This window comes from Leptosomus discolor, chromosome 9 (assembly GCF_034619465.1).
Source record: "Leptosomus discolor isolate bLepDis1 chromosome 9, bLepDis1.hap2, whole genome shotgun sequence".
Taxonomy (NCBI): Eukaryota; Metazoa; Chordata; class Aves; order Leptosomiformes; family Leptosomidae; genus Leptosomus; species Leptosomus discolor.
Window position 1 is genome coordinate 44,723,157 of NC_141399.1, and position 144,179 is coordinate 44,867,335.

Sequence of the window (144,179 nt, forward strand, 5' to 3'; positions counted from 1 at the left end):
AAGTACCTCTTACTCCTGTTTGGATGCCATTTCTTACCAAAGGTGTTTCCTCGTGAGGTAATTCAGATCAGTTACTGGTCCAAGGGAGCCCATGACTTGGCTGACAGTGGCGTTAATTTTAAATAATTTCTTCTCTGACATTCCTAGGCATTCTTTTACTCTTGCCCTTCATGGGAAACTATAAACTCTCTTCATGACACTGCTGTAGTTGTACCAGTTCTTCTAAAGTTATCTCCTGTATAGACATGTCTTAGTTACATTTTTCTTACTGCAACGGCTTTCCAACTTTCACATCTCCGCAACAGCACTATAGCGATTGAAGGGGGGAAGATATTATGTGGTCATTATCCTAATTTTTCAATCTTTCCTTCATCTCACCTCCACACACTTCTCTGCATGTATTCCTCATATAACTTGCTACAGTAAGATAGGAGCTTATGTTGCTGAAGTTGTCATTACCTTTTATAGCTAATACAATCTTTCTAGAACACCACAGGTCTCAGATTTGCTAAAAAAGCAGGAATTGCTCAAGTTATGTTAATGTTTTTATAATACAAGAAAGAATAATTGAACACAAGTTCTAGGCTAATTATTCCTCTCATAATAGCCAGCATGTACTAGAATTTAAAAAAAAAAGAACAACACACAAAAAAAAAGAAAATTAAGAAGCAGAACACATTTCTGGGGGGTGAGGAGGAAGGTAAAGAAAATAACATTTATTTGGAGTTTCTTAACACATTGGGATATTTTTTTAAGACTTCTGGCAGATGCTTGTTCTCATTATGAAGTTTCTCTCATGTAAAATAGTTTATTAAAAAGGATGGGGCAACGTTCCTAGCTTTCCACTGATGCTCTTGGCAAAGCAGAAGCCAAATTAGGTATTGATCCAGAGAGTGTAGCTCAGAAAGCCTGCAGAGCTATGCAGGATGCAGAAAAATTTTTCAGAATTTGCCTCAGATGTTCCAACAGCCTTTGCTGCACGGCCCGTTTATCTTCTCCTGAGGAAGCAGGGATCATGAATATGGAAACCAGGTATTAAGCCAACATTCAAGCCACCAGCTCCTGGGGAAGTGGATTTACAAAGCTGCGGAGCTGTGGCAGGGTTTTTTTCTACACAAAGACCAAGGATGAACACAGAATTCTAACTTCAGCTTTTCCCCATTCGAGTTTTCAGCCTGCACCATATATAAGAAACATTTACTCAGCCGGGTTCCTGCTTCAAGCAAGGTCTGCATGGCCAGAGCTCACTGTACAGGCAAGTTACCCCTCCTGCTCTCAACAGGGACCTTCAGTGAAATGTAACCTGCACTTTGCTTTCTAGGGTAGACTTAAAGCACTTGGTGAAGATACTTGTTGGGTTGTAAGTTTCTGTCTCGCTTATCAAAATAAATCGCATTACCTTAATCCCTACAAGTCAAACTATAGGGACTGTCATCTTCCATTTCAACCTTTCCTTGCAGCTGAAGAACAAACACGTTCTGTGTTCAGGCTGTGTAACGGATGGCAGGGTTTCATCTGACTTCTTGTTCACATCCCAAGCGTACAAGCTATTTAAAAAATATTGGTTTTGTTACATGTAAGTTTAATAAAGTTTTATAATACCAAAGACTGCTGTTTAGGAAAGTTCTTTATTTCACAGAATTTCACCAGCATCGTTTGTTCAGAAGGGGGAGATTATCCCACTAGTGTCAAAAGTGATCTTACCAACAAGAGAACAGAGGGTTACTTTTCAGACTCAGTCTCATTAGCTCTGCCTTCTAATAACTTAATAGTAGGATTTGCTAATGAGTAAATAGACATTAAACCAGGCTTCTGCTATAAAATAAGATGGTAAACTGCAAGCGTCAGCGCTACACGATAGGAGCCAAACAGAACACAAAAAGAAATCTACAGGAGGAGCGAGAGGAAATAAAATTAGAGTCCAAGCACATCCCAGAGAAGCGCGCAGAGCCATCCATTATATAACGGTGTATTCGCAGAGGTAACCCTGAAACTGCACCTGCGTTCTGCAAGCAGTCCAGTGCGCTCCATCACATACGTGTATTGAGAGATTCAAAGAAAGATGCTAACAATAGATCACAACAGAAAAGCTTTGAACACTCAGAGCTCACTTGAATAGACTAAGAAGAGTAAAAATAGATACAACGATCCAAGTAAGGAGCACTCTGCAAAGGGGAGGCGTAGCTCAGAATCATCTGAAGGAAGAGACTCAGTACCCACAAAAACCAAAGAACTACACACAAATCACAAAGGCTAAGGGGAAAAAACCAAAGACTTTAGAATAAACTTTCAAAATAAAATCGACTTTAAATGGTTAAAGCATTTTTGGTCCTGTTGCTTGAAAGAAATAATTCTAAACTAGGTTCTGACATAGAAGGCATGACTGCATTTATACACATCGTACTGTAAACCGAAGGCAAGCCACAAGATATTGAAAAACACTTTAAAATCAGTGAAGTGTTTAATTAACAGGAAGTACAAACAGTTGTTCTGGCACTGTACTTGAAGGAAAGCCAGAGATACATGTGTTGTTACCACGCTGATGCCCACACAAGAAGTCCTAGTTGAACCATCCAAATACGCAGTTTTCAGTCTTAAACACAAGTGCAACAGGGAAGAGTCAAGTCAGAAGTCCCCACTAGCCTTCCACCATTCTTTTAAGCGTGGCTCCCAGGCCACCCTTTGCCACTTTCAGTGGGGTCAGTTCTTCTTTATTCTCAACGTGAATGCTTGCACCATGAGACACCAGCAGCTTTGCCTCCTCCACTCTTTCTTCATCGCAGGCTAAGTGACTGTAGTAAGAACAAGAAACCCACAGCCCCTATTAAACAATCCAAGCCTATAAAGAGCAATAATTATGCTCTTTCAAAATGACAGCACGAAGTGGGGGGAAGATACATCCTAGAACAACAAAACCACATGCAACCAACCACCTACACAGATCCCAAAGCTTACTGTCCAGTCACTCTGCTGTCATTAACCAACTCAAGAATGTTCCTCCTGCTATTGTCCTTGCAATATTAAGACACTTCTTTAGATTAGGACCTGCCTTTGCAGGCAGCAAAGCTAAAGAGCACATAATCCACAGTGAAACTGGAAAACAATAATCTCTATTTGAATTGAAAGGGATAAACTAAATTGTACGACTTAAAAATAATCTGAAGTCAAGAGTTACTGCAAATGCAGCAAACGCTATTTTCCATTTGGCATAGGATCTTGAGAATAAATCTGTGTGTTCCAGGACAATACTGGGTTTTACACAGAGCTAAAACATACTGCCTGATCTTATTCACGGCAAAATCTTGATTCCACTGTAGACAAGAGTTTTGCCACCAACCTCAAAGCAGCTAAGGTTGTACCCTTACAGATTCAAATTCATTTCTAAGGTAACATCAAACACCGGATTGATTGTCCTTAAATTGCAACTTATTTTCCTTAGAGAGGTGAAAAAAAGCTTCCAAAATTAGTTCTTGCTTGGCAGAACAGAGCAGGCCAGCCTGCAAGACCAGTTTCCTCCAACTTTGATGTCATTAGCTTGTGTTCTACCCTCTAGTGGCAACCAAACGTATTCCAAATTATTACAGAAGGTGTTCAACACTTCTGAAGTAGATGTAGTAACATAAAGTACGTATGTACAGACACACTTAGGCAAAATACTATGTATGATCTTCTCGGATCATTTTTAATTACACAGGGGTGTGAAGCAAGGGAGACTATTTCAGCAATAAGAAATTAAAAAAATTGAAGTAATGGGGTTTCATTTCATAGAGGTTATGCTATATTAAGCAAAACAAAACTTACAGAGGAGTATTCCCTTCAGAGTCCTGTATATTAACAGACGCCTTGTGCTGCAGAAGGATCTGCACCATTTTTAGGTTTCCTTTGGCTGCTGCTCTGTGTAACGGTGTGGATTCAAAATGATCTGCTGCATCCGGATCAGCTCCGTTCTCCAAAAGCATGATTGCAATCTGAATATGCAGAAAGAGAAAGGGGGGGGGGGGGGAGAGGAAGAAATGTTAATATAACTAAATACTTCTTCCAAGAGCAACACCACATCCAGCAGCATAGGCAAACATACCTCCTGCTTATTTTTGGAGGCTGCATAATGCAAAGGCGTACAGCCGTTCTGATTGACAGCATTTACATGAGCACCCTTGGCAATGAGGGCTTTCACAATCTCATCACGGCCTGCTGAAGCGGCAATGTGTAAGGGAGTCCAACCAGCCTACAGAGGCAAGAAAAAAAAAACATTATTCAAACCAGGAGTTTCAGGCAAAAAACATGACAAAGCATAACTCTAATACAGACCCGATTACTCATGAGTCACACTCCACATGTCCTTAAAACAGTAAAGCTAAACATTAGTGATGATCACCAGAGAGACAAGCCTCCCATCCCCTCACATGTCTGCATTCAGCACCTGACAAAAGCTGCCAGTTAAACGACAGAAATCACTTCTGTCACGCAGTTACTCATGGCATCTTGCTGGGCACTTCGCCCCTGCAGAACCACAGTGGTACTTTCTAAAGAACAAGTAAGGTGGCAGAAAAGGGTGTCCAAAAGTTTCTGCAATCTTTTCTCTACCCCATCCTCTAATTAAACTGATGGGACATTTCCTTCTCTAAGGACGATCTTCAGGATGCTTCGTTACGGATGTCATTATTCCAACTCTTCCTCTAGAGCAGGAGGAGCCCCTCTCGGCGCTAGGGGCGCTTCTGCGGCTGAAACCACGACGTCAAAGGGTCCGGACAGAAACCGCGCCACCCAATTCCCCACGCGAACCGCTCCACGGCACGTCCTCGGCCGCCCGGCAGCAGCCCCTCGCCCCAGGCCAGCCCCTCACAGGGGCGGGGGTCCCGGGAGGGCCGCGACACTCACATCGTCCTTGTCTCCCACAGGCACGCCGAGGCCGAGGAGGAGGTCGGCGACGTCCGTGTGACCCGCCGAGCAGGCCCAGTGCAGCGCGGTCCGGTTGTCCTGAGGGAGGGAGGGAGGGAGGGAGGGAGGGAGGGAGCGGCGGTGAGCGGGCGGCGGGAAGGCGGCTGACAGGAGCCGCCCCGCGGGGACCGGCCCCACAGGCCGCCCGCTGCCGCCCCGGCGGGCAGGGAGGGCCGTAGCCGGCTGACCTGGTCGGCCTTGGTGGCCAGGGCCCTGTCGCGCAGCAGCTGGGCCCGCAGCTCCTCCAGGCGCCCGGCGTAGGCCAGGTTGCAGACCCCCACGTCGGACACCGCACCCTCCATGCCAACTGCCGCCTTGCCGCCTCCCCCTGCCGACAGGGGCGGTGCTTCGGCCGGCTCGCCGGCCAATCAGCGGGGCTCCTCTGCCAGCCCGGCCAATCGCACCCACCGGCCCCCTCCCCTCGCCCCTCGGGCCGCGGGGTCTGCTGGGATTTGTAGTCCGGCGGGCCGGAGGCGGCGCACTACAGCCGGCCGGCGGGACTACAGCTCCCAGGGTGCCCCGCGGCGCCTCAGTGTTGTGCCTCCGTGTCGAGGCGAGGAGGAGGATGGTGACAGCGGGAGGATGGAGTCAGGTGAGGGGTGGCGGCGCGGGGCCGCGGAGGGGGAGCGGGGTGGCGGGCCCCCGCGTTGGGGCGGTGGCTGGCGGGGCAGGGGCGCTGGCGGCGGTGGCGAGGGGCCTGGCCGGCGGCCTGTCCGCCCCGGGGGCCGGCGGCGGGGCCGCGCCGCGGCGGGAGGCGCCAGCGGGCTGAGGGGCCAGGCGGGGCGGGGGCGTCGGTGCTTTCCGTCGTGTGTGGGGGGGGATGTGTGTTTGTGCGGCGGGGGGGCGGCCCGAGGCTCCGCGGGGAGCGCTCTGCCGGGCTTCAGCGGTGGGAGGGTCGAGGCTTTGGAGGAGAGAGGAGCCCCCGGTGGTTCCTTCCCGGGTGGTCTGAGATGCGGCGCGGCAGCGGGGGGGGGTGGGAAGGGGGAGGCGGCTCCGTCCGGCTGGATTCGGGGGGGGGGGTGAGAGGCTTCGGAGGGTTTGGGCTGAAGGAGAGACCATTTACTGGGTGAGTTTCTGGCGGGGAGGGCGGAGCGGAGCGGGCGGGGGTCTGGTGCCGGCAGCCGCTCTGACAGGGGTTCACCCGGGCTGGTACCAGCTGCCCGCGCTGAGGGGCGGGGGGGGGGCGTCTGCAGGGCTGGGGGCTCCGGCGCCGGGGGCTCGAGTCAGAGGGTGGTGGAGCTCAATTTCACTTCTGATTGCTAGAACGTAGATTTCTACGTGAAATTGTTTTTTTGTTTTTTTTTTTTTTTAAGTATTTGCTGATTATTCATTATGCTGTATATATGTGCACTTGAAGAGTTAAATACAATTGTGTTTCCTTTCACTTTCAACTTCGGGTTTTTTTAGCAGTGTATTCCTTAAGATTTATCTAAAAGAAATTATTTTACATTCGTTTTTACACTTGAAGGCCTGTTTCACTCTTCCAAAAAATCCTGCTGTAGTGAAAAAATGATTGAACTGTCTTCTTTTAGGAGAATTAATTATTTGTTATTTTCCACTAAATAGACCTGGCACTGCATAATACCATTACTACATCTTCTTTTTTTTTTTTTTTTTTCCTGATGTTTCAAATCTCCAGTTAGGAAAGCATAACCCAGGCCTGCTAACACTTTTCACATGCTTCCCATTAAGCACAAGGCAGTAATCACGCTGAGTGGCAGTATTTGTACATTTAAGATCAAGCATGGGCACATATGCTGTGACGCCTGGATTGTTTTTTCCTTTCCTCATTGCCTTGACTCAAATCTTGCTCTCACTGCAGTGCCCCTGAACTTCTGCCACTGGCTTCAGTCAGACGGCTTATAATCAAGGTGTCAGCCATGTTATTCTCTCAGCACTTGCTGAGGGTCGAAATAAAAACCAGCCAAGACATTGGATATTTCAGCATCAGAACAGCTTGTTAAAGGAAAAGACTAAATGCAGCTGGAAGACCCGAAGAGACTAACTGCCACTAGTTCAGTCTGAGAACTCGAAGCTGTGCACAGAGGGACAAAGGGATAAAATGGAGTTTGAATTTTGTGTATTCCTGTTCAGTTTTATCTAGGTATGAAAACCAGATCACTATTTTGTCAGACTACTTAGAAGAATTTCCAGACACTGATGAGCCAGTGTGGATTCTAGGAAGGCAACACCACCTAAACACAGGTATCTTTGGAATGAAAATGATTTGGAAGATCTGTAGAGCATTTGTAGATTCACATGCACCAGCAGCTCCTGATTTCCTTACGTTCCCTAAGTGTCTTATGAGAGAAGTTTATTTCTCTCCATCGACAGGAAACCAACTTTAAGTATCGGTGTTCATCCTGTAATGAAACCAGAAGTTTACAAATGTACTTGGTACTGTAATTCATGCAAAGAGATTCTACTTGTAGCAAAGGCTAGTCAGGTGTGAGGCTGGTCACTTCTCAACGTCAAATGCCTCAGAAATAGATAAATAAATAACTTTGGGGGAATGTTCATATTACTAATGTTATTTTCCCTCGAGGGATGCTGTCTGCAGCCTGTTATTTGCAATTAAAATGATATTTCAAAAAAATAATAATACTAATAGTCATAATAATACTAATAGTCATAATAATAATAAAATTAATCTAGGCACATACTGTGTTTTGATGAAAATAAATATATGACCTAAAAGTCGTAGCAGAGTGATGTATTTGTACATCATATAAAAATAAGATGTCAGAAATGAGCTTTGCTCTTCGGGGAGAAGACAAGGGCATCCTCCTGTGTTCCACATGCAAGGCAGCGGCCGTCGGTGCAGGCGTGGTGTTCAGGCCAGCCAAGGGCACCGCGCTCAGCCTTGATCGGCTGCAGGAGCCCTCGAAAAGGCCAGTCCGTCTGGGCCACGGCTCAGAGACAACGCAGCAAATAAGACGCTTAAGAATTCTTCAGAGCCTTTGGGAGAATTCTGTAAGTGCATGTGTTTTTTTTAAAAAAAAAAAAAAAAAAGGAAGAAAAAGAAGAGAGAGAGATTTAATTAAATTTCATCTTATACATCATTCCGTGTTGGTTTGCATGTAGAAATTCTTCACCTTTCTGAACTTGCTTTACCAGTTCTTTCCTGAGGACACAGTTCTCCATAGTTGTTTTGTTCAGGCTGGGCATAGTCGTTCCAAACACCTTGTAAAACTTCACTGGCTAATAATTATTTCGTCCTTAACAAGGTAACTTTAATTAGCAGTCTGCAAAAGCTCTCTGTGTTTAAACAGTCAAGAGCAGAGAGCAAAAGCTCTTTGTGTTTAAACAGTGTTAAGGGTCTTATATGTAAAAGCTAACAGGAGTCATCCATGCACTCTCTATGTTGACTGTACAGGGAAAATTAGAATTTTTCAGTTTTACTAATTTCTTTCCTTTTAAAAATATTCCAGACAAATCTAAGTTGCTGTTGGATGTAAGTGCTCGTCTCTGGTTTACGTATAGAAGAAAGTTTTCGCCTATTGGTGAGTATGCAGCGGACCAGCTGCCTTGTTATAAATTAGATAGGGTTAGTGATGTTACCGTGGACTGAAAAATCAGTTTTACAGCATTAGAACGTTTTGAGCATCATTTTAACTGTTTATGCAAATAGTAAAGCTATTAAAACCTGTTTACTCGTGCCTGCGTATGATCAGGTCTCCATGTGCGTAGAGCGAGCAGTAAAGTCAGACCAGCAGCACGGAAAGCAAAGGTCTTGCTTGGTGCCTTTGAGCCATGGGACAGTTGTTGGAGATTTCAACTCCTTTCCTCTGCGCTTGTTTTAAAGCCCCTCATTGATCGTGATGAGCTTTTTTTAACAGGAGGCACCGGTCCTTCGTCTGATGCTGGCTGGGGCTGTATGCTGCGGTGCGGGCAGATGATGCTGGCCCAAGCGCTGATCTGCAGACACTTAGGAAGAGGTGGGTCCTGGTGCTGAGTCAACTTTTGTGTCGCTTGGGGACTGTTTCATTTTTGCTGCAGTTTTCCATAGAAGCACAAACCCTAAATGCGTTAATGAGGCTTGCTTTGATGCCCTGATAGAAGTTACGAGTGAGTTACTCTTGTCTGAGGGGTGACATCGTGGCAGCCTTAAGCAGGGAGCTGGAAGTAGAGGGAGGACAAACAGGGAACCCCCCCGTTGTTATTTTGTCAGTCTTTTTGAGGGATACCCAGGTTGAGGCCAAGGGAAAACCTGCCGCCACGGGTCTGAGTTCTTCCCCTTCTCTTCGTTGCGTCGTAGCCGCCCAGTGTTCGCACGCAGCGGCGGTGTGAATAGCGACACAGTGACAGACCCCGTACAAAGCACCTCACAGGCCGCTTGCCCGGCGCCGGCCCGAGGTCCAACCCCCCTGCAGATCCCATCAGCGCAAGCTCTTAAGCCTGTATCAGCCCCTCGCACCCCGGGAGCGCGGGTGGTACCGTGGGGCTGGCCGTGTGTAGAGCTGCTTATCAGCGAAGGGGTTACGGTTCGGTCTGTCACCCGCACGGGGTGTGCTCTGGTTTCCGTGGCAGCACACGGAACCCACCGAAGGATTTACCCACTTGAATCCCCAGAACGGAGGCGCAAAGGTTTCACTGGAGGCGCAGGCAAACAAAGTACCCGAGAAAAACTCGAGTACGACCTTGGGGGCTGTGGCTGCTTCACAGCACCAGCTCTGCGTGTGCGCAGCGCTGGCAGTACGTGGGGGGGAACTACCGGCCCTGGGAAGCAAGAGCCCACGTGGCAAAGCTGGTTTGGGTTTTGCTGTGGGAGAGGGCCACAGCGTTGTGTCTGGACTTTGCTTTCTGCATCTTCCATCGTTGCCTTAGAACTGCTGACGTTGTGCTTGCAAATCGAACGAAATCTAAACGCGGCCCGTGGTTTGAAACGATTGGGGAAGCTCCCATCCAGCAATAGCTATCAGTTCTCAGCAGTGATCACTTGGAATAGAGTTGCAGTTGGCTTTTTTGTTTTCCCAGTTTTCACAATCTAGCCTGTGATGGTAAAGGACAGCTTGGTAATAAATGACGAGCTGTGACTTCTAGGAACTCTAAATGAAATGAAAATATTGGAGATGAATCGTGCGTTAGTCTTTTAACATCTCATTGTATGGCTTTTCTGGAAATTTGATCGGGACAATGGAAACGTTATTACTTTTTAATCTGTGTAACTTTTTTCCTGTAAGATTGGCAGTGGGAAAAGCACAAAAAACAACCAGAAGAATATCACAGAATCTTACGGTGCTTTCTAGATAGAAAGGATTGCTGTTATTCCATCCACCAAATGGGTAAGAACACACATCAGCTTTTTTTTTCCCCCTGAAATTCCTACTGTGCTGAAACGTTCTAATTAGAAATATATTCATTCAGGATTTTAAAAAGGTGATTATTAAGACAACGTGTATGTTTATATATCAACAAAAATGCATGCAAGTGGGTACAAAGTATAATAATTGAGAAATGTTAATCACTGAGACCTAAATAAATTTGTATACTAGAATCTAGCTCTTGATAATGTACGTAAGCCTTGGGTACCAGGGTTGATATATTAAAAGAGACAGTCAGGAAGCTTATTGCTGCAATTTGTAATAAAGGATACTAATATTTGTAATTCCCATTGCAGCTCAGAAACTTTTTGTAAAGGAACTAGCAGTCATTAAGATTTGAAAAGAGCATAGATTGAGAAAATAATTGATGTTGCTCAATACAGTTTGCAATCGCTGTAGAACGTATGACAAAACACTAGTAGGTCATGTCATTTAACGTGTGTTGTGACCAGTCTCTCTGTGGTCTTTTTTTTGTTTTTCCTCTGTGTGTGCGTTTTTCCTCCTAAAAACAGCACAGATGGGTGTTGGAGAGGGGAAATCAATTGGAGAATGGTTTGGACCAAACACAGTCGCTCAAGTTCTGAAGTAAGTCCAGTCACACTAGCTCATTCGGAGCGTACTCCCCTGGGGCAGCTGAGCTCAGAAGCCAAGGCCCAAGACACAGGCTTAAAGGCCGATCTCCCTTGCGCTCGGAATCGGGGGTGTAGATGCCGTGTGGTTGCAAGTACAGTGTCGACCACGATGCTGTAGCCCGGTGGGGCAGGTACTGAGTTGGGATCCAGTGAGTTCCAAATTCTAATACACCAAGAGCCTGGGGAAGACCTGCAGGCAGGTCCCTCCTGCTGTGCTGTCTGCACGCCCTAGCCAGTAAGCACCAGAGATGTGTTCCTTCCCACGAGGGGGCACGGCTTTGGCAGGTCGAGCGTGCCGCCGGGCAGATCAGCGTGGTGCTAGGACAGCTCGGCGTGAGGCTGATGGCAGTTCCTCGCTGCCTGAGCTCGTTCTGCCTGCAGGCTGCTGCGTGACACACGGGCAGCTCTTCCGAGTCTAGAAGCCACGCTTGCAAAGTTGACTTTGCTCCGCTTCTGCGGGCTAGGTGGAGGTGCCAGATCTCAAGCGGAGGCTAGACTGCAGGTCCTGAGCCCTGGGACAGACACTCGTTCTGGAGAGAGAGGGAGGAGCTAAAGCATGCCCTGGCCTCCAGCTCTCTTCACTCACAAATTCTGCACGGCTTGGTGCTCACATACAGGTTTTTCTGGCTTTTTTAAACAGCTGACTGCCTGTGCAGCTTCAAGAGTGTAGCTCCCTTCCCCAGAGTTCTGGATTTCACACAGGTGGACAGAAACCTGTGTGCTATAATGGCTCCCTCCTAAGCTTTGGGTGCCAAAACCCGTTAGCTGATCTAGCTTTTAACGCCCCAAGTCTGCTGTCCGTGTGTGCACAGAAACAGTTCCACTGAACTTGGTCGGAGTTCTTAGGCAAAAAGTGACGTGCAAAACCGGCACAGGAATTTTTTCCTTCTCTAGACAAGGCCGGGCACAACGGGCAGGACCCCATTGCAGAGGCTGTTCCATGCAACAAAAAGTAATAAACCAAATTACGTGGTTGAGCTGTTACTATCTCTGCATCTGGCCAAAGGACAGAATGGTTTTCACGTGGCACAGTACGTGTGTGCTTTTCCTGGTACCACTCTGTATTTGTTTTTCTAAACACATTAAACATTGAATATTCAAAGTTATCTTTTTATTACATGGAGACTTGAAAAACGCAACAAATATGTTTTTCCAAAGAAACAACTTAACTTTCTTACTCAAAAACCATCTAATTGTCCTGAATGAAAAGCTGCCCTCATGATCCTAATTAGTTTATATTAATTATTGTCTTAATGTCTTCTAGGAAGCTTGCTTTATTTGATGAATGGAATTCATTAGCGGTTTATGTATCCATGGACAACACGGTGGTCATTGAAGACATCAGTAAGTGAAACGTTAGTTCTCTGGGTACAGTTTTTGATTTGATTCCACTTTCCTGAATGTATCTAAATATGAACTAAATACTTTTGGGCCATCCTTACTTGTTCCCAGGGTAAGAAAAGGAATAAAGGGAATGTAAACTCAGGTTTTGGGTGTCCGAAACTGAAGCTGGCACAGAATCATGTAGGCCTTTTTGGTGGGCCAGCTTACACACCATGCACATTGGGAGAAGCTGGAGTTTGGTCTGTGCTATTTAAACTTACCCCAGAAGCTGCAGTAGGTAGAAGTACGGAGAATTGTTTTTAATACAGGCTTTGCCAAGGAGATGTGCTTTTGTCAGGCAAGAGAGAAACACGGGCAGATCCTAGAGAAACCCCCGGCCAGGCTTAACTTTCGGTTGTAAGAATTTTTTACAAGGGCTATTTAGCCACAGCCTATTTCCGCTTTAGTCCCTACTTCTGCTTGTTTTATGCTTAGATAATTGGAAGTGATGAGTTCCCTGAAGAGTTTCTAATGTTATCATCTCTGCCGCTTCATTTCCCAGACAGTATTAATAATGCCAGTAGTGAATGTAACTTCAGTCTCAAATTTTCATCCCCCGGTCGTTTATCTCATGTCTCACTAACGTGCCAGCACATGATCTGTCTGGTAGAATTACTTCTGCCAACCAGTTAACGATTCCCTTGCCCTGCTCCTTGTGCCTTAGAACAGGAGCTCTGCAAAGCCATCTGGCCAAGTGGCTGAACGCAGGACGGGGAGGAAGATCTGCTCTGTGCTCCTTGGTGCCTGCACTGACGGCTGTGTTTATTCCCCCAGAGAAGATGTGCTGGTCCCCTCCCCAGAGCAGCGGCGCGGCCCCCAGCAGCGCCCACTTGCACAGAGGTGCTCTTGGCCGGAACAGGAACGCGGCAGGATTCTGCGCAGGCTGGAAGCCCCTCTTGCTCATTATACCTCTACGGCTGGGGATAAATCACATAAATCCAGTGTATATTGATGCGTTTAAAGTAAGGGCTTTTTCAGTGAATTGTTTGTTATTGTGAAGTAAGTTCCGGTATCTGTCGTATCAATAAACAAATCGACTTCAATTCCAGTTTTCTCCCTTTGAACTCCTAGGAATGCTTTAAGATGCCACAGTCTTTGGGAGCGTTAGGAGGGAAACCAAATAATGCCTATTATTTCATAGGATTTTTAGGTAAGGAAAAAAACCTTACTCCAAATATGCATACAATGTAAAGAGAAGGGTTTTTTGGAAGGGGAAATAGTAAGCACTTTAAGAATGAGAATAGAGGAGAAGAAATGAAGAAACCTACCTCAGATACTTCGGGAACAGTCTGGTACCATCCTTACAGGAATGGAAAAGTAGCAGCAAAGCTCGACATAAAAATAAGTAACGATATAAGCAAGAACAACACACTGAGGAAAGCTCATAGCATTCGATAAGTGTCAAATGTCACTACTGCTAAAATACTGAATTTTTCCCCTAGTCATTCATACTTCCTATTGAAGGGTGTCTTTTGTTTTATTCTTTTTGCTTCATGGGTTTCTTAAATTATTGTCTTGTATTTCAAACTTTTTCCTCATAGCAGTATCTTTTTCACCTTCTTCCATGTCTTCCCTTATTAATTAAAGCAATAGTTAATACTAGAGTCAGTCTTTCAGGTTTCACCCCAGTTTGATCCATAGTTTTATGGATATTTTGTTCTTCCTTCTGTAAAACCCAAACTGTTTGAGTCAGACGACTTTGTTCCCATTTCTGAATGAATGCCTGACGGGATTAGAGATGCCAGTTGTGGTCATCCTGTACCTTTTGAGCTGTGGGGTGTTAGGGATTACAACAGTGGAGATTCTGAAAAAATGTACTGGACATACACATAGAAAAAGGGAAGTATGAGACAAAGGTAGAACAAACCAACCAAAAAATCTACAGTAATAGGTCACAATAAAAATCGGACAAAATACCCTGTGGGAAACTAGTCTGTCTAACTTTCTGATTCTCTTAAAGACTCCCTAGCTAGAAGGTCTAGATATTGGCTGTGATGATAATCTAATTTCTGTTTTACAAGTCTGGATGAAATAAGTGCTTATTAAAGTCTCTTGCTTATTTCCAACTTGTGGATTTTACCCATACAGGCAATGAGCTGATCTACCTGGACCCTCACACCACCCAAAGTTTTGTAGATTCAGAAGAAAATGGCACAGTTGATGACCAGAGCTTCCACTGCCAGCAAGCCCCACACAGGATGAAGATCATGAACCTGGACCCTTCAGTAGCTTTAGTAGGTGCTAGGGAAGAACAGCTGTGGGTCCTGCATTCCAAAGTAATCCCTCTGTACGTTGGTAAGGGCAGTACGGCCTTTCCCTGAGCAGAATCAGGGTCTTGTCTTCTACGCTCCAAAATTCAACACGTGGTAGTTCATGTACTAACTGCATGGGCTACGTTAACGTTCGGTCATGCAGGGCATTGACTGCTTGTATCCCAGGGAGCTCATTCGTTTTCTTCACTGAGCAGCATTTACCTTTTGTAAGGAGTATTTCGAAGGTTGGAGCAAGGAACTGAATCAGGTTTCCTTATTTTATTCCACTACCATATGTGCATGGTTGCTCTGGACAAGTTACTTGCTTAAGCGTAATTACATTATAATTTACAAATCTTTAAATGGAATTACTCGTAGAAGCCATCCGGTGTACGTCACAAGAATACTGTGGTAGCTGAAACTAAATCTGATCCCATGCCAGTATCCTTTGGTGGGGGTGGTTGTCACTTGAGACGTGTGTTTCTAAAGCTTTAAGCAGCGCATAGGGATACCAGAGCATCCTTCTCTTACTTAATTCTGCTCCTGTACGTATTCTTTCCTCAGGGCTTCTTTTGCAAAGAAGAATGTGATTTTGACAGCTGGTGTAGTCTTGTACAAAAGGTAACACTGCTGCCTTTGTTTGCTCCCTATGAAATAATGTCTGCTTATTTTTTTTTTTTTTTTAAATGGCAAGTCCCAGGACATCTTTCTGTGCGTGCAAATTGAATGAGCCCTAGAGCAGAATGCGTGAAGGCATCAGGGTAAGCCGGCACTACCGAACTGCTCGTCAGGGCTCGTGCCGCGTTTTGCCAGCCATGAACCCCGCTGCTTGGCAGACAAGTGTAAATATATGTACCCTGGAAAAGGTTTTGGGGGTTTTTTTTAGCACTGCTGTGTTACTGGCTGAAAGTCAGTCCTAAGTTTTAGCTGCCACGTTGTAGCAATTTCCGTATTTATTTGCTTCCTGAGCCTTTTTTATTGTTTGACATAATATATTTTTACGTGTTCGAATTATGACTGTTAGTCCCTGGTACCACAAATACCTGATTCTGCAAGTGCTGAATCCCTCCAGCTCCTGCTGAACTGTGGGACCCAGGAAAGGTACTTGCTGCCACAGCAAAGGACTTTAGGGCAGTTCTGCATGCAGTTGCTATGCTAAGCAACAGAAATATGAATGTGAAGTAACATCTAAAGGCATTTATTAACCAAAAAAAAAGGCTAAGTTTTTAAATAACTGAAATACAGGATATGATGTAGCTTACCCGATGGAAGAGGAGAGGAATTTGGTTTCAGTAACAGCTTGTTTCTCCTGATCAAAGCCTATCCTTCAAAATCTGCTGTTTTTTTGGAGCAGATAGATCTGTCTTTTGTTCCCATTGATCAACAGAAAACGTTAACACAGAGAGGTCCATGCAAGTAATTTTCTTTTAAAAGGCAGAAAATATGGTATGTTCTCAGTGTCTGTTTGCTACGTGTAAACAAAATGTAGGTGTGTGGATAGCGGAGCTCATGATATCCACTGGTAACTTGTCAGACAGCGCAAGAGCTCTGTCTTCCAGGTGTGTTTTCAACCAGGAAAATATTTACAGAGATCTGTGAAGCAGTGATTCGTAACGGCAGGTACTTGGAATAACAAGTTTTCACTGTATCTCTGCATCAAGCCTTTGGTTTTCGACAGACATACATAATTAAAAGTGTGTTTAATTAAGCGGACATTTTTTGCGTTCGAAGGTTCCCTTGAGGCATCCTTTAAAACGAAAGTATTCCGTCCTCAGGAGATTCTAAAGCAACAGAGCCTGCGGATGTTTGAGCTGGTCCAGAAGCACCCCCCCCACTGGCCTCCTTTCATCCCTCCAACGAAGCCAGAAGTGACAACCACAGGAGCAGGTGCCGTACCGACGTGCAGCAGAAGGTTCCTCGTTAGCAGACAGAAGAATAACGATGGGAGGAAGAAGGATGCTGTCCTAAGTGTCGAGCAAACACCATGGGACTAAACACCTTATTCTGACACAGTATCAGACAGTTGCCCAAACAGGCCACGTACAATTGCTAACACAGCTATAGATACACGTGTCTTTTTAATCTTACAGAATACTTTGAAGGACACATTCGAGAAAAGTGGGGGGGGGTTTGTGGGTTTTTTGTTGGTTTTTTTTTTTTTAAGTAAACAAAACCAGGCATGTCTTTAGATTCTAAATTCTTTTTTTTTTTTTTTTCAGAACTCATTGAATCTACTGACAAGCTATTTGAATTGGAAGAAGAATTTGAAATCCTGAGTGTATGAAGGAAACTGTGGTGACCCTTCTGAGTACTGAACATAATGCTAATATTATTGCATTGACTTAAATCCAACAGCCATGTTAGCCCCAAAGTGCCTGAAATTACAGATAACAGAGCACAAAACCCTCGTAGCATCCAGAACTCCAACAGTGACAGTTCCCTCTGTCAAAGAGCTTCCCTAGCTGGCAAGGAAAGCAGTAGGAGATCTTACAGTAAGACCCTTAAAGGGAACCTCTTTCTAATGTGTGTCTTTCCCGAAGACAAATGGACCTTTGAGATAAAGGCAAAAATAAGGGTATCAATGGGCTGCACGTTCGGAGAACGGGATAACATGAAATGGCTATTTCTTGCTCTCCTGTAATGCAATAGTTTAGTTCTTAAAAGCAAAAGAGTCTTCAGTGAAGGAGAATGTTTACTTTGTTCCCTCCTGTGGGCTGCATCGTCGAAAAAAATACATTGTCTTGTTTAAAAGATCGACTGGATCAGAAGAAAATTGTTTCCTTGTTAAATATTTTAACATGTACTTGAGCAACCACACTTTATTACAAAAATGTTTCTGTAAAAGGAACTATGTCTAATGTATACGTTTTGCAATAGCCTTCCTGTTTCTGGGAAACCTCAAGAGGAACAGGAGACTCAAACAGTTGCTATAGATCACAACCACTGTTACAGTTACGGTGTATTTCACCTTGACCTTAAAATCCAAATCGTTAAAACTTAGGCTGACTTTTCTTTCAGAGCTAAAATGAGTCAAAGGTGGTTTAACTGTACCTTATTTATTTTAAAGATTTACACGTTTCTCTGTTACCGCACTTTATCTGTGCATCTAATAAATTTCTTAAGCTTTTCATAGGTTGTATGCTGCTATATTTTGTTAATTTGTTTGTGTGAACTAAATATAAACCAGGTTATCTTAAAACTTAATATATAGGCATATGCAAATTACTTAATTGTTGGTTTTTGACTTGTTGCCTTTTGAAATCTGTTTTGGTAAAAGTGCCTTAATCCTACAGGTTTATCAGAACAGCCTGTGTGGTTTTATTTCTAAGGCAGAGTATCTCTCTAGCAGCCATAAGAAAACCAGCTCAGAATAATTAAAGGCAAAGATCTTTTAATCCATTATGAAGTTCCTTTTTACTATCAGACAGTCCCCATTATGGTCCTTTTGTCATGACGGTGTAATGGACGTGAATCGCACAGTTTCATCTTCACCAATAAACGACAACAGAGAGAAATCCTGAACGCTGTCTCCTCTCACTTGCACTTTGTGATCAGGGCCAGTGTGATTTCCAAGAAAACAGTTAACCAGATTTCGTCTTAGTTGCCTTCAGAGTTTATTAACCAGTGTTTATAAACTTAGACAAAATACCATTTTCTTCCCCTCTCCCTGGATTAGCTGCATGGTTTTTTGAAAACAAAGCATTACTTCTTAATGAATACATGAACTTACTGTAACAGCAAGTGTAGCCCTCTGCTCCCCACAGACAAAAATGAAGCCCTTGCTCTGAAATGCTCAGTCTTGAGCAGTAACTGCTAAAAAACCCAAATCCATCAGTGGCGCACAGTGTACTTATTCCCCACGTTGCTCTTAGCTGGTAGGAGATCTTGGCCCTGCAGACCTCCTGAAGAAGGGTTCTCGGTGGGGGTAGACAAGAGGTATGAAAGCGGGGCTGATGGATGAATGGCTGGTACTGGGAATTCCTGCCCTGTGCACCTGACAGAGAATAGTGGCTGCTGTGGGAAAAGGCTGGGCTTGTCAGACACCGCTGGCAGTGGAGCTGGGTGACTGCGATCGAAGCAGTTCCCTAAAGGCAGTGGTGCTTGAAACACATACAGCTCTGATCCTGGAAAAAAGACTAACTGCATTTGCCAAGTCCCTGTAGATACAACAGCTGATTGACACCCCTTTTATAGCACCATGGGAGCCCCGTGGCTGAAAAATTCATTGTCGTTTGCCAGCTATTTGCACAAATTTTCAAAAAGTAGTGAGCTTCGCTGCGCCTGCACAGTGTTTTCAAGTTGCATGTGCATAACCCAAGATGTAAATACAGCGAGATCTGCCTGTGCTGGGACAGCTGAGAAGTAGGCTGGGTGTTCTGCACGGAAGGATTGCTACGCAGGAGCATCAGAGTGCCTTAAAGATACTTGCAAAACACATCAAAGCAGTCGCTGATCTTTCACAATTAGGAATAAGTTAAATGAAAGACTAAATTGTTCTTCACAAATTCTCTGCTCACCTCCAGCGTGGTTCAACTCTAGAACGTGCAGAGCTCTCTGACCCCGATCTAGGATGATAATATTACATTATGCATGTAAATAAAGGTAAAAATATTATCTGCTTAAATGTAATCATGTTCTTAAGTACTTTGCTGGATAGAGCTAGAGCCCTAGAAGCTAGTGAAGACAGAATACTTTAAAATAATGTCTCAGTCTTGCATTAATAATAATTTTCTGAGCAATCTTGTCTTAAAGATTTTTAAGCCAAGGTGATGGTGTATTTGCAAGGCACTTCTTTCAAATGTCCTGGAATGCCAATATATAAGGATTTCATAGGCTTCACTCTAGAAAGGTCGACAATAACTTTAGCCCAACTAAATGAATTCATTCTGTATATATTAGCATACCTTTTTCATGGCTTTCCCTCAAAATAGACAAGGATAAATCAAGTAGTGGCACTTCTCTTTAATGATGCCCTGAAGGAAAGCATGAGTAGTTAAAAGCGCATACATGGGCAATACAGATTTTTAAACTAACAGAAATCAAGCCCAGAGGAAGAAGCACACAACACATCATGCCCGTAGAAGTAAAAAATGTACATCCCATAACTGCTTGCTCCTGTGTTTGCATAAGCTTGCCTGCTGTCTAGAAAAGCCTCTACTTCCCAAATACACACAGCTCGCATACCTACAAAAGCAGCGTGCCAAGGCTACCTCAGAAAGGACGTTTATGTTCGTAGTAATGAAACATTTCTGGTGGCTGCAATCATTTGTCTGCAAGGGGGCAGGCACAGACCACGAAGCAGACATTTTACCTGGAACAGATTTCAACAGAAAGCTGTGAAAAATGCTAGAGGTGATTTGGATTCACCTTCACATCAAAAATTGCATTTTTCGCTGGCGTGGCTCTTTAAAGTCACCTGTGGATGAGAGTCTGGATTAGGACTGATTACCTGTCACTGGAGGAAAGAACATCCCATCTGTTTAATAAGCAAAGCAAAGCAAATTAATCTTTGAGTCTTCCTAAGGAAGTCAGTTCTCCACCAGTAATGCTCAGGGTTTCTAAGTCACCTATAATACACCGATAACTTTTAGGTGGCGCTGTGTGTCATAGGAGAATGAGTCTTCATTCCCTTACACGAGGCCAAATACTGCTTGCAAAGACACCAGTAAAGCACAACTTCTCAAAAGTCTCTCCTGTTGATGACAGGCACGTGCCTCGGACAGATGAGTGGTGCGAGACATCAGCTACTCTTCGGTCTGAATAAAACTTGCAGAGACTTCCTGAGGTAGCCATAAATGAGGGAAAAAAACCCATTGAAGTAAAAGCATAGCACCATGTTCTGTAAAAAAGAGGTTTCAGAGCACTGGTCTTTCCCTCCTCTGTGTGCAGTCAAACTCTGGGAGCTGACACTTGATTTTTGTAGAATTCTGGCTGTCTTGATTTACCCATCAACCACTTGATTTTTGTAGAATTCTGGCTGTCGTGATTCACCCATCAACCACACACAAAACAGGTTTATGAATTTATCCTTCTTCCCATCAGTGATGTCTAGTCTTGGGTAACAAAGACTGCTCATGTTACCGCTTTCTCGTGACTACAAGTTCTTCATGCACACTTGGCAACGGCTGACCCTCGTTCGAAGCTGTCCAGCTTTCAGAGTTTCGGAGGGAGGAGCACTGACAAACTGCTGCGACTGCTCCACCGTCGTCAGCCAGAAGCTGTATTTGTTGGCAAAGTAATGGCACGTTCCTCTCGCCCCGTTGCATTCAATGAAGGGGGTAGCACGGAAATCCTCCAGGCAAGAACCCGGCGAGACAAGGGACTGCCCTCCTCCTTCTGCACCAGCCGCAGTGTGCTGAAATACAGACGTCAGTTTAAATGAGTGCAAAGGAACAGAATGGGAGGTAAATGGGGGAACCCTCCAGCTCTACTCTTAAAAGGAGTAAAGCAGGCAACCAAAATTATACCTTGGCCACGTGTATCCACCTTTTGGGTCAGGGCTAAAGGTGAAGAAGCAAAGGGATGTATTTAGGCTGAATATATAGGCCTGGTATAACAGCAAATCTGCTTTTCACTTGCAGGCTGGGAAAATTCGTAAACAATAATGCTGACTTCGTACTTTCCTAACAATCTTACACATAGAAGCTTCCAGGAGAGTGCAACAGAGAATGTTCTACTTTTTTCCACTGAGAGGAGATTAAGACAATGCTGTAGCTTAATTAGCATTTCCACATTTAAATGTTTGAGAACAAAGAATACCTGTAGCAATAGAGAACTACTGCATTGATGTTACCACTGAACTCGAGCAGTACAGGTGAGGTGGCCAGCTAAACGGGAACAAACTCAGAAAGCCTCCAGCAGGCCAGCTGACAAGAAGCTACAGGGCTCTAGTTTCCTGTAAGCAACTCCTAGAACTTGGTCTCACATCACATAATCAAAGAGGAGATCTGGAAATGTTTAAAGCTGCCTTTGTGCCAGCAGTAGTATCCTTACCATAAGGAAGGAGTATCCTATCCATAGGCTGCGCCAACCAAGGGGACACTGCGGGATGGTGATGTCCTGGCTGTGCACAGCCACAGCCTGGGAAGGTGCTTCACATACTGAGCAACGACTGATGTACTGTGGGATCTGAACGCTGTCCACTGGCATCATGGGGATAGGAGCAGTGGTGGAGAGCCAGTAGGACTTGTCATTTCGGCTGGCATAGTAGCACACTTCATTGATGTTGCAGTAAATAAAAGGCATGGTGCTGAAGCGAGGCAAACATGAGCCAGCAAAACCTGGAAAAATCGGAGAAGCGGTCACGTCAAGTATCTGCCAAAAGCTCCAACTCACACACACCAGACATGCGTGGCAGAGGATGGCACAGGTGACACTGCTCCCAGTACAGATTCTGGCCAAGCAGACTTCCACCACCTCTGCTACAACCTCCCGTGGTACCAATGAAGATTGCTCACTTGAAATGGGATTTTGCCCTACCTTGTTCATGCCTGAGAGAAGTCTATCAACTCACCAAGGTCCTGGTTGTGTGACTTCTCCTGCCCTTCCACGTACAATAAGCTGTAGCCGTCCCAGAGCTTATTCATTCCTATGGGACAAGGTGGGATTTGGTCTGACTGACTGTGCTTTACTAAAGTGTATCCAACGCCCACGCTCCGTCCAGGCATTCCCGGCAAACCAAGGGAGCCCGGCTTTCCAGCCACACCTAGAAGACAGAAAAGGAGTCACTATTACTAATGCGTAGTGCGGTCACCAGCTGGATCTTTACCCGATTTTCACATTGCTGTCGTTGTGTTTCTGTCAGTCTTGTTGAATGAGGAGCCCAAGTTTTGACGGTTTTATGAATAACTAGACTTTTCGGCTCCAAAAGCAGTCATTTCACAGTAACATCCACCCGTTTCCCACCTCATTTCATTTTCTTTCTTTGCCCAACAACTCTGGTGGCAACGTGTTAGCACACATCTCACAGCACAGTAATTCTGAGGATCTCAAAGCACCAGTCAAAACCTAATACATTCATTTTTGCTATACTGCTCTTCGTGATGATATTCCTTTGACACAGAAAGGCCGAAGGTTGTACAACAAATCTGTGGCAGAATCCAAATCTTCTGTCTCTCACCGTGCCTCTCCTCTACTCTCCAACCCTCACAGCTGTGTTCACTGTGAATACCATGTCACTCTCTTAGATCTTCAAGACGACTCCCTCATCCACAAAACATTAAACCAAATGATGTTCAGAATTGTACCTAGGGAAACATCAGCAGTGACAGACAACAATAACATGTGGCATAATCTTCCTCACTGAAGATTAAATTTACTTCACTGCAGATACAAGATCGTGTACATCCCCTGGTCTTCCTAAGGTAAAACTGGGTGTTGGGGAAGGTCTCTGCAGAACCTGAGGCAAACAGAATTCTACTGATTGCTTCTGTCTGATCGGTGCTCCCCAAACCATAAAATTACCTTCAAATCCCTGTGGTCCTGGGGTACCCGAAGGTCCTGGATCCCCAACTATGCCAGGGGATCCAGGTAAACCATCACGTCCTTTCAAACCAGATCTTCCTGGCAGACCTTTCGTACCTGAAATTAAATATAATTATTACTATCGTTATTTCCTCATACTCCAATCACATTCCAGAAGAGAAATACATTGTCAGCAGCCATGCTGAGAGCTCACTCTTCAGCAGCCATGGTTACAACTAACTCCACAGAGGGATTCCACACGATCTGATTGCCTGTTAAAGGATCAAGAGGTGCAGGTGAACGTTAGACAAGGCTGAAAACGCAGCACTGAGATCTGGGATAAGCCTCTGATTTTAGTTGGACCTAAGACTCAGGTTTCAATATGACGCCTGCGGAAGTCTGAGAACTCTTCTCATCTCTGTCTCACAAGATACCTGTCAATGTGAAACCAAGAATCCTCTGGTATAATGGTCCAGCTGTTATCAGCTGAAGAAAGTTGAGCTACCTTGCTGAAATTTTGCTTAAGACTTGAAGTCGCTTCTTTTGCTTGATTTCACCCTTTTTTCAAACCAGAAAATAAGTGATGTTCCCGCTCTAGGATTTTTCAGGAATAAAAGTGAATATTAACGTTTAAAAATCGCCTAAGTGTGGTGCTGAGAAAGGAACTGTGGGGACTTGCGGGGCCTAGGAGAGCCAACTGGTGCAGGACCCACCAAAGCTGTTTGCCAAACAGAATGAACCACAGTGGTGCAGGCTGAAGTTCCCAGCCCTTCTCCAGTTAGAGTATTTCATTGACAATTCAAATAATTCTCAATGGTGAATCGTTTTCATGACCACTCCACCTGCTAGTACCAAAGCTGGTATCATATCAGCTACATCACAGGCTGCTGCACCTAATTCTGGAAACCTAAATAAAAAATACTACAAAAGCACACGAGCAGAATTTATCAAATATATTCTAATAATAATAAAACATGGTATTTGTATGCATTTTGCTGGAATTATTTCCTTTATTAGAAAAACCTGTAAAACTTCCTAATGCATTTGTTCTTCCTGAAGGCCAGCATTTCAGTGATCTGAGTGTACTTTTTACCTGGTTTTCCAGCTGGGCCCTGGAATCCATGATCTCCATCAAAGCCAGGGACACCATCAATTCCTGGCAGACCAGGTAAGCCTGCAGGGGCTGTGACTTCTTCTGGCTGTGGGGTTATACCTGGAGCCCCTTGTCGGCCAGGGAGACCTGGGCATGGCGCAAACAACAGTGTAAGTGCCCCACAAAACATTCACAGTTCTGATGATAACGCTGACACAAAGAAGAAGTATGCTAAATTAAGGCTGCCTTAGTACATCAGCACTGGGTATCTTTCTAATTTATTTCAGTCTCTAAGAAATTAAGAGTCCCCCAAATAAGCCCATTAAGGGAGCTTTGAATTCTTGCCCAGCCCAAGCCATGTGCAATAAAGTACAGCTTTTCAAATCCACCAGCACTCACCTCGACGGCCCATTTCACCTTTCAGCCCAGGGTAACCAGGATCCCCCGGAGGCCCGTCTTTACCTGGCATCCCCATAAGGCCAGGCTCACCTCTTATACCTGCAAAGATACACAGCTAAAGACCTCAGGGGCTAAGGACAGGGTCCTGATTCTGACCCACAGCTGGGGCACTGAGAAACACACTGATGGCAGCAATGGCAACAGCATTTCAGCTCTGAGATGGAGGAGACCATGGAGAACGCCCTTAAGGAACTCTGTGTCCATTCCGATGTCCAGAATGGCTGCAGAGCCTCAAGATGAGAATTTCCACTGCTACATAATTACACTTTATTGAAAGTATTCTTCCCCTTCCTTGGGTAACCCAGAAAGTGTTTGGGGAGTTCACTCCTTTTCTATTTGGAATCCACTTCTACACACAGCACAGAGGGATGGGGATCTGCCAGCCTACAAAGATAGCACACAGTTCTTCACCTGGCAATGGTTCTACATCTTCCATGGCTTTTGAGCTGTGTGGTTTCTTTGAAACCTTGCTACTAGAGTTCTTGTTCGCAGCTGCCCTCTAGTCTCCTCTGACAGAGACCAAAGAGAGAGCAACCTGCTCCCTGCCTTAGCCCAGAACAAGATTTCATCTCCTACAATCCTCTTAGCCTCTTGTGGAGACTTAAACCCACCACACTATGCCTCTGAGCATACATGATAGGTGGGATGAAACAGCACCTCCAGTCTGCCTAGACAGCGTATGCAAGTGGGTAACGAGTCAACCAGCACAGCACCATTGCCTGTGGACATCATCTCCTCAGAAAAAAAAAGGGGGGAGAGGGAGAGGGCAAGGGTAAGGGCGAGGGAGAGGGAGAGGGGAGAAAAAAAAAAATCATCACACACTGAAGAGCACCTGGCACTGGCCTCACTTTGCTGCTTTTGGAGTCAGTAGGTAAACCCTGTACAGGCTAAAAGGGAAGAACTTAGACAACGAACTCAGCTGTGCTTACACCTGAATGAGGACTCGTTCTAAAGCAGTCACACGAACCACAGGATAGCCGTTCATACTGTCAAGGTGACAAACCACACCCAGGTCCTTTCAAGGCAAGAATACCTTTGAATCCAGATGCTCCAGGGAGTCCAATTGGACCAGTGGGTCCCACGTCACCCTTAATGCCTCGCAAGCCAAGAACACCAGGGAAACCTGGATTGCCTGTGTCACCTTGGTCAGAAGCTGGGCCAGGGGGCCCTCGTAGACCTGGAGGACCTGGAAGACCTAGAGAAAACAGGGGTAATTAGCACAGTCTGCTGCTGGGGCAAAGTAAATGCTGGGGCTGTTCCCCCCAGCATGTCTTTCTAGAGGGCATTGTTTGGACATCTGTATTTCAAGGGGTGTCCTCCTCCCAAAGGAAAAGAACCAGACCCACCCACTTGTAGTCACATAAACATTTAAATCCTTTTAACTACAGTAATTTAGCTCAGAATTCTGAGCCTGAGCATAGCCCTTGCCCCACCTGGTAGCTAGCCTGGTGACTCAGACATCCCCTAGGAGAATGAGAGTAGTGGCTTCAAATCCTTGGCCAGGGAAAGGCCTAAGAGTCTCAGCCTCTCTGACAAGACTGTGAGGTACTGAATGGGTACCAATGCCATCATGACAAATCTTTCAAACTGTACTTGCTGTCGACCCCACAGCAAGTGCCTTTAAGCAGCAACGAAGCTTTGCTGCCTCCCAGCTCACACGGGGTACTTCTGAACTTTATACAGTGCCTATGATTACAGCTGTGGAAACCACAGTCCAAAATGGAGCTGGTGCCCAAATTTATGCTGGACTTAAGTACCTACCTTAGTGCCTGAGTCTGTCTTCAGTACCACAGTAAGTGAAATGAATATGGACTACAGAGCTTTAATAACAAGCTAAATCAAACCAGGATTCAATAGCAGGAACTGAAAACAGATCTCCTCATTCTCAATCCCTGATCCAAACCCCAGGTTACTAAAGTGATACTACTTATCCAAGTCATTTCCCCTCAGAACTCTTCAAAGGAAGCACATAAAGAAACAGAAATCCCCTTGGCTAGTCCACTCTCCTTAAAAGGCCTCTCTTCATACCTGAGCTCCCATCAGCTCCTGGATGGCCAGCATCCCCAGGTCTCCCACGTATATCAGAAGGAAGAGAAGCTCCGGGTGTTCCTGGCAAGCCAGGCAGTCCCACAGGACCAGGGGGACCTAGAGCAAGAAATACAAAAAGAGAGAGTGTACTTAAAGCTCTTCAGTGACCTTCACGGACATGGACAGAAGTAGTGGCTGAGTAGACTTATACTGAGAAGAACAAAGAGACACTTCACTACATGAGGGGAAAAAAATACATATTCTGCTGTCCACAAGAGGTATAGATACTGTAAGAACTGTGTAACCAACAGTTTCTCAAAAATATAGCCACATCACAGATTTAATGTTTACCTGTCAAACTACTAATCGACTTTGTGGCTTCAGGAGTCCTCTTTGGTAATTTTGCTGACCATTAACCCATTAACCTGAGCTGCAATACATCCCGCTGGGCTTCCAGAACATCAGTGCTTACCCATGTCTCCTGATGAGCCTTTTGGTCCAGGGAATCCTAGAGCTCCTCTGCCCAAGCCTGGAGAACCTTCTTCACCCTTTGGACCTGGGAGACCTGCAGGACCCTTCAGTCCAGCTTCACTCAGACCTAATTGAACACGGTTAACAAACATAAGAGAGCCTATTCAAATTGCCTAATAGCAGTTAAATTATTACACAAACTGAATTGTAATAAAAAATTAGCCATTTACTACTCTCTCTGCTGTTTTCAGTGGAACAACAGAAAGAGATTTGGTGCCTCAGGGTCTACTCTGGTTGTGCAGAGCGAATTTAAACAACCTGCAAGATGCTGAGAGAGAAGTGTGTGACTGTTCTGGTCTTCCCACAAACTCTTGCACAAGCATGTGAACATCACACTCCTGTGATAGGATTTGCCTGCCAGGCTGCATTCTGTGTCTCTCAAGAGGATGCAACATAGACTCAAGTTGTTGGGTCTTTAAAATCTAGTGAGATTCATGCTCCAACATCGAGAGATCAGTTTCCACAGACTACAGCAGAAGACACACAGAAGCACCAGTGGTGCAGAGCAGAGGCTCCCAGGAAGAGCTGCAGGGAGATGTTCAGCATGTCACTCTGGTAAGAGTAAATACTGAGCAGCTCTCTCAAACAGGAAAAATTGTGGAGGATCTACATGCTGTAAATCATTACCTTCCAACAGAGAATGTTTTAAACAAAGAGAACACAGGTATTATTTGAGCTGTACACATAAAGACTTTCAATTTTTATATGTAAAATGTCTGCCACAAATTTTAAGTGCTGCTTTACAAGATGACTGTAACTAAGCAAGTCTCTTTGGAAAGGTCTTTCTCCACCTCTTTACATTTAGTAAAACACTGTTTGCAAAACAGAACAACATTCTATTTCATACGGTTAAAAAAATGAAAAAAAAAGTCCAGCAGAAGCTTCCCAAAAGCAGAATCCAGAAACTAATCAAATCAGCTTCTGATTTTACTGATGCCTTTCTTGAACTCCATGTAATGCAGGGATATGGAAAGCAGTAAGGAAATATGCCACCACTAAGCCCAACTCAAAGCAAGCACTTGATGCTGCCCTGCTAAAATCAAACATCCATTAGAAATGGAAAAGTTTTATGATTTCATTCCATTGACTTTCCAGCAGTGACACAGTCCTTCAGGAATTCAAGGACAACCATCACCAGAAAAGCCTCTTCACTCCACAGGCTGCATCCTATTCTTACCGGCATTAAAGAAGAATTTGTCCATGCACATTCAGTACCCTGAGGTTTTTCTTCAGGTTGTAATTAAATCCAGAACTAGGTGAAATAGGGGAATTTCATGGGAATGCTGCTGTCATGACGGACCAGTGTATGCATTTCCCCAGCTATGAAGCTTCTACTACACATTTCCTTTACCTGGTGTTCCAGGAGACCCTTTTGTGCCTGGCAAGCCGTTCAGACCATTTAAACCCGGAAAGCCATGAAACCCTGGAGAGACATTGGGAATACACGAGTGAACAAATAAGCAAGTAATCTAGTTAGGTGGAAACGCATAAGATGTTTCATGGAGACTACAACATGTACGAGAAACCTGACACACAGGGGAACACAGTATGTAAAGTCTTCCTTCACACAGGTCCCCTTCATGGAAACTCTTCACACTGCTCTGGCCAGTTTTACCCTCAGTGGTAAATCACCCCAAGCAAGTGAAAGCCTCTCCCTTTCCAACCAGTGCTCTGCTCATTTTTAGCAGCTGGTGCCTGCATTAACATTGCCAAGAAATGAGCTGATTTCCCACGCACAGCTGGCCCACACGTAAGAGTTGCCTGCCTGCTGTGATAGACTTGGCCAAAACACTGGTTTTCTGACCCAATTTCTCTCCCCATGTGCAGGCTCCAGATATACCTTTAGGTCCTGCTGTTCCATGAGCTCCAGGAAATCCAACAGGTCCTGGCTGCCCTGGAGGTCCTGGTGGCCCAGGGACTCCTCTCAGCCCAGCATTTCCAGGGATTCCTAAAAACAAGCACAAAAATGTTCCTGTACTACACATCCAGGATGGAAGAGCTCACAGCTCCATCTTACAGCTTCTGTTCCTGCACTTAACTCATAAGATGGGTGAATAAACTACTATTTAGATAAAGCAAAATCAGATCCAAATCTCTCCTCACTAACACTACTAGCATAGCACTTATCAAGCTGTTAATTTGATAGGTTTTTTTTTAATCATAGCAATGACAGTCTTCATCATCCCCCAAGTGACACTCTGGAACAGTTCACATACTGAATAACTAATTAAACTGGTTTTCAGATAAAATACTCCAATAATGACTTTCACTGTTCTCCCATCTTTAATCTTGATAACAATTTGAGAATCTACCTGCCAGTTACACCATTACCCAAAGACACTTGTAGCCATCCTTCTGGGTAGGTTTGGCTCTAGAGAGGGAACGGACAGAAATATTGCAATGGAAGATTTTAGACCAGCCTTGCCCATGAGCAACTGCAAAGAAGCTGCTACTGCTTGTATCTAACTGAGGTCTTCCCTATTTGTTAAAGCAATTCCTTTAGGTTTCCATTGTGCAGGATTCACCACATGGTTGACCCACAGGACTGGTCACGACAGGACAAGGTGACACCTTACGTCAATGTCAAAGAAAATTCCCATCTTCTTGTTTAAGTCTCAGCTGAGGCAGGTCAACCAGGGCTAAGGAAACAACAAGGTGACGTTGTTCCACAGTTACACCATGAAACACAGAACTTCGATGCCCAGTCCAGTACCTGCTGGTCCTTCTTGGCCAAGATCTCCTGGGCCACCTTTGAGTCCATTCACCCCAGTGTTTCCTGGGTAGCCCGGTTCACCCTTGAGTCCTTCTCTTCCTCTCTCTCCTGAAAGGACAAAACCAGACAGCATGCTAGAGCACAAGTCAAACTGGAGGAAGGCGTGAAGAGAATGAGAAACGTCTTATGTTGAGGTTGCAGCACTTGTGTCTGCTTAGCCATAGCCCAGGTCCTGGACTGGGCTCCCTGGATGCCAATTACCAGCACAAGTTCACAAGTTCTTCCTCAAAAAGTGAAGTGGGACTCAGTGTTAGAATTGGGCTGTTCTCAGACATGTTCATTATCATCCAGATTTGTGTCCCAGCTGGACTCCAGACTCCTCAAATCTCACTTCCAGGAGAGGGCTAAAGTATTTAAATTTATAGATTACAAAAACACCCAAATTAGGCGATGCTATCCTGTTGAATCTCTAGAATTTTGCATTCTTGAAGCGAGCAATCAAGGGCTACTTTACCTGGGAACCCTGGGTCCCCTCGCTCTCCTTTTGCTCCAGCAATGCCAGGAATGCCAACAGACTCTCCCTGGTCACCTGGAAAAGAAAGACAAGGTGGGGAGGCCATTCCCTAACTGACTGTGGTGAGCAGTTTTCAAGGCTGCTCAATAGCCTTGATTATGAAAATAAACTTTGCCTACCCTACTTCAAACCCATATGGAGCAAACAAAGACAACAGGAAGTGATGCATCTGAGTTTGAAAATGCTTATAAACAGCAAAAGATGCAAATTCACTCATGCAAATGCACGATAAGCAAACATTTATGGGTAACTCTACGACATCCTGCCCTTTACACTTTTGACACAAGGAGATGAGAGAGAAGGGTGCCTCTTATGTTGTCCAACTTGCTTCATACAGTGCTGTGGCCAAACTTGCAAAGGATTATAAAGTATTTAGGCATTTGGCTTGGGACTGGTCTCATCTGAATGAAGCCCCTTGCAGGGGGACATGTACTTCAGAGCCAGTCACTGGAGAGCAACGGACACTTCTAGAACACTACTCATTCATTTTAGTCATGAGTATTAGGACTGTGTGTACTGAAAGACCATGTACACAATGAGAGATTTCTTACCCTTTGGACCAGGGAGGCCAACAGGTCCTGGGAATCCAAGTGTTCCCATGATGCCATCTGAACCCTGAAAAAAAACCCCAAAATTAGCCTTTGCTTTTTATTCTTGCTGTTTCAAGTTTGGGTCATGTGGGATAACAGACCACAAAGATGTAGGAAGAAATACTATCCAAAGTGTCATTCCAACAGTATGAGCCAATCAGAAACAATCTGGAAGTTTTGTAAGGAAAAATCCTGCCAGCTTCTGCTGCTTTGCTACAGAAATACCAGTTAGAACACAGGATTTTTCTAAGAGCACTTGGAGAAGATGAAGATACTTAGGAAGGTATTTACCCTCTCTCCTGGCATTCCTGGAAATCCTATGATACCATGTGTACCCTTCTGTCCTGGAAGGCCAGGCTGTCCAGGCAGACCAGGGAAGCCTGGGTCACCATGAAGACCTCTCTCTTTGCTTGCTGACCCAACCGCACCAGAAAGACCAGGCTGTCCACGGCTTCCTGGGATTCCTTTATCACCTGGGTTATACAATAGAGCATAATTTCATTTCATAATATAGACATTCAGCTCATTTGGGCCAATTGACCTGTTATCCAAAGCTCCCCTTAAAGAGGAGGAAGGGACGGCATTAGCTCTGCAGAACAGAGCTTCAAAGGAAAATTGTTTTCTCAACGTTCAGAACTGCCATGTGCAAATCTTGCTAGAATGTGAATGGCAGAACAGAAAACAGTAATACTGCAGCCACTGTCGAAAGGACAGACCATACTCCACTACAGAATAAGCACAGTTACTGTACCACTGATACTGGCAACTAACTACAATGTTGTGAAATACCTCTAGGTCCAGGGAATCCTCCAAGTCCAGCTAATCCAGGATCTCCTTTGTCTCCTTTGAATTGCAGTGCCTGTTCTGGAGGCCCAAGAACAGGAAGACCAGGTGGACCTACATCACCTCTGTCACCTGAAGAAATAAGAAGTCAGGAAATCTTCATGCAAAATAATCTGACAGAGCAAGGGTATGACACTAGAAGCTGGCAGACAAAACCAGAACTTCCACGTCTCCTGATACAAGTTCATCAGTAAGTGCTCAGCATTTTTGGCAACGATGCTGAAGTATTTCACAAGGATTAATATTTAGAAGAAAACATTAAATACACAGGCATCTCAGAAGCGTCCCTCTGCTGCACAGCCAGCAAAAGCCTTTCAGCCGTTTCTCACCTTTTTGGCCTTGGAGTCCCACAACTCCAGGGCCCCCTTTTCCTCCAGCTGTGCCAGGAGTTCCTTTAAATCCATTCACCCCAGGGACACCAGGAAGGCCTGGCATGCCAGGGAAACCAAGCAGGCCGGAAGACCCTTTCTCGCCTGTATGGAAAAGTTGAGAAATAGAAAGGGAAAATTAGTCTCCTCTGGTAGACTGCTACCCACCTAGCTGGCAGGTAGAGGCAGCATGGGTCTGGCCAAATCTGGGTAGTAAAACTTATGGCACAAGCACAGCACGGCCACTTCTCTCATGGGAGTACTTTCAACCAGTACTTTTCGGTTCACATTTCAGAGCCCGGTCCTGCTTCCACTGGAGAGCAATACCCAATCAGTTTCCAAGAGAGCAATAGCAGATACATAGCTCTTTGTCTAAAATAACACAGAATTCTCCAAGTAACCAACTATTGTACTGGTGTTTAATGACCACACAGACTGTAAATTTTTACTTCCCATTTGGTTTGTGCTTCATTCTCTCCCTTCTATAAATTTCATTTACTGTTCGTCATTTCTTCCATTTTCTTGTCTTTCTATCTTGATTTACACAATCCTTTGTCCATAAGGACCCTTTAAGATGGATCTCCTTATGACTGTGATTTGATAAATTAAATCCATCATTTGTACTTCATAACTCAGCCGCAAAACAAATGCATTCCAACAGTAACTGGGAACTCATTTTCTTCTGACAAGTTGGGCTTAAAATCAGTATTAACAAGGTTATCTTTTTGTGGGGACAGTAATCGCAGACTGTAGAACCCGTACCTTTTGGCCCAGAGAAACCCGGATGTCCATCTTGACCAAAAGGCCCAGGTGGCCCTAAGAATCCTCTTTCCCCAGGAGATCCTGGAACACCATCAAGACCTGGGAAGCCTTTCATACCAGCAGGGCCTTGTGGACCTACGTCCCCAGTCAAGCCTTTGACTCCAGGAAGTCCTGAATCAATACAAGAAAGAACTCGATAGATTATGTCACACAAGCACTAGGACAATTTGTGGACAGCTTCCCAAACTCTTTAAACACAGTATTGTTTTTAATGACAAATGGACCTTATGGCACATGCAGCCTACTAGAAGGCATAAAGCTTAGAATTGCAAAAGCATTAGTCATCTAATAATAAAATACCTATGAAGAGGGTTACTGCCTACATCACTACACAACTGGCAAGAGTGAAACCCCTTATGATGTATCTGTTTTTGCCTCCTTTACCAAACACTAAACTGTAGCACATCAGTCTTACCTTTATGATCAAGGCAGCCAAACCAGAATGGGGAGCATCATTAATGTCAGCTTCTGCTACCTATCCCCTCCTCTGGGTGAACCAGAGATCAGTTGGGAAGGCTGGTTTTTACAAGTTTCTTTTCCACCTTGGTAGTTCAAGTGTTACTTCTCAAGAGAAAATTGCTCACTTAGGGAGCAAATTCTCTGATTGTGCTGTCACAAAACTAACATCATATGCACTGTTTTGCCTCTAAATGTTTCAGAATGTTTCTAGCTGAAGCTTTGTAATGGTTTACGATTGTAAATAAAGGCACAAACCATTGAAAACAGAATGCTCAGATCCAAAGAAAGGAAGAGACAGAAAAACCAGGTGGCTTCTGAAAAATGGTATTTGCAGCAGTGGCACCCAATATACGAGCTTTGTTATACTCAGGGCTTAAAGATTTTAAGCCACAACCCAGTATTTTTTAAAGCAGAAGACGAAATGGCTGCTTTATTGAAGACAACAAAGAAAACAGACACACTTAAAATCTGTACATATAAAGGATTTCCTTATAGGCTTCAGGCTTTGTTACTGTCTGAGCATTCTCACTACAATGGTTCTTTGCCTTCTGGTTTGATTAGCAATAATAAGGGGTATCACCTATAGTCAATGCAATTCTTGTAGCATTAAAAGCTAGGTTGTTAGTCCATGAGCTTTTATGCTACACTGCATTTTCTCACCTTGACAGCCTATGTGAAGAACCCATAACCAAACAGTGTGACATCAGAAATGGAGAGTTGGTGATAAATGGAATAGAAACATGGTGAAGGAAAAAACAGACAAAATATGTAAACAGAAAGAACAAGGGTACAAAAGAAATTCATGATTCAGAGAGGCTACAGCTGCAAAAAAACTTAATCATTTGGAGCTTATCTTCCCAGCAAGGGGAGGTTTTCAAAAACAGTTGAAGGAAAGTCATACATGGCATACAGTCCAAAAATTTAAAACAACGGAGACCCAAAAGCAATGTTAACATCAAAATAAAAAAAGATTTTAAAACTCCATGATTTTCAACTCGAATGATGTTACTGCTTTCATTCATTTGTTGTCACTGTGCTTCAGCACTGTCATTCTGCATGTCAGAACAGATAAGTTATATCACAGACCATTATCTACTAATTCCCAGGTCCCTCTTTGCTTGGTTCTCAAGTCTTTCATATACTGTTATCATGAAACGCTTTAGTCAGTGCAGCTGGAGAGATACTGCCGTAAAGTGAAGGGAAATAAATTTCTCTTCTGCCCCAGTGAAGAGAAAGACAGGGAAGACAAGTGCTTGTTTCTGAGAAAGCCAACAATTTTTCAATCTATCAAAGTCACATTTCAAACTACCTCACACATCAGAAATTAATTGTCATGAAAATGGGATATGAAGATTAGTCAATGATACAGCCAGCATGTAAAAGCAGAGATGTTAAAAATGTCAAGACATTTAACACGCTTCCTCCTATCTTTCCGCTGTACTTCTTAGAGCCTTGGGGCAACATGTCTAGGCAGGAATCATCCAGCAGTCAGAGGCAAAAGGCTCAAATTCTGCACTCCATTACCCCTACCAGAGTTAGGAGTGCAGTCCTGACAAATGCCAAGTCTGTCCCATGCTTCCCCAACATTGCAGTGTTCAGCTTAGTTACTTGTCTTCATATGAAGACACTACGTACCTGGTGCTCCTGCAAGGCCAGCTGACCCCAAGGGTCCTGGTTTTCCCTTAATGCCAAAAGGACCTCCAGGACCAGGAGGTCCCCGCAATCCAGGGACACCCGAATATCCTGGATTACCCTGTTCGCCTTTAATACCTAGGAGGCCTGGTCTTCCATCTAACCCTGGGAACAGAGAGGTGGGAGGTTACAGAACAAATAAACCAAAATTCACACTTTTAATTAAAAAATGAGTTTTAATAAAAGCCTTTGAGTTGCTTTAGATTCTAAGAGAAAACCAGCAAATAGCCACCTGTGAGCAGCTTAGAGGACTGCTAACGTAGTATCTTAAAGAGACTGGAAAGAGGAAAGATTTTTGAAAGAGAAACAGTTTGACACTCCCAGACACAAGCAGCATCAGTGCTTACCTTTTGGTCCTGGAAATCCAAGATCACCTGTAAGCCCTTTATCACCTGGGAGTCCAGGTCGGCCACGCTCTCCCAGGGCTCCACTCTCAGCACCGAATACATCTCCAGGAGCTCCTTTTGTTCCAGCTAAGCCTGAAGCACCCATTTTCCCAGGCAAACCATCTGTTCCATCCAGTCCTGGAAGTCCTTGTGACCCTTGCTCTCCTCGAGGTCCAGGGAAGCCTTAAAGAGGAAAACAGTGAATGTCACTCAGCATAAGTACAGAAAATTTGCTATCTAACAAAATCAACATTTAAAAAATTTCCATGCAAGAAAACATTTGGAAAGATGCAGAAAGTTTCAGTACTGAATTAGAAACAATAATTGGTGAAGAAAGTGATGAAACACTAAAACAGTTAAAATATCCTTTCATACTATTTATTTATTTAAGAAAAGAATATTTTAGGAGTATCTGGGAGCTGCAGATAGTTGCAGCTTTACAAGCTTGGTTTCACTAGATGGCAGATTAGGCAAAAAGGACAACAGGAGGAAGATGGCCATTTCAGCCTGCAGACAGGCAGTAGCTCACTACCACAATCAACCACAAAAGCTGAAAGATGTTATACTGATCACATCCTTCCTACGCTGTCCTCTATGTCAGACAACTTCTGGCACTGTGGGGCAGCAGACGCTGGCAGCCTTGGTACAAGCAAGACTGGAAAGTACTGTCCCTGTACCAAGCAGACACTAAACTGCACTGCTGTGTGGATATGTCACACTGCTCAGGGGTTGTATGTCAGGAAATCAGTGACCCCATAAAGATGACATTCCCCCTTAATATAGTGAAAGGATAAGACATTTCTTCAGCCATATCCAGAGAAACCTGACGAATACACAGCAACCCAGCTTTAGGAATCTTCTCTCATCACCTCTGCTTCTTGCTCTATATTTACACAACCATCAGAAATTCCCTCAGCTAGCATGAGTCCAAACACTGCGTACAGCATGCCTTTACCAGAGTACCACGTGGCTTAAAACAAGCTTTACACTAAACCTGTAGTTCATCTGAACTGTAACAAAGCACGTGACAACAGTCTCTGGAGAAACAAATTGTGTTGGTTGTCCTCTTTTCTTCCAGCAGCGATATAATATTATAGGCAGGTAACAACTACCTTGAACATTTCTCCCGCTTTCTTCCAAGCTGCAACCATTTGCTTGCAGAGATTGCATTTGGAAGGAGCACAATGGAGCTCTCAATGAAGCGTTATAAATGTACCAGGCAGAAAGGTGGCCTAGAAGGTCGGACAATTCTTTCCATAAAATATTGTACACATTAATGAGACAATACTGCAGTAAGTTCCCTCTTACCAGGTTCCCCTTGCAAGCCTATTATTCCTGGAGACCCTGGCTGTCCTTTTGACCCATGTAATCCAGGTTGGCCTGGAATGCCAGGAAAGCCTTTGCTGCCCTTGGGACCTAAGGGTAAAAATATATTAATAAATAATATGAATGAATGAATAGTGGAAGACAAAAACACAGCATGAGAAAACTGGATCAGATCTTTTCTGCAAAGCTAGTGTGAAAACACTTGCTGGATACACAATTTAAGCTAAATAAAATCGCAAAGCTATGGCTGTTTCATCAGCCACACAAACACAGAAGGAGAGGGTTTGTGTTCAGAGACTACTTGAAAAGGAAAAAATGGTGCAGTCATTATGATCCTCCACGGGATTTAAGCCTAGCCCCTTTGGAAAAAAAAAAAAAAAAAAAGAGAACATTGTTCTGCCAGTTCACTCTCTGGAATAACTATCACTTGGAGGAGATTAATTAGCAGCTATTATCTTCCTTGAGGACTAAGTGCTGCTTGGTAGTCAGCCAGTGCATTACAATCAGTCTGTCTCCCTACCTGGCAACCCTGGAAAGCCGGGAGTCCCTGGGGGTCCATATGCTCCAGGAACTATGCAGGGCAAGGTGATACCTAAAACAAAGAAACACTGAGGTTGCACACAGCCCCTTTCAGAGAGACGGTCAGAAGAGGAACATTTAGTATCCAGATGTTTTTTACAGGACATATCACAAGCGGCTGTGAGTGAACTTATGCACATCAAACACTGCTGACATCTCAAATATGCGATGCTAAAGAAAAGCCAGTCAGAGCCTGGCAGTTGTCTAACCTCATCCCTACTACTGATTTACTGCATGACCAATAGTCCACGCTATGGACTACCTGTAGCATGATATCCACAGCTTCCACTCAGCAACTGGTCCTCCCCGTGGTAGGGGCTATGCAATGGGCACAGAAAAGGCAGTCTGTGACCCAGAGAGCCTAAGGTCCAGGCCGAGAGCTTTCAAAGCCAGTGGGAGCTGACAGGTCTTCCAAACTTTTAAAAACGGAGGATGTTTTTAAGCTGTATATAAGCAGTACACTACAGTGTAAAATTCTAAAATAAACGTGCACATGCAAGATAAAATACATATCTAGGGAACATTGACAGGTGTTTAAAAAAACCCGTCACCCAAGAGTTTAGGCCAGAAAGATGCATGCAGTTCTTCAACTGCTGCTTCTACAGTCTGTCAGACTAACAAATAACCACATGGCTTAAAAGTTTATCAGCAGCAAACAAGACTCAGCAATTGCAAAGCTTTTTGAATGACTTCCACCTTTCAAAAAAAGGCTGTTTATGCTGGCAATCCCTCTTCAGTGGAATGAAATTTATGTGGCATTATGAGAGTTGCTAACACATCAGATTTACCTGAAAGACCCTTCCAGCATTCCTCCCTGTATGTCACTGACCATTGGAAGCCACGTTCACACAGTCACAGAAATTATGAAAACCAATTCAAGACTTTCCAACTCCAGAAATGCTTCCAGTTATTTTAAGAGGAGTCTGTGCTAGAACTAGAGAGTTAGCTCTCTGTAACGGCTGGTTTAGCCTTAGACTATCATAGATACACTTTAAAAAAATGAAAATCTAAAGGACTATTTAGTCAGAGCAATTACATACAAAAGATGACTACTAAAGCAGATTTGGGGAAGAGAGGTGGATTTTCATTACTCTGAACACTTTTATATGCACAGAGAAACAGCTGCCTAACCGCACTCTTGCCCAATATTTGCTAATTTGAATCTGGCATCAACTACAAGGCCAATTAAGGGTGAGATAACCAGGTATCACAAACACATTGTTTCTCATTTCCTTACAACTCCCTTTGCAGGATCCTTCTATTCAAGCTCCATTCCCAGACGGACAAGCCAAATTTATTCATCAGCCATTCAAGAGCACTCCAAATTGTGATTGCTTTCAGTCCTGAGGTGGTAATCTTGTCTAAATCAGGCAACACTGGAAGTATTTCTTCCAGCACAGCAACACAAGTTAAACACTTATTTTCAGAAAAGATTAACATTTTCAGATGACTCACAAATTTTATTAACAAAAGATCCTGAGTCAAACTATTACCTGGATAAATTCAATCAAATCAGTGGACTTCCGTATGGATAAAAAATACGGCTCTTTGCTTCCAACATTGACAGTGGGAACAAGGGTCTCAAAATGACATAGGCCAGGTCAAAAACTCATAAAGTAACCGAATATGTCTTTTCTGCTGCAAAGGCTGTAAAGATCCCTATGAATTTTTTGGTTGAAAGAGTGCTAAGAACTGGTTCAATGACATTCTTCTTGGGTTCTTCTCAACAGATTCCAACTCAGTTCACAAAAGGCTGGGTGAAAATCTTATGACTTCGATGCCCACATCCAACCAGAGATGAGAAGTTAAGCTTTCAGTTTAGGATCCAGCCCCTAGTCAGGCTAGGCAGATTTGAACATCCCTCTTTCACGGTGCCAAATGACAGAGAGCGACTGTGGTTTGACCTCCCATTTCTATCCTCTTTCATTCCACCCTCAACCCCGATTTTCATGCTTTCATTATTCTGGCTTGGGTGACTGATGGCATTATTCAGACTTGTGAGAAGAAAGAACAATCCTGATCTCAAGTTCTAGCTAGTTGGGGGCTGCTAACAGGTATCAGCTCTAGTAAAAAGAAACAAGCAAGGCTCAGGTGGAAAGCGGGATGTAGCAGGGAACGAGAGGGAACACAACCCCCAGCGTGTCTATTCTACTCACATATGGAGATTGTACGCAAATTCTGAAGGAAATATCAGAACATTTTCTACGTTGATGTACTTCACAAGTACAGAGAGGTTCAAGACTAAAACACCTATGATCCGATTTATGCCTTGAATGGATATGGGCACCAAATACCCTGATTGCCAGATGTAACACAAACATTGCTGCCTGTACTTGGGTACACGTTGGCAGGGCATTCTTCTGATAAAGTAAAAGTTAAGTGGTAGGAACACAAATTAAAATTTCCAGTTCTGGTCTTCTGCAATCCTATGTGAGCTTGATGCTGAATGCTTTATCAAATAAAAGTTGAGGTCCATCATCTCTGAGACATTTCCTCCTCAGACACAGTACAATAAAGAATGACATTTTTTCAAAAAGCAAGCATTTGGGGCAGCAATTGGCATGGAAAGGTAAGTTTAATTAATACTGTTGCATTCATATCACGTGGCTTTAATAACTGTCTTACGTGAATTTACCAGAAACAACTCTGTACAACAGCACATTCTGTATTTTACATTATTAGCCAGCAGTGGAATACTTGAACAATGGAGATTTCATGTGAGGATAACTGAAATGCAAATAGGACTGTTTCCTTGTGTGTTTTGCAAAATGATATTTGCATAAAAATTATATAAGGAAAATCTAGCGTTGCTCAGCTACTCAATACCCTACCTCATCACAGTTTACACAACAATATTGCCGAATCAAGGAAATTATTATGAAACCATCATGAAATCATCATACGCCAGGTATAAAAGCGAAATATGGGCAATTCCAACATTTTTGAGTAATCTCATAATACCAAGTAAAATCAGTCTAGCTTTTTATAAAATGCTGAATTAGACTTTTCCAAAGCAAGACTGTTTCACCCTGTTTTACTGCATGTGGCATGAACTCAAGCAAAACTCCTCAGTGGTGTCTTTGACATGGTAACATCAGTAGGTCGCAGTCTCTTTTTAAATGCCTTTCCTCATTTTCACGATAAGGCCTTTCAGTCTGGGCACCACAAGAAACGATATTTTCTTCTACTCACCCACATTTCTTTAATATTAGATGAAACTTACTACATCAAAGGGTCTTTTAATGTATGCAAATTATTTCCTAGTATGGAGGGAATGATGCATTCACAGGTTTTCTTACACATCTCTATGGAGGTGCAAACTGAACTGGTTAATGACTTATTCACACTTTCACACATATTTTGACTACAGATACTCTTCTACAAAGGACTATTCATTGTTAGCAAAGCTTTGATGTAGCATTCACAGTAAGCTGGCTTCTGATGCGCTCCGCAGAATATCTAGAGTTCACATCATGCACAGAGCGTTTTACTTTTACTAATCTTACAACGCAATTTTAATTTGGTGGATTCTGTAAGAGACAATTTAACAAAGATATAAGCACTCATAGCTATGAATTAGTAAAGCTTTTAGCATTTAGCATGTGACTTGAATTGGAAAAAAAGCTTATGCAGACTGTTCCACAGGGACATTAACGCTAGCTGTCTCCTCACCCCGTAACAACCTAGCAAGACATTGATGTGAGGTAACATGCCATCCAGCATGTTGGTGCAACCTTCCCAGTGCTATTCTGGCCCAGCTCTCATCTCCCTCTGGGTTTAAGATTCCTCTGCCAACTCCTCATACGACAGTGGTCTTGCCACCAAGATTTTTGAACTCAGAACATCAGTTTATCTGTCCAGAAACCTATGCAACAATATTATGTCTCCAAATACGCTACTGATTCTGCGTTATTGATACTGACATAATCACAAACCCAGAAGCCTAAGTATACAAGAATGGAAAATACATTGAAAATCAGCAGCAGCAAAGAAAAAATACTGTTTATCTTAAATTATATTTAAACGGCTGACATGGAATCAGGACATTGGGATGACATCTTGGGATGTCAAGACTAGCTCTCTGCAGTCATTTTGTTATGAAAACAAGTTCCATAAACATTTTGACATATGACTTTCCATGTAACCACTTTGAGAATGAACATAACGCATCATATATGAAACATTATCAAACCTATACTTACTGACTTTATCACTTGTCATTATGGCATGTTTTCCATACCTATAATGACATACCAACTGAGCCAAACTCTAATACCTCAGGAAGCAAAGAGCCCAGAGCTGGCCGCACCAGTTATAACTGAACTCCCTACCTGACTGTCATGACAATGTCTTATTCACCAATGCCTGTTCATATCTACAATGTACTACAGTTTCTTCTTTTAAAAAAAGCTGGAGCTCTTCCTATTTCAGTAACAGCAATAGTTCTGAAAAGTGATTCAGAAGTCTCAGGTACCAGTGAGTTACTATTTTTACCCGGACAATGAAGTAGGCTGTGCTTTTTCAAAACCTCATTTTATCAATCTTTGTAACTACCCCTGGTGTAAAATGGTTTTCCAGCAAGCCAGTCAGTAGCTCCACTCAACACTCTCAGTAAGCAAATACTATTTGAGTATTTGTTGCTTATTATGTGTGTCCTGAGCATGACAACTTGAGAAAGCTGTGACTGCTGTGTGAGTTCTAGTGAGCCCACAAACCACGTTCAATTGATTTAAAGCAATCTTTAACCTAATGCAATCTTCTGGCCTGGCTACAAGCACGGCAGTAAGCTGAGTGCCATTTGACTGGCAGCAGCTTTGCACCTTTTCGAAATAAGAGCAGACCCAGCAACACCTACCTGGAGGGCCTGGAAGACCTGCTTGTCCTGGAAACCCATCCATTCCTGGGTCACCTGGCGGCCCACGAACTCCACTAGGACCTGGATATCCAACACCAGGAGAACCAGTTTCTCCACGATGGCCCTTGGAGCCAGGTAATCCTGGCAGTCCTTTTTCACCCGGGAAACCTAGCCCACCATCACCCTGTGCACAGCAAAGACAATTACAGCTGAAAATCAGAGATGCAGAAAGAATAACCACCACCACCATTTTAACAAATGCACAAGAGTTTGAATACTTTATGTTGTATTTACCAAAATGTAAATATTACATATTCTGAAAGACATTCCCTTCCCTTTTAATTTAAAAGATTCTTGTGTGATTTTTCTGTTCCAAGATTTGACTCATAATTATGTCTACAGTGTCTTTTATCTTTTAGGACACAACATAAAACAGCATTAGGTTCTACCCCACTACTGGAAGTTTATCTTTTGACTGGGTAGCCAGAGGCATAAAGAGTGCCAATTATTAATCCTGATCAAGACAATTTTGTGCTCAGGGACTGTGAGCTTTTTATGTATTTGCAGACTTACCACAGGGCTAACCAGAACTAGTATGCCAGGCCTTTCTATTTTCTCTGCTACTTATTCCAATTCTGAAGCACTGCTGCTAAATTAATCTGAACTTACTGGAGCACCTGGTGGGCCTGGCAAACCTGGAAGTCCATCCCTGCCAGGGGTTCCCGGGATGCCGGAAGGTCCTCTGGGTGCTGTCGCACCACGGTCCCCACGAGCGCCTCTGCCTGTGGCATAGGATGAATCCCCTTTTTCTCCCTTGAGGCCTGGAAGACCTTGCTGACCAGCTGAAGCCTACAGACCAAAAGATAAAAAACCCCAGGAATATGAACATGTAGAGAAAAGGCTTTGCTTCTTAAAAACGTCACATGAGCACAGGACACAATGACTGGAACTAGAAAGAATCTCCAAAGGGTTTCCTATTGTATATATTACACAAAAAAGAAAAGAGGAGGTTTGATTATTTCCAAATGCTTCAGTCAAGTCACTAGAGCTTTACAGTGGCAAGCCAAACCCTGGTATATGGCACTACAGCGACAGCAGTCTTGGATGGCATCTGGGAACCTTACATCACTCACGACATAACAGGGCCCAAGTATTGAATCTTCTTCCCTATAACTTGGTGTGCTGCATTTACTGACACTGATGAGGATACTCCGAAGGCAAAAGACTGGTATCTTTATGGACTACAATTTTTAAAAGTAAATACTGCCATGGAGCAATGCTCAGCACTTTCGAAAATCCCGTTTGTTATGGTTGCTGTTTCATAAAAAAATACAGCTCAGCCCTCACTAATATATTTAGCATACAGCAGCTGAGGAGATGGCCCATAGGTTTTGTAGCTATGGGCAACGACATGGAAAGATCTCACATTCGATTTTTCAGGTCTTCTCTCCATGCAGATGTACAGCTGCTTCCCCAGCCAGCCCTCACTTAGGAAGAACCCTGGGACTAATCCACGTATGCCTACAGTCAAGAAGCCCTGGGATGAATAACGGTTACTGTTTTCTCTTGACTGTTAAACATGCAGTTCTCAGAACCCTTTCTTCTCCCATTTTTAACAGGTGATAATTTCTCTACTTTCAGCTTCTTTTCACAGATCAGTTTCTGGGTTGTCTTTTTTTTCCCCAATCCAAACAAGTAGAAGAAATTAGGCAAAAAAATGTGTTCTGCTTTCACTACAATCAACACCAGCAATTGCACATGGGCACTTTTTCTCCTTTAATTCACGACAACTGATATAAACTCTTCCTGCCTTACCGGAGGGCCTCGCAGTCCTGGTGCACCCACAGTGCCTGGGTCTCCACCAATGCCCTTAATCCCAGGCACACCAGGGCTTCCCGATGGACCTGGTGGACCTGAGATGCCTTTTAGACCAGCTCTTGTAACTCCTCCGTCACAAGCACAATCACCTGCCTCTCCTGGAAAATACAGTCAACACTCCAAACTCAGTTTCATATGGACAAAGACCCTTTTCAGTTCCAAGAGCTCCAAAAGCAGTATTTGATTGAATTAGGACAAAGCCATTCTCATATGATTTGATTTTCTGCCTACTCTGCTCAGGTGATGTGAGTGTCAAGCAAGTGGAGCTCAGGTTTTGTCCAGGTTAGTTTCTATGCAATGCTCATCACCACATTACCATGTGCAGCATGAACCTCAGCACTTCTTGAGCTCTTCCCAAAGGTTTAGACTCTCCTAAACAGATGGTTTTATGAGAGTCTTAGGACAGAAGTCTTGCAGTTCTTGAAAGAGATAATTATATGTCAGAGAAAACAAATCCATACTCCCACTCACAGCAGGTAACAATGACCCTCAGCTGGATATCTCTATAATTCCCTGAATTGTAACTGGCTGTGGATCCAAACAATCACAAAGCACAGCGATGGCTGTGTCACCACGGCTTTTGCCACTGGTTCTGTCACACACCGAGACCCAATTTCTCATCATTTTTAGCACAGAGGAGGATAAAATTAAGTTTCTCTCATTTCCAGCCTATACTGCAAAAAGCAGTGAACAAGGTTTTATTTCTAAGTCTCATTATGTCTTATGGCTTTAAAGTATAACTTACTTAGCTCATTTTCTGGGTATGACATGTTTACCTGCTTATTTGCCTGAGCAGAGTAGGAAGTAGGAAATACTTCTGGCAGTGCTGGGCACAACTCTCTCTAAATTGCAATGGCTGTTGCCTCCTTTAATCCATCTTAACCTCCTGTGATTTGTCATAAAGACACTTCCACCTCATCCCTTAGGATATTAACCACATGTAACTATCTTTCTGAGGCCCACTGACTGCTAAAAGGCTCTCCCAAAACAAGAGTCATTTACCTTTGTAACCCTTTGGACCCAAAGCTCCCGGCAGCCCTCTTTGTCCAGGCTCCCCTGGGGCCCCAGTCCTTCCAACCAGGATCGTGTCTGGGGGGAATGAAGGGCCTATATGCAGAAAGAAGGCAAGCAAAAGCCATGAGAAGGCTAGATTTCCAGCTCATTAATTACTTACAATGTCAGTTATATGACTGACAGAAATGGCACCGGATCAAACTGCAACTGTGGAAGTTACACAAGGAGACAGAACTCGGTATCACAGGCTGCAGTCCTCAGCCATACGACTGCTTCTGGCTTCTCATACAGAAAAGCAGCAGCTCTCACAATGTGGATGCAACGGAGTTTCATTCCTCTACTGCTCTACCATTGCACTTTTTCAAAGAGTTAACAGCCGGCCAAAGAACTAACCAAACCGTGAACAGTTTGTATAAAAAAGGGCAAACTACTCAGTTCACGGCCTTTACAGCTCTGGGAGAAGCTGAGACTCATATACGTAAGAAGCTGAAGGGACAAATCAATGTATTTGCTATTGCCAATTGGCTGTTGCCCTTTTTTGTCGGCCCAGAAGCTGTCATATATGAGCAGTGTCTCTGCTGCTGCTGGCATGGCAGAGTGCTCCTCAGGGCTACCTGCCTTCTGCAGAGCTCCTCAACTTCTCATTAAGCTGCTGCAGCTCAGGAAAGAGACTAAATGGCAAAAAGATGAAGGGGACTTTCCCTCTCCCTCGCTTCATAACTGCAGAATTATTTTCTATATCTCTTTATATGCTGAATAGAGTGAAACACGAGCTGAAAGAAACAGCAGTGGAAAGTCCTCTAACACAATCTAAAACCACTGTCTGAAAACCCCTCCCCTCAGTGACAACAGTAAGATGGAGTGCTGACCAGCACCCGTCTAACAAACTGCAACCATCAGCTAAAAACAGCTACAAGAGCTTTACAGACTCTGCAGAAAAATGAGCCAGATTTGACTAGCAAACAGTTATTGATAAGAGAGCACTTATTTCTCCTCCACAGAAAATCATTTCTTCAGACCACACTCATTGGCTGCATCACTGGAGTGTGCCCTGTTTTGAAAGGCTGGCTCTCAAAAATAAAACAGGCTGTTTGAAATCAGTTTATGGCAGAATGGTAAAACACAATGTTTGTGTAAAATCAGCTCTTTTAATGTAATACTCAATTTCTGATTAAAAAAAAAGCATAATTAATCCAATCAGGGCATCCATACAAATGAATATGTAAAAATAAAATCACGCTTCCTTAGGTCTATAAACTAGCTCTTCAGGCATCCTATCTGACTCCTGGTACCCAAAGTACCTACTCACTAGACATGTACCCCAGGTGCTCACAAGGTCATGATCTATTCGCTATTCAAGCCAGGAGGAGACTAGCCTAGAACTTCGAAGTCCTCCGTGTCAGAAATTGTGTCCACACAACCTTATGCTTCAGTATCTCAGGCTACCACTCAAACAATAATTAGCTGTACTTTCTTACTTCAGAGGGGTGGCTGCTGATACATACACTTAAGGTTGTGAGTTACAATCACAATGAGCTGTCAACCAAACATTTAAGGTTTACAGATGAATAATCCTCACTGGCAAAAAAATAAATACATAAATGATTATTTGTCTTGTTTCACTCTGAATCCAACAGAAAAACAGATGTTAAAAATATACATACGTAGTGGACCAGGCAATCCTGGTGCTCCGGGCAGACCCGGTAAACCGTCTCTGCCGGGAGTGCCTGGTAGTCCAATCGTTGCTCTTCCTGGTTCTCCCACTTCACCCTTCACACCTGGAATACCTGCAGACCCCCCAGGGCCCATTCCATCTAGACAACAATGACACAACCATCAGCTCTCCAGCAGCAAACACATTCTAGTATTTTTAATGTTATGAAAATGACTGTTTTGCCCTGAACTGCAACCATGTTAGCACAGAACAATTTATAATCGCACACAAAGGAAAAACTTCCTAATCGGAGGCACCAACTGGCTCCCATTCACACACCCCTTTGGTCATCCAAAAAACTTCACAGGGCTGCACTTAAGTCCCACAGATCAGTTAGACAATTAACTACATAAGACTGCAGTTTATTTATTTTCTGATTTCCTTCGAGTGAGACCGTTTCCTTAGTAGTTCCTAGTCTCTGGATCATTGCAGGACAGTACTTCAAGATGACATTCAAGTGAAACAGAAATCTTCAAGTGAAATCTTTGATGGGACAAATGGGTTTATCTAGCCAATCCATTAGCTCTCCATTGCAAATATGAAAAGTCATTAAAAAAAAAAAGTTTCAAAACCATTTGCTATTATTTAACATATGGAAAAGGTTCTGCCAATCAGCTTATTCAAAATGGAAAGCAAACAACCAACCTTCTGCATACACTGCTGCACCAAATATTCACACCTGAAGCCTTGCCTGGGCTGTAATCATTGTGGGACTAATTCTGCTCGCATCCAAATCAATATACTCTGTTTCCCTGTGAGTCACCCCTGCCTCCTATGTCATTTACAGCAGCCTGCAAATCAGCCTGCTGAAGGAGCAGGGAGAGGCTTGCTCCAATACCTTCACCATCTCCAGGCCACTACCCAGAGTCTTCTCAGCCAGAAACACAGAAAACAGCCTGCTAAGGGCACTATTAGCAGCTGCTTTACCTCTATCCAGGCCTGGAAACCCTGGAGCTCCTGGAAGGCCTGGCAAACCACTGATCCCTTCATCTCCTGGAGGACCAGGTATTCCTGGGTTTCCAGGGTCACCCGGGGCACCTATTAGACAAATATGGAAAAAACAAGGAGGAAAATATCATGAGAATTTCTGCTGAAAGACTCTGTTCAGTCAACTACCCCGGTGGCCCCTGATCTCACTGACAGCGAAGACTGAAAAGCCGTTAGCAGTAAGCTTCTTAGTCAAAGTTAACAAAAATGGAAAAAATTCCTCCTGACCTGTTAGAGGATGTTTCAAACTCGGCTGCATGTAAAGGAGGAAGAATAGGAGAGATTATACAATTTGTCCCCTTACCTTTATAGCTTCAGAGACTGTTCCCATCCAGGCCTCGTTCAGCTGTGGCATTAATTAAGCTCATTTTCTCAACAATATTCTTATCACATTGAATGACAAATAATATCAGAATGACATTCAGAGTACCCATTTCCAAGCAACACATGGAAGCCATTTTTCCTTAGTACGCTGAAGAAAGACATACAAGTAGACACACAGCACTTCCCCGTGCTCCCACACAGTCAGCCTCCCAGGCACTAAGTTTCATTCTGCCTTGAAACATGTCATTCTGCAATGTGGGGATGAAAGTTTTACTGTAAACTCTGAAGTTATAAACATGGGACTAAAAGTATCCATATGCCAACAATACAGAAATTAAAGGAAAAATAACAAGGGATGGGTAAGATCAAATTCACAATGTGGAAAAGTGGTTAAATATAGTAAGAAGGAAAGTTGGATCAGAAAAAGTGCTTTAGAAGAGTTCCAAAATAAAACGGAAGTGTGTACCTGAAATAACTACACCTTCCTTGTCAATAACGATAGGAGGGCCTGGGGGACCGATGTCACCTAATTCACCCTGTAGAAGAAAACAGATTCATACCACAGTCAGACGGGTGATGGAAGGCTGTTTGTCAGGAAGCAGACTGTATTAGCAAGGTCTGTGGTCATTCACTGACTAAACATCATTAGTCTTGGTGAAGAATTCACTTTGTTGTTCTGCTATTCACAATCATCTGCTGTCCTGACTTACCTACTTTCTGTCTGATGAAACTGATGGCTGCTTCAGATAAAGTGTTTGCTACTACCCAGCTATCCTCTGAAGGCATCCCGTTACCTCAATAGGAAGCATGGACATGTAATACACCATGTGTGCTAGAGACCAGTTATCATATCGGCATATTGACCAACATCAGGTAGATCATAGCTGTTTACCTTGTAGTAAAGTGAGAGAGCTGCTATGAACATATCCATTTCTAAAAGCATTCACCACTGCAGCTACCTGTTGCCTTGGAATCCTGAATTTCAATAATAGGAGGTTCCAGGAAAATGGATTCCTCCATAAAATCGCCCAGGTAGAATGAGCAAGTTGTGACAAACGGCAATATCATTCCTTCTTCTCACCCTAACACAGCATCAAATCCTCTTTGAAATAGCAAGTGCAAAATCTGACTGTTGTCCAAATTGCCATCATATCTATAATATAAACACCATGCAGTGAGCCAAGGCAGTGCACACTTTCTTGCTTCTTGCAGCAATACCCCTCTGTGCATAAACCTGTACTACTACTTCCTCCATGTGCTCTGCACCAAAAAGCCCTTCAGTGCTTGCATTTCACATGTCTGCCAACCATATACCAATCTTGGCGGCAGAGAAGCAAGCTACTATCCAACCATTTTCCACCCAGTTTCCAGGCGTCTGACTGCCCAAGTTGTGAGACACCCAGAAAATATCTGCTATGGGTTGCCTATCTCCAGCAGAAGAAATTGAGAACACTATTTTCAGGCTTGTCAATACTTGTAGATCTGCGATTCAAGGCTTCAGACAGCCTTGGCAACCACTCTTAGCATCTACTTACTTCCATGTAATCTTGCCTCAATTGTCCAGTAAATATGGCCTTGGTGTAAGGATAAAGGAAAGCAGAGAGACTACACCTACAATTGTAAGTCATGAAGTTACACGAATGAACATTGTAAAGGTGCTAAAATATCAGTGTTCATAGTTCAGCAACCAATTTTTATCCTTAACAATAAAGTAAACGAGGAACTGAAACTACTGAAAATTACAGTGGTACAGAGGTAAAGAAGAGATTTGATTGGGCAATTGATACTTATTTATTCATGCAAATATCTTTTAAAAAGCAATGCTTTAGTACTTTCACGTGAGAAGTTACCTTCACGCCTTCGATTCCATCCAGTCCTGGATAGCCTGGAACACCTGGATGACCCTGCAAAGTCACAGAGGGGAACACTGTTACAGTGAGACAGTAACAGTGGCATTTTTTGTTAGCAGAGACACCTGCAGTGCCTGGACTTGAATCACAACCCCAATTCATTGTCCTACCAAACATCTGCAGAAGAAATAAAGAATGTATAAAGTGATGGCATCAGTTTCTCAGCACCCACAAAATACCAGAGCTCCTTTAGGCCTCCTTGGGCTGTAAAGTTGGTCAGAACTTGTAAGCAGGCATGAGGGTGTCCAAATCAGGAGGACACCTTGGAGTTCTCACAGGACCATACAAGTGCTTGTGGAGGGAGGAGTTTGGAACACTATTTTCCTTGTCCCGACATTTTCCCTTCCACTCTGTTCCCCCTCCAACAAACTATTGGCACCAAAACATTTAAAGTGACACTGGGAGATCCAGCTCTCCAGCTACCCATTTCCTGGTAGCATTCTCAGGGACACCAACATTCCCCTTCTGGTTGTGTGACTGGAAATTTACCCAGAAGTGATTTACTGCTCTCTACAGGGTAACATAGTCAACTTGGCCCAGCATGCATTGCAAATCCCACCGTCACTGCAGACAAAACGGGATATTCCAAGAGCTCTGGAGCAGGGAACCTTAACTTTAAACCTTGCCTGTGATTCTGAAGTATCGAACAGCTGTAGGCCCCCCTATAGCCCATACACAGTACTGTTGAGAAACTTGTCATAAAGGGCTTGTTTCTAATCACACAATTTTAATGTATAGATACAAATTAGATTACATTGGAGATACCATCACCTTCACTGTATCTTGGAAAGGACATACATAAACCAAAATATACAAGAAAGTGACTGAATTCCAGACTACAAAACAAAAATTCTGTTTCTGAGAATTGCTTTCTTGAACAACGTCCACTGCTGTATCTGCAACTGGAAGCGCTTTAACACGTTTTCAGGCATCTGGATGTTTCCACCTCCAACATAAAAAGTGGGAGAGTTGATCGTTCCAGGAGGGAACGTACAATTTCCAGTCTTTGGAGGCGGTCCTCTGAATATATAGGGATAACTAGAGAGACAATTAAAGGGATCTAAAGTTTCACGCAGCCTTTCTAGTTAGCTCTCAGCAGTTCAATAAGGCAGGTGCATTCATCCATCAGAGAACTTGGAGCCACTAGATAAGGAAGTCAGTAGATCTTAAATAGCTAGGTGGCTTCTGTAATTTTAAGTACAGTAAAAAAATAGAAGAAATTTCACCTTTCTCCCTGGTATCCCATCAGATCCATCCAGTCCCAAAAGACCCTAGAATAGCAGAAAAAACATTAACTTTTAGAGGCTCCACTTCAGTCTGGTCTGATTCTATCAGGCTCCAAATATCTCCACACCACAGAATGAAAAGGTAAAACTTTCAAAAGGAGAAGATACCACTGATTTTACATATCTCCCAAATATTAACAATCATAATTGAAAGAATTCAGCAGAATAACTGATAAAAGAAATCTTATCATCTTTAGCTATTGTCTTTCCAATCGCTGGTTCAAGTCATGATGTCTCAACTTATTAGGAAGTTAGGTAGGTAGTTTGTAATTATAAATTCATGAAACTTACTGCAATCAAGACTTTCTGTACTGACAATTTATTCTGCATGTGCAGAACGGAATGCCTTAGTCTTGCTGTTATGTATATGCACGTCTCCGCAAGGTCATGGTACTGTGAAAAATCTATGGCTGGCGTGTGATCGAGCAATGCTGTTAACTCCCACATGCATTGCCTAGTTAGACCAACATCCATTGCCAGCTTGCCTATTTCTTCCCTAAATATCTATCTGTGTTCTCTCATGGCTGGTTTTGGTACTGGTTAAGAGCTCCCTAAAGCCTCTGCAAGGCCTCTTCATTATCTTCATTTGGACCTTTTGCAAGCTTCCTTTTCTGGGACGTTTTCAAAAAAGCTGGAAAAACACAAGCCCCGCAGGACCAAGACCTCTACTAAATACTTCTGTGTGATGTTATTGGACTGTCATGTCCATATACATCTTTCATATCACCTTTAATCTGAGACTTTAGTGAGGTAAGAACTATTGGTTCTGTTGTTGCATGGTGCTGGATACTATGGGACCCAGTCCTACGTCTGAGACTCCTACATGCTTTGGGAATGCTTCTGATGACGAAAGGCCCGCTTTGTGCGTTTGTCAACAGGCATTTAAGGACTTTGTAAAGTTACCTACCCTGCCACCCGGTAAGCCAGGCACACCTTTTTCTCCTTTTTCTCCAACACCTCCAAAGCCCTGAGGAAAAATGTCAACATTAAATCTGTGAACTGTTTGGAATTGAACAGCACAGCCCTAAGACAAAATGAGCACAAACCTGTCTATTAATAGAAACAGCACAATACAAGACAAGGGGAACTGACTATTTCTGCTGGGACTCTTTCACCCCAGAAAGAAAACCTGCATCCACCAGACTCGGCAGTATGTGCAATACATTATCATCACCTTGCTCCATGACTTCCACCCACTTCAACCATGGCACATCTCTCAGTAGCAAATGCAAGTAACCCCATGCTATAAACAGCAAAGTCCTGCTATGACTACTCTGTATTGTACTCTACATTTAGAAACTATTTCAGATCTCATTTCTTAACAGCAGCAGCTTAAGGGAGTGCTCAGAGCACCCTTTTTCATTTCTAAAGCCTAAGAATGACACAAAACTAGCATTTTCATGCTCAACATTTGGAAATGTTCAGTGGTTTTCCCAGTCAGCAAGAAGTATCATATCCAGAGACAGAACACCAGGATTTAATTTCAGCAGGAGTTACAGTAGTTAAGCAATTTTCAGGCTTCAATCTTGAAATATCTTATGGCTGTGGTTAAGTTCACACATATGTTCAACCCTACCAGCTTCAATGGGCCTCTTGTGATGCATAAAGCTAAACATGCAAGTAATGGAAAGTGTCCAGAAAGGCTAATAACAAACTGTGCTTCATGTACAGGTTTTTCTTGCACGTCTTTCTACTAAGAACATCTGTGAGTTGTAGAAACTGGCAAACAATTTATCTCATTATCAGACATTCCACAAAATATTTATTCCCTAAACTTATCAAAATAATCTGTGTTTACAAAAGGTTATATGCTGGGAAATAGCTCTCTGGAATTCAGGGATAAATTGTTGTTCTTGATTCATACAGAGAAGATGCTACACATTCCTGAGTTTATAAGCACTAATGTTAAACAGTCCATTTTAAAGCTGGCTATATAGAGACAGACAGAAAGATTGGCATGTGCTTTACAACTTTAAAGTAAAATAACAAAAAATATGTTTAGGTGTACTAAAAGAAAAAAAAAACAGGATTTTTTTTTTAAAAATATGTCTAGCTCTGTGCGACATCAGGAAACACTGCCATCAAGTGGCCATGTAAAGGGTATGTCTGCCTGCAGGTCTGCAAACTGCCGATGACGTACTGAAATGATGGCTGTAACATCCATAGTAGGACAGCATTGCCTTTGTATCGCCAGGACAAAAAACTATCAGATTACAGTTGCACTCCTCAAAAAGTCTTGTGGACATTTTAATCAGATCTTCAAAGTACTCTGGTGCCTAGAAGCTCCTGTAGAGACCTTGTGAGCTATTCAGAGGGTGCTGAACCATCTAACCCATATTAGGTGTGTATCAAAAACTCTCCTCTGTCCTTACCGGCATGCCAGGCAGTCCTTTGTCTCCAGGCAATCCTTGAGGGCCTGGCTCACCCTGACAAGGGGAAGAGGTAAACACAGTAAATCACTGTGCCCATGAGAGCAAGACTTTCCCCAATCCACCCATCATGCTCCCGACTCCTAAAGTAAGGCCATGTAACTTGTTTGTCAGCAAGTACACTTGATTTGTGTCATCATGTGCCAGATACAGGGTCTCTCAGCACAGTGCCGGCACACACAACATCGTCTGCGACCACCCCCCATGGCTTCAAAGACCACTACTTGTGAACTGTTCTCCTACTGTCCTCCACTGCTAGGAGTTAAACTTGAAGCATTTCACATCGCCATCTAGGGAACTGGAATACGCAGAGTACTTCACAGAAAGCAGCAAAATAACACAATGAGGTAGCATAATGTCTTCACAAGCCTGCTTACAAATTCAAGAATGAGCCAAAAGGAACTGTGTTTGTTTGACTCTCACCTCACGCTAATGTAACTTTACCAAGTAAGGCGGTATCTCTCATGAGTCATGCAGGGGCTTAGGCAAGCTCAGACTGGGCTCCCAAACCAGCCCTGTATATGCCCCAGCTTAATTCAGTATGCCTAAATTTCATGTGTGTAGAGAATCTTTAACTCAAAATCCATACAGCTTTTATAAAAACACTGATGAGCTAAATATGCATCTCAGTAAATGCCAGTATAACAAAGTAAAAGAGAGAAATCTGATTATTTCAGAGTAGTGTGCATCACAGCCAAAGCAAAAGAGCTGAGGGGTTTTATTTATTTTTCTAAATGGATTTAGGATTTTTGCTTCAGTTGATACAATTTCACAGGTCCAACAGAAACAAACAACAGTTCATTTAATTTTCGGTTTAATGATGAAAACCTTTAAATCGCTTTCAGATTTCTCCTTCTGAGAGCTATGCATTCTCCAGTGGTTCACAATGCCCTGAGCCAAGATTGTTTTTATTCAATAGCTATCTGGCAGATTAAAAAAGTACAGAAAATTATTTTTATCTGGAAATATAACAGCCTTCACTGTCCAGTAATTCCATTCAGCCTTGAATGAAGGAGCAGGGGGAGGGGGAGGGTTTGTAAACTGAATTCACAGACCTTTTCTCCTTGCTTCCCTTTTGGAAATCCCATGAATTCCAGTATTCCAGTGGACGGTGGGGGACCTGGAGGGCCGGGCAGCCCTACATCGCCCTGTTGGCAAGAGAGGAAGGTATTAACACAGGCGAAACAGGTTTGATTTCCTATGAAAGTGGCTTCGGAATCAGAAAAAAGTCACTCTAATTGTATCCATGTACATCACACCTGTGTGCCTGAATGCTGGCACAGGAGTTTGGTCATGGAAGTCAAAAGATCAGACTGAAAATTAAGATGAACAAAATGCATTAAATCTGTTTCAGACGAGTTGTGGATATAAAACGTGGCAAGAAAAAAAAAAAAAAAAAAAAAAGGCTCAGCTTTTAAATCAACAGGAAAACATTCCAGAAAAATTTTGAGGAGAAGTATGAAAGAAGACAAGAAACAATTAGAAATGTAGAGTGCTGACAACTGATTGTAACAGCAGCAGAATCAAGGCCCAAATAGAGAACTTTGAGAAGTCTAATTATGCCAGTGTAAATTCTCACACAGACTGCAGGACACCCATTTAGGATAGTGAGACTATAAATTACACATTGGTTGACCCAAAGAATATTATGAAAGCCAAAAAGAACGAAGTCAGTAGAATAACTCAATACAAGAGGTGTGGGTTCAAAGAAACTAAAAGACGGAGATTCAAAAGATGTCTAAGGGCCTCATGTCTCAATAACCATGAAAATACGGCACCGACTGAGATTTTCCTCTTCCCTCTCTTCATCCAGAAAAAGCTCCCACCGTTTTTATGTGTACCAACAGATAAGGAACCAGCACAACTCTTTAGTATTTGGACTGTCAATCAGTCCAAGAGACGAAAAAAAGGAAAAGAAGAAAATGATAGAACCTAGCCACTTTCTAGAGGATCAAGGTATGATGGAACACTAGACTATTATTTCATGCTCTTTCCATAACAGAACAAGTTTCACCTACCTTTTCTCCTTTCTCTCCTTGAAAGCCTAATCCCATGTTACCCTAGGAGAGAAGAAACCAATGATGCACGAATAATGAAACAACAACAGCATCACTATCACCTAGGCCCACAGCACTGTTAAAAAAGCCAACAATCAGGTGTAGAAAGAAGACAGGAAAGGTAGGTACTTACTTTTGGACCTGGCGGCCCGGGGGGACCCATTGGACCCTAAATATGAACAAGATCAAAATTTTATTTCTTTTGACTTAATTAGGATGCACACAATTGGAGCATTGCTGGGATCTGCAGTGGTACCCGAGCTTTCATTTCTTGACCCCAAAGCAAAAGTAACTGATACACATGACCTCCAAGTCTTCACATCTGTAACAGACAGCATAGCCCTTTGGTACTGTGGTTAATTAAGAGCAAACTTACAATTTAAAAGCAACAAACACGTAGTTTGTTTTAACCTCTGACAATGGAAACTCTCTTGTAGTACCTTGAAAAAGCAACTCTCTAGCATATTTCATGATGACAAAGGCTCCAAACACGCAGAGGTCAGCATAACCCCTCTAGTCCCGAGACGAGGAAGTGCTCAGAACAGTATAATGTAGTGTTTGTAGACAGCACTCTAGAGCTTTGCTGCAGCCCTCATTCATGACTCCTGCTCTGAGCACCACTCCAGAGAGGAGCCTTCCCTCTTGTGATTAAACTATCTAAGTTCAAGTATTCTGTGCTTGAAGTCAGCTGTGCTCAGTCCTTTTAGATGCACACACACTTTTGCGCCTTGTCATGACACAAACACAGACAAGGAGGGAAAACTGGTAAGATTTTGAACTGTTCTATCAACAAGTGTAACAGCTAAGGTCTCTCACCTGCAAACCTGGTAATCCTATAGGGCCAGCAGAACCTAGTGGACCTGGAAAACCTTTCGGGCCCTGTAAGAAGAACATAGGACGAATACAGAAGTTGTAGCACTTACCCTATCAAACCCAAACCAAAGACAGAGCGAGTCTCAGGAAACATTAAGTCATAGCCCCTAACTAAGTATGCCAATTTAAATACTATAACAATCCATTTCATATCATTAGATGTACCTTGAAAATCAAAGTTACAGAGTTCAATGGTAGAAGGGAGTTTGATTTGAAAAAGGAAAAACACAGTAGATAATAGCAAAAATTTGACTTCCTTCACCATAACATGGATCCACTCATACCATCACAAAGCTGGCCCTGCTCATGCTACTGGTATCACATATATAATTTGAAAAGTGTCCTTGAGAACCAATACAAGAAAAATTACCTACTTAATATTCTTTAAAATCATTATTCCGCAAACTAAATAACTTACAGAAATTCCATCCAATCCAGGAAGACCATTTTCTCCCTAAAAATTGTAAATGCATGAGTAAAAATTACACATTGTTACACAGTAACTGTAACAAACATTAAGTTTTGTATAAATAGAAATATTTGCTGTTAGTTAATATTAGATCAAGCGTTAATGGGGAAATATTTTGACACCTGTGCTTCCATATTTAAATTGGGTAATGGACAGATTCCAAAACTCTGGAGAAATTACAACCATTTTGTTTACGGGTAACAAGAGAAACTAAAGCAGCATGAAAAAAAATCTGTATTCATTGTAAAAACCTGGAAAATACACTATAAAAACTTTCATTACAAACCCACTATAAAATATGTAAAAGTATATAATTATTATAGCAAATTATCTGTATTCCCCATAAATACTGAAGTAAATAAATAAAGATCTATTTAACTTTTACCAACTTATGAATGTATATAATGTCGGCAAATTTTAGAACAGTTCTTAATTTTGACCAACTAAGTCAATGTGAGGGTCCTTACACGACAGAATAAATTTCTTAATATTGTCAATATTTAATGAAGCATGAGGCTGCTAAATATTGCTGAATTCAGTACCACAGGTGGTACTAAATTCTTTGTAGATTTATTCCAAACCTAGTACTTCTGGCAAAATAAAAACCATGGAAAGCTGGTGAGTGTTTGTTTCAAGGCAAAAAAGAACCAAATCTTTCACATAAGCATAATCAAGAATCTATTCACTGTTGTGAACAATAAACTGACATTTTCTATCCATAGTTGGTATTTTCTGTACAAGAAATAAAATTACAGACTTGATACAGACATTTCAGGGCACGGTCCTTATTAAATAGAGAAGAGTAAAATCCTGACTTCACAGCAGCAAATGATGGAATACCATGAGTGGGCTATGATATACATGTATCGAAACCAAGAATATGACTGATGACTTACTAGTACCTGCCAGCATAAAAAACACAGAGAGGCAGCTGGGATCTCACAGCAGAAATCTTAACATGCACTTGCACGTTTCCTGAGCTGTTATTTCAACAGACCTGGCACATGCAAAGATGTCAGTTACAGGAAAGTTCTGAGTGTACGTGAAGGGCCCCTCCTTTGCTATATCTGCATCTAGAAACACGTGTGCTACTTCATATAAGTCAGGATAAGCTTACGAGAAATTCCTCACATCCATGCTTTCACACCACAACTGAATGGTGCTAGCTCTCCAGAGACAAGTGAAGGACCAGCCACTACACTGAAAAAAACCAGGATGAGCGAGCAATGTCCCAGCATCCCAGTACGGGATGAACAAGACCTTTGCAGAGACCAAGCAATTCCAAGTTCTGAGAATATTCTAACTTCTTATAAGGCCTTTTTCACAGCTGTGCATTCAGACGTACCCAGGATGCCCACACCTAACATCATGAGCAATCTAACCTGCGGCATCAGCCCTGCAAGCTGCAGGACATCAAAGTGTTTCTTGTACTGCACTTTCTCTTACGTGATGACAAGTCTTACCTTCATTCCTTTAAGACTGCCTTGAGCAAAAACAGGTTCTCCTTTAAGGCCTTTTGGGCCAGGACGACCCTGATTAGAAAAAAAAAAAAAGTGTCAAAAAAAAATCTGGAAAAAATTCTGATTTAGTTTTGAAAGAATTTCTATCCAGCATAATGAACAAGGCAAACTCCTGGCTCCAGGAAACTGCAGAAGTACCACTGCAGCTTTGTCAAAGCAGCTGTGGTATTATGAGAACTTAAGAATTCCTGCTGCTTTAGAAAAACAAGGTTCTGCAAACATTTTCTCTGGTATTTTCCTGTTTATATTAGAATTCCCTTTTATTTTAGGCTTTTGACAACTTCTAAGATCCTATTTGAATCTGTTTGACATGGTGTAACCCTCCTGTTCATATACATATCAAAGCCATCCAGGGGGGCCTTGCAGGCTGGAAAGGTGGGCCTACACGAACCTCATGAAGTTCAACGAGGCCAAGTGCAAGGTCCCGCACCTAAGCTGGGGCAAAGCCAAACGTGGATTTAGGCTGGGTGATGAGTGGATCAAGAGCAGCCCTGCAGAGAAGGACTTGGGGGTGCTGGTGGATGAAAAACTACATATGACCCAGCAACCTGTGCTCACAGCCCAGAAAGACAATCGCATGTCGGGCTGCATCCAGAGCAGCATGGCCAGCAGGTCAAGGGAGGTGATTCTGCCCCTCTACTCCACCCTCCTGAGACCCCACCTGCAGTGCTATGTCCAGCTCTGGGGCCCCCAGAGTAGGAGAGACACAGAGCGGGTCCAGAGGAGGCCATGAAAATGATCATGGGGCTGGAGCACCTTCCCTGCAAGAACAGGCTGAGAGAGTTGGGGTTGTTCAGTCTGGAGAAGAGGAGGCTCCAGGGACACCTTCCTAGTGCCCTTCCAGTACTTAAAGGGGGCCTGCAGGAAAGGTGGGGAGGGACTCTTTGTCAGGGAGGGTAGTGACAGGACGAGGGGTAACGCTTTCAAACTGAAAGAGGGGAGATTTAGGTTAGAGATGAGGAAGAAATCCTTCCCTGGGAGGGTGGTGAGGCACTGGCACAGGTTGCCCAGAGCAGCTGTGGCTGCCCCCTCCCTGGCAGTGGTCAAGGCCAGGCTGGATGGGGCGTGGAGCAACCTGGTCTGGTGGAAGGTGTCCCTGCCCATGGCAGGGGGTTGGAGCTGGATGGTCTTTAAGGTCCCTTCCAACCCAAACCATTCTGAGTCTATCTCTTGTTTAACACTGTAAATCACCATTTTTTTTTTAATCAATGAGGGAAAAACCTGATAGACTACATGAATCTTCTGAAAAAGCTGCCATTATAATTCTAGATTTACCCAATTTATTTTAATCTTGATCATCCCATCCAATTTATCTAAGATGATTTCATTAATTGCCAACTTAATTTGAGAGGAGCTGGCTGATCCGAGCAGTTTTCCTTGCCAAAAATGTAATCCTACAAGCATTACAAAGTAGAAGTTTGAGCAGCAGGTATGAGTAAAAGAGTTATTTTAGAAAGCAGTACTTTAATTTGATCTTATTGCTTCAGTATTTTTCAACATCATATGAATTTCAAGTCCGGATGACACATAAAGATGTCTTAGCACAGTTTAGAAATGCTGAAATAAATGGCATTATTTACATCTGCCAGCTGTATTTTCTTCCTCTTCTTCATGTACAGGTGCAAAGGCATTCCATTACGTGTACGATTAGCCACACGACCTGTGTGTGTAACATCAGGCTTCAAATGCGAACAAATATTCAAACATTTGTCAAATATTCTAATATCAAGTGAAATATTTTTTGCTCACGCTTCACTTATAAAGTGCTTACACTTGTAAGAGACTATAATTCCCAAAAGCATCTAAGAGTGGAGTTGTTATTATTAGTCCTACCCACTTAAAACAGAGTGTAGACCATGACCCAGCTACCTTCACTTCCTCTACAGTGAATGCAGAAAAATGGGTATCTTCAAAGAGAATTCATCCTGAAAGGCAGAGGGGGAGAAGTGCTCTTGCAAGTACCACCCAATGTAAGAGGGGAGTCCAGATGAACAGATTAGACACCTAACTTTAAGGTGTCCAACGCAGGCTAGACAAAACTCCAACCTGGTAGAAAAGTGTTTTCGAAAGTAAAACACATATCCTGGAAAGTAAATCCTATTGACGCTGAGTGAGACTGAAGCTTTTGGCCGTCTTAAGACCTGAAGGAAGGCATCTGATATCTGATGCATAGACTTGAGCATGTGACAAGCTCTTTTCCTGAATCAGCAGACCCTAACTTGAAATGTGCCAGGTGGAAGATATTTGACACTTCATGGTTCTTAAAAACTGTATCATGGTTTATTTTGAGTTAGCTTAAATAACGCCAGTGACAATGGTATAACTTGGTGTGGGAGCATACTGAATTCACAGGGTCTTCATTTTACTGTCAGAGTGGAATTTCAATAAGAAAATGATACCGAGCTCTAACAATGCTAATAAACTTAGGGTTATCAGGGTTCTTCCTAAGTATTTGGGAGTTATTTTTCCAACAATGGCATGAAAAGCAAATCCTGGTTTAGTGAGTACAAAACACCATATTCAAGTTGGGACGTACAGGCAGCCCAGGTAGGCCAGGAAATCCATCTGATCCAGAAAAGCCAGGACTCCCAGTGGTACCATTGCAGCCATCAACGCCAGGCAGACCTCTAGGTCCAGATTGCCCAGGGTGACCCTGTGTAAAGGGGAAAAAGAGAAAGTGACTGACAGGATGCATTATTTTATTAGTAATACTGTCCCCAGAAAACTGATATCTTCCAAATGGTAACACAAACCAAAAGAAATGCACAACTCCCACTCAAGTTCAGTGTACGACAGACTGCAACAGAACTAGCTTCTTCGGCCAGCATTGTTTATCCTCCCCAAAGCTTAAATCCTAGAACATTGGCTGCATTCATTTAATTACCTTTTTCTCCAAGGGATAATTTTCTGAAGTACATAACTTGTGCATGAGTAGGTCCCGAAAGGGCAATACTCATCCCACAGCAGTCTGAAATATATGGCACATAACACAGTGTAAAATAGCACGCAAGGGTGCACCTGACACCAGGAATGGAAGCTGCTCATGTAAAAACAAAGGCAGAGGGAGACTCAACAATACTAAGCATTTATAATTCCAATCTGCTTAAATTTTCAGTGACTTCTCTTCCTCTCCAGTGTGGATTCTTTCCTTTAATAGTTCAACGGATGTTACAGCTCCAGCACCAGGCCATTCAAACAAAACAGCTTTTCTTGTTATATTAAACTTAAAACCTTAGGCAAAGCAACTGGGAGAAGGACCTAATTAAACTAACAGCATTTAAGAAAAATATTTGTAATGGTCAATTATTAATCAAGCAGAGTAGAATACAACTGTACCTAATTCTGATTTCACACCCCTTTTGCCCTGGTATAGCTCTATTAACTTGCCTGGAGTTTACTCAGCATGGTACTGGTGCAAAGGAGATCAAAGTCTGAGACTTTAGTTACTTTTTCTTCAGTGTCATATGGGTATGTGTAGGCAAAACACAGAAAGGCAGAACTGTCAGTCACACTACCCAGGTGTCAAGCAGCTCCTTATTCTATCCTCTTTCTCACAGAAATGAGTTCTGTGGCACTCAAGGACAGTGTTTTGTGGCAGGAAGAAAAATGAAACTTATGGAGATAGTATCGGTAACTGACAGTTCTCTCCCTCCCCTCTGTACACCCTGATCTTGACTCATCCCAAAAGTACTTTTGTTTGATCCCAAAGATTCATCCTTAAGATATGGCATTAAACAAGCTATGACTCACACTAGGAAAGTAAAAAAAATAAACATGGATAAAATGGAGATAAAGCAGAACATTAACCATCCTTCATGCTTGACACTTGAAACAAAACACATTTGTGTTGCTAAAGGTCTTCTCAGTCCAAGCCAATAGCATATGCTCTGACCAAACTCAATGAGAACTTTGCAGTAATGTAAAGCCTTTTATCTAAGGATCTTAAAATGCCTTGCAAAAAATGTGGGAATGCTATAATCTTCATTTTACGGATGAGAAGCTGGGGGCACACAGTAGCAGAGTGACTTTCCCAAGGATGCAGAGCAGCTTAGGCCATAATTACATAAATACTCAAGCTGATCACTGGTCTCAGCTGCTGCCAGGAGGGCCATCGCATACTCCTGCTTACTCACACCCACCTCTTCCCTGTGCTGGCATAAGCACAGGCAGAATAGGCAAGTTGGAGCAGGAAGCCAACACAGCAGAAAAATAACTGTTCAGTTTCTTAATGGGGTTAATTTTCAGCCAGATGAGTTCCTTGGTCCAGCTCATTTGGCAACTGCATTGTGATCTGAGCCAACAAAATGGAGAGAAGGGGAGAGAGCCCAGATAGGCTCTCTGTCAGTCAATAAGGTGCAAACTGAGCGAGTGTAAAGCGTGTCTCCACTACAGGATCAAGGCAGTCACCCAGACAAGTATAAATTTGAGATTAAACAAGGCCTCAGGACATGGAATGAAATCATCCCAAAGCATTAGCATCAGGCACCTCTGCATACATAGTACCAGTTGCACGATGATTAAAGTCTGTTTGTCAAAACACCACATGTGGTGAGCAAGCAGGGACTTGCCAGGCCCGGTAAAGCGACAGGAGAAGGTTGAAGCGCCAATTTACTGATGTTTAAGTGTGTCTCTTAGAAATTATTTCATTTGGTTCCCAAAGCTGGAACAAACCAGTGGCATCTCACCCTCCTCCATCCATGCAGGATATGACAGCGAAGAGCAGCGAGCCTCTGACAGGACAGGCTGTGATTGCAGAGGGAGGCCAGAGTGGTCAACGTCTACCAGATCTTTCACTCTGTTTACAGCATCAACAAAACCAGAAGCTATGCAGGACAAGTGCAGATGTATCTGGTTACAACGTAAGATGACCAGCTGCAGGGTTTAGTGAAGCTGAACGGCCAACATCTGCCCCCCAGAGCTAGACGACAGGGAGCCAAGTTGCTAAGCCTTTAGTGCTGGCCAAGAGCCAGCCCATGGCAGGCAGCTGACTGGTGGCCTCACGTCTTGGGAAACACTTTGGGTGAGATCTCCTAACTCTTGGACCAACACAGTGGCCCAAAGGATTTTGGTATCCTTTTAATATGTGATATAGGCTCACAAAGAGAGGACCTGAAGTATCCTGACCACAGCAATTTCTTATGTGTATTAAATAAATCTGTGGCCCTGTCACTTAATCCCATGGCATCCACGTCTGTGGTTCTGAGGCAAAGCATGACACAGACTGACACACACACACGCACACATATGCTGTCTCTTTTGCTTTAGGAAAAAATCCACAGGATTTCCTACTTTCTAGCTCAGCTGCCATCAGAGGTCACAACGCTTTAAGAACCTTACCTGAGGAGATACTGAACACCCACAACTGACTTCCTTCAGAGGTAAAGCTCTGGCTTAAACAAACCTTTTCCCCAGGGATTTAAAATCCTGATTGAGAGAGCTGTTTTGACCTGAAAAATGGTGGTTAATAGTTTCACTGCTCTCACCTCCTCTAGTTTCTGTTTTGGCAGATGTGCCAATTCAGCACAAGCACTTCAATTGACTAAGGCAGACGACTTTTACACGTTTACTTATACATGGCAGGGTGACTGCTTTACAGACCTGAGTTAAAACACAGGCTGGAGAGATCACTTGTGTTCTCTGTTCTCACAAAAGGAGACATTCCCTGTGAGACAGATAAGGAAACTTGAACTGTTCATCTAAGCCCTTGCTTTATCTGACTCTTGCTCATACACTAACGCTGTGATCCCAAGGGGCCTCTTTTCTAAATCAAACAGCACAAAGGCAATCCCAACAGGAGAGCTCAACAAATACTTCAAATCAAGGAAACAAATGCAATTAAGGGTGAACACAAAACTAGTTGAATAAGCAGTTTCACGGATTGCTACAGCAAAGTGGCCTTTAAAGGCCATCACCAAGTGCTTACGTTTCATCTAGGAAAGTCACAAAATAGAGAACTTCGCCTCTCCATGTAGTTCTGGGTTTAATGGTACAGACAAGGGCTCACTTCTCATAGAAATATTTCCTTCTAGAACTCCTTGGACAGTTCATGAAAAGCTATATACACCTCCCTGCTCCAGTTCCAGCCTTTGCCAGAGGTATCCTTAAATCTTGTCCTATAGGAAAAAATAAACTTCCAGAGTAGGGCTAAGGATTTGACGGTTTCTTCTACAGTGGGACACAAAAGGGTAGCAATAAACACATGTAGCTGCTGTATTTACTAGGTTAAAGGGATTAGTGAGGCCAGCTGCAACAACACGACTTACTTGCCACCAGCACTCCCCAAGGGAACTCCGTGGAACACCACTTCCTTTAAGGTCAACAGTGGGATTCCCCTCAATCACAGCCTTGCAGCCCTTTGGCCATGACTAAAATATACCTGCCCAAGCTAACATACCTGCATACTACAAAGAATCTCTCTTCATATTTAGATGTTAATTCTTATGCAGAGACAGCAGTGTATTATTACTTCTCTCTTACATGTATCAGCACACCCATGGTCTCTCTCCTTTGCGCTACATTTCACACATCCCCGTAAACGTGTATGTGTTCACATGCATTTCACAACAAACCTAAGGTACTCCCTATCCTGAAATGCAACTGGCAAAAGCATAAATATTTTCTCAAGCAGTGGTGGTTGCTATTTTCACCCTAGAATGCAAGTATTTATCTCAAAGGCTAGAATGTAAACAGTATGAACTAGTTTCCCTTCCCCGTTTTTCTGCCCTGCTGTTGTGGCACAGAAGGGCCACAGTGGCAAGCACTTTGCTGTTCATGAGCAGCAAAATCTGCCTCTTTCCCATTTGCCCACCTGCATAATACTGTAAAGCAGACAGAGCAGATCTGCATATGCTGGAGGCTTTGAATCCTCTCATCTACCTCCCCTACTCTCTTCTTGGAATGCCTGTTGCTGCCAACTACCTGGCAGTAGCTGCTGCTGTATCTCTGCCTCCCCTCATTGTTGGGAATCCCCTTTCTCCAGAGCCTCATCTGAAAAAATACCCTAAGAACAGCATGTTCCCACAGTGTGTTCAATTAAATTAAGTGTTATGGGAACAGCTTGTTCTTTTCAGAGCTGGAGAGTTGGCTGGTGGGAAATGAAAAAAAAACCAGCAGCAAGGGAGTAGAGCAGGAGAGAAAACAGGCAAGGATGAGTAGAGGGGGAGAGAAGGACAAGGGCCAGGAAGGAACTGGAATCAAGCAAGCTCATTTACAGGCCAACTGTGCATTTTCAGCCAATCTATCAAAACAATTCAGTTTTTGATAGGAAGTAAGAAACCACAGCCCAACTGTTGGAGCTCTTGGCCAGCTGAGGAAGTAGGGAAGACAAGAAAGACCATGAGTATAGTCTGAAGGCACAAGGATACAGAAAATGGAAAAATGTCATCAAGAATAGAAAAGGAATTCTAATACCAGAAGGAGAAAGCAGAGTGAGCTAAACGGTGTAGAGAGAGCAAGGAAGTTTGTGGCAACTTCTAAAGCTGGCCCAGCTAAAACTCCTCTGAGGTAAAGCGTCTGTAAAACATCTTTGCAAAAGCCACCGGGGAAAACCAAAGCAAAAGAAATCTGGTCAAAACACTCAAGGCACATAATTTTTTGTATGGTAAAGGAAACAACTGTTACTGGAATGTTAAAGTTCTGAAGAATGAAAGAAACAACAAAAAAAAACCCCTCCTGATGGTCAGAGAAATTGGTTACCTACCCCCATCACCTGAAAAATGCAGCAACTACCTCTTTAATGTCTTAGGTTTCTGAAAGGCTCAGATCTAAAGCGGAACTAGCACCTAGTGGAGAAGCAAGGATTCTCTGGAGGGCCCCAGCTCTAATCAGTGTCTTAATTTGCATCATAGCAAAAGAAGATTGAGGGACACCTGATAACAGTTATCACCTACAAGAAGGCTACTACAAAGTAAAAGGGAACAATCTGCTCTCTGTGTCCAGGATGAGTAAGGTACTAAGAAGTTTAACCTGCAGAAAGGTTGAAGTTAGGCAAGAGAAATTACAGTCTCCACCATTACAAGGTTTGAAGAATTGCTTAGGAAACACATACTAAAAATCACCTGAGGCACAGCTGATCATGCCTGTTTGACTGAGGTCCCTTTCAATTCCTTAAGTCAATGATTTTATGATATGGTGTTTTCTAGACATGGTGCTGAGAGAACATGGTGCTGAAAGAAAAGTTTATCAATGATTCAGTGGATCCCCACGTAACTCAGGCTCACTTCCTGAAAACATACCAACTTCCTACCATCCCATGACAGGATCCAAACCTCTTACAAAACAACATGGGATCACCAGGTAGACTAAAAAACAATGACATTTACTTCCAGAGAGAAGCAAGCACCTGTAAGATACACTATGCACGTTCAAGGACAGTCTCATTGTGCTTATGTGCTTTTGGTCCTGGACAACATTTTGGTGATTTATATTTACATAGGCAAACTTACTGGGATCCCGTTGATGCCTTGAAATCCTGGAACTCCCATTGGGCCCTGAAGAAAAAGAGTACACATTACATTTCACTTCATCAAGCTGTATATTCCAGTTACCTGTAAGATACTTTTCACCACAACATTTTCAGTCTTGGACTTCAGCTTTTGAAATCAAAAGGAGCAAACTATCTCACACAGATTCTCTCTGACCGCAGGGGTCAGTGAAGATAGGAACTGAGCATCTGAGCTTGACTGGATGCCAAATGAGTGTTTCAGGAATGTTTTAATCAGGCAATTTAAAGTAAAAATATAATCTCCTACTGCACATCTGGGGAAAAGCAGATGCCAGGAAAATAAACAATCCAGTATAAGCTCAGCTCTCAGTGTCACACTTGACCTTCCATGAGTTTCAACAGGACTTACGGGTTTTTCTGTCTACACTTGGATAGCACCACCCAGAGACATGCAGACCACTGTATTAACTTCAGATCATCCTTGGCTGAGTTGCAAGTAATTACCACTTTGTTGCTTCTACTGCTCTGGATAGTAGCAAAACAGACCATGTAAGCAGAATATCCAGCCTAAACTGCTCTTATTTTGTAAAGGTAAAGTATATTGCTTCCATGAAGGATAAAAAGACAGACTCTTACTGTATGTTGTTATTGCATATAGATAGAAACAGCAGTTCTGGCATAAATTAGGGATTTTTCCAGGGCAAGGAAATTGGTTCCAGTCGTTAAAGGCCACTTCCTATCCCAGGTTTCTGTGTCTTTCAAAAACTGTGTTTGATGATTTTAGTGTTATCTGCTAGAATTATGAAAATGCTATCACCCATACTGGCACTCAGTCCTTGTTTTGAATACCTCACTGCCTTTCAGATGAATGCGACACCGAAGCAATGACTTTCATTGTCATCATTTTCAGTTTACGTGGTAAGGTCTTACGAGAAAGAGTGACTAGAACTGCAACGTTGACTAGTATTAAATGAGAAGAGGGTGTAACTGCAGCATATGAAAGTACAATTGAGCTAGTCTTCATCTGGCTAGCTCACCTATCAGCAGCTGGGAAAACATGGAAGACAAACTCTGCTCTGCAGGTCCTAGTACCTAAACTATCTGTCTTTTTCTTATTTGCACACATGACCCGAGCCCCTTGCATCAAGTAAGGATGGTCCCAGAATGCAAGCCCTTGTCCTGATGTCCCAGACTTCCTTCAGATTTTAGAAACCAGACACAGCATGTAGGACTTCCTCTCTTTTTTAAGCTTTCATGATGTTGTCCTTGAAACTTTCCTTTTGTTCCAGGTTTGAGAGTAGGAATCTCATCCCAGCCCTGGCATCAGACAATGGCAGACATTCCCATTTTATAATCCACTCCATAACCTCTGTCAGGCTATGCGGTGGGAGCACATACGCCGCTCTGCCCTATGCGGTGGGACTCAATGAGTCCTCTGCACACAACCCAGAAGTCATGATGCAAACATATGCCTGGCACACAATGTAAACTTCCCTTCAGGTGAACTATCCACGTGTACCCACTCCTTATTACTGAACGTATTTGTTCACACTTCCATTCATTCTTTTGCCCAGCTTCAAACTCCCCCTTTGATACCTCCTTCCTAAGAAGACACAGCAGAAGAGATCCTAAGTGCATTGAGACATTTCTATGTTTGCTGTTCTGCCCATTCTTGCACACTGCATTCACACCTTATGCGTTATTCATAGTTTACAATATTCCTTCTGTTATAAATAACTTTGCACCTGTAAAACTGAACTGCAGGTTTCATTTAGTACCCATTCCTCCTGCTTTTCTAGACACCAACTCAGTCTCCTCTACACAGGAACAGCTCCAGGTCTCTCCGGATGTAGTGTGAATAACACCCATCTACCCCTGGGCACGTGAAGTGAAAGACTACTTGCAACAGCAATACTCATTTGGTGATGCTTCATCCACCAGCATGGCTACAACATTCAGCAGCTTTAGGAACCATATTCTCATTCAAAAATAAAAGCAGGGGATTCTCTAAAGATATGAATGAAATGCCGTTGTGTTCTTACCCCTGGGCAGATAGTCCAAGATTATCTTTATCTATTCAAAAATATATACAATGCCACAAATCTATCGCAAGGACACAAAAATTACTTTTGAGTTTACCTTGTCGCCCTTCTGTCCAGCTGGTCCAGGGGGGCCCACCGCTCCTCTCTCACCTTTTGCTCCCGGCAAACCTTCTGGGCCAGTAAATCCAGGTGCACCGATCGGTCCTTGAAGCCCAATCGGTCCTGGTCGACCCTAATATACAACAAAAAATAAGTCAATGCATCATGTTCACAAGCTCCTTTGCAATCACTTTATCCAACTCAATCTTTAACACAATTTGATGCCTCTCAGGGTATCCCCTTTTTCCTGGAAGATTTATTACTACCCATATTGCTGTAGGGAGGAATGAGGGAAGACAACAGTGTTTTGAGATCAAACTGGCTGCTACTTCTCTAGTTTGCCGCTCTATTTCCAAGTCGCAAAGTACAAAAAGATTTTGCTTATGCCTTAGATCAAGCACAACGGAAAGCTAACACAAGAGGCAAGAGGCGAATGGGTCTCATGCAGTCAGAAAGCACACTTCAGAGTATTTGAAACCAATACAATGGTTGGCTCAAGACTGGGATTGATTCCACTGTGCTCTTCTGGTTACCTTATAGTTGGGGTTTGGATTTTGATTTCTCGAGCACCTAAAGCAGGGTGCAATGACTGAGCGTTGCCCGAAGATGGCAGCCTTTTCTACAGCTGCAGAGACTCGTATGTGACTGATGAACTTTCATTGTTCTGTCACTAAATGCATGTGCAGAATAGTCTGGTACTTGTTTCTGAAACAAGCCAATGTTCAAAAACTGTTGCTGTGAGTGCTCTGATTTCATATTAGACTCAGAAGCTGCCTCTTGGCAGCCGAACACTTAACATGGAGTTTTGTATTAACATACCTTTACTTTCATTTGGTTAATTTTGAGAGAACCTGAAAGAGATCAACAGACTCTAAGACCCCAAAGTATCAGTAGAAAATGGCAGTTTAGGGCTATGCTTTCTACTGACAAGGCAGCCAGTGGATTACATGAAGTTATCCATGCAAAGAATCAAGCCTTGCATTAAAAGGTATAGAAAGGAGGAGGAAGTAAAAAAAAAAAAAAAAAAATTCCTCCTCCTTTCAATTCTCCTTTACACTCATGCCCATGGCAGTGTGTTTCCCTTCTATTTCCCTAACTCCTTAAACAGCAGAAGGAATGCAGCTCCCTGCTGCAAGTGTTTTAGTAATCTCAGCTGGAGACATACAAAATCCTGGCTCCATGCCCTGGCAGGTAAAAGACTTTACAGTTAATTTAAAAATACATTTTTACATGTTAATAATCAAGCAAAGCAAAATAAACTGTAAGTGATTTTGAAAATTCTTTTGCCAGGATCATTTTTAGAACCTGTTTAGGCTAAAACATTTTGTCCCATATTGCACGTTTCTTCGCTACTGGAGTAGTTTTCTTTTTAAAGTGCAGCAATTCCCCCTGTCACTCCTTCTGTTGTAATTGTTTCATCCTGGCCTTTTAACTGAGGTCAAGTGCATGTTTTATATTTCATACCTTTTCTGTCTAGACACTGTCCATACTGTGCACTTCCAGAGGCACGGGCTCCCATCTGAAAAGGCTTTTCTGTTGATTATTTTTAGCTTTCTCCACTCTGGGCTAATTATCAATGGAATCCTTTATATTGGGAACCATACGATCACAACATTAATCCCCGAATCTTCAGTGGTCCTTGGCAACCGTACACAACAAGGAACACGTTATGAAAACCACGTGCTGTGTTCTTACTTTCAGTTTCAGCTTTAACTTTTTAATTTCCCATAGTCACAAACTATTCAGAGTCTTTCAGGCAACATCTCACAAGACATGCGTTGTGGGCTGTTTACCTCAAGGCAGCACAGCAGTAGAGAGACATATCCTAAAAATGGGCACGTCACTATTACAGCCAGCCACCACCTACAAAAGGAACAGCATCCCAGAGTCCACCAAGGTTTCTAAAGAAAGCACGCTGTGCATTCCTTACTCGTTTGAATTGCTTCTCTATTCAATTAGTCTGATTGCCTGGTTAATGACAGTGTTTCACAATGACTGGAACTGATAGGAATTAAAATTTTAGGAGGCTTTTGATTTGCTCTGCTGCAGGTCACTTTGAGAAATATACCGAGAAGAGACACTAAAGACCAGTAACTACACATTCTGCTTGTGTTCAGTTCTGCAGCTCTCTGACAGAAGAATTAAACATGTTCTCTGTGATTTCAGGGCCTCTCGGTAAAAAGCCTTAGTGCCCTACGAGAAAGATTTTAACAGCATTTGAAGATTTTGTCCAGTGCCATAGAGTGCCACTAAACCATAAAGACACAGTAAAGTGCTTCTAATCTCTCTGATAATGTGATTATGCCATGATAATCAGGCTCTCAAGAATTCCTACTGTTTCTTTTGAAGTCTATGTGGATGGAAATCATGTTTTCTATGCTGAAACAAAGCACTTGCCTCCACTGCTAAAAAAGCAGCATTTTTTGTCACTCAGTAGCACTCCCATGAACTGTCCCCAGACAAAAGCATTATAAAGAGCAGGCACGGTGGTGTGCAGGAGCAATTCCAGGATAAAAGCACAATGAAGACTCAGGTTGTACTACAAGGTAAACTTACCGGGTTCAATGCCAGGTGGAACTACTGTTTGACCTCAATGAGTTTACCTTGCGGTAAAAAGTTAAGTGCCTAATCTTTACTGTGCTTTGGCATCAAGATTGCTCTTAGTTATCCAAGGGATAAAAAGAATAAAACGTCTCTTAGCAGTGAGGGCGAGCTTAAAGATAAAATGTGGATTATATCAAACAGAAACTACAGTGAATCAACAGAGCTCCCCATTTTTAATCTGTATTGTTCAATATATATAGCCCAGTAGCCTGTAGAAAAGCCATTAGTAATTAATGTAAACGGTATCATTTTGGTTTCCTTGCTGCATGACAACTGTTTTTTTAAAAAAGGAAAATTATAGATGATAGTAACACAAAGCAAGGACAAAGTCTATGAAATTGCTGTGACTTGTGAATGTTTTCTCAAATGCTCATTAGAATTTCATGTATTTGAAAACCACGACCTGCATTCTCAAACATATTTATGCACGACGCTTTTACTACACAGGCAGCACCAAATGAGATGCCTGTCTCTCTGTAATTAATATGATGCTGGTAAAACATGGCATTATTTCTTGATATACCACAGCCTTTCCATAGATAATTCAGGATTTTGACCAAGTTTGTGCCACAAGTTAATAGGAGTCATATACATCTCTGTTACGCACTGAGCCATTGCAAACCATTAAAAATACAGAGACGTCTCAGACGTTCAGGTTTCCATTCTCAATGTGCGGTAACCAAGAGCAAAAAACGGCTGGGATAGAAACCTCCCATTGCTCCTGAATCACCACACTGCAGAAGGCGGTAAAACAAAACGGCCTGAAAATGTAATTTGATGGCAGTGTCCTTCAAGATGGAAAAGGTTCTGCAACACGTGCCTTCTTCCCTTCACCCTTTTAATTTAAGTCATGAGGAAAGGCCAGTATGGTGGGTAATGATGGGGCCTCTCTACTGCTACACAATCAAATACATCACCGTTTCTCTATTGTCACTACCCCTTTTGCCAACTCTAATACCCCACATACATTTTCGCCCACTGAAGCAGAGCTGCTACACATAGCACTGCAAATTCCAAACATTCTTTTTTTCCCCCCATCGCCTCTGTGAGCTTGGAGAATAAAGTGTAAATCTATTTGATTCATTGCTGTGCAAAGGAACACACGTGGCAGTGCTATGGAACCACTGGACATGCCCCTTATTTCAGGGAGAAAAAAAATCATACAAGTGCTTATTTACCTGGGGGACAGTTCTATCAGCCTCACTCACTATCAAATACGAGCTCAGTGATTCATCACCAAAAAAGGCTACTGGAACTCACAGACTGAGACAAGTTTAGCAGAACTAGTAACTAAGCAGAAGACCACTGACCAGGTAAGTAGAACCAATCCCTACTTCAGTTAGAAAATTCGTAGTCTGCCATATTTCCAGCAGCAAAGCATTATTATTATTTTTCTAAACAAAATTAAGGTCTAGCGTATGAGAAGAGCAACTGAATTTCAAGATGTTCATGTTTTCTCAAACTAACACATAGCTCCTTCTCTATAAGAATTCAGTGACCACATTTTAAAAAAGGGTCTTATTCACACTCTCTATTTCTTCATCCATTATTTCCCCCATAAATAATGTTTTATTGACACAAAAAATTGCTAGTGCAAAGATTTGCTTCACGAGCAAATGCTTTGTAGTCTGAAGCATCTTATACTTTGTTGATTACACTAAGGCAAACCAGAGAGCCAACCATGACATCATTATGGCCCTAAAAATGTATGTTCTCATATCCTGCATACACTAAGCAGAACCTACCCTGAACCTTTCAAGGAAGATCTGTGTACCCGATTCCCATGTTGTACAGGATGGCCTGTCCATGGCCGTCCCATGGCTGCTCCTTCGAGACGCCCTTTCACGCAGACAGACGGCATTACCTGTTGAAATCATGGCCATTCTCTCCGATCGGGCATGCCGTGTCACCAAAGGTGACAGACAGCTCAGGCTGAACTCGGATGAAGTGGCTATAGGTGAGTTATCGGTGCAAGGCAGCAGCGTCCACTAGTGAGCAGCATGACCTTGGGCTTCCACTTCTCTCTACCTCCGTTTCCTCCCTTCTCCTCTTTGGTCTGCTTTGCCTTTGCTGCGAGATTCCTGTGGCAGCGGTTATCTCTTGCTAGATAGTGCCTAGCACAAGAGAGTCCTGGGCTCAACTGGGGCCCCACAGTTCTACTGTAATAATAATAATTACTGATGAAAAACCCTTCAGTATTTTCCTAAATTACAGGTCAGGTATCTAGTGCCCTGCTCACATTCCAGAGTAAGTAATTATTTTCCCTACTGAAAAATGCTTTGTACTTTTAAAGAAAATTATTCTTCAGTTTTTTCTCTAAAAACTTAGGGCAAGTCTTGTTCAAAATGGCTTCTTTATTTCTGTCATCTAATTTACTCTACACAGCTTTTTACCCACACAGCATGAGACGAATACACAAAACTGTATATACACACAGAAATAATGGACCGGAAAAAATATCCCGTGCAACAATCCTACTTCATTCAGCACCTTCCCAAAAATCTCATAGTTTTTTCTCCCTGTTGATCTCTGTTTTTAAGGAAGGATATCAGGGTAATAATTTTTTTAAATTTATTTTTAAGAAAAGAGGCAAATTATTCCTGTACTGTGTGAAATTCATTAATATCATAATTCATTTTGGAAGTTTTCTGTTTATGAGAAGCAGCGCTTGGCATGCTTACACTGCAGACTGTCAAGGCTGCTCTGGTCATCTTAGGAGCAATCTTTTAACGTAGTAATGAGCAACTGCAGGCTGTTCCTCATAATAATTTCCAATTTTAGTTCATGTGATAAACTCCATTTTCAAAAAATACTTCTGTTACTTCCACTAAGCCTAACTAGATATAATTGCAAGCGGAAAATCTAGGTGATAAAAGTCCAGATATGCACATATATATATATGATTTTACACCCTATTTTTAAACTGCTTTTTAAAAAAATCAATGAAATTTGATTCCATAAACCATTTGCTTCTTGAATCCTGTACTTCAGTAACATAAAGTTGCAATGGAAGGTTTACCACATTATAAATATAGAACTGTGTGTAAACCCTGGACATTTTTTTTTTTTTTTTAATATTTTTAAAGATCTTTATTTTTAAATAGGATATTTAAGTCTCTGAAAGTCTGTTCTTTAGAATGCTCAATTTCCAGTTAAAAACTTTCATGGAACATCCTGATCCAATCAATTCCACATATTTGCTATTTCTATTTATAGCACACAAAGAGACCACATACTGCTGTCTTTTTCCTCACCACAGACAATGCCAGGAGTGATTCAGTGTTAAATCTATTTTATACTTCATAACCTAGAAGTAGAAAACTACTTTTTCAAAAAAAGTAAGAGAGTCAAAAAGGATGACTAACTCAGATAGGTTTTTTACTTTGATGTACTGCAATGTCCAAGTTAGATAAGAAAGTAAGAGCATGTGGGAAGGCTCCAGGCCACAGAGAACACAGATAACATGAAAGGAAGTGAAAGTCACTTGTGGGCTGTAACATCTGTGGGAGAGATGCGCCGGGTAGGCGATCGCCTTCCTGCGCTGCGCTCCAGAGAGAAGGGGACCCACGGGTAGCACTGAGCGTCACACAGAATGATGGACAGAAATGTAAAGATATTATTCATGGGGATTTTTTTAAAACAAAGAACAAACAGCAGAATTTATGAAGCCTACTGATGACTTAGGTTGTATTTTAATTAAATGATTGACTATTGTATGAAAACTATGAATTTAAGCTTATTTTTACGGAGCTACACTATTTATTTGAATGACACTTACTTGCCTTTTTCATGGTCATCACTCAGAATTATACCCTTATTTCAGCAGAAACTGTAAGAAACGGTTGTCATGGTTTGCAGAGACTAAATACTGATGAATTGCATCCCAGAGTATCACCGCAGCAAAGGTGATCACCCCTGAATCCCCAGCTTACCCACTGTTTCTTTAAGCTAATTGGCCGCGAGGCTCAGGTGATAACAGCCATCTGACATGAACTTTTCACTACTTACTGCAACAAAAAGGTTTTTTGTTAGCTTGACTGGTATCTTTAGGGCCTTTTTGTGTTTTAAACCGGAAGGGCAACACTAGGTTCATACACAAATGGAGAGCAACTCATGTAGACAGCATATGAGACCGACAACCGGCATTACTCTGAAATCACACACGTGTTTAAGCCTGACTTAGAGGCAACTGAGGAAATGAGGCGTGAAGGAGGAGGTGAGTAACAGTAGGTGGGAACTGCTCCCACACCTCATGGAGCTCTGGCATTACATTACACTCACCAACATTCCAAAAAATAGGGTTTATACTGAAAGGATAGATTACGCAATTATGAAACCTTAGCAAAAATGTTGTAGCAAGTGAGGTCTAACTGACTTCAATTTACTTATGAACTAAGCTTTTTTTTTTTTTTTTTTTTTTAATTTAACAAAAGAGCATAGTACAGCCAAAGGTTTGAATGGTTTATGAGATTTTATGGTCTTTTGCAACCTTAGTTCATCTTCTCTCCCTCAAGTCTTTGGTGCCTAATCTCTAAAAAATGTTTTAGAAAGCCTTTACAGTTCCCTGACCTGTTCACATAGGACAGCAGCTGTCATAACATTTTCCTGCCCTTAACTGAGGGAAGGGCACTTCTGAATATTGTGTACATCTCCTGACAGCAGCACAAGTCCTGAGCTGAATTTTAATACAAAAGAACTAGTTATCTCAGTAGAAAACACAGGGTTTATCTAGGACTTCTTTCCATTTTCCTGATGGCTGTACAAGAAAGTAGACAAGGTAGCACATGCAAAGTATTTTTTTCTCCAGAATGAACACAAGTCACCTCCGAGAGCATGGCAGTAGAAAATGATGAAACGACAGCTCCTCAGCAGCCAGTCCCCAAAACAGAAGATGGGTTGAATGAAAAGCGAGGGTTATAGCCCAACTCTGCTGGCTTTGGTTGCAGGGCTCTTCTCTAACCAGACTGATCTGCAGATGCCACTGGTTCTACTGCCAACTATTTTTTGCCTCTTACAGGCCAGTAAAGCGATACAGAACAGCAGGTATCTACACTACTACTGCTCTAGCAAAGGATCAGTGAACTGGTTATAATTAGTTTTCATGTTTACTAAAAACTGTGTGAATTAAAAGAATAATTAAAATTGCTTGAGTTCTTGAGTAATCCATAGTGATATGCTACACACAAGTGTGACCTGCAAAGGTGGGCAAGTCCACAATTACTCTGCTTTGCTTTCTTCTTCTTCAGCCTTACTACCCTTACTTCTGGCAGTAATTTTCTCTTCCCCAGAAACACTTTGCAGTCCACTTTTACATTCTGTGTTTAAAGTTGGCTCTTACTCAATAACTTACTTGTTGCAATCAGACAATCAAATGGGATCACTTAGTTTTATCTTATATTCTAGTTGTTTCTATCTGTTGTTTTTCACATGACAAACAATACGGATGAACTTCAGTCACACACTGGAGTTTATTAACTGAGCTTATACAACTTCCAACACCAGGCTACAGGCGTTGCAGCGTGTCCTATGTGTACACTTGTTTATACAATACATGTTGTCTCTCCAACGAATTTGCTAAGATCAAGTAGACTATTTTTCACAAACCATTTGGGGGGGGGGGGGGGGGGTGTGTTACCTAACTCATTACTGAGGACAATACCACACTAATTATAGATATTAGGCAAGTCCCTTTGGGAAAACCGATATTGAATCATAGTGACTTCACGGGCAGCCACATCAGGACTGCTGCCCATGAAACCACAGCTTCTGATTCTCCTGAAGACACACCCTACAACACACAACTTTTTCAGGGTTCTGTTATGGGCTCACGAGGAAAGAAGAACACGCAGTGTTATGTTATTTTCCCTTCCACTTACCCCTAGCACCGTACAGAACAAACCAAAAAAGCCTGACGTGTTTCTAAAGAACTAAGTGAACAGCTACAATGAGCTTTTTGCTACCTCCCCCTCTGGCTGGCATTTCCAAGCTGCCTTCTTCATGGATTCAAGTGACAGAAGATTCATTGTTGCAAAAAAATGTTGTCAGTAGAAAATTAGCTGTATTAAGTAGTGTACTGAACAAGTGAAATCTTGCCAGTGTCAGGCCTGTTAAGACTATTAAAGGGACATTGTATCTAGAAAGGCAGGGAGGGTTCAGCCACATGCTGAAGCCGAACAGACTCCAAACCCCCTCAGGCTCTGCTGTGTCCAGATCTGTTAATTTGCTTTGGGCTCCTCTCCAGTTCTTTCTTTTACAACAAACCTGATTTTTAAATTTCTAATTCCCTTGCAAGCAAAGGCTGTGAAAAGTTAGTGCTCCCTCAGAGGCAGAACAGGGCTGTGGGCAAGGAGTAGATCTAGCAGGAAGAGACTGCCCGTACCAGCATTTTCCCAGCACAACTATTCCGTAGCAGATAGGATGGTTTGGTCCTCCCTGATGCGCCGAGGGGCAGAACTGCTGACTTTCACGCATCCCACATAGGCACTGGCTATGAAAGTCCAGGCTGTGCGTTGAGAAAGAGGCAGTTCAAGTCTGTAAGAAGCAAATGGGCGGGAGGAACTGCACATCTCAGTGGGTAACTCGCTTTGTCACACGCAGAATTCTCTGTCCATCAGCCTCTGCAGCACCCTTAAGAGCTGAGGGATTTTGAAAATGGAAGACTAGTACAGGAAGGAAGGAACAGAAAATTGGTAATAGAAAGTTCAAAAGTACCTCTTCCACTGCCTCACAATTTCTAATACTACATTATAACTACATTTGACTACATTTCTCTTTCTGCCTGGGAACTGGAAATCAAACACAGTCAAGACACTGTGTCCTGCTCCCCAAATAACAGAGAGATACGGAGATAACTCAGAGATATGGAATCGATCCAGAAGCATGAGATGAAGAGACGGAAAAGGAGTTACAGAAGCCCCTTCTGCTCTGTGGATGATACAGAGAACTTTCCACTTCCCTCATGCTGTGGGAACAGAGAGTGTCCTCTTTGCACCAGAACTTCCCCAAACATGACATTCAACCAGTAAAGAAAGGAATGAGGATGAAGAAACCAGTAACGAAAAAACAAAAAACCCCTTGAGATTTCCATGCATGGAAACAAGTTACAGAGCTCTAGTGATCTCTTACCACTACACGATGCCGCCTTGGCCTTTCTAAAGGGCCTCATGTGAAAGACAAAAAAATAATTCATCAACCTTTTAGAGAAACTTCACTCATTGTGTTTTTCATTGCGGTTCCAGCTACAGATAAGCTATTCCCAGCTTTACTTTCTATCAGCAGCTAAACTAAGTTCCCAGTCTATTTAAATCCTGGCAATTATCCTGGGGAACTCATTTCCACAAGATGCATCTAAGACCAGCAATTTAGGAGTATTTTTACAGGAACAGCCACATAGAAGAGAAGAACACAGAGATGTACAAGAACAGTTGCAAAAATTTCAGTTAAAGACTTCTAGCAAAGATTTCATGCCTCATGTACTTCCAGAGAGAAACCACTCATTAATCAAGAGCCAGGAAGAAGTTAAAGGGTACCAGTCTTGAGGACAATGATTTCATGCTTACCAGCTGGGTTCCCTGCTAAGCATTGGAGTGGATAGACAAGATCCTGCCCTAGGTTCTTCTAGGCTAGCAATAGCAATGCTCCCCCTCTTGGGCCATTTTAGACCCAAGTCTGGAGTGTGCAGCCTGGGCTAGGCTCATCTATTCCCAGATTGCTGCAACGCCAAACCAAACCCGTTTTTAAATTATATTAAAGGGCTGGAGGGATTTGGTCATTCAAAGAAAATTCACTCAATGAAGTATCTGTTTACTTTGCATAGATTCAAAAACCTTCAAAATGTTTTCTGCCAGGCAAAGGCTTTCAGTCTGAATGGGATATTTGGACAGTTCAGAAACACTCAGTTCATCGCAGCTACAGAAGAGAGTCTTGTATTTGATCCCAAAGACTTTCTTAGCTTCCACTTGATTTGCTACTTCTACTTTGAAGGGGGCTAGCAATAAATTGTGAACTGCTAACTGGAAATGTCACTGGACGGCAATTGATCCGAACAGATTGTATCAAAAAAATGGATAGATGGAATTGAGCAAAAAGTGATAAATATAGTGTATGACATCACAAGGGCGACTGATCACTTATTTTGCATGGTAACTATTCTAAAGCAACAACTTCTCTCAAAGGAACATAACTGAGGACCATTTTAATGGAGATATCATAATATTATATTAATTTCTTAATTAGCAGCTGTAGCTCTACTGAGGCTGTTACTCCCCTAGTTTTCACACTTACAGAAGTTTCCTGTGTTGCTGTTAATGTTTTCACTGTATTCCAGCTAAAGTAGAAAAACTTACCCTGGTTTAAATGCTGCAAAGTTATCAACTAATAGAACAATCTTCATACGTAACAACTTGCCTTTGAATCTTCTTATTACTTTTTGTAATAGTAATGTGGCTGTTCATATTAGATTGATATTAGTTTGGTCTTTCTGCATTTTGTAATAATTTATGTACTAAGTTGGTTGGTTGGTAAGCTGGTTGCAGAAACTACTTAATACTAACTAAAACAGCACAGACTTATTTTAATATTTGGAATAAAACATAGCTGTGAGTTTTCAGGTGGTAACTAATATGATAATTAAAAAAAGATTACTTTTTAGTGTTTGTCGTTGTGTTCTCTGTTTCTGCAGAATGTACAGTGAATCATTAGAATATGAACAATAGATAATTGGAACAAGTGTAACACTGGTATTCTAAAAGCAGCTTTAAACGCCTGTATCCAATCCTGCCTTCAGGAGTTTCTCTCAATTTGTCTCAAGTTCCTGAGAGAACAGGCTTGTAAGATGCTGAGATAGCTGAACTGAAAATCTGAACCTTTCCTCTAACTCAGCTTGCAATCCAAGTCATAGCCTAACCTATTCTGGACCATGATCTTAAGACTGCTTTTTTGGCTCACTTTTATCACGCTGGAACATCTAATTATTCTACTAAATTTCACTGTTACACAGAAAATGCCTATCTATAAATTGCCACAAGTAAAGTGATATTCCAGAGAAACAATCTTGTCTTTTTTCCTTTGTTCTTACTGATTATTTATGTCACTTCCCCTGTCCAATATCCAGTCTTTGTGCTATTACAACCAATTTTAGTACTTGGTACAATGTAATTCTGAAACCAAGTCTGAAACTGTCATCTGATCTACGCAGCATGGAGCTACCTCTAAGCCCTACTACCGAAGCATGTATTAACAGTATTCATCTGGTGAATAAAGTAGCCTTTTTTGGAGAATAAAATAAATGAAAAACCCAAACAACACACACACATTTAAAAAACCAACTATTTTAGTCACTAGACCATGTTCCACATGCTAAACATTCTGTTTACAAGACAGAAACACAGCAAAAGTTCTCATTATCCACTAAGGTCATTCAGCCCCAAAGGATGCTTCTAGTTAGAAGGCAGGCGGTGAAAGTAGGCCATTCACAGATCTGTCCAGTAAGGGGTCAGTGGCGAACAATAGATTCTCTGCAAGCAGTTTCCCCTACATTTTGCCTCCCATAGCCTTCCCAGCATGTTCCTGGCACTTCAGAAAGGTCTGAGCGGCTTTCCTTGCACAGGGTTCTGCTAAAAACAAAGTTATCAGATGGAACAGATAATATTAGTCAAGATTTAAAACTCACATGGGAACCATTTGCTTATTCAAGATAGCAGATTTAAAACAAAAACTCTTCCCTGAGACCTGTTACACAGCAGAGCTGAGGGGAGTTTTGCAAACATGTAAACAATCCACTTTAAAGGGAAAAAATGGAGTCTGTGAATTCTCATCCACACATTGCTTGGAAATATATAGACCAAAGCAGAAGGAATAGGGGGTACTAGAGGTCTGCAGATCTACAAACATAACATTTGGCAAGATTCCAGTTATCTCTAGAGGCTTAAGCAGAGCAGGTCCAGGCAAAATTTTACTGCGCTGCCTGATAAAGAAGCGCCAGTCAGTCAGGGGCTAGTTTACCAGGCAGAGTCAGAGAATAAACTGCCATTAGCAAAAATAACTTCAAACCAAAGTCAGGGAGAGAAAAAAATAGAGGATTTTTCATTTCTCCGAATAAGTGTTGCATATTGATCAAGATAAGGACGGAATTGAACTCTTCACCTACTTGAATTCCCACTGCCTAAGGTATATAGAATAAATGATTAATTCCAATGTTGCTTGTCATCACATAAATTGTATGTTTAAGTCCTTGGACATTTACTACGTGGCTGTATTAACACTCCAAAAAGCTTCATTCATTTGTTGGTATAAACTACACTTCCAGTCTGCTTAATCTTTGACAGACAGGTCTCATTGTCCCCAAAATCCCTTGCTACACAATACAACAAAGACTTAAATGACTCTGTAGGCCTGCCCTGCTACCCACACTGCTCTGCGCTTCCTGCCCATATATCCCTGGAATTCATGACCATGCAGATTACTAAATTACACACTAGGCCAGGGATTAAGCACAGCTCTTTGTATGGGAGCATCTGAGGTCTGGAAGAAGATTTTACCTGTCACGGTCTGTGCTCATTGGGCCTTGATGAGAGACAGAAGGAAGCAGTGCTGCAGAAGATCACAAACACTGGTGTGTGATAATCAGCGATCTGTATATGATGACGGGATAACCTGACTGGTGCTGTCCTGCACACAGGTCTAGGGAGCTTTAGACAGACAATAACCAGCCCACTATTTCCAAAGCAGCTCAGCAGCTTCTTCCCTCTTAAAATGAAAGGAGAAAACGTTCCCTGTTCTGAAAGACAGCAAGCCAGACAATGGCCTTCACTGCACCTAAGCAGAACTGAAACATTTAAAGTTTAGGAATGTATCCTGCAGTTAAGAAAACGTATCAACAAGTCAAAGGCAGGGGTACGGTAGCTCATCCGTTGTTTTAAATTAGCTGCTAATCAAAGCTGGAATTGCTTCTGATCATTTTCAGAATGCTTACAAGTCACATATCCGAAACAAAAAATAAAACCAAGAAAAAAGGCTTGAAATAACAGCATAAATTTAAACACCTCTTATCCACATGTACATACAAAAGTCACAGTGCTTCTCACTTGAAAAAACAGAAATCTTTCGTAGGCCTTAATCTTGATGTCTAGATAGGACAGAGGAGAGCAGTCTTCACCCAGTTGTAACTGACAGATGGCTGGCAACTCCAAGCTTTGGCTAAGTCTGTTTAGAAGTTCAGTAGTTCAAGAATTACTGTAGCAGGACAGTATAATGATAGAAATCAGGAAAAGTCTGTAGAGAGAGACAGCACCTTTTACAAAAACAAGTTGTTTGCCATTTTTTCAGAAAAAAAGATAGTAGGTGTTACTGTCTTGTTTGATTTCCTTCTCTTTGCATGCATATTCTTCATTTCAAACAGCAAATACTGACATCTTTCAGTTTTTATTACTTATGTTGATATAGCCATACTGGTCTGAAAGACAACATTGCATTTCTTGTTCTATTTTGTACTCACCTGGAGCTCAGGGAATGACAGGAATGATCTAAGGGCTGAGAGATATAACGTTCAGAGCATAGTCCTTTTATGGGTTTGTTTCAGACAGCAAACTGCTAACAAAGTATACTGAATGGGGACCAGTACACCACAATGCAGTGATGCTTTGGTTTGGCATCATCCTATTACATCAAAGAGTAGGGTTACTACATACCAACATGATGACACGTCATTTTAGAGGAACCAAAACTGCCTCAGATCTGCAAATAGCCTCCTAGCAGCTCATAAAAAATTGCAAACCCCCAGAAACCCTGGGAGGACAAGCACTGGAAGCGGATCTGGTCTGCACAGACTCAGCAGGACTCTTTGGAAGTTGCTGCCAGTGCTCCTTTTGCAGCCAGAACAGCCACTGTTGAGCTACACAAACTACTCTAAGCCCTTTCCCCAGAGCCATCAGCTAGGGAACAATCATTAGACTGCTGTTTGAGAAAAATAAGCAAAGCATACTTTAAATGAATAGAGAAAAAAGAATCCTCTCTTGATCGCTGCTACAAACTGGCTTTATATTTCCCTTGTTCACGAAGTGACTCCAATTTCAGTTAAACCACAGCTATCTGCAGCAATGTTTTTCCATAGGGTATTTTTTAAAGCCTCACACCATGCTGTATTTGCATGGTGTGCAACAAACTGTGCCCTCTGCCACACACATACATACCAGCCCCTTCAGAAACAAGATTAAGTTGTTCATAATCCCTGTAGGTATTTATAGCAGCCTATCTTTTAGCCAGCAACAACAGCGAAACAGTAAATACGAGTTAATGCATACTCTGCATCTGGATCTCTGAATAAACATCCACTTCTATAGAGTTCTAGATCATATGAAGACTCCAGTGTCTTCTCACCAACATCAATACAGACAAATAAAGACTTCAGTGAAGTACAACCCTGACACCAGAGACAGAAGAATCGGGCCCAGCGTGCATCACTCCTTCACTGCCATTGCTCTGGCCAACACAGCTGATCTTTGCTTGGCTGAATGAGCATCAGCAGAAATGTTGTCTTACACCTTCCACTGACTGGAAACGCCAGCTCTGCAAGTGTCTGCTGACCAAAGCCTCAGAGGAATCATGCCGCTGAGGAAGGCTAAAGGGTCAAGGCTTAAAAGCAGAATAAAGGAAAAGGAATTTGAGAAATAAAAGAAAGGAGATAGTGGTAAGAAATAGAGGAGGCACAGCTATGCTCTCCACCTTCAGTTTGCAGCACACACTGAAGCACACACACGAGAGAATCCCATAAAGGTCAACAAATAGTCCTATGTGTAGGCTAAGGTGAAGTGGCTCAACTGTGGTAAGGGAATGGACCGTGTCCTTGCTCCCATCATGAAACTAAACACTGAGGATGTGCACGGGAGACTCCTGCTAGTTGGTTTTTATGTGAATCTGATGGCCACCTCCCAGCTTTTACTACCACTCCAAATGATGAAGCCAGGAAACAGACACACAAATGCTGAACGGCAGTTTCACAGGTGACCATGGGAAAGGCAGGCTCAGAGCCTGGGTTTCATGTTCCCAGCTCTCACAGAAGGTGTGCCCAAGCACAGGACTTACATCCTGAACATTGGGATTTTACCCGAGTCTCAAAAGCTGCATCATCATCTCTTTTCCAGAAACAAAATTTTTCTATGGACACAAGTAACACTGCAGTGTCAAAGCTCTTACCTGTCAACTGGAATAACAGCTATTTTAACCTGGGGAAGTGAAATTTAACTACGCAGAAACTTTGTCTTTGCTGAACAAAGAAAAGAAAAGAAAAATACATTTTCCTTGTCTTCGTGTTGCTGGATGCAACAGCAAGTGGGGAAGAAATCTGGGACTTCTTCTATTCTCCAGATCATGATTTGTCAGTATCAAATCAGTATTACTTAGTTTGATAGCAGGCTTTTTTCTATCACTATACTATTCTAGTGTTAACAGCTCCCACTGTATTTGTTAAAGAAACAACTAACCATTAACACCAACTATTTTCTTTTCCTCTCCACTGAAGCGTTATGTGAAGTGCATATCCTTTTCAAAGTATCAGCAGCCCCAGGTTTGTTTTTTTTTGTAAGTATCTGCAAGTCTAGCAGCCTTCCATGAAGGCAAGAGAGATTGGATCCTCACCTGTATTTAGCACTCAGTGCTCGGAGAGACAATATTATCTTGAAGACCTCTTGCACCACTGACTGTAAGTCCATTTACATTATGGGATCTACATACATCCAGCCATCTAATATGGGTCAAATTAGTGATCTTTCTTTAAATTAAACAAAAGAATGCTAAATCTTGCTTCCTGCTCTAATGATTAGAAATAGGACATTCCACAGCTTCTTGTGGTGTTTTTGTGGCTCCTTAACTCTGTTGAGAGCCTGCATGTTCTGAGAGCATATTCACTTGGTCACATACGGACAGCCAGATGCTACCTCACTCCACTCCAAGCCTGGAGTCAGCTCCAGGGTAGAGGCCACTTAAATCGATGTGCTGGCCTGAATCAGACTGTACCAACACACTCCCAGACTCCTTCCCTGGCTCCTGTTCCTTGAGTGTCTTATCCTTCAACACTGCTTGCATGTATACTGGGGATCTTTTTATTTTAATTATATGGTGGATCCATTAAATGGATCTTTAAACATCCCCATTATGTCTGCAGTGAATGCTAAGTCCAAATACTCCACAGCTGAAAGCAGATGGGTAAAACCCCAAATCTGCCCTTGTGTCCAGCTGCAGTTTGGGACAGTTCCATGGTTTTGTCCCAGCTGTGTGCTTCTCTCCAAAAATCAGTACATTTAATGCTTAGAAGAAAAGTTCTTTGGTGCAGGGTTTGTGTTTTTTTGTTATTTATACGTAGTACAACTGATCCCAAAGTGTAACTGAGGCCCCAGGCCGTGCTGTACTGTAAATATTGAAAACAATCATCAGACCAAAGAAACTAGAGTCGTTGCACAAATGCTCCTTTTAAAATATAAACTGTTTGGACACTGTCTTCCAATTCTGATGGAAATAGTGTTTTACCTCCCACATCAATATAGGTGTTACAGGACAGATATTTCTAATTTACTGGAATAATTTGATCCTTCTACAAAGATGGTGTAAGAAATCTCTGTAGTACTATGCAAGTTCAACACAAGGAAAAAGTAGTCAAGTGAAAAGTAAGCAAAAAGTATTTGATTTAAACAATAATCTCTTCCACAATTGAATTTTCTGGTCAGGTTTCAACACAAAAGCATCCGGAAATTCTGATATTTTTACACTGATCTATCAAGAGAACAGTATCTCTGGGCATTGCATGGCAAAACTAAAAATTAAACTAAGCAGACAACTTGTAAATATACTTTTTGTTTAGACTGGAATGCGTATTTTATATAGCACATACAACTCTTAAATGCTATCCAAACACATTCAGGGACAAAGCAAATTTTAAGAGTATCTACCTAGAACTGTAGGTTTTGTTTACTTCCAAAACTTCTGCAAAATATTTGGAAACTAATTTAAACATAGGAAGCATTACCTCAGAAAGACTCACCAGAAAAAAAGCAAAGCACGTTATTAGTCATAAATACTTTTCATCAGTTCTTCATCCTGCAAGAATAAGGCTCCTTCACTCTTGGAATACAGTGGTTAAAACATTAACTCCACAAAGCTAAAATCAGATCAAATGTTATATGTTTAGCAAAAAAGAGTAAACCCTACTAGTTCTGACAAGCAAGCGGTGCTTGCTATGGCTTTGGAAAGCCTCCAAAGTTTGTAACTTGAATAGCTAGTTGTGCTTAGAAAGAATTAGGGTAGGGAGTTTCTGATATGCAGTGGCATTTAGGAGAAAGCAAAGGCCACTAGATCTTAGAAATGTGTGTAAATTTGTTCAGAGGCCATTTATATTCAAAGCTGCCTAAGACCCCAGGCCACTACACTCCAGAGAAACAGTTAACATTCCTTTATGTTCACATCTCATGGTGAAGCAAGCAGATATTTGCTGGAGGTGAGTGATGATCAGACAAGCTCTTGCTAGATTTGCAGAATGACCGAACAGCAGCAATGCTTCCAGTACTGTACAGACTGAGCAAGATTAGAGAGCACACTGAAAAACACTGTCAGTGCCTTAAAACTAGTGCTCCCTGGTCTCTCTGACACACAACTAGCAAGATTATGCACAAATAACTACCTTTTGCTTTTAATAGCTGTAGCTTTTGTTCTACAGATCAGTGAAGCTTTTCACCCACACTTTTGTAGCTTAAAAAACATTAAGATTTTTACATGTTTCTTCAAGTGATACAACTGTTAAAACACACAGGCAATCAGTGTTTCAACACCAAGAAATTGGATTATCCTCTGCAAAGTAAGTTCAGGCTTTTTTTTTTCCCTGCTTTCTGCCTAGTCAGTGGAACTGTTCTCACACTAGTCTCTACTTCTGGATATCAGATTACATATGTATAGTTAACACCTAAAGATGGAAAGGAAGGTTAGATCTACAGCCTCTCCAAAAAAAAAAATTAAATAAATAAAAGGATGCTTTACATAGCGAGCACACCTGCAACACTGGGGTTCAGGTCCCCATTCATTTACTTTTTTCACACAAATCTAGAGTAGCATCACTGAAGTCAGACAAGTGACTTCCTAACGCTAACAACTGGTTTTCACTAGTGTAAAGAACAGACCTCCAACAAAGCCAAACCAGGGGAAACTCTGGTATTTCTCTGATGTTCTGTTACTTCTCTATCTGATAAGTGTAGGAATGCAGCAGAACCAGAGTGAAATCAAGATCTGGCATTCACCAATATTTTGTTAATCACAATTTTAGAAATGTACTTCTAGTACTGACACTTCTCCATTTAAAACTTTCCTGTCATATACCCAGTAATTCAGTGAGCTTTAAATCTTTAATTTGGAAAGCTGAAGCAAATTTTCCTTAAGATCTCACTAAAATCCAGGTGTTCTGGATCTTCCCAATACAACTATACTATGAGGTGCAAAGTAAACAGTCTAGTCCATGTATAAATATTTAATAAGATGTTTGCATCTGGAGCAAAATGGAGCCAACTTAGTGTTCCCTATTTATAACGTAAACAGATTAGTTGCATGACACAGTGTTAGTACAAACCTTCCTTGACTATAAACATTTGCTGATGTATTTCAACAATAACGTAATGTATAGGAACAGAGGAAGGATTTACTCTGAAGAGCGTACGTGGATAAGGTCCAGTTTTGCAATCTCCTCTCACCTGACAGCGCCTTTTCCTGAAAGCTCTTGAAACACGTTTCCTGTGCAACATGCTCCTTTCTATTGGCAAAGAGGAAAATTACCCCAGTTAAAAATCCATGGCAGACACCACGAGAAGATGCTGTTGTGCCTCACGTACCCCCACCCAAAACAGACGCTACCACACTCTGCTTGCTGCAGGACTGGCTCTCCAGCCACTTCAAACGAGGACCTGCAAGTCAGATTTCTTAAAACTAAGTAACTTCACACATGTCCACTAACTCCCTGAAGAAAAGTTTGTTCTGAAGACTAATCCTGCAATGTCCTGATTGCCCTCAGCTTTTGTTCACGTTTCTGTGTCTTCAGCGAGGCTGTCAGTGCTATTACTGGATTTGGGTCTGACAATGACAACTAATGCTGAAGATGACACAAGCAATAGTGGGAAAAGCAGTCATTTTAGCTTCCTTCTCCCACAGTCTCTCTGTATTTATGCTGCAAGCTTGAATGTCTCCCTACAGCTGCTCTTATTGTTTACAACGCCGAGAACTCGCACACTTAGAAACTCTCATTGCGGTGCCTGAGTTAGAGTGCAAGACAACTTGGTACCAGCAGCGCTGGAAAGCCTCCCCTGTGCAACCTGGCTGTATTCAGCTACAAGTGTGAACTCAACGCTACCTGGCTGAACCAGTTCCTCTCTGTATGAGAGGTGACCACAGAGTATGTTGTCCTTAATGATGTAGGGAAGGAATTAAAAAGGAAAGGCTCCACCATAACAAGGTGAGTGACCACAGAAGCACACACTGAATTGGTAGGGACATTCAACTGGGAGATCCCCTCAGAATGCGAGAAGTGATGAGTCCTTCCCACTCCGTGAAGATGACTGGTACAACAGGCACTCCTTGGTCACTCTGCTGTCAGAAGAAATAAAATAGCTACACCTCTCAACAGGTCCAATGACATTAAGAGATCTAAATCCCATCACTATTTGGAACAAGGAATTCAATCCTATTCGATTTCAGAACCCTTCTTAGAGGCTTCTGAAAAATCTCAGCCTAAAGTCACAACAAGCATTTACTAAAGACAATTCAGATGGGGCCAAGAGCAGCCAAAAATTTGGGGATATTAAAACTGTACTATTTCTTCTCAGAAGGAATTTCTCATTGCTATGTTACTCTCCTTCACAAAGAGACCACCGAAAGGTGAGCAGTAATACATTTCCTCTCCCATCTCTTCTATTAATTCCATTAATCTTCTATAAAATCAAATCATTTTTGTGTGGCCTTGTGATTTGAGACAGGATGAAAAGACAGTAATTTTGTTGAGCTTTTTCTCATGCAAATTTTCATACGCCAGAAACAGTAACATAGTAAAACCACATTGGCCACAGCGTTCCTTAACTAATCAAACACTGAAGAGAGGCAGCTCCTTCACAGGGAATATTTCTATTGCTGATCTGTTGAGAGGATAGGAAAGCAGCTATGAATCCCATGGAAACATAAAATTCTCATAACTCTCCTGTTCACAGTTTACTTTACATCTATTCTCATACCAACATTTCCAAATAAATAAGTATGTGAGTTAAACTCTTTGTTGAAGAGAATCAACTTACATTTAGCATCCCAGAGGATTATTTTAAGAAATAACAAGTAGGGCAGGCAAAAAGTAAATAATTCACACTGCCACATATGTTGAACAGGGCTAGTCAGCCCTCCTGATGGTCATTTGCCATGCAAAAAGCCAATTTTTCACTGTGTGTGCCCATGATTCAACTTTGTTTCTAAGGTCAAGCTAGAAACATAAATTATAGACTTATCAGGAACTGCAGCTGCCTTTTTATTAACAGAATTTCCATCCTCAAACAGGACCAGGCTCTTCTCTGAGCTAAACTCCATGCACGTGCTCTGCCTTCTCAAGTGGCAACCATGTAAGACAGATCAACACTGTATTTTCAGCGCAGGCCTGACTCCAAGCTGAAGCCCACACTTAGCTGGCATCCAAGCAGGCAGATGCACATGTCTGCCTAACTGTAGGCTTTAGACAAGCTTGGGAATACATCAAAGGAAAATACCGCGCTCGCTCCCATGCAGCTTGGAAGGAACAGGTCCAAGTTCCTAGCCTGAACCATAAAACTCAACATTCCTTGCAGTCACACAGCAGAACCAGTGTCGGAAGTAGAAGCAGTTGCAGGCCACCTCTAAAAGACATGACTTGCATGAAACGAGCACTGATGGGACTTGTGAGCTACCTCTATTCATGATGACCTTAGCATAGCCGTGCCAAGTCACACACTGCTGCCTTAGGTAGTCTCTGACCTACGCTCCTGAAGACAATCCAGACAGCCCGAGGACAAACAGCTGAGACCAGCAATAAATGGAAATGAAAACATGAACCAACTTTTCCAAGGTAACTTTTGCCAGGTCCTCTAAGAATTTTATGGCCATAGTCTGAAGCGCTGAAAGCAAACCCTATTAACATAGTTGGCTACCAAGAAAACAACTGCAGCTGTACTATTAACAATGTGGAAACCAGTCATTGTTTTCAGTACCTTCACAATTGTCAAATAGGGAACTACGATACTTGTTTGTGCTCATGTACTTACTAGACAGAAGCCAGTTGTACCATATGCTTTCCAATATATAACAAAAAAGTGATTAAAAAAAAGTCCTACAAACAGGGCTTTAGGCTTCAAGTCAAATATTTTTAATCTATTAGGCTTTACTCATAAGTAACCCTGAAATACAAAGGGGAAATATGAACCGGATGCTGAACTTGTTAGTAAGGCCTAAGTGAAAAAAATTAATTATGTATATGCCAGACGGTTCTTATCAGAGGTAAGTCAGTATTCCTCAAGAATCTTTATTTTTGTTTGTCACAGTTATTTATTTCTATGTCCAGTTAAAACAGAGGAAATTTAATTAAGTGCAGGATTATTTAACAAGGATGTTATTTTTTTTAAATGAAACACACTCCCACTTTAATTTCCCTTGTGCCAAGAGATGCATTTACTGAAAAAAGTATAAGATGGAAGAAAAGAAAAAAATTAAAGATGCTGTGTAAACTGCATTTTCCTCTGCAGGTCTTCAAACACTGACGCATCATTGAAACAGATACAATAAGCACCACAATCACTCAGAAGCCATTAAGATATTTTATGAATTAACAATAATAATCCCAAGCCCACTTTGCAAGGGCAAGGAAAGCACTTTTAAACGCTTCTCCTGATGTGGCACTGCAAGCCACAGCCTGGGAATATAGCAGAATTGTGCTGCTCAAAGAGGAGGTCTGGAAAAGATCACATATCTGGAGGTTTTGAAGAAGCCTGTTGCACAAGATGGAAGGACCATTCAAGCTTCACCACCCCTAGGGACATACAGCTTGCTCTTTTCTCCAAGGTGAACTACACTGTGACACAGTAAGACAGGGAAAAAAACAATGTTCCTTCCTTCTCCCTGCCCATTCCTGTTTGTCCATCTGCTGAAGAGAAAATCTTCACACTTTTGAAGTAATTGAACTGATCAGTAGTTCAACATCAGGAACTTGTGTGTGTTTCTAGCAGACAGCTCACAGAGCTGTTCCTGAAACTGCCTCTGAGAGTAATGCCCCGCACTGGAACTCAGGGAAGTACCATGGACACTGTTCTGAAATGCCACATCTACCGAGCACGGTCACAATTAAGTATCATTTGCAAACTAAATTAAGTCTTCATTTTGCAAAGGAGATCAGTGTTACAGGAATACACTTCCTTCAGTACAACATCTTGCCAACCCCGTATGTAGAATTCACACAGCTTTTTGAAACAAGCCCGAAGTAAAATATATCAGGAGGTATTTCTCTTGAAACCGCTTCGCTTACGCAAATTTCACATAAAATGGCCCACATAAATGGTTGTTTAAGCAGTCACTCTTAGAAGCCTGAAAGCAATTTTCTTTAAAGGTTTGAAAATTAAAATCCTGGCTTCCTTTGAGCTGATGGGAAATCCCTCAATAACACCAATGGAACCCAGCTGTCCTGTTCAGTATAGGCTGAGGAGTTAGTAACATCAGTAGCAATAAAAACGCGTGATAGAGCCAAGGCACTGCTTGCAGCAGATATTGTCTTACAAATGTAATACATCTAAAGACATCTAAATGTGGTACACCTGACACGTGTTCATGCAAGAAAAAATAATGCAGAATATGGCAGCTACATTAACACTGTGAAGGAAACCCTGACTGCTTTCTGCCACCCAGTGCACAAAATAAAGCCACTGGAAGCAGAACTATTATTCACCCAAATGTTCTCAGGAGTTAACACACATTCCCGCTGATAAAAAAAAGAAGGGAATGGTTAGAATAGATTAGTTCAGGTTTGAGTCCTGATGTTAGAAAAACAAGTGAAGTTTAATTACTTCATTGCTCTGGAAAAAGTCTGTAGATAACACTTATGTCATTTATTGTTTCAAGAGAAAACATTAAATCTTAGGAAAATTTCCTTTAAAGTCCCAGGAACACTGATCCAAGCCTACAAGGAACCACTGGGTGTCCTGTTGCTAGTTTTGTAATGCTTTTGGATTTACAGCTCAAGTGCAGCTGGAGTTATACAGGGAATGACCACCTGCTGCCTTGATTTTGCATGCAGACTTTATTTATTTATTTTGAATTTGCTGTGAGACAGACTGGGCTATATTTCCACTGTTAAGGATATTCCAAAGGTTAATATCCTCCAAAAACATTTTGTACTGTTCGGAAGACATGCCCTAATTAAAATGAGACAAGAACGTCTTCTGCTATCTTCTCTTTTACATGTCTCTAAGTCTGGAGAGAAAATATATTCCAGAAGAATTTATTAACTATTTTCAGAGGTCTCTTGTTAAGGAGTAACAAGTGCAAACTTTTTTATATTTCATTTCGAAAGATTTTCTATGAAGTTACCTACTTTCCTGAAAATACAGTTGAGTAAGCAACAGATTTCTTAACTAAAACTTGAAAAATAACATATAACTAAAGTAATTCTCGCAGAGTGAAAGCACTTCGGAGCACCAACTGTCTCCTGCTGTATGTTTGTAACTGCCCTGCACTGCAGGACTTCCCTCATCTCAGCTGGGATCCTCAGTCATTAGTCACCATAATAAAAGAAACGCCATAACAACATCATGTAGGTATTCGGAATGGCCAACGCAGTCAGTATCAAGGGGAATCAAGCTTCACAAAGGGGAAACAAAACCTGTTTAAAAATTTGCTAGAAAATACGCATTACCTGTATTCTTATATAAGAATATCCTGATTTCCATTCCAGCTGTTCACAAAGCGTGATTCACGATGGCAGGGTAAGCAGTCCTCAATAATTTGTGGAATTACATTAAACAGCGTTTCCAACAAAAAGATTATGGATAAGGATGCACTGCGATTCACAGGAAGGGCTGAGGGTGAGCACTACTGCACCACTCCAAATAACTGGGAGCCAGCGTGCTGCACGTCTCCCAGGAATTATCTGTTAAAGTATACAAGCTACAACCTCTGCACTTTTGAGAGGGATGTCATTGGTCATCAATCCAAACCAGCCATCACCACAGTTATGGGTTCAAGCCACAAATAATAAATTCATTATAAAAACCCCCCAACTTGGGGGTTGAATCCAATTCAACAGGATTATTTACGAATATTGCAACTACAATGGGAGAGGACAGACAGATCCCAGACACTTCTTTGGTTCTATGACCTATGTTCATTACGTCTAGCACACAGGTACAGCCTGAAAATACGCTATATATAGTGACTTTCCATGCAGAGCACAGGCTCTGCATGTGTACTCTGAGGGCTCACAGTGCTTTTATCCAAAATCTATTCCCCCAAGTGTAACAGTTCGCACCAAACATAGCTATGGCAAGAATATCCTGGCTGGCTGATGCGTTTGGGGTTTTTTCCCAGATTTTTTAGAAATTCTGATTGTGTTTCTGGAACCTACAGGAAATGGAAATACCCAGACGCACAAGCAGGCAGATGTTGCTGGTCTGGCTAGAGAGACGTGTGCAGAACAAATTTGGTGTTGAAGCGGATTTGCCACTGTGCTAATACAGACCCCAGCTTCAGGAGCAGGTGGGCAGAACACAGCTCAACCAAACAGCACAACAAGCTCTGCTATACTGTTCCAGAGAACATTCTGGATGTGAACACAAATCTAAGAGATCTACCTCAAAAGATAACAGCTTTATAGAACTTTGAAAGGCAAAATTAAGAGCAGAATTGCATCACCCTTAGCGCTAACGCTAGGTATTAAAAAATTCATTTACTGTACACTGAGAATTCAGCACACGCTGAGTCATTTTGCTAGAGCTTTCTTTGATCATACAAAAAAAAAAAAGACAAGAAGCTTTAAGAGACAATCAGAGATTTCTTTTCAACAGTGCTTCAAAAGTTGTGCATTGTTTGTACTGTATTTATTATGGATTTAAACCAGACATTTTTAAATTACTTTGACTTTTTATTTATTAGCTTTGGCAACACTCTGCTGTTTTTAAGAACAGACCCCAAAAAATCTTTCAAAAATCCAAAAATCACCCATTATTAATAAGGACATTCGTATCTAGGCTACTTTTCAGACTACTAAAACGTTCCTTTTTCCAAAACAACAAACTGGATGAGATACCTGGTACAACCCAGGTAGCCCTTTCTTGTTGCAGTCCTCACCTTCTCTCCAAGTCTTCTATGTTGGCAATTCCACAGAAGGTCACCCATAAAATCAGCTTAACATTAGATAGTTATGAAAATATGCTTGTTCTATCTAATGGATGTATGACATTGGAGAGCAACAGCTAAAATGTACCTCATCAAGATCTTAAAAAGAAAAAACTGGCAATGATACTCTCCTTTCTTTATCTTGTTTTACTGTCATCTCTCTTTTTCCACACTTAAGAAACTTGGGAGTCTTTCACACAGGATCTTTTAAAAACTGCCATTTTCCTCTCATTCTTAGATACAAGCTCAGAATATACCAGCCCTGCCCACTGCTCCCTCATCTTTCTTAAGGGCTATGTGCTCCATCATTCTATAGCCATTTTCACACAATTTACACTTACAACTAGTTTCTCAGCCAGACCATTCTGTATCCTGTATGCCATTCGTTCATCTCTTATTCGCACTATGTTCCCATATTTGGATGCTCCTTTATTTGTCCAAAATAAAGCCATCATTCTCTTTTCTTTTTGGTCAGATCTCCTACATGAGATGCCTATTTGTCATAACAATCCCTGGTTTTCCTTTCATTTTCTTCACCATCAAGTGTTTAGAAAGAGCAGTGACATTTTCCTGGACACCAGCAAGCATACACGTTCCTCACTCACAAGGAGACAGCTTCTCCCCCTTCTCCTTGCCCAACATGCGTGAACAAGCTACAGCCTATTTGTACCAATCTTGCATTTATTCTAATAACCCTTTGTAACGCTGATGAAGCTTAGTCATAGACTAAGATTATCAGTTCTTCTTTTTTTTATGTCCCAAAATCACTGACTTTTCTTCATTTCTCAGATGATCAGCAAACTGTTCCCTCTCATTTTTCCATGACCCTGGAGTAATTCCCATCTACTCGCAGACAAAACAGCCCATTGACAAAGTCATCTTTTGTTTTAAACTCACCAGACTCCGTCATACAGGGGGATCAGATAATGCAGTCCAGAATCTGCCAGATGATTCTAAGCAATAAAAACTAATTTTGAAATAATCTTTTTTTCACCGATAATGCATACATGGCACTGTGATTCAGGCTCCCTTGCTTGTTTTTTTCTTCTTGTATTACCTTTACCAAACTCAGAGAGTGGCTGGTTATTTCCATTAAATGCACAAGAGGTGTTATACACCAGGGTCAAAAAAGAAGCATTAATCTACAGTTACTTCACAAGTTCTACTCTTTTTTGTGTAGATATATGTGTCCTTTTCTCTTCTGAAGCAGGGAAACTCTCTAAACAGCTTTTCAACCTCACTCACCATGGAAAACTGAGAAACACCAGGATGCTCTCCTACCTTCTGAAATCTGTGATTTCCTATCAGGAAAAGTGGTGGTTCACACCAAAAATACTGCACATTTTTCCCAGAGAACAGAGATTGACAGCTAGCCTGGGGGACCCATGCATTTGGTTTTACTTCCAACTAACTGGCACTACAGCCTCCTTTACCACTACACACACAGTGTTGCCTGGTTAACCATCTTCCTTGTGTGCTCCATCTGGCTGCAGGCTCCAGGACTGGCGTACTTCCTGCCTATCTGTTGCCTAATTAAGTTTGCTTTGTAGTAATCCCTGCTGTCGGCTGTTTTCCTGGCTCATGAATTGGCTCCTAACCTGACTATTGTCCAAATCTCTTAGAACTGGGTCTTGCTCATAGATTGGGTTTGTGACCCTTCTGTTTCCAAGAGGCTGATTTCCTCAGGAGATCACACTGAAAATCTGTCACACCTTTCACTTACTCCAGTGGAAACTCTCTAAAAAAGACTCTTGTTTCTGCAAAAGGCATCTCTTCTCATTTTAAGAAGCTTAAAAATATAACTAGTACCAGGAATACTCTGAAACAATCACAGTTAATTAGAAGATGGGCAAGTTTTGGGATGGGGTTAGAAGAGAGAGGTATGAAGAAAATGAGGTATTAAAGAGAACTTAACCTGAAGAAAAAGGCTACTAAGACTCCTAGCAAATCCCATACACAAATGATATAAAGTGTGATGCAAGAACATGCCAACTGAGTGATTCCAAGGCAAGATATAAGTTACCCCTTCTTGTCTGTTAACTTCTCGGAGAGGAACAGCAAAGTCTTGTGCCATTTCTTAGATGTAAGAGGGCACTAATCATCTCTCTTCAACTGAGACACCATTGCAGGAATCATCAGATAAAATCCTACAGCTTTTGTTAAGCAAAAGCCCAACTAGACATTCATATGTTCCAAAGTCTCAGGTTAACATTTGATTTTCCTGTCCTGGGCAGGACACCAGAGAGTTTATCTTCCTACTGCAAGGTGAAGTGGCTGACAGAAGACAATTTTAAGAACATTTACAACTCTTCTACTGTGAATCAACAAATTACAAGAGAAACTGAGGGGTCGATGTTAATCCCATTCTAAGGAGTTATATGGCAAGTAAAATATCACAGATTCATCAAACACTCCATTTTATAGCCAAGAAAGACTTAACAATTTTTATAAGGAAAGAATTTGGATATGGAGATGGTTTTACTCTCCAGTACTTAGGAAGCCGGGGGCGGGGGGTTACTAGGAAACTGTTGTTGAACTCTCTGGTTTGTCCATATGGATCAAATCTGTAGCACGACTTGTCATTTTTGGTCTTGGAGAAAGTGCCACAGACACAAAGCTAGAACAGAAGGCCAGTCGTGGCAAGGCTCCAAAGAGGGAGGGAGAAGGCTAGTCTGGTTCTGTCTTCCCATCTGTCTACACACATAAAAAGAAATCAGTGGGAGTGATGGCATTGGCTTCAAGGGGAACAGTACTTGACTCACAATGGAAGCCGTGGCAGCTTGTATAAGCAAGAAATAATAAAGTATCTATTCCCAGGGCTACATGCCTGCACCCTCAGCTCACAATGCCAGCAGCAGAACAGAGAGAATCATGGTTTACTATGTCTTCAGATGAGGAGGACGTATATGGCAGAGCAACCTGACTCTGTCACCAGCTGACCACATGACTTTCAACAGTCATCTCAGCTTAAATCCATAGCACTAACACCTCACTTTTGAGAATCTCAATTTCAGAAAACGACAGACTTTTTTTTCAGGCTAGAAAGGAGAAATAAAAAGACATTCACTTGGTATAGTCAGACTACATAACTTTTTCTCAAACTAAGACAACTCACAGCATTGTAGGATGCAGCAAGGAGCTTTTTAAATGCTCCATTTGCTCCCAAAACACTAGAAATACTTTTAAAATCCTGGTTACTACTCACATGAAGCACAATTACTTGAACAGTGACAGATACTTCTTTGCTGGGCATTTCTAAGCCATCTGGAAGTGCTCTATGGAGGGCAGTCTGAGGACCCATGTTCCAGTTGATTTCAAAAGTAAACACAGGTTCCCCACAGCAATTACAAAATACGCCACCCTTGCAGGCAGATTTAGAAACAGTTTCAGGTCACAGAGTCACCTCAGCCACCCTGGTGACAGAGCAATGCTACAGTTCCTGGTTAGTTTCCAAAGCTGTGGAAATCTTCTTAGTGGGATATGTTTCCTAGAATATATTTAGCCTCATTTAGTGCACAAGTCCTTTTGGCCAAACTGCAAAACAAATCATGGAAACATGATGTGCTACCAGAGACTCCTTGGTTAGCCTGCTGAAATATGGTTGTTCACCACTGCTGAATTCTACGACGTGTGTTAAGAAAGATAAAACGGGCGGCTGTCACCTGAAGAAGTCTTCACAATTGTTCTTGAGATTAGGAGAGATGATGTAAGACTGTACACATGAACAGGTTTGGTCTTGATATCCATTACATAAAGGATACTTCCAAATGCAAGAAGATCTGTTTTATTTATGTTGTTTTAGTCAGTATATGGTGTGGTTCTCATTAGAGGGCTAGGCTCAATGTATTTAGGTTGGGTCAGAAGGACATGTACAATAATTGCTTAAGGCCGCATTTGGCAAAGGTAGTTTTATTACTTAAAAAAAAAAATCTTGGCAGTTGTTAAAAAAGCAGCTGGCACGTAAGTTGTTTGACTTAACTATTACCTCATTTTCTCTCAAAATATTGCCAAAACTTCTTAATGACAGCGAACAGATGGTCAACTTTTCAACGGTATAGATAATCCTCTTCCCAAATGAAATAACGGCATTTTATTTGTTTAACCAGTCGAGGATTTGAACAAGAATTAGACATCATTTACATATATTCCATGACCAGTATTTACTGAGGGTGAAAGTACTGTAATACTGTCAGAACTGCAACACATCAAAATAATTTAAAATGAAGTATAGATCTACATTCACACTTGGAGAAGGGTCTGGTTGCTGGCTGATTGCTAGTGCTCAGAAGCGTTGCTAGACAGCAGCCTGCCTGCCTTCCTAAGCTGCTGCACACACATATTCAGTTACGCTGCACTCAGCCTGCCTTAGAGTTCAAGCTAAGGTTATCACACTATTAGCTGGTATAGAAAGAAGGATGAGGAAAGGAGAGAAATTGGGCAGGCTGATGAAGTCTCTTACGTGAGCTAAACATATGCAAAAGTCCAAGATCTTTCATCTTCAGATATGACTAAAAGACAATAAAAGACACGAAGAGATGAAACACAGAAAAGCAGGACAGGACAATAGTTTATAAGCGGTATTTCCAGGCACCAGTCAGAAAGGAGGCTATAGCTTCTTCTGCTGTAGCCAGAGGAAAGTGATGTGCATTGCTGATGGTAGGCAGGACGGAAACAGAGTGAGAGATATTGTAGAGAATGTCAGAAATTGGTTATCACCTGGAAGAGACAAGTCAAGGATGGCATCCAAGACAGCTGATTGCCTGAAAACATGCTGGTGTTGATGATAGCAAAGAGAACAGGAGGAAAAGGAGGACTTAGTTAAAATCAGGACATTGGCTTCTGGCACTGTTGCATCTAAGGTGACAGCGAGACATTTGTAAGGACATTTGAACAAGTCTGGTAGGACACGCAGCTGATGGCAGAGGGCGAGAAAAGGAAACCAACTCACTGTATTGAGACAGTGAATGAATAAATAGAAAAATAGAAGAGAGGAATTGTGAAAACCAAAGGAGGGAGAAGTACTGAGGCCTTGCCTGTCTACCAGATCCGAGTCCCTGAGGTTTGGATAGAAGATTTTAACAAAAGTATTTTCAGGAATCACAGCACAGTAGTTGGACTGGAGGTTGTCTACAACACAAGTGGAAAGAAGAACCTACAATAACAGTTGGAGAAGCCTGGGGATGAAATCAGAAATTATGGCAAAGCATACATGTAGCTTAGTCCAAACTTTTGGGTTCTTCTGCAACAAAAAAATAACTGGCTGTACTTATTCTAAGAGGAAGAATCCTGCAGAGAAATCTCTGGGTGTAGGTAACAGAGAGAAAGCCATGAAGCACGGCTTCACAGATTGTTTTAAACTGGATGATGAAGAACTCGCTCTAGAACTAAGCAACATTTCGCTCCCACCTGAATTATCTAATCTCCTTTTCTGAGCTCACACGAACCAGAGAACTGATCCACGTTCCTGTATATGAAATTAGTGGTATTTGCTACTGTGTACTGTCTTGCTTGGCCAAGCTTAAACGTATTACAAGAATCAGTGATTACGACCACTGTTAAATGGCCAACACTTCTTAAGAACTACTATAGTGCAATAATCCCTCCTTCTCTTGGATGGGAAGAGGTCTTTATATAACTAACTATATAATGGTCCCAGTATAACCTCCACCAGGCTGATTATCCATGGTTAGTACACTAAGACAACATTTAGAACTGGTCAAATCTTGGCACTGTCAGTTTGAAGGAAATGTCAACATCTCATAGCCTGGTTCAATTTTAATTGGTATGGCAGGCCAAGGATATCGAAATGACATCACTATGTCCTACAGTGCTTGTCAAGCCAGGTAGAGGGAAGCCACATAGAAACAGAGAGAAGCTTGAACCAACAGCTTAACAGAATTTTGTCTGGGGCAAATATGTTTGTGTAAAACATTTCTGCAAAAAAAATTCATTTTGTTGAGTCGACACTTCCAATGAAATTGTGTTTCATCAAGAAATCCCTAAACTGTTCCAATTAGAGTGTTTAACCAGCCAAAGCAGAATTCAGCAAACATTATTAAAAAATACAAGTTGTAATTATCACAATTTCATAGCAAAGAAATGTCAACCAATCTTCAACTAATTATCACAAGAGAGGCACTTTGTACACCCAGTATTAAGTTGAGGGGATTAGTTCCAGACAAAAGTTAATCTAAGATCTCTTGCCAATGCGACATTAGTTTATGCTAGATAACAATTAGATTAAATCATCCAAAGTTCTGACCTCAGGTTACGCTGTTCAGTGCATGGATGTTGGAGATCTGTCTATCTCTTCTAGCTTGTTTGATCTGCAGTAGTTCTATCAAAAACTCTTTGATTGCCCATAGATAATGTACACTACATTTACTATCATCATTTTAACTTCAGAGGAAACCTGTGGAATCTCATGTATCTCTGGGTACACTAGCCTTTAATGCAGACAGAGACTGCATTTTTGAGCAAAATCTCTCTATTTTACTCAATCCCTCCTACTTACTGTGCTTTGCTTCACCTTGCAGCATAGTCTTGGAGTACATAAACAGGTTTTCTTTTGAGTGAGGCTAGGTTAGGAGATGGGCACCACAGCACACCTGATGCACTCCAGTGGTCCTTCACTTTATAGGACCAGACTCGATTTACGTAAAGTGTCCACCGTGTCCTCAAAACCAACTGCCTCATTCTACAGATACACTCCTTTCCAGTCATACCAGTTGCCAGAAATTGCCTCCATGTGGGTTTTTTCTGAGACAGGAAAGAGGTTCTATAAGGCCATAAATAGTTTTCTAAATTGATCATAACATCCTATTTTAATGGGCTTTAAAAAACACATGATGCATAAGAAATACTTACATTATTTGACATGATCACATATCACAGGAAAAAATTAAATATTATTAGTAACATCAAGTTCTCCCAATTTACAGCAATTCTAAGCTGTAAAAGCCACCTGGGACACAGTCTCTGCTGAGTAATTTGCGGAGCCTTGGAAACAATTTCTAATTATTTTTTTTCTCCTTGAAATTCTGTTTTTGGTAGAGGACGTGAGGACAGGACTTGGACAGAATGAAAAAATGAAAGATGAGTATCAGCTGAAGAGCTCCAGCACATGTTGAGCAAAGTTTAAAACAAACCCTAACACTGTTATAAATTCCAAGATAAGTGAACAGGCATCAGGAGAAGGTATACATGCAACAAGGACTGTGTCTGCTAGTTCGTCTTTGTGAGTGTTTGAAAGTAGATGACAGCATATAAAAACAAAAAAGCCAACACCATCATAAACAAATGCAAAATGAGCTGTAGAGATGAAATGGTGCAGGCTGCCTACTATGTAGTGCTTCTTGAAACTGCTAATAGGGAAAATGCCCTCCTGGTTACTGCTGACTTATCTGCAGTGCATTTCTCAGCAAGACAGCCATTGATACAGAAAGGGATTCTACCCACCAGCTGCTGTTCTGAAAGAGGACTGTATGTAAGACTTGTTTGCAGAGAAGTTCAGGTTCAATAAGTGTAAGTTTCTGTTCAGACTGTCTCCCTTCCCCAAAAGGGTGCATGCACCAGGGTACCGCCACTGTCACAGCAGACTTCCTTTTAAAATTGCCTTGTTGTACTAGTTTGGTAGCTGGTCTCTCAGCAGGTCAGAGGAACAGGAGTAGGGACACAGAGGTTTAGGAGCCCCACTCATTCACTTAGAGACTCCAGCTGTAGGTAGGGGCTCTCATATTCTCTGTGATGCTACTTGGCATTTTCTTTGCACAGCATTATGTTAGATTTCATATGAAAGTCAGTATAAGTTCTAACAATGCAGTTTAGGGGAACTGAATAACCATATCCAAAATCCCTAGGTTTATAACTGGTCAAAATCAGTTTGGTGGGCTTCCTCCACTATTACATTTACTCTTAAGCTGTCATATGACATGTAAGCTTAACTACGTATCTTCCTGTGCACTGAAGTAGTAAGGGTCACAAACCCAGTTTAATCTTTCATTTGACCTCTGAGAAAACCTCCAGAAAAGGTTCTAGCTGGGACCTTTCAGTAAAAGTAACACTTCTCCACTAAGAACTGGACTTCTGCACCAGTCGTTGGACTGTTACCCATGAATCTTTACACGGTAAAGAGGGGAGAATGGCTGTAATGCGGCCCAGGAGTTTTGCCATTGAATTACACAGAGCCAGGCTTTTCATGGTACCATTTTCAAGTAACCTTTTCAAAGCTAATGCAAGCCATTGGGACAACTAATAGAAACGAAATTTTACTCTTGTAGGAGATGTGCTAGAACTACTTCCTAAGTGCCTGCTAGACAAACACTGTACCACCCTTCCTTCTAAAAAGAATCCCAACCTATTCCACAAAGAGCTGACTAACTTCATAGCGACTACTCTCCCACCAAGCTCCATCTTAAAGATAAGGAGGTTATACTTGTTTTTGTTTGTTAATATCTCGCATGTGCACTAACAGTCTACAGCAAAAACAAGAACACAGGTACATGGGGGTTCTACATGCCTACATCCTATTTCTAGAAATATCTTTCAGTAACCAGGCAGCAGGTCTTAGGCACTTTTGACATTTTTATTGCCTAAATAAATCTGGTCAGAAACAAGTTCATCACAGCTTGATCTGATCAGAAGTGCAGCCAGGGAGAAGGACATTTAAGGACACCGCCTATATTATTTTTATTGAGCTGTCAGCTTATTGTAATTTTTCTTGTGCTTTTTAGCTATTTCTTTCTTTTAAAAAGAAAACTTAGCTTTATTCTGATCTGGTTAATTGTGCAAAATTGACAGCTGAAACATTTTTTTAAACAAAATATGGATTCAGGGCATTGGCAAAGTCTCATCTCCCACTTGCCTGTTCCGGACTTAGAGGTTTTGCAGCAATGGAGGAGAAGCTAGGCAGGAAGCCAAGGAATTAGCCTCAGGCTGTACAGCCTCCTCCAAGAAACAAGCTGTGCTGTAGGATACATAATCACACCATCCCCTTTCCCAGTTCAGCCAGTCACCTTCTTATCCTCTGGCATGGCAGGACTCCAGTAGCTGCCTGCAGATGTCCAAGAAGGTGTCAGCAGGGCTCAGTATGGCTTGATGGAAGTAGTGTTGTAAAAGGGAAAGATTACCACTTCTAGCAAAAAGTTTACTCCACAGACAGGTCTTAGTAGGATGGAACACGTGTTTGAAGGACTGAAAATGCCTACCGATACAGGTCACATAAGAAACCAGCTAAAAGCCAAATGAGTTCTCAGGTCAGCAATGAAAACAGCCTAAAATCTTTGTGACATCTTAACAAAAGAGATGCCAAGAGCTCAAACTGCAAGGTCAACAGTGTTGTGGCCAGTTCAAACAATCAAGTTCAACCCCGGGAATGTAAAGAGACAGAAGAATGATGCTCATTGCTATCTAAACGTCAAAGCATTTACAGGATATTGTGTTCCAGAACCAAACTAGGTTTGTCCCTTACTGTATCTAATCAGAAAAGGTGTTGAGCAATTGGCTTTAGCCGATATCCTTGCAAAGTTCTTCCGCTCATCTGTTTAGACATGTTTTCGCCCTGCCACATGGTGATTTGAAATAATTTTTATACTTCCAGAGCAAACACATCATCAGTTATCAATTAAGAATTCATGCTCAAGTCTGTCTCCAATTAGGGAAACATTTAATGTTTCGATGCCGACGATCATTTCTAAATAGCAACATTTTCCTAAGTTCAGTCCTAGAAAGTGACGCCTTAAATTTACCCATGCTGTGCCACTGAAATAAACAGGAAAAAAAAAATCATAATTGCTAGTGTTTAAATAAGACTTAATTTCTTCTGGTTTCCCTGAGAGGATGACTTTTCAATATGATTTCAGCAAGAATAACTGCTTTATTAAACATGACAACTAGTTTTATTCCCCTTCTCCTTAAGCCCTTCCAACTAATTCTTCAAGTACCTACAATGCAGCTCTTTCCTCCTTTCATCTCCCCTAAGCAAAATCTGTAAGATTCATTTTGATACATGCTAAAATACTTTAGAGACCTTAAGAGAAAATATTAAGTAGATGGTGTCTGGACAAAAACTAACATTGTAGTAATTGAAGGCAGAAATAAGTCAGCAGCTCTGCATCACCTAAGATAGGAAATAACCAGCTGCATTAAGATAAAGTTACAACCTTTTCATACAGTCAAAAGAGACTGAAGATTTTTACAGAAAACTTGCTTAAAAGTTTGGTTGCTTCAAACGCAGACTTCAGAGAGAGAGGCTTCAGCTAAACAGAAGACTTTCTCAAAGGGCACTGCTTAGATTCATTCGGAGTTATTGTTCCTTCACAAACAAATACCAAAGTCAAAAACACTTTCACAAACAAATAGGAGCTATTAAAGCAAGGACTAGGCAAAATCTGTACTGGAAGTCCACACTACTTTGATTTTCCTTTTTAATTGTTGTAATCTACTTAAAAGCCATCTGACTTTTTTGAACTAGGGCTCAGATCACATAAAGAAATGAGATTCCATTGAAGACTCACTACAAAGCTAGCAATTTGTAAACCTTTAGAACAGCTTTTGAAATCTTGGCCAGGGACATTTGAAATGCAGCTGGTCTTCATCTGTTCTCTCGTTTCATGAGGTCATTAGATTGAGAATTACACACATTAACTTGGGGTTTATTTATTTATTTATTTATAAAAAGATTGATAAGAGACATAAGGACTAGTTGCATTAGTGAAAACAAACTCACCCGCGCACCCTTCTCTGGAAAACATTTGCATCCAGCGCTGCAATCGCGGCCCCCACATGGCCCACTGTAAGACTTTTTTCCACCCTATAAAAAAAGAAGAAAGAAAGAAGAAAATTAATTTTCGTAACTATTTGTCAGCTGAAGATCTTCTTTAATTAACAAGCTTTGTTTCAGCACTTTTCACCTATGTTACATTTGTTGGGTGACTTTACTGGAAAATAAGTGGCAAAATATAGTTACAGTTTAACTACATAATTGGCTCACTTTTGGAATCACCAAATAGAGAAAATTGGATTAGAACTCCTTCGAGGACAAGTTGATGCTATTTTGCAAGGTGATGAGTGCTTTCTGGAGCTACCAAAACCCATAGCACCAGATGATGTTTTGAGATTCTCAGTACACTGTTAGCCTAGGATCACAACCAACAATTAGAACTTGTGCCTCAGCCATCCTGCATACCCAAGTATCTCTATATCAGTAAGAACTACCATGACAAATTCAACTTTGTGATCCTTGCACATTTCTAAGAGCAAGAAGCTGCACTCCTCGAGCCACAAGAACAGAGAAACTCCTGGATGAGAGCAGGTGGTATTTTTAACTAATAGATGTGTAATGAAGACAGTAGGAAACCACTGTGTATTTGGATTTAATCTGAAAATATTCTAAGTTTGCTGCACTAGCATTAGTTATTTCAAGGATAATTATAATATTTATGTAAATCTGAAGTCCCTACACCACGAACTTAATTCCCAGCTAATACAGATTGTGACAGCACATGAAAGTCAACTGCCTGAGTTTAGTTTAGAGAATTTGACCTGCTCCCTCCCACACCCAACAGGCTTGAAAAACTGTGCTGCCAAAAGCCCTGCAACACTACTGACAACACCACAACCGTTCCCAAATAAGTTCCAATCAGCTTTGTAATTTAGCCACTCACTAAGAACACCACTCTCTAAGGAAACTGCCTTTCGCTGTCAAGCGTGCTCAGGTACAGTCCTCAGGTTCTGGAACTCTGAATGGAAGAAACTTCTAAGCTCCTCTTATCAAGGTGACCACACTAAGTGCTGAAACAAGTTCAGACTGGAACGGAACATTTCCTTATCAAAAACATTCACAGAAAATATTTTTAAAGCCTTTAAAATTTCCTGACATCTGTCAGTGAGGAACGTGAAAAATGAAAGGCAATTCATGCAAATTTCTCATGTACCTTTGAACTTTTGTGCATCAGCTTTCTCAAAGAAAGTAACTAGTCTGACATCACTTGATAAGTTTTCTGCTAAAGGTAAATAAAACACCCGCTATACAGCCTGAGGATCACACTGTTTTGCTAAACTAAACACCTCTGGTTTTAAGGCAGTGTAGAATGAACAGATCCCAACAAAAAGCCTTAAATCCAACCTTCCATACTTCCCTAGGCTGAAGGGAGCATTATCTCTTGCTGCAAAATAGCCATAACAACCTTCAAGCAATTCTAAGAGGCATCAAGTATAAAAAAACCAAGCAAACAGTACTTTTGCAGACTCTTCGGCAGTTTTGTTCAGATATGAGGCTTTTCGACTACTCATTAACATCCTATGGTAGGATCTAACACAGTATTTGAGCAGAACAAAGAGAGATACATCACAAGAGAGGCACCGTAACAGGAAACACAATGCAGGCAATTCTGACCCTAGGCAGCAGGAAATAAAAGTAAGCTTAACGTAGTAAAGGTAAAAACAAAAAAAAACCACCCAAAGAGCAGCAGAAAAATTGTATCTCGGGGTTATATAATAGACTGTAAGGGCATCTCCAAACTATCTGCTCAGACAAGAATGATCAGCATGAACTTGAGTCTGCAAAGTACATAGGCAAGGGCTCAGTACATAAAAACTGGTTCCTGTCTTAACAGACACACTGCTGAGAGGTCATTTCTAACCACAAGTATTATTAAGACTTCAGGATCTGGTTCTAAGAAGATTTAAGAGTAAAGTGCACCAAGACACACCTTTTGTCATGGTTATATGCATATTTGGCAGTGGAAGTTTGGACTCATTGTAGCCAATGTACAGCTCTATTCCTGACGCTTAGCCTTGTATTTACACCCTTAGCAAACAGCTTTATGCTTCCAGGGAATCAGATTATGCCTTCCCAGACATTTATTCAACCTTAAATTCTTCATAGTTTTCAACTTCCAATTTGTTTTTTCCCCCAGATTACTCTTTGATCCAATAGTCATTTGCATGAGCCTTTGGGTCCTGTGGTTCTTGCCTCCTAAGAGTGAGTAACGGCAAAGAAACTTTATTTCACTGCAGCCATGGATTCCTCCAAGGTCACTGCCTTGCAACAGCTGCTGTCTCAGAGCACTGAAGCTCACCTTGTTAGAAATCCCCCACCTCTGGGGCCAACCAGGTCCTTCCCAGTGGCAGAGGACTAGACAAAAAGCAATGATTCTTTCCATCCCCACGCTCATGCTGCTCCCCACAGTGCTGCGGTTAGCAAATATGGTTCTACTCAAAATCCCGCTGAAGTCAAAGAAATCTTTCCACTGATTTTAGTGGGAGCTGGATCAAACTCTCACTGAGGTTTATTAAAAAATTTAAAATATGTCCCTATTTTGTGTAAAAATGTGTTCACAATGTATTTCTAGATTCCTTTTCACAGCACGAGGAGTCATTTTGCTCACTTGTGAATGAAAGCATTTGGAAAGGAAGCAAACCAAAGCCAGCTGGCTCCAAACCAGGTGTTACATGTCTTAAGTATTTTATTTAGGGGAAGTAGCTGACATCAGACACTCCAAGGCTACTTAAATAGCAAACAGCCATGTGCATAATATTTATGAATACAAGCCTGAAGTCTGCATGTAAGATTCTAGACCACAGTGTTCTCTTCTGAAAAGGTTTACTACATTTTTCCATTCCAATGTACGAATGTGTAGGTCATTCGAACATTTATAGATTGTAATCCAAGCATAGGCCCTTCATACTTGTTCTGTGTACGTGTTCAGGGAAGCGGTCTTTCCAACCGCTCTGAGATATATTTCAGATTGACAAATACGGCTCCTCAAAACCAATAAGAACTAAAAGAAATAAGGGTAGTTACAGTGGTAAGTGCCACCATTATAACAGAAATGAATTAAACTATTTTAATTTCATTGGCTAGAAGTAGACCAAGGTTTTCAAAACAGAAAACATAAAGTAGTAGCACTGTTAAAAACCTACATTCTCTGAGACTTAAATAGCTGTAATATAAACTGAGTAACATACTGATTTTAACTGAGTTATGTCAGGCTTACATAAGAATCACTAGCATATCAAAGAGGAGAAACCACTTTATTTAAGAAGTATGAGTGAGAAACTATTTTTAAAAGACATTCAAAAACAAGAGTCAGTGTAAGAACAATTTTCCTTTCCTGCTTCTGGTGCGCCTCCATCAAGCATTTATGCAGCTGATTTATTCAGATGGAGTGCCATTCGAATCTTTCCATTGACTTCAGCTTGTTCTGGAGCGTAGCCAGAGAGAGTAAAGAAACCCAACAGCTGTGAGGCCATAAGAGGTGTCCCAGACTCACGTTCATTCCAGCTTCTCTAGAGCAACACACAGGACACCGGAATAGCTGCAAATGATCTTGATGGCCTTGCCTGCAAATCCAAACAAAATTGTACCTGCGGCACAGGCAGAAGTAAACCAACTAACACAGGACTCCAGTGGGAGATTTCCAGAAAGCACAGCTCAGATGCATGAGCTGGGGCCCAATTTTGCCTCAAAAGTTCTGCTCTGTATCAAAGGGTTGACTGCAGAAGACTTGAAATCTGTTGGCTGAAGACAATGATTTCAGTCTGCTGGGAAGGTGAACCCACAAGCCGGCAGAAGAACATGATGAGGGCACATTTTGGGAAAGGACAGCAGAAAGGTTAAAAGCATCATCTTTAACATGAGGAAGTTAAAGTAGCAGTGGCAGTAATGGGAAAATAAATCTGAAACTTTCAGAAAAGAATGGATTCTAAGGAACGTCAGCATGCAAAATTGGAGGATGTAAAGTACACTGAAAAAGGAGCATGCCTGTGACAAAAGAGGAAAAAAAGATGACGATGAAAAAAAGTTGATGATAATAAAATAGAAAGTGAAAGAATCTCAGACTTGCATAAAGAGCTATGGCAGGAATGAAATTTTTTTCCCCAAGACTTATTTCTACTAAATTCCCAACTCCAGATAAGGACTGCTCCAGTCCAGAGCAAAATCCTAACACGAAACTTCATAATCAAAAGCTGGAAATGGAGCATAATGAAAACTTCTGGAATCTTCAAATAAACACCTTTCATATAGTTCAGTATCCCATTATCTGCTGATGACTAATGAGGAAATTGTATTTACAGTACAAGACATTCAGACCCTTGTAAAATTTCATAGCGAAAAAAACTAGTGAAATATAGTATCTCTGTTTACTTGATGAGCTACTGTGTTAACCTTACTCTTTCTAGCCTTCATGGCTCTTAGAAATTAAATTAATTATAACATTTTCTTTGTTTATTTTTTTTTAGTTGTTTTATTACAGAATTTAGGGCCCAATTCTGACAACCCTTATCCACACATTCAACTCCTCCCTCTGAAATCAGCAGATTCTACTTTGCTATGCATGTGCTAATATGTAGTTGCCTTACTGACATGAAAGAACTTATTCAAATCCAAAAATCCTTGAAAAAAAAAAGATAAATCAGGAACCACAGCAACCTCTGCATTCAGAAATGGCAGTGTGACCCATCAAAGACAGCCTAACATGATGCAGCAAATGGATTCAGTAATTCTTCCTAACACGAGGTGTCACAGAGCAGAAATAAACCGACAGTCTTGCCAGTTAGACTGTATGAAAACAGTTGCTGGGATTTGTTTGGCAGTGAAATATTGAACAGGTGAGAAGAAAATTAATCACATCAGCAAAACAACAGATAAAATTAAAATACAAACACGTTTTTCCCATGCAGAATATCAAGTGCCTGAACTAATTTCACTTTTTTTCTTAGTGAAGGTCCCTGTCTCCTCAGTTTTAATAATATTAAGAGCTAGGTCAAGCCTAGGAACTAATAATAGGATTTTTAATTTTTTTTTCCAAACTGGAGGGTGGGTACTCAATGTGAAGCAGCAGATAAAGTCCTGAGTAACTACCAGATAGAAGGATGATACAAGCTTCTGAGCAAACTGCCTCACCTGACATGTCCTAAGAACTCATCTTTTCCAGGCCACATCATCATACTGCCTCACAGCCGTACGCCCATCCAAGAGAAAAAGTGGCTGTTGCAGAGATAGTAATGGCATGGTATGAGCACGAGTAGAATTTTAGCTGGAATACGGCGCACAGTTTTTGTCACTTACTTTCAAGAAAGATGAACTCTGCATGGGCAGAGAGCTTGAAAAACCCTCTGATTATAAAAGTGCAATTTAAGAGCCTTCCTGCTACTGAGCATGATTTATTTGGGCCAGCAAAATGAAGACCTGGAGATGATACAGTGGCCATCTATACCTTCAGCAGAAAGGTAAATGCCAGCGAAGTGAATGAACTTCACTTCAATGTTCTGGATACCACCCTGCTGCTTAGCAGCATTTTACACCTCTGACTGTCAGTAACTGAGAAGGCATGTCAACAGGAAGATCGCTGTGGTAAGAGAATATAAACCAGCACTACGGGTGACTGTCAGGGACAGAACACTGGGTTGTCTTATACCAACCAGTTAGAGGAAAGGACAATGCTGGCACAAGAGCAAGTATGTATAAGCTTCCATAAATACATGCAGCAGAAATTAAGTTTTCAAGCAGAGGGCAACATCCTTCCATTATAAAGGCAAGAGACTTAATTTTGATGAACTGGTCATCCCTTTCAATGGAGATTGACATGACACAGTGGCCAGTCACAGTGTGAGACAGGACTCGGCAACTGCCACTTTTCCTTTGTTGCTAAAGCATTTCACGCCAAACCATCACCTTCCCATCCAGTCTGGTTCCAGCCATTGGCACCAAAAGTGTCTAGAAGGCAAAGTGTGTGTGTGTGGGGAATCGATCTCACAAAATAAAAATTGGTGGAAACTGCCCTCAAGGTCTCCACTTCCTACACCTACAAGTTTCTCTTATTATTTGCTGCAGTAAAATCATGACAAGCCCGGATAAGCATTTTTCATTGACTAACAGGATCAGAGTGTAAAAAACACACATTCAAAAGTAAGAATCTGTAGAATTTAAACACTAAGTCATAAACCAGATTGTAAAGCCAGACTCTAAGCCCTTCTCTCATCCTGAGTACCACCTTATTCTCCTTACAGTCCCATAGAAATGACTGGCCTCCAACACTACAGCAGTAGGGATGTCACATACTAGTTATTTGATGTTAACAGATTTTAATCTGGCCCTGAACAGCTCTGTCTTCTGATATTTTTCAGTTTTATTGATAGGATTACACAAAGCTGTAGATACTTTTTTTCTGAATAGTCTATCAATCAATGAACATTTAGTTAAAACCAGTTTATTTACAGCTTACATGAGTAAGGACACAACACAAAGCCACAAGCTTATCTTTTACTGCACAAAAGGTCTTTCAAATGGAGCTATTAAATGTGAATTTGTAGCTAAGATACTAATTCATTTTAGGGTTCACCGACTTCTTCGGTTAACCAATGTCCCCAAATATTTTCATTCATTTCATTGAGCTGGCAAACATCTTAACTGGCAGATGAGACTAAATGATAGTTACTAATAGAAACCAACCCTCCTCCAATTCAAATGACACATGAGGTTACAAAACTTGGGAGGAAATCCTGGCCTAGAGAAACTAGTGGCAAATTCCAACTGAAGCAGATTTCGTCCCATACTCACTCCCTGCTTTCATTCCTCCCAGTGAGAGATGAGTGCTGTTGCATTGAAAAATAGATTTAAAACAAAACAAAATAAATGTTAAAGGTCAATTCTTCCACTCTATACACACGGGAAAAATGAACTGGTGTCTTTCAAATGATAGAAGGGTTGCCTGACTCTCATGTTTTGAGGAAACATGCATTCTTATCCATTGGACGGAATTTGGAGGTAAAGCCTGTAGACTTATTCATTGAAGTAATTTTCACTCATACTAAAAATGTCATCGATTTCTGTGAAGGGAAACATTCTCCAAGTAAAGGATTTCCAGAGTACAAATTTGCCTATGACAGCTGTCAGGTATATTATTTACTGTATTTGGGGCACACGAATGATCACAGACGTCATCACATGGTAGTAGGTTAGGAAATTCATAAGCAGAGAACAGGTGATTACTTTGTCTGAAAACATGAGTAATAAAATTCCAAATAGCTCCATGTGGTTTAGACAATCAAAAGCTTTATCTTTGCAGCTACACAGCAGGAATGTTCCTTTTGTCATGTGTGCCAAGGTCTCTGTTACCAGCTGGAAAGTCATTGGCACCAGCCTCATCTATGCTTCACCCTGGTCTCCCCAGCCTGCAAGGCCTGGCAGCACTTGGATTTTAAGTACCGTACACTTGCTCCAGCAACGACTTGACTGGCCAGTGCACTGCACCAGCCACTTTGTATTTGAGTGATAAGCATCAACTAAGTTTAAAATACTCAGTATACAACAAGTATTATAAACCACCCTAATTTCTTTGAAGACATTATCCACTCTGAGAAAGCTTCCTGATCTTTAGGATCCTATCAGAGGTCCTGTTCTTCTAAAGCAACAACACCACAGCCAGATCCTATTAGACCATTTATAATCTTTAATACACAACAATACAAATTTGTGTAAGAGCTTTTGTTATTTTTGTTTCTTCTGCTTGTTGAAATTCACAATCTATTTCTTAAAGGATTAAATTTAGCCAGGCACAATGAACGTGTATGTGGCTACAGGCACTACTCGTGTGCAGCCATGAAACTGAACTGCTGGCAGGCATGTGCTCCTGGTTAGAGGCTGTGCTCTGGATGGGGGTGCTGAAGTGCCCAGGGAAAGAGGTTTTCATTCCCTGCACCCTGTCGAGTGGAAGTCCTCTGCATTAACTTCACAATATGCCAGTGCACAGGCAGCAGGGGGATCCCGTGAGATGCTTTATCATGCAAATGCAGCGGTGCTAACAACAGGGAACAGCAGAAATATTGCACCCTGTTGTAGGGAAAAGTGCTTGCAGAGAACCACGGTGTCACCTCAGGGAAAAAGAAACACATGGTCAGTTGACTGTTTTAATTTTAAAAGAAACTGCCATCGGTGGGGTGTTTATGCATTCAAAATAGGTCCGTTTGTATGGAAAGAGACAATATGAAACTTAACGTAAAAGTGACTTTTAAGACCACATTCGCATATTGTTGCAGCACATAACACTAAAAACCACTAAGGATATTGGCAAAGAATCTTCTTTCTTTACACTACTTTCTATCAAAGCTGGGAATATGCCAAAGGAAGAAGAAAAACCATTGCCCTAGTTCTGCAGCCACTCTATAAGCTATTGAACCTAAAGTAGTGATTACAAAATCAGAGATAACTGTGTTATTTATACCATTTAGCACAACTGTTTACCAAGCCTGTACCCTCCCAACAGCTTTACAAGCCTCACACAACTCTCCACCACAATCCTCTGGCTAAATCCAACACCCATTGCTGATCAGTGCAGACATTTATTGTACTAAAGTTGCTGAACACATTCATATTTAGGATACTAAAACCCATGCTACCAGGTAGTTGGGTATTACAAAAAGTATCGACGATGTGGGTCTAGGAGGTGGGCCTTACGATCAATACATGTTGTGCAGTGTATGTATACGATACACAACACCGTGAATCAACCCAAACCTTTATAAACACCACAAATCAACTAAAAGTCCATCTTAAAAAAACCAAAATAACTCACAACAGACAATGTGCACTCTATCATCAAACAACCTGCTTTTAGACAGCTTCTCATTTTATCCTTAAATGTCCCTGATTTCACACAACCTTAAAGGTATGCATGTAGCTTGGAAACAAATTTTCATGAACAGCTGCATTCATTCACTGACTGAAAAGACAACACGATTCCAGCGTCCCTTCTACTTCTGACAGTACCTTGCAAAAAGCTGTGTAATAGATGAAACATGATTTTTTTTTTTCCAAAACCTCATTAGGTTTTTTTATCCAAACAGCTGAAGTTTCCAGTGCTGTAGCCAGTTTTCAAGTCCAATTATAGATATCACCCTCTCATATTAACACGGATTTTTTAGAGTCATCTTTAATACTGTCTCTTCTTTTCTAACTGGTTGCCAAAATGGGAGCAGGAACTTCAACAACTGTAAAGCACTTGCAATCAAGACAATGTTTCATTTTCAAAAAGAAATCCCAGACAACCATAATCCTGTACAAGACTCTTCTGCAAATTCACTACGAAACTAACCATTCCCCTGTCAAACATAATCTGGACTTTCTTTAAAGGGGGGGAAAGTCTTGCTTCACCATGTTTTGTAAAGGGATAGCTTTCTAACAACAACTGAGATTTTCAAGCCTGCTTTTCTATACTCAACATCTGCAGAGCTCTGTTGCATGAGAAGTCACTCATTAAAGACATTTTTTCTAAATAGCATAAAGTAAGATTTTGGTTTTGAATACAAAAGCTTTTCATTGAACCGCAACTAAAAATCAGGAAACTGGTAACTTGAGTAACTTCATCCATTTCAGCTAAAATGCTCATCCAGAGCATTTTACCAGAACTGAGGTAAATACAACAACTCCTTATATACAGTTTTATTACTTTTCTGCAGTTCTGCATCCATTCCAGATACAGCTGGGCCAGTGGACAAGCATCAGCCCTGAAAGTGACTCAGCTCCTTCATCTTGTAAACAGGTCTAAAACAAATACTAGAGACGGAAAATCTTCACCAAAAGTCAAGGGAATGCTCATAATACTTATGAGCAAAACATGACCCAGAAGGTAAACTGGAATGTGTCCATTGTGATTCATCCTCCTATTTTATAGACAACACAGACCACCAACTTCGAAATTATGGCTGCAATTTAGTATTTGCAATTCACTATTTGCATCTTATTTTCAAATGCATCATTCCCCAAAGTCATCTCTTAAAAAATGGTTTTTGAAATGAAAGTTCCAGAGCTGACAACCAAATGGTAAAACCCAAGGAAAACACTGGTAGAAACTGGCTGCGCTTTCAGCGATGCTCTTGGCAAAATGCTGACGGATTAAGAAGCAAAGGAGGGAGCTGCATCTGACCTTCCACTCCAAAGCTAACTACTAATCTCTCTCTGTATCTTTTGGATTTGAGTCAGCGAAGAAAAAAAAATATCTCTGATGTAACTGCTTACTCCGATGGAGTTACACTAGGGGTCAATATAGTCTTATGTGTTGGAGACAGCTGGTACAAGGATGCTTGATCTGCCTCCTGGGGAGGCGGCGAAGAGTGGGATGAGCACAAGGAAACAGCATAGCACAGCTATGAACATGAGCAGAGCCTCTTAACAGAAGCGGCTTTTGAGCCCTTTCTGCACAGACAATTTGGTCTGCAGGCTCAGCGGACTCGGCCAGCATCAGAACACTGTCTAAAACAGAGATGGAAGTTGTAAGCTGGGAGCTACAGCCAGCTAGCCATCGCTGCACTTGAATAGACAACATTTGCACTGATTCTACTCAGCTTCCTTTTCCTTTGCTATTCTGTTTGCATCCTCCAAGGTACTGTCAGAGAGTAGAACTTGTGTAACCATCCCTTCCTGAAGACACCACCAATCCTGTGCAAAAGAATACTGTTGGTTTCAATTATTTTAATGCTCTCTTTTCTCTCCTAAACAAAGTGAATCAAGTAGTGGCAAAAAAAAAAAAAATAGCAAAAAGTGCCCTAGTTCTGCTTTGTTTCAACTTTATGCACATAAAGCAGATATATCAGCAGTATTCTGGCTCTCTTTATTAACTATTACTTTAGTTTATTTCCCTAACGAAAACACAACCTTCCCAATAGCAAGGCTCCGTATTGCTATATATTGTTAAACATATCTTTAGTGACAAAACATTGAAAGACTCCATTCCACAATCCACTAAGATCTACGCTTAATTCTGCTGACCTCAATGAGACCAAAGAACCTAGCTGAACGCCTTGCTGAACCTACATCCAGAGGCACATGCTGGCTTTGCTCAGTGAAGGCCTCAGCAGCGGCCCTCAGGATATCCATAGAGCCCTCCTGCAGAAAAGAGTAAAAGCGTGCGCTACCTCTCCTCCTGCACACACGATGAGAGAGCCTCCTCGATTCGCCTCAGCTCCCATGATGGTTGCTCTCTGACCAAAGCAGTACAACTGCCTTCCCTTCCCTGTAAGGGATGACTCTGAACATCACACGGAAAGAAAAAAGCAAATTGCACTATTCCCTCTTCAGGAACAACGGGTTTGAGAAAGCTGAAAATATCTTTATTAGCATAACAGAAGCTGCGTTACTCCCAAACACAGGGAGCGAAGTGTGTGAAACTCACTCTATTATCTAACACTTTTATTTTAAATAAATATGCCATGTAGCTTTTAGCTGGAATGTGGCACACGTTTTTTTGTGATTAGCCCAAAGGATAAAATAAGCTGTTTGGAATATTCCAGATTCCTTCCTTGTCAGGATTAGGAAAAGGTTGCCCTCAGCACTGAATATCCACGTATGCACACTTCCATAGACACGGAAAACACCTAGACAGCTACTTTTCTTCGCAGCAAAGTGACAAACATAATCCTGATTCAGCTGTAGCCATTTTTATGCCACTAGTATTTCCAGAACACATCCACAGAAAGCCTTCTCTATCCTTCCCCATGACATGGTACATGCTAAAAATGCCTGGGACTACTTCAACAACCACAATATTTTGACAAATAATTCTTATTATACAAAAATCCACATTTTGGGGAGGGAACGCAAGCACTCCTGTTAATAACTGCAATAGGGATTTTCAAATCTGCACCAAATGCCTTGCACTCAAATTCCTTGTCACATTATCAATAGACACTGACTAAGAAGCTCTGATGTCCCATCCTTAATTACCAGAGGACTACAGTTTTGAAAATGAAAAGGAGTGATTAAGAACTGGTTTACTTCAAAAAAGTGTTCCTGCAGCAAGACACCATTGCTGCTGGGAGTGTGTCATAAATAATGGAATTTATACACGGATGGGCTGGGCATTTCCATGTTATACATAGACAATTAGCTCCGCCTGTATCCCAAATTAATGGTCACGGCTGTGGCATTTATCTGCTTGGTTTACTAATATACCTACCCCAGATTAAATTTCTGAAATAGGGTGGCACATGTCGGCTGCAGACAGGGTGGAACCAACTAAGAACCACTCCCACGTGCAGAAATGGTTTAGTTAGCAAGTACTATGGCCCACGGGCATGAAGTTTACCCAGCTTTTCCAGTTCACTTACAATATCTAAATCAAGGTCACTCATTCTTCCTTTTGGGATGGGACAGGTAATTCAGCCAACTCATTTTCTCTCACTTAACCTTCCACCCTATTTTTTAAATAGAAGATCTACATCACAAGCTACAAACAGACCAAAATGCCCAAACAGCTGAAAGTCTATGTAATTATAGTCTATCTAAATAAAAACATGTCCTGGAACTGTCAGAAGTCTACTTGTTACAGCACCGACATGATTAACTCTTTAACCTCTGTCTCTGTAGCTTCCTTTCTTTCCCCATTTAGTCACTTAATCCCTGTTCATGTTGTACTCTGTGATCCTGCAAATATGAGCTGGCTTGTACCTGGATATCGCCACACTAATATCCCTGGAGGTTTTGTCACCAATTGAAGCTAGAACAGACCAAACCCATGTCAAACAGCACAGTGAGGCATCCCACTGTGTTATGTTCAGCAAGTCTTCTAGTAAAGACTTACTGCATCCACTCTGGAAAGTACCAAGCACATTGCGTGTTCTTAGTTAATTAAATTGCAAAAGAAATTAGGGAAGCACTTTGTGCTCCACCCAGGAGATTCTTCAAAGAGTGGCATCATTGAGAAATTGTTCTCCTTTGGTGGAAAAAGATGTCTGCTACTCTTATGTTTGGTTTGGACACTGCAAAATGGGTCCTTGTCATTAACTAACCTTTGGGCACCATAGTAGTGAGCATAATTAAGAAAACTGTGAGGTTTTTAAGTAAACATCTTTGGAGCTGTTCCTCTATGCTATTTCTAGTATACTATTTCTATTTTCAGGGAACGGACGTATCAAGTCAGAACATGTTTTTCTCCCAGGAACATACAACTGTCAACTCTTGGCTGCTAACTACTTGCAATCATTTACCCTCTATCAGAAATGCTACTAGGTCAGCTCTACAAACACATTGCACTAGCATAAATGTCAGTGAAAAACCAGTTCCTTTATGTTAAAATGAAAAATAATGAATAATGAATGTAGTACATCCTTAAATTTGTATATACTTCTGCATGCTCCTTAAACCGAGCAAGCAAATTAAAAATAATAAAAGAGTAAAAGTGGACATGTTGTTCTTGTGTAGCCCTACAACTCTGCAAAAGAAGTTTCATAAAAGGCCCATCCAAGCAGTAAATGCAGTCTAAATGCCCTTTGAAGTCCATAGGCTTCCCATTTAGTCCCTAACAGAGGATAAATCAGTCGGCAATTAAGAATTTTCCAATACTACAAAAATACCAGAAATACAAAGAGTAAGCAATGGGTGCAAAATCAGGAAAAGTAAGTGATGTTAAAAAACCAAGAGTATGCATTTGAGATATTCTATCACCACACAAGCAGGCTTACATAACTAAACATGGGTTTATTAAAGTAATTCCCTTTTCTAGCCGTAGTCGTAGACAGTAGAGTGACTTTGAGTCCTTCTATCATTCTGATGATAACAACCATATGTTTCTAAACACATCTTATCTATAAGTACGTTTATCTCAAAGTCCTCTACAAGCACAGCGGTCCTGCAAAGTATTTTTCAAACAAGCCACCTCCAGGAGGAAGAGACAGGAAGGGCAAAATTTTATCTACTGGAAATACATTTCAGACATTTTCTTCATTCCATATGAAACAAAGGTTAGGAAAAAAAAATCCTGGAACATTAGTCTTTTCAGGATAAAATAAAAGTAATGTTTTTAACATAAGACAAAGAATTCTGGGCACACCTTTCGTACTCTGCAGCAAGCCCCAGGAGCTTCAGCAGTGTGTGAAACCAAGAGGCTGGAGACCTAGGCTGCTGAGAGGCTGGGAAGACAGAAAAGCAGCCAGAGATCAGGCAGGTTTTCCATAGAGAAAACTACCTTCCTGGCTTCCACCTACATCAACAGATTCCTTGTTGCCTTTCAAGTTTTACCTGAGCAGCATTCCTAGTGAAAAGAAGCTTTTTCAAACCCAAGGGGGCAAATAAAACAACTGTCCATCAGTTGGAAGCAAGAAAAGCAAGTAGCATCCCAAAATGGAGATACAAATGCCAAGGCTGAAGGGGTGCAAGAAAGAGACAGAACAGCTCCAGAACAGGCAGTGAAGAATAGCAAGGGGTTGCAGGACACAAGGCTGGGAATTCAAGACATTTAAATAACAGAAACAAAACCCCTTTTCAAATTCTACCCACCCAGCGGAAACAGAGCTATGGCCAAGCCTGCTTCCTCCCTATCCCCCAGCAGAGTACTTCTGGGTTGCTTTGAGAGAGTCAGCTCCCGCCTTCTCAGTTATTCCAGCTTTGCTTTCATACAACAGATCTGGGGGGACCCGATCCTGGGCTCTGGAAATTCAAAGAACGGGACGAGCCAAATTCGCAGAGGAACCTCTAAATGAAAGTGTGGTTTTCTGCACTGCTTTCTGCTCTGTAGAGTAGCAGTGGCACACACAGGCCCTGGAAAAGGCTCCTGGACCCCATCTTTGAACCTGGTTGGACACATGTGCAGAATGAACACAGCACCATAGTCCACAATTTAAGATGATCACTCAAGCCTTCAAGGATTGCGATGTATCTAATGAATCCAGGATGTTAAATCAAACATCAATTTTCTCACTACGGAGTAACTCCACTTTCATCATACTTACACATTGCACATAACGTGCACAACAGGATGTTGTGTATTTAGTATCATAGCTCTTAGTTCAGACATCTTCTGGGCTGCCCTTCTCATTTCACTGAGGCTTTAGCTTTGCAAGAGAAGGCAAGCAAACTGTCCTTTCATGGTAAAGCAACCCTTTGTAGTAATGCAGCCAGTCGAGCCCTTCCCTGCAGGGCAGAACTGATTTGCTTAAGGATTCCTCTCCTGTTTACCCAGTGAGTACATTAGGACACAGTTAAGCCAGATGTAAATTAGACAGCAACTTGAGAAACAAAAAAAAAAAGGATGTGTTCCAGATGTTGGAGAAGACCATGGCTATCATGCTAACTCCTCTTTCTAATGACACTGATAAAGGAGAAATGAGGAACGGAGAAAATAGAAACTGAGGTAAACAATTATAAAATGTCAAAGGAAATTTAAGTAGTTCCACTGTGTACCCATATATTTAATTTACTGTTTGGCCTATTTCATTTCAAGTAACACTTCTAAGCAGAGCAGATGTCTATTCATCAACTGTAGATGTTGCAAACTTCTGCCAAGACAAAATGTACAATCTCCGTTATGGATAATCTTACCTGTCTGGAACAGGAAAAGACAAATGCCTTTATAACATTTATCTAGATTAAACAGATCAGAGGAGGTATAGCTTGATGCAGTATTTTGACAGGATGAGAGCATGTTTGCTGAGGAATAGGTACCGATTAAATCTGAGACAATGTGTGCCACAAACATTTCTACTAAGGAAACCAAAAAAGGAGAAAGCGTAGAACTGGCAGAATAAATGTAACATTTTATTTACAAATATACTATCTTTTACTGTGTATCTAGGTTACTAAGCAGACTATTAGCTTTAGAACGATATATTACAAAACACAAAACCAAATGTCATGGTTAGTTAGTACTGGATAAGGGAAGGAAAAACTGAGACAAAAGGAAACTATTTTTAGCAACAGCTAAGAAAATAATGAAAATGTGTCTTTTGAGACATCATTATCAAAACTCCACAAATTGAAAACAATGCAAAGGATTAGTTTAATCTTTTAATTTTCTTTTTTTCTCTAGATATGTAACATGTATTTTTTAGATTTTTTGTTTCCTGTATTATTTTATATGTGTGGGAGAATGGAAAACAAGGCTTTTGTCTTCAAATTCTTCTGTTTTACAGACAAGAAAAGGCATAGAGTATGCATGTGAAACATCAACTTTCAGATGCCTAGTTTGTCACAGAACCTGATATGAAATTTGAAGAAATGTTTTTTTTCAGTCTTTACTAAACCATGCAAAGGAAAATCTGTCATCAGAAAGACTAAAACTATCTACTAATTTAGAATGTGGAGTCTGATGCAATTTAGAACTGAAATGCCTACTTAATATAATCTCCAGAACTCTTTTTTGCCAAAGGCATTGATCTTTATCAATAGGTGTGGGCCCTTGCAAGCAACTGTTTGAAATGGTGACTTGCTACAATGCTTAACCCTCTAATCCCCATACACCTACTGCATACAGTACTGTCTAAAGTCATGCTGCCTGGACTTCTCACATGGGTGGATGACAAAAAACAGCTCAGGAAGTAAAAGCAGCTAAAATGAAGTCTCAATCAATCAACATAGAGAAACTAGCCAGGCTAAACAATTATTTGGTTCTGGAAGTCCAAGCAAGTACATTTACAGAGGCTGGTTTGTAAAATAACAAAGTTACCCTGTAGGAACACATTCATTCTGTTCAAGGTGTTACCTTGCCCCATCTTCCCTGAAACCCACTCGAAGTAACAATGGACAGAAGTCACCTAAACAGGAAAAATAACACAGCGGCGATAAAAATAAAAAAATTTCACTGAAATCAACATCTTATGACATGCTTCTATAAATCCTCTCCCTCAAGATTGACTGCATTACTGTGGAGAGTTAGAATTGCTCAAACATGGAGGACTTGGAGGGTAAGGGGTTTTCATTTAAGCAGTTGCCACCATGTTCAAAAACAAGTTCTGTTAAAAAAAAAAATAATTAAAAAAAGGGAGTTAATGCTCAGAATGGACACTGTCACAGTGTACTGTCTTATGGAATCAGTACCACCAAAAAACTCATCTTAAGCTTTCAAAATGTCCTAAACTGTTCCTAATTTGAGTGCACTTATCTGTTCTTAGCTGTCAGGCATAGTGTGATAAGGGATGATCTACATTACACCTACAGCACCTACCAATGAGACAGAGGTGCTGCATATGCAGTGTAAAAAGCACACTGCTAGAATATTACTGGAATTTAATATTCAACCTTGAACATTATCACTCAGAACAGTAAACCCAACAGTTCACGAAAAAGTGTAGAAGAAATGAAGATTAGTGCTATGAGCTAGTTGTGCAACATGCTAGCTAAGCACAAATTTCTCTCCTGAGAAATTAACACCTACGCTATTCCAAACAACTTTTTTTCAAGGACTTTGCCAACTTAAGAAGCAATTTTTAATTATTTTGGCTGAAGGCATCATAATAACACAAGTAGAAAGTCTAATGGAACAAACAATTTTCTCTATATTCGTTACTAACTTCTCCTATGTGTTTTTGTACAGCTTGCCTCATTGTCCCATGTTCCTTCAATGTGAACCTTTCTGACATAAAAATAGAATAGACTACAGAATTTAAACTGGAAAGCAAGATAAAAAAATGGGTGACCACGGACATGGAAGGATCAAACTTTAATTTGCACACTATTTCAAGTTGCACTGTTTTAAGAAAAGACTACTCCATTTTTTCCTTAATTGGTAAACTGGATTCTAACTTTTACACTGGCTCCAGCTGAAAAATACCAGGGTTTGTGACATGAAATAACAGATGTTCTTAAAATAACACTCTGATATTTCCAACTGATACCACTCACAGAGAAATGCCAGGCAGAGAAAGGAACTGTTCTTATTGACACCGGGCCCACCAGGGACTAGTCCTACAAAGTGCTGAGCAACCTGTAGAGATTCAAGGAGACGAGAGCGCACTCAGCAGTTCAAAGGACTACCTCAGAACCAACAGAAAACGGGTCTAACAAACGCTGTTGAAAAATCACCGTGTTTTACTAAGTGCCGAATGGATACGCACCTGCATCACCCACCCTGACAGCCCAAGCCTGCCAGTTGCAGCACTGAACTGGAACTGGGCAGCACTGCCAGGCTTCAGCAGATTCATTCACAGTGACGCTCCATCTCTCTCCCCAGCGGGATGGTTTACTGTCTCGGTGCTGGCACCCTGTCTACAAACCAGCCCAGCCCATCTCTAAACCCCAGCTCTTCTGCACTGCAGGGAATGTGGCACAAAGACTTGTGAGTGGAACCACAGGAGTCTGTCCGGGCTCAAGCAAAGTCCATTTGAGCCCTGGCTCAAACTTGGCTGTACCAGAACAACCTGGCCTCAGCCAGAACAAACCTCCCAGCTCAAGAATGAGATACACATTTTCAAGTGCTACAAAATCAGGACGACTTCTGCAATTATCTTGTACCATTTCCCAATTTAATTCTTGTTTGAACTACAACCTATCTTTTAGGAAATCATCCAGTCTTCATTTGAATACCTAAACATGAAAGTTCTATGACAGAACTAGATGCAAAATGTTTTGCTTTTATCAAAATGTTTATCATTTCCTGTAGAAAAGGTCAACAAAAATTGGTCTGTTGCCTCAAATTCCTTGAGTTCACCGAATCAGCATTTTTTGTCAGAAAAACTATTCCATCTAAATTTTTAAACAGTTTTATTAGATAGTATGTTGATATTTATTGAGAAAAATATGTACATGTATGCATAGGTTTTATTAAATAAGTTAGCATTATCTTGCTTTTAACTGTGTGAGCCATGAATTACCAATCAAAAGCACCTCTGGTTTTCACCTAGGTAACTCCATAGTACTGCGGTGGATTTTAAATGCTAAGTTTTAACAGAGCTTTACTTGCTTTACTTCTATTTAAGCCTACTGGCATGTAAATCCAATGTCAGCCTTTCTGTTCAGTAGGAAGCATTCTCATTCTTACGTACTGATTTTCTCCACTAGAATGGCTTTTATTTGGTTTGTAGTCTGTAATTCTAATGCTATTTTAACTTTCCTCACTATATTAAAGATTTTCAGCTTTTCCTGCTGTTCTTCCTATATGCAGAGAACAATGATAATAAGAGCAAAACCCAGGGCTTTCAAGACATAGCTTGTTTTCTGAAATTCATTTGAAATGGCTTTGATATCTTCAAGAATCTGCACCAGAATTTGTGGCTGGTTGTTTTGGGGACTTTAATTATTACCATTATAGTGGAAAATATTTCCTAGAGCCTTTGTGCGTTTCTGGGATGTTTGTGGATTGCAATCCCAGGAAGGTAATGTCTCTGCCTTGTGTGCATTTGCTGCCTCCCCATCCATCCATAGCTGAAATAGAAAAGGCGCTAGGGAAGAAAGGAGGCTGGGGAGTTTAACTCAAATGGGTCCATTGGCAGAACGCACCTGGTCTGTTCAAAATGTGAGTGAGGTAGCTGTGGTCTGTAATTATAACGTGCAAGGTAATGGCCAGGTCAATCTGTAGGTACATGACTGCGTACTCTTGCAGCTCTGGGCGTCACATCTGTTGAGAGTGATGAGTAAAATCATCTTCTAAAACGCAAATGTATTTAATCTGGAGTTACCTAAACAACTGTGGCAAGGAGGATCATATTTACTGGACAACACAACATATAAATGCCATCAACTCCTGCATTTTCAGAAGTTCCAGGGAGTAAGAAACTTAACTTAAATTTCAGTGTATCCCTTGTCCAGCTCTAAATTCTCTCAGCTTAACACTTTTGAAAAGCCTGTGCAATGGGAGCGAGGCTGCCCTTCACCTGGATGGGAAGAGGAACCTAGCGCCCAGCTTGTGGGCGCCCAGTGGCTGGCGCTGGACAATCGTAACTAAGAGAACAAAACAAAAAAAACCCTTACCTATGCTAAGGAATGTGCAACACAAAATTAGCCATCTTGTTGCCAGATGGGACTCTGGCTGTCACCCAGCAGCTCAGCTCTGGTGTCGCCAGGACACCTGAGAAGCCTAAGAACAACCAGAGAGGAAGGAGGTGCTGGAGCAAGCCTACGAGGAGGCAAACTGGAGGAGGTGAAGGAGCAAATGCCACCACGTTGTGGAAGATCTCCATTGTATACGTAGGAGAAACAGGAGTTAAAAAGCAACCAGAATGGTTCCGTGTGGAGCACAGTGTTGTACTTATACATGATTCTGAGCCTGTTACTATGTGACTGCTTTTGAGCTGGTTAAACAGCATGCTGATACAAATGTTTGGGTCATTGCTAGACTGAATCTCCCAAGGAAAATCTCTTGGGAAAGCAGTGATATAAACCTAAAATCAAAACCAAAAGGCAGGCTGCCATGACCAGCCATAGTCGAAATACTCTCCTAAATTGCAATGCATATAAATATTACTAAGCCTGTTCTGACAGCTAGGGCAGAGCTAGCTTTGGGAAACTCGGTGCAGACCCGTGAGTTTTCCATCAGTTCAGATGGATAGGTTTCTTTTTGCATGCTAAATTTCCTGGTTTTCCACAAAATTCCTCCAGATTTTCTTCTTTAGGATAGCATATTACCTGGAGGCCATCCCTTTTTCTGGTGGTAGTAGGCTCAGAATTCTTAAGTGTGTCATGTTGCACGTATGAATACCCTGAATCGAGTGGCAGGGCTGCAGGAAGGGCGGCTTTCATCATGCTGTACGCTGCTGCTTTTTGGGGCAGGGCTGTTGGGGAGGAATTCAACAGTGTTGTGGTACCAGGCTCCAAAATCAAGTGAACTTGTGCAAGGCAAATTTACAGTGTGCCTGTTCTCCTTTAAAAAAAAAAAAAAAAACAAAAAACAAAACCAAAACCAAAAAACCTCACAGGCAAATAATCTGAAAGAACCCAACATCTCAATAAGACCTGGTCCCTCCCCTCCGCTCTGTGTTCTCAAAGGGACCATTGTTTCCAGGTTTCAAGGTGGGCTCATTGATTTTCATGTTGCCATGGAACCAGTGTGTTTTTCTTCCTGAATGATACTTGCTTGTAGTCTCAGACACTTTTTCAGCAAATTAAAACAGGTGATTTGTGAGTGGGTTTGGCTGGACTAAAGGCCAGTGAAGGACCTGTTTGATTAGCCCAATGAAGAAATATAGGGAGTAAAAATAAAGTCCTGAGATAAGCCTTGGTTGAAAGAGGGAGGGCAGATAACCACAAAAGCTGTTAACTCAGTTTCTATTCTATGTAACACAGCATCATTACTGCACTTCGTATAGCACTATTAATGCATGCAGAAACTGAGAGTACAGATCAGAGACATTCAGTACATCAGCCAGGCTATTTCAGCAGCACAGCCTACTAAAATATGCACAGGACAATTTTAGGTAAAAATCAGGAATATTCAGCTCTATTCAAGTTAGTGTTAGTGACTTACAATACATAAAAGGAAGAGCAGATCATTTTCTTTGAAAGGACTGGTTGTCTGAGCTCACAAAACAGTGAAGCAGAGAAAAATTTTCAGAACAACTAACTGAATAAGAAAATTATTAAAATATATTTCCATAGTTTCCTTCTGCTTAAAAGCCCCACACAAGAAAAAATTCAAAACAGATTATATACATTATCATATATCCTTAATTACCTGCACACACAAATATATGTCTTTCTCAGCATGCTCACCAGTCACCCGCAGTGGCTAGAGGAGTGCAACTGTCTAGTCCAGCAACCTCCCAGTTATTCCCCAGAGCCAATGGCTTTAAAGTGGGCTGTGAGTGCAACAACTATTTACAGAGATCTTTCCCTTTTAAAAGATCCCAGAAAAGTTTATAAAGTCCAGAGGCATCCAGCACAAACCTACTCTGGAGCAAAACACAGTAATTAAGAATTTCTTTGAGCAGTTACTGTGGAGAAAAAAAAAACTGAAAACACCTTCAGCCGAAACTAATAATTTTAAGTAGCAGCAAAATGTAACTTGGAAAAGGGTGGGGTTTTTTTCCCAGCATACACAATCAAGCATACCTGCTTCAGTGAGTAGTCACATCTTTTACTGCTATTGACAAATGACATGAGTCAAAACCTTCCCAGCAGCCATGCTTCATAAGGCACCCGGTGCTCCTCTACCTTCTTGCCAACAAACAGGCTGAGTCTCCAGGCCCCAGCTCTGAGGACATCTACAATGCAACACGGGCACTGCATTATGCTCCAGAGGCAGCAGATCAAGCAACAGTGAGAAAGAGCTGTACAGTCTTGCAGACCCTGAAAGCATCCTGCTAGCAGCCACTTCCACCACACACCTCTCGGGTATTTCTGCCACAGTATCACCTATGAGACAAAAGACACACAGCGCTATCTGGTTTCAGTGGCACTAGACAGAGAAAGTACGTTTGTTTGAGAAGCCCTCTTTATTTGTACAGTACTCTGAGGTTAAAGGTTCTGCATCTTACTCATTTGCTTTAGGAAAAGCATTAGTACAGTCTCTGTTAAAAGCATCATGTATTTGTCCTGACATGGAAGTGACTGGAAAGTTGGTATCACTACAAAAAAAAAACAACAAAAAACCAAAACAAAAAACCAACAAAAAACACAAAAAGAGAAGCATGAATGTACCTTGAACTATTCTTTCCATCTTTCCCACCCAGCCTACATCAATACGGATTGCTATAATTCTTCCTTCCACTACCTGAAATTTAAGTAATGAGATCAATGAAAAGATTTTGAAAGGATGGAACGTTTTTTAGCAGATTACTTAGAACAGTTTTTAAACAGCTACAAAACTTCCCTTGAAGAAAACAGCACACACACTTCGGCTTGTCTCAGCCTGATGCAACTAGAGACATGCTATGTTAGCCCTTAAACAGAAGGGACATAACACATCTGCTGCTACGACGTTAAGAGTATCTTCGCTGTCACAATTCTAGCAGACTTGGTCCCTTCACTCTGCTCAGTCAATAAAAGTTTGAGTAAGTTTTTGGTAGCTGAATAGGCCAGACTAAGGGCCTATACAATTGTCCTTAGTCTCACAGTAATTCTCAGGACTCCAGGCTGCCACCCTAAGCCTCATTTCCACTCTCATAGATCCCTCTCCCCGTCTTTTGTCACTCCCGTTCCTTCCTCTTTGGACCTAGCAATCACATGAGTCTGCTGGTAACAGCAGGTCTGATTATCAGCACGGACTAGTTTTCTGTCAGAACAATAAACTGATCCAACTCACCCTGTAACCAATTGATCCAAAACAATGGAGGCAGGAAACCATGATCGGGACATAGGGTAGCCCACACTTAGATCGGATTAAGCGCACTGTAAGACTGCACTTCGTAGAAGACAGGGGATACAAGGTTTGAATTTAAGTATTCAATTGTATTTAGTCCCCTCACTTTGATGGGCTCAGCTCTTCACAGGATTAGTCTTTTTCTTTGCTGGGTGCACTGGCATGAGGGGCAAAGAATCTGACCTCACTAAAGATTCGCAAGTACTGGTGAATCCTGCATTCAGTGAAGTCAACGGAAACTTCTGGCTGACTCCAACAGAGGCAAGATTGGGCTTGTTATTAAAATGTCCTTCTTAGGCAAGTCCAAATGCCATTTTATCCGGTGACTAAGTATATGCTGTGTCTTGGGGGAGTGTTTTATACTGTGTGCCCAACCCTAAGTTGATATTTAGACAGAGCACCTTGTGCATGCACCAGAAATTGTATTTTTACACATACACAGAAAACTATATATAAAAAAAACTATATATATATGTGTGTGTGTGTAAACTACCAAAAAAACTTCCATACAGCACACATTTTAAAGCTTTGTATAGGGAGCATCCATGTATAACATTTAAATGTCTTTTTGTGTGTATCTTCATGTTCACCAGCAGCAAGAGAGGACCTACGGATTTTAAAGACAGACCTCTGCAAACGTACTCCATTATATGAAAGAAGTAGTTCACATACTCAGCTCCTTGTTTCCTTTTTATCTCTCATTACTGATCATGGAAAAAAAATAATTTTCCATCTCTTGTACTTGTTGCACTGCTGCTCCCTGGCACTTTGGGCTTCCTCCCAGTCATCTCCTGCCCACTGGAAAAGGTCCACAGCTATTGAGCTTTTGAGATCAGGTATTTTTAAGCCTATGCAGGGTTACTTTCCTCCCATACTATGAAAGATTTTACATTTCATTTCAATCCATACCAAAAGCTATGTAGAGAAGGGAGCAGTGGGTGGATCTGACATACAAGATGACTGGACAAACATGCCGAGGAAGGAGCTGCAGCACTAACCTTGCAGCGTGCTAGGTGGGCAGCAGTCACTGCATACACATACTCCCACTGCGGTCCCACGATACCAAACTGTGGTGTGGAGGAGCTACCAATGCCATTCCAAGACTGGCACCACTAGACTGCTTATGCTGCTCTTTCCTACACAGAATTGTAATATAAAGACTACATATGGTGGAGGAGCATTTTTCCCAGCAATGCATTAGCTACTAGATCATCAAAATCACCATCATAAGACAGTAAATAATTACACTGAGACTGATAAACTTCCTTGCCTCAGCTGTTGGAAGTTAAGCCAAGACTAAACACTTTTGTATAGCACTAGTAAACTTTCACCATTTGAATAGCTTTCCTGTTATTGTCAAATCTATAAGCAAATGATCCTTCTGATTGAGCATATGGCAGGAGTACAGCAGCCCAGAGAAGCAGCAGCACGGGAGAGGAATTTAACATGTCAGTACAGTTTTCTAGAGGCCTCTCTCACAGCAAGGAACAGCCAGTCCTTGTAATGAAAGTTCCAAAAATGTCATTTTGAGAACAAAGTGCTCTGGCCTATAGTCCTGTTTAACACCCTGTCTTTATAAGCAGATGTTTTAAAGGTCACATTAGATCCTTTTATAAACTAAATCACAAAAGCAATGTTCCTTCATTTCGCAACCACGTTTACAAAGCCAACATTTTAGCCCCCGACTGAATCTTAACCTGCTTGTGGACCCAGTATCTTTTAGATACTGGTTGCAGTCTGTAAGACTTATCCATGCTGGATAGGGAACATTTAAACAACCTGGACATACACAAGTCCATAGGACCTGACAAACGCACCTGAGTGCTGGCTGATGTTGCACAACTACTCTTGATTGTCTCTGAAAAGTCACAGTGATTGGGAGAGGTTCCTGAGGTCTGGAAGAAAGCAAACGTCTCTCCTACCTTCAAGAAAGGCAAAAAGGAAGATCTGGGGAACTACAAGCTAGTCAGCTCATCTCAGGCTCTGTGAAGTTAGTGGAGCAAATCCTTCTGGAAACCAATTCCAAACACAAGAAGGACAAGAATATAATCAGAAGCAATCACCAACTATTTGTGAAGGGGAAATCATGCTTAATCATCCTGATAGCCTTCTACAACGAGATGACAGGCTCGATGGATGAGGGAAGAGAAGTGGATGTTGTTTATCTTGACTTTAGTGAGGTGCTCAACACTGTCTGCCTTAACATCCTCATAGAGAAACTGTTGAAGTACAGGCTAGACAAGCAGACGGCAAGATGCATTGAAAATGGCTCAATTGCCAGGTTCAAATGGCACCTTAAAAATAAATTGAGTGAAATTCTACTATTTATATACATGAGAACACGTGAATGAAGTCATCATGATTAAAGCAGCTCAATATCATAGAGGACAGGGCCCTTTGTTTCAATCGTTACAATTTTAAGAGGACCTGATCCAATGCAGCTCCCGCTGGGATGAAGGTACACAGTACATGTGACAGCCAAGTCTCAGGTGTCTTTCCTTATGAGTTAGCCTAAAGATACTAGTTCCTCGTCCTCTGAAGGCTAGTAAATAATTTATTTCACTAAACAGAGAAGCAATGAACTAACAAAAGCCAGTAAAGGTGACTGGTCTAAAAGTGGACAGCAGGGTGAGAAAAACCACAGGTCCTAATTCTGATTTCGCATCACTTCAAAAGTGACAAACTACCCCTCATGTCAGAAAGTAAAAGTAGCTCAGCAGAGAATCTACCATCCCAGAATTCTCAGGAGCTTCCACTAGTTTTAAGACAAAGCATAATTTATCCTGAACATAATTTAACAGTGTTAAGTAATCCCAAAGACATGACAACTTAAATGCATCTGACATAAACATCATCTTAATCACAGTTCTGTAAAAGCTCCTAACCAAAAGTGAATATACTCTCCTAACACATTGCTGGAGCATCACTAGAAATACATCCCTCTCTTCATGGTTTTGCAATTATGCTGTACTGCTTTATGTTGTAGAAGATAAGCTTTAGCACTGTCCAAATCCTTGGGCTGCATTAAAAACTCTACCTACCGCTCTCTAACGCACAAAACTATTTTAGGTAAGTAATTTACCTATCTAGATCTCTTCCTCTCCTCTGCAAATGCCTTTTCTAATGGTTGATTTTAGGATGCCAGCAGAAATAGTATTGCAGAAATCACACACTGACACTGTGAATCAACATGCAGGTGCAACATAAGACTTGGACAGCTTGTAAGTCAGTGTCAGCACAGATAGATGTTCTAAACTTCATTTCCTGCCAAAATTTTTCTCCATACGTAGCATCTGCTAATATTTAGAGCCTAAAGTACGTTGGATATACTATATACTTCATCAATGTTAGCCAACTGCTTTTCATCATCTGTACCACTACTCCCATTGACAGCTGCAGAGCGAAATGTAGAGGGAAGTTAGAAAAATGACTCATGGTCACACAGCACTTCCACAATCAAAATCCTGACGGTTTTGATTCCAGCTTGGCACTTTCATTACGACTCAAGGCTATTTCTCTTACAGCAGACCATCTTCAAAGATTCCTTTTATGTCAGCAATTAGAAGCAATCAAGGGTTTTCAGAAAACGGGAACCGATGAGATGCAAACAATGATGAGAATACATCTGGGCAGCTATCACCTAAGGACACCACACAATTTTCTCTCATTCACAGTGTAATGTTTTTCACTTTCCACCCACCCACATTTTGATTAAGCCAACTCTGCCTTCATTTGCACATATATCTTTTCTGTCTTTAAAAAAATATCTATGGTGTCACTGTTAAGGCAAAGTAAACAGAATTCTGTCAGGGATATCTGTTGGGATTGCTTTTTGTTTCCCCAGTGAGGAATGTGAACAGCATGTTTAAAGAAGACAGCTCAAGGACAGGTTTGCAAACACTGACATTTTAAACAGCAAAGACACTCCAGGGCCTCTTAAATCATAGAATCTCCCCATTCAGCTCAGTGGCTGGACTACGGGAAGAACTGGATGTTCTGTGACTTCTACCCAGCTTGAATGCAGCAGAAGAAATCAAGTAGTTGAAGCTAGAAGCATAAGAACACAGGCAAATGCTCAGGCTTTTTGATCTTTAAGGTATCCTTGACCATAGATTGTATGACTGCATAACAGCAGATGAAATGTGATGATTTTAGATCTGTTCAAGAAAAAAGAAAAAAAAAGCCAACATCCTTGGGATCTTTTAACTACAGCTCCTTTGAATTGGAAACCGCATCTCTTCTAAGAATAATCAAACTCTTAAACATTTCTGCTAGCCCACGTAATATACACAGGTTCCTACTTCCCTGCCACTCTTGAAGAACTTGTACTCTTCCCTTCCACCTTCTTTCTTTCTTTGCTCAGCCTATGGAGTAAATTATAGAGAGCAAAACTTGTCTATAACAACGCTAAGTACCAGTGCACATTGTAAGTATTACGGTATTTAGAGCTACTCACCACATACACACTTAACTAAAGAGTCTTACTGGCCAATAATTTCCACATGAACTTGTATGAATATAATGTATTCTCTCCAATATTCAAGTCATTCTTAGACATACATTTTCAAAACCAAGAGAGTCAGGGAAGGCGAGGGAGAGAGAAAATACATGCATTCCATATGGCCTCCTTACTTTGCATCTAAGAAAGATACATACTTGCATGAAGCCTTGGATCCAAATTCACAACGGATGCAAGCAGAGACTTGGAAGTCAACACAACCAAGAATACATTTGGTTCATTTTTGCTACTTCAGCCTCACGTTTGTTTTGACTCATTTGACACTGACACCTCAGAATACATAAAACTAATCAGAGTATCCTTGCGTATCTTGGCATTGTAAGTTATAGTACCAATATTGCCCAGCATACAGCAGAAAGGAATGGTCTCCACGGGTTTTTTTATACAGGACCATGGTTCTACTCATTACAAAACATGTTACCATGATGTAATGGGTCATTTAAAGCTATTCAAGGCCAAACAATCTCTCAGTACCTCAAAGACTGACCCCTTTTTTTTTCCATCTGAGCAACTTCCCAGAGCTACACCTAGCCTCTTTACATTTAGTAACTACAAGTAGAGACAAATTTGTCTTTTAACAGATCTACATAACAGAGCAAATGTACTAGTACAGGTCAGCAAAACCACAAAGTAGACAAAGAGGCAGCCACCTCACAGCTTGCACACCATGAGCTATCCCTCCCTGCTTCTGTCTTTATAAAAACTATTAGAATGGTACCCACAGAAAGAGTAAGAGCCAGAATACAGAGAATGTTCAACTTCTCACATATTTTTGCTAACGTATATTTCTGAGCAAAACCCATTATCTACACTGTGCAATGGACACATGCATTAACTTGGAACAAAGTTCTGTTTGAATAATTCTGTCATGTAAATTTAACCCTTAAGTATTCTGACCATTCAGCAGTAACAGAATACATCTTTTGGAAGAAGTGCCTCCTACATTAGAACTTTCCAGCATTGCTGGGGATCAGGATATTTTTCACCTTCGAAACACTTACTTTTTCGGCTCAATCTGCTTCACAGAGAATGCATGCAATTTGAGTGTCAACATCTCACAATTACAAACACTTACATTAGGCAAACAGATTTCAGATTTTGAAGGTTTCAGCTACCTCTGACTAAAGACGTCTGCTTTATATAAAGCGATTACAAGGAAGAACCAATCCTAGATTCTTCACATTCTGAACTCTCCCAGATCTTAAGCCTTCAGAGTTCAAGTTCCCATACAAAAAAAAAAAAAAAAAAAAAAAGAGTGGCATTGAAGCCTTTGAAGCTTTTACCATACAAGTTAGATGTTCACCATTCCCATATCTATGATCTTCTTTTCCAATAGCTGTTGTGATGACACTCTTTACAGAGGATGCAGAGACAGACTGGATGTGGAAACAGGATCACCACTTCACATCTAACAATGGCCTACAGGCCACATCTTCAGTGTGCTGCGAGTAAAGTAGTACCATGAATATGCGGGGTGGAAGAGATCCACCAAGCTCAAGATTTTCTATGAATATCTAAAATGTTTAAACAAATACACATTTCTTACATGGTTTAAAGCAGAATTCTGAATAGAGGAAATACATTTCTTTAGTCATTCTGCAGTATCTTGACCATCAACTTATGGCTCATGTATGCTGAACTCTATTCATAAAACCTAACTGAATATACAACTATCAGCTTCAATCGTTTTGACTTCAGAAGTATTTGTCAAGAGCTGCAGCTCCCAGTCTTCAGCCCCCCTTTAACGGTTGGAATTAAAAGGAAAAAGAGATCGCTCATTTTGAAAAGGAAAAATAAATTACATACAGTTTGGAAGAGGGAATGTATAGGTCTTGATCTTAGCAGATTCCTTTGAGTATAAATGTAGCCTACACTGTCTAAGGCATTTTCATGTCAGATTAGAGGTGTAAGAGCTGCGTGAATAATCATATTTTGACAGCAGCAACACTGTCTTTTTGATGGAACTACTGAAAATGGAAGCGCTCGAGTCACCCTCTGCTTTTAGTACTTTGCTTTCAAAAATGAGAGCAGAAGTACCCACCTGTACCTCGATTTTAAGAAAAAAAATAAATTGTACAGGACTAGAAAGAGCACAATATTGGCAATAATATTTTGATGCTAGGGTTTTGATAACATCCACCTGTCAAGATTGTAACATATGCTGGACTGGCTTGAATGTGCATCCTGATTTTCTCATCGGATTTTGCCCTTGTTGAGGAAGAACTCTTGCTGCTGGGAGGTGATGGACAAGACTTCTGGCCCCCACCCTGGCCCTCTCTCTCCAGCACTTGCTTAGAGGGAGGGCAAAGGTCACACAGAAGGAAAAAAAGGTTTTCAGCTTTCAGTGGAAAGGCAGATGTGGGCTGAAATTTGGCTGCAGGGAGGGAAAGGAGAGGGGAAGGAAAAAAAAATACCGGAGAAAATTCAATCTACTCACAGCTCTTCCACAAGCACAGAGGTATATTGTACTCATTTGCAAGGCTTTAAGGATTAAAGAAGTTCTTGCTAAAGTACAGTACTGGCACCTAAAAATAAATAAAATAGCTTTTCCATTCCCACCAGCAGATACTGCACCTCTCATCCATCCACTATAAAGTCAGCCTCACTCTCATGCTCGTCCACTGTAAATTCAACCTTACTCTCAACCGCCACACGAGTGCTGCACCGTTTTCACCGCATTGCCCGGGACACAGACTTTTCTTGTGTAGTTCAGACCTGCACAGACAAGTTCATTTTTTCTCATTCTTCCCCCAGGATAAGTAGACGCATTTCCCTAAGCAATTTGACTCTCTCCCACTCCCCATTTCCCCCTATAAACAGGTCCACTAGAAACTCCCTGCTCTAGTTTGCAGCTACTGCTGAACGGATACTTTTTCAAGCAGTGCAATATCCTGCAGTGCAGCAGGTGGTAGGACGACTCTTCACAGACCCATTACTTCCCCACAACACCCGTAGCTTTTCCTGTGTATCTAGTCCCACTCACCACCCAAGAGGAGAGAGATAACAGAGTGCTTTTGACACGACTCTCCAAGCTCGACTGACAAAGATGCATGGCACAGCATATGGAATTTAAGGTGGTACTTCAAAACAGTGGTCAAAGAGAAAGGTCCTACTCATTCACCTGGAAGGTACATGGTCAATTCCTGTATTTATAAGTGATTGTGTTGACTGAAAACATGAACCAGCTGCTTGAGGGCTCAGTAAGGGAACGGCGGTTGCTGCTCATCCTCCCTTCGAACACTAGCAGGTGTCCAAAACTTCAGGAGCTGGTAGACTTGCATTTCTGGCCACGTGACATACAAGAAGGAAAGTACTGAAGAAAAGATTTATCTTCCTTATAATCAAGTAGTTGGTCATAGCCAGCACAACATTTCTTAATAAATATAACACAATAAAGTTATTTAGTGTGTCTGAAACATGTCTTGTCATGTACTTTACAGGTATCCAGATAGCTAAAGAAATCCAGAAAGCAAAACCAACGCACTATGGTTCTCTTTCTGACAAATGACGGTATTAAAGAAATGTTCGATGTTTTCCAATCCACCAATGAGATTGTTTTTATCCTCTTGCAAGCACATAATGTAACATAATCACTATCAAACTTCAGAGGTGAGGAAAATGAACGTATATAGTAATATCAAAGCATCAAAATTTCCTTAATGATTAAAAGCCTGAAAAAGTATTTGACAGCCTATTGTTCCTCAAGTTCCTGCATGAAGGTGTCACACAACAGTGTGGCAGAATCACTCAGACTGAAGAAGGAACACTTTGTTCATATATTTTCCTTCCAAGGCCAAGAAATACACTTAGATTTGTAAAATATCCCAGAAGGAAGCCTTCTGAAGAAAACTTCATTAAACACTTATTTTCTTGCATGTGGTCAAGTATTTGATTACCTTCTTAAAGGAAAAAAAATTAAAAGAAAAAAGGGCAAAAAGAAAAGAGAAGGCTCACAGAAAGAAAATATCTAGTAGTGAAAGGTCACCCACTAAATCCCCCCCCGAAACTACAAGCAGCAAGCTGGTTTCTAATTAATTCTGGGTCAAAAACCACTTCTGAATTCATCACTGAGAACCAATCCTCATTTTAAAAACTGACCATTAAGTTATTCCTGAGGGAGAGATCAAATATTTTTAAAAGCATTTTTGAGAAATGTGTTTAGATGTATTTTGCCTTTGTTATGACAATAATTGCCATAACCCTTGCCTTGACACTAAGGAATGTGTGTATCTCACAGGAAAGCTGCAACCTTTTGCACCTAACCCTGTCAAAAAATCCCAATCTCAGCACAACCATGTTATCATAAGAAGCTTCACCAGAAACGTGAGTGATAGAACAGGCAGGGCTGGGAATTAGCAGGAAGCATTTATCTCTCAGTCCATCCTGAGCTATCAGGGGTTCTGATGACTCAGCCTTTCTTTCAGATGAGATAAAAACCAGAGGTCCTGGCATCTGGTGGCCATTAGGACACCAGAGATATTGGAGTTATTAGACATTGCATCCTGGTCATATTCCAAGACAAACAATTATATTCGGTCTTCTTAAAACTCGTTACTGTTTCAGAGAAAATCATATATTCTTCTACCGATTCAAAGTGCTGTTCAACGTTTATTGGTATGCTGCAAAACAAAACACTAACACTGCAGGGATCTAATACACTGTTCTGCACAATGACATGGCACTTGCTGGATGACCTTTATTTATTGTCTGAAAATGGCCATATTAGGTTTTGCTACCTGCGTAACTATCCTGAACCCTCATTCCCCAGAGTGATGGAATGCGGACAGGCTGCACACCCTGCAATGGGACCTACAGAAATAGTTTACATGGATAAAATCCTTCAGGGTTGCCTGAGTATCACTGCAAGGAAAGAATAAGTGAACAGCTAGACTATTTACCATCCTTACTCCCTTTTCTGTAACTCTCATGCATTGCCCATCCACACGCCAGTTTACAAGAGAGTTTTTCACAGCATGTAGGATCTTTGTGTCAGAGGTAAGCATTCACTTTCCCTATGTCAGTCAGTCATCTGACTTGGTGCTCCAAATTACCCCTCTTACCATCCTTCTTTGGCCATAAAAGGACTCAGATTGTTAACGGTCATTCTCCAAGTCACACCTTGGTTAACGGGATAAATTAGCTCAAAACTAGATTGGCTAAAAATCCTCTCCTTTAACCTTCTTGCAGAGATCAAAAAAGTCAGTGAGAGATACTGAATAACTAATCTGGATATGATGCCAAATTTACCCTGAAAACTCTTTCCACCTGCTGTTACTGCCCTTTGAGATTTCCAAGAGGTCAAAACTAAGCAATAGCTGTATATAAACATACACCCACATGCATTTTTACTTGAATCAAGTATAATAGCCTTGGATACTCTAATGTTAATCTTATCCAAGGATTACAACCCAGATTAATTTCTCTAACTGCAAGAGGGATGTGTATTGTTCCTAGAGTGAACATTGAGATGTATTTTCTGGCTTGACTGGGTTTCCTGTACTTTTTTGGCAGATTTTTCCTGAGTATATGAAATAATTTGATGTTTTCTGGAAGAGTAATGCTTCTGTTGTTGCAAGGAAGGGAAGAGAACGATCCCTTTGGATTGCTGATCATTGACTCAAACGATTTATGACCTGAGCGATCACATCAACAATCAGCTTAACAATAAAATACTGTTGCAGAAAGGTTTCTTTTTTATGGTCTCTATTTACATGCCAGCAGCATAAAGCACAGCTGTGCTCTGAGCTCACCATCCTGCTGCTACTTCGTTGCAAGACTGACGAGAAAGAACAGTTCTTGGAGAAATGACAATTGTTTCCAAGACTTTCCTCTGCTAGCTAATTACCAGCACCTTCCTACTGCAATAAGTGATTTTAAATTAAAATCAGCTTGAAATGCCACATCTATACCCAGGAAAAACATTTAGCTCAGGCATTCCCTATGTTTTAAGAGGCAGAGGAGCTGTCATCATCAAACGGAATGAGTATCAAAGCAAGCTGTGTGTACAGAGTTTCTTAAACAGCAGCAGTGCAATTCTACGGCTGGTGTGATGAGACTGCCCCTTGCTGAGCAATATTTTGCCACGATTTCTTTGCGTTTTCCATGTATCTGGCAGGTTGCAAATCTTTTGGAACAGGGATTGTATTTTAGTTCTGACTCTTCAGGCACGAGAGTACAGTAGGGTCAGTTCTGGTGACCTGAGTTCACAGGTGCGAGCATCACAGAAGTAGTAATAGAAATGTGAGAAAATCCACAACTTCACAAAGTGACATTTCAGAAAAAAATATGCCTTTATGTGTGCATGAAGATACTCAAACATCAGAGATTTTTACGAAGTTGATAAAGGTACTACCTGAGTATTTTTAAAATTTAAATCTGAGTACATTTGCATGGTCTTGGACTTCTGGTAAGTGCTACATTTCCTTCCTTTAACTATGAGAAAAAAAAAAAAAAAATCACAGCCATCTATACTCCCACATTCATCACACAAATTAACTTCTGCTTGATGGGTACAAGACCTACAGTTGCAGTGTGAGAAACAACCAGAGCTAAAAGTTCAACCTGTGAACTGATCCAAACATTAACTTCCTAACCCCCCCAGAGGCAAACAGCAACCTCAAACTGAAGAGCAGTGGCTGTACATTGTACACCCTGACACCCTGCAGATTCCTTTGTGGTACAGAATACATTAATAAGGGCAAAAGGTTATTTTCCAGCAAAGTTTGTAAATTAAATTCTACAGAAAACCACACAAAAGGTTACATGAGTGATCACTTATCTATCAGCAGTGAACTCAAAAGAAAATATTTCATTTCAGATTTTGCAAAGGTGCTCAAACAATGGCAGCTTATACACCATGGGTACTCAGCAAACAAGGCTAAATTAATTAACATCAAATTTCAGTTAAAGGTACTGACCTAAGAAAGCTTTCCAATTCTTTTTTTTTTTTTTCCAAATGAATTTAGCTTTTAAGACCTTTGCTAGTGAACAGTACAGAGAAAGTAACTGAAAGGAGGAACACATTTTATTCAAGTTGGTTACTTTTAAAGCATATACGCTTGCAGAGTGGTGCGAATGGGAAATAAAGGACGGACTAGGAAGTCACCTAATTTATGTGCTTAGATAAGTTATCTTAAGGTATAAGTTGTCCAACTTATTTGGATTTAAACCAACTACAGAAATATTCCCTGCCTCACATTGACAAAACACCTTGCATTTGCTGTGTTAGAGGTATAAAAGTTTGCACCAAATTGTACATTAAACTGCAAAAAGGGACATAAACAGACGCTTGCTGAGGAGCCATCAATAAAAGCTGCTGCCCTCCTTCCTCCCCTGCATGCACATGCACCCATACGCTGGGCACAGGCACAGCCTCCTGCCAGATAATGGCAACAGCAAACAAGATTCCTGGCACCTGCACTGCAGGCTTCTCTGCCGGAGCTTCTCGCTCCATTTAACAGCTTTTCTCCTCCCACAAACTCCAGCTCATCCAAAGACACAGAAATTTCAAAAAAATATTCAGATAGAGCACAACCAACTAATGTCTTTTAAAAGCTGAACTTTGTTCTGAACATTTAACTCTGTCCAGTACGCATCAAACACGATATAACCAACTCAGCAGATCCTGCAGGCCAGAAGAGTATGATTTGCTGGGGGTTTTTTTCCTGCTCTTCAATCCAGCCCTGCCTAAACAGACCTCCATCCAGCTTGTCAGAGATCCTGACTCCAGCAGCACCGGGTGCCAATTGGTTCAGACAAAGATGCAAGAAACCCCGCAGGTCTGAGATAAGCCAGTCTCAGGGAACCCTTCTCCTCATTTCCTCACCGCTGCTCCAGTCAAACATCAGATGTTACATAACGGGCCCCTACAGTCAAGCACCTGACTTAAAAGCTACCGAAGTAAAACTGTTATTTTTAGGAACATTTTGTTTTCTCCTGGTTTCCTCAATTTTTGTCTAAGATTTAGGGACAGGAACCCAGTTTTTATTTAAGTAAGAGTAGATGTTCTCATCTTCCAATATCTGTAAGACTTTTTTTTTAAAAAAAATAAAACTCTTTGCAATAAAAATCAAAGGCAGAAATTCTGCAGGACTGCTAAAGAGTTGCATCATTTTTTTTAAATAAAAAATTAGCATGCACTACTGTTAAAACAACAGCATTCTAAGGCTAGTACAACTAAGACTCATTAAATCCTTTGTGCTTTTAAGACCAACCCTCTTGCAAAGAAAAAATTCTGGAATCACCTGTATCTCCAGGCAATATACTATATTACTTATGGTTTTACTTACATCATCCCTTTATAACTTGAATAAAACAAAGTGACACCAACTTTGTTCTGCTGCTTTACACAGATACTATTTGTTTGGTGCTGTCTAAACTTTTATGTAATCCCAATTTCTAACCAGCCCCATGGGACCTCAGTGGAACATACGTAAAGAAAAGTAAAGATTTAGGTAAATTCTTCAGGTTTTGTGAAATTAAAACTCAAATTCAAAGTTGCATTCAGATCAATTTTTACAAAATACATGTTTTGTATGTTGTTATTACGATTCTCTGTTCATACATATTAGAAGAATTGGTAGATTACTCATGAAAATCAAGAAAGCAAAATACTTGTATCACCTTTGGAAACTTGAGGAAAAAGAGCACACACACAACTCCCCAGCTCCCCCCCCCCCCCCCCGCCCAAATTTCTTTTGAGCTTACCAACAGTTACCTGTCTCAAAGTGTCCCTTCCCTTCTGACAGCAGCTCTCTACCACAATAACTTGAAAGAAAAATTAGAAATATTTTTCCTTTCCTTGATAAACAGACATACATACCAGCAGGACCAGCATATGCATGATTGTTTTACAGATAGCTACAAACATGACATTTAAGAGAGTTATACGAAGTCACTCATCAACCTATGCTGAGAACAGAATCTAGGTTTCCTTACTCCTTAAGCCACAAACAACTCCTCATGCCACAACCAACTCCTCATGTTTTATCTGCAAAACACTAGCTTCCTGCCCTAACCATAAAATATCTGACAGAAGTCAATATCCTGCTACAGCTACTTGGTATCATCAGACAGGAATAAGAGACTTTGGCCTTATCAAGAGCAGGGGCTGCAGCGAACATAAACTGAGCAAGTACAGTGCATTTCACAGCTCTGCCAAGTAATTGAATGAACTGTAGTGGTTTCATCTTACAGAGAGAAACTGCTCTCAAACAGAATTTGAATTACTTTCCCACAGTAGTTTTATGATGAACTCATTTAAAGGAAGTGCTTTAGTTCTCGACTGCAACTTTTTCAAGATGCAAGCTGGTATCAGTGTTACTTTGATACAATGTGAGGTAACATCTAAACAACCAGGCATAGGATGCTGCCGACATTCAATACATACGGAAAACAAGGATTACTCATGCCAGACACTAAATAAAATTCCAAAAGAAACTGAGTGTAATCAGTTCAATGGGGCCCCAAATGACACACTATGTAAGGTGCAGGCTAAATTCACACTGACCTCAGTTAACACAATAGCATAGACTTCATCTGACAGCAGTGAGTGTTTTCTTTCCTACTATCATACTCACAACTTTTAGGGAACTTACAATACACTTTTACTGCCTATCTATAAAAAGGGAATGAAAAAAAAGAAGCAATATCCATTATTTGAAAATTAAACACACAACATTCTTCATAAAGATTAATCCCACTGTATCTTCTTTTCTTAAAACAAGAACATGCAGATAAATAAGTGTTGTAAATCTGAGACCTGCAAGCTGCCGGCTGCAGAAGGGCCCCTCTAAACAAGTATGTCATGGAGCTAGCCTGTACCTGTGTCTCACTGCACATTCCTCCAGCAAAGGAATTCAGACCCGAAACCTGGTACCCCTCTGCCCTCCTCTGAGTGAGCTCATAATACCGGAATGAAGAGGAGGGAAATAACTTTCTCACTGGAATTTCTTTAATGGAAATTATAAGCACACATCTTGATGAAACGGTTGCTGGAAGTATTTTGCCTGGTTATTCCTACACACAAAGAACACTTACTATTATATATAGAAAACATGTAACTACCTCAGTAAAATTAATTTCTGGTATATCACTGCACAAAGGTGACTGGGCTGACAGTCTTCCATGCAGGGAAAACTATAAAACAATCATTCCAGATCTGGACAGTAGCTTAAAAAAAAAAAAAAAAAAAATGTAAACCCCACCAAAATAGGAAACAAAACCCAAAAAACCACCCCCATCAACTAAAAAGACCCCAAAGTTTCCTTTTTCTTCATTTCACAAG

The 144,179-nt window shown here is 41.5% G+C and overlaps 3 protein-coding genes across 4 annotated transcripts; 1 reads left to right on the forward strand and 2 right to left on the reverse strand.

Moving 5' to 3' along the window:
- Window positions 1-1,609: 1,609 nt before the first annotated feature.
- PSMD10 (proteasome 26S subunit, non-ATPase 10) lies at window positions 1,610-5,240 on the reverse strand. Its single transcript, XM_086470257.1, has 5 exons — window positions 5,127-5,240; window positions 4,879-4,977; window positions 4,079-4,225; window positions 3,802-3,968; window positions 1,610-2,792 (listed from the first exon to the last, which is right to left on the reverse strand). The coding sequence occupies exons 1-5, from the start codon at window positions 5,238-5,240 to the stop codon at window positions 2,639-2,641; spliced, it is 681 nt and encodes a 226-aa protein (XP_086326383.1). The 3' UTR covers window positions 1,610-2,638.
- Window positions 5,241-5,473: 233 nt separating this feature from the next.
- On the forward strand, window positions 5,474-18,051 carry ATG4A (autophagy related 4A cysteine peptidase). 2 transcript variants are annotated; one of them, XM_086469751.1, is made up of 13 exons: window positions 5,474-5,530; window positions 7,033-7,143; window positions 8,370-8,441; window positions 8,778-8,876; window positions 10,122-10,223; window positions 10,775-10,847; window positions 12,159-12,238; window positions 13,052-13,239; window positions 13,349-13,427; window positions 14,366-14,511; window positions 15,094-15,150; window positions 16,305-16,416; window positions 16,749-18,051. In XM_086469751.1, the coding sequence occupies exons 1-13, from the start codon at window positions 5,521-5,523 to the stop codon at window positions 16,811-16,813; spliced, it is 1,194 nt and encodes a 397-aa protein (XP_086325877.1). In that variant the 5' UTR covers window positions 5,474-5,520; the 3' UTR covers window positions 16,814-18,051. The 2 variants fall into 2 exon arrangements, with proteins under 2 accessions (XP_086325877.1, XP_086325876.1); XM_086469750.1 differs by lacking the exon at window positions 16,749-18,051 and having other exon boundaries at window positions 16,305-16,641.
- Window positions 18,052-20,623: 2,572 nt separating this feature from the next.
- On the reverse strand, window positions 20,624-117,343 carry COL4A6 (collagen type IV alpha 6 chain). The gene is made up of 44 exons (XM_086470687.1): window positions 117,290-117,343; window positions 106,101-106,184; window positions 69,354-69,488; window positions 67,216-67,260; window positions 61,308-61,424; window positions 58,715-58,783; window positions 57,201-57,236; window positions 56,726-56,788; window positions 56,043-56,078; window positions 55,871-55,912; window positions 54,908-55,000; window positions 53,796-53,849; window positions 52,331-52,390; window positions 51,364-51,408; window positions 50,078-50,131; window positions 48,694-48,763; window positions 47,844-47,954; window positions 46,867-47,016; window positions 45,191-45,295; window positions 44,126-44,286; window positions 42,980-43,159; window positions 42,311-42,494; window positions 37,397-37,468; window positions 36,859-36,966; window positions 35,512-35,733; window positions 35,108-35,269; window positions 32,954-33,124; window positions 32,153-32,296; window positions 31,770-31,895; window positions 31,272-31,453; window positions 30,942-31,005; window positions 30,331-30,405; window positions 29,817-29,924; window positions 28,944-29,051; window positions 28,455-28,526; window positions 27,045-27,170; window positions 26,573-26,689; window positions 25,578-25,739; window positions 24,485-24,583; window positions 24,086-24,232; window positions 22,993-23,109; window positions 22,043-22,234; window positions 21,523-21,809; window positions 20,624-20,884 (listed from the first exon to the last, which is right to left on the reverse strand). The coding sequence occupies exons 1-44, from the start codon at window positions 117,341-117,343 to the stop codon at window positions 20,624-20,626; spliced, it is 5,070 nt and encodes a 1,689-aa protein (XP_086326813.1).
- Window positions 117,344-144,179: the final 26,836 nt, after the last annotated feature.

Excerpts from the sequence above, each read along its gene's own strand:
- PSMD10 (XM_086470257.1), bottom strand. The coding sequence starts at position 5,240 with ATGGAGGGTGCGGTGTCCGACGTGGGGGTCTGCAACCTGGCCTACGCC. Across the intron at positions 4,978-5,126 it reads TGGCCACCAAGGCCGACCAG|GACAACCGGACCGCGCTGCA; the intron begins GTCAGCCGGCTA and ends TCCCTCCCTCAG. Across the intron at positions 2,793-3,801 it reads TCTGAAGGGAATACTCCTCT|TCACTTAGCCTGCGATGAAG; the intron begins GTAAGTTTTGTT and ends TTCTTACTACAG.
- ATG4A (XM_086469750.1), top strand. Across the intron at positions 7,144-8,369 it reads GCAACACCACCTAAACACAG|ACAAATCTAAGTTGCTGTTG; the intron begins GTATCTTTGGAA and ends AAAATATTCCAG. Across the intron at positions 10,224-10,774 it reads TTATTCCATCCACCAAATGG|CACAGATGGGTGTTGGAGAG; the intron begins GTAAGAACACAC and ends TCCTAAAAACAG.
- COL4A6 (XM_086470687.1), bottom strand. The coding sequence starts at position 117,343 with ATGGGAGCTGAGGCGAATCGAGGAGGCTCTCTCATCGTGTGTGCAGGA. Across the intron at positions 47,955-48,693 it reads GGAAGGTGTAGTTATTTCAG|GTGCCCCGGGTGACCCTGGA; the intron begins GTACACACTTCC and ends TTTGTCTAATAG. Across the intron at positions 31,896-32,152 it reads GGGACTCCAAGGCCAAAAAG|GTGACAGAGGTGATGTAGGT; the intron begins GTGAGAAACGGC and ends TTATTTCTTCAG.